Source organism: Neopelma chrysocephalum, unplaced genomic scaffold, assembly GCF_003984885.1.
Source record: "Neopelma chrysocephalum unplaced genomic scaffold, ASM398488v2 Primary Assembly neopelma1_94, whole genome shotgun sequence".
Lineage (NCBI taxonomy): Eukaryota > Metazoa > Chordata > Aves > Passeriformes > Pipridae > Neopelma > Neopelma chrysocephalum.
In genome coordinates this window covers 1,959,814-2,103,992 of record NW_020897756.1, presented here as the reverse complement: position 1 = coordinate 2,103,992, position 144,179 = coordinate 1,959,814, and the positions used below count along the sequence as shown (strand labels likewise).

The window sequence follows — 144,179 nt, the reverse complement described above, 5'->3', positions numbered from 1 at the left end:
CTGCTGTCTGCTCCTCTTGCTGGTTTTCTTCCTCTCTGTTCTAGGAATTCTATAGCAGTGCTATGAGGAATAATCAATTAATGCTTAGAAAGCAATTATAGTGATTCCCAGTTTACACATGAATAAATAGAATGCAGCTTAGGTGACTGAGTCACAATCATTTTCAGAGGCTGGTAGGGCATGGGCAGCAACAAAGAGCCGGCTCAGCACTTGTGCTCTAATTGCTGTTTTGCCAGAAAAGTTGGGGCTGGAGATCAAACAGAGAGAAATGAGTTGTAAAGCTCCCTGAATGTAAATTGCCGTGCACTGCTAAAAAAAAAAAGAAAAGGGAAAAAAATCCCTGCACTCTGTAGTCATTTCATAACTGTTACATGGCTAAGACAAGACTTGCCTGAGGTCTCACAGGATGGCCACGGGTCACACCAAGGACAGGAGCCAGATGTTGTGGCTCTAGTGCTGTGCTTAAGCACAAGACCATCTTTTCTGCTTCTACAAATTTGGTATTTTATTATAGAGTCCTTTATATGAGTCCATATGTGATACTTTGTCATATGTTCGGCCTGAAACATGGTTAATTTGGAAACATCCTTTTTATGTGCATCATAGCTCATGATGTCTTGCTTTTCTTGGAGAGCTCACAGCTTCAGTTCAGACTAAAGTGGAGTGAGTGCTCACTGATGTTACTCACAGGTCTGTGTGTCCCCTGAACAAGTGCCTGTGGTACTGTGTGTTCAGACAGAGGAAATACAGGGATCACTCTTTTCTCTTCCAGGGATGAAGATGTTACCATGAGCAAAGCCAGGTCACGATGAAGTTCCCCTTCGTGTCTGGGGATGTTTTTAGTTATTTGAAAACCCACAGAGCCCCTATAACTGCAGAAGAACAAGCACGAGCCTTGCTCTCCTGCTTCATACACCATCAGCCAAACGAGCCAGCCAGCTTTGAGTCCTCCAGGGTCATTTTATTTTTAGGGCTGTTGCCTCAAGCAGGAAGAAAACAGCTTGATCTGTAGGCTCTGCTTTGAGCTTCCAGTGCTGGCAGCAGAAAGCAGGTTCCTTTGAGGTGCAGGCTGGTTTAACCCATGAACAGTCCATGCTCTGAGCACTGCTGAGGCCCAGCACAGCTCCTGGTCTGTCACAGAGCTCATTCACTTCTGATCTCTTCTGTCTATACTTGACATTCCAGCTGTTTTCTGGCTCTTTATTTAATATCAGGCTTTTTCTCTCTCCATGCTTTTTCAGGTCTTTCATTTTTCCTCGTTTGTCTGAAATCCATCTTGGAGACACTTGTTGCCCTGTTCTCTGCTCTGTTTTGAGCCTCTGCCAGCTGCTGCTGCTGCCAGTGGAGAAAATGACTGAGTCACCACTTTGTGAGTTTTGCATTTGCTCGTGGGGTGGCAGAGCCAAGGCCATCATGAACATATCAAGGAACCACAACAAAGGCCCAAAACACAAACACTGGGACTTAACCTCAAAGCATGTGCTGGAGCCCAGCGAGGTGACAGCCAGCAGGACACATCCCAGGGGACCTCAAAGCCTTACTCAGGCTCAGTCCCTCTTTAACCACATCAGAGGCACACACCTCATGCAGCTCTGGATCAGGGGAGAGGGTGGAAGGGAAAGGTGGGAGTGACCAAAGGACCATTTTCCTCTTTCCAGAATGAATTTATCACAGCAGATGTAAAAATACAGAAAAAGAAAAAATCTGCTCAGGGTTACTGAACACAGCAAAGCTGCAGTGGAGGAGAGCAGCACCAGGAAGGCAGCCTGGCTCTTTGGCTGCACCACCTGATGTGTCTGTGGGCCAAAGTGCCTGCTTTGCCTTGTTTCCAGGTCAGGATGGTTGGCAGCTCCTTTCCCCCTCACTGGTACCATTTCCAGGGGGTGTCACCACAGCCCTCCCACTGCCTTGGGTCTGCCCCTGCTCCCATGGGATTGTCTCACTCGCTGTCAGTGGCTGTGTTCCTTGTTTCCCGTGCTTCCTAAACATCCTGCTTGTCAGCCTAAGGAACTTTATATCAGGAGAAAACCTGTCTCTGGTTGACCAGAAGGACCAGTGGGTGTTTGGGCTCTTTGCACCTCTGTCTGCTGGGACTGGAACTTGCCCAAAGGTCCTTTATCCCCAGTGTGCCAGTGGTGGTTAACAAACACTGGGTTAATCAGCATGGCCAGGCCAATGCTGGTGGAAGTTTTGCTGCTTAATTTTAGCTTGTTCAGGGTCACTCCTATGCTCCCAGTAAAGGCATGGGGGCATTTTTTACAACCTGGGCATCAGGGCTCTGTAGCTACCTCCAAGTTTGGTCACTTTTCCTGATGGCATGAGGTTTTTATTTGGGATAGACAGGAGAAAGGCTGAAATGCACTCATCCAATCTTTGAGTAGAGGATGGGACTGTATCAGTGTGTTGTTTAAAATATCCGGGCCTGTTTAGCTTGTAATAGCCCTATAGTAAATAGATTTTTCATTCTTTGGCCCCGATGCAAAAGGGAAATGGGTTCCTATTTGCATTATCCCCACAGTGTTTGTGTAATTAATGTATGTGGGAGTTCTCCCTCCCCCACCCTCTCCCAAGGTAAAAAATGACCTTGTCAAAACTTAGATTACAAAATCTTAGTTACTAAGCAATGGGTAGGGCCCCACTGGGATGGCATCCCGGCTCCTGAAATGGTATGTATAGTAAAAACTAATAAAAATGGTGTCAGAGGCTCTCAGGCTTCCAAGTCCCCTGCTGTGTGACCCCCTGATCCCAATTTATTAGCTGAACCCAGGGAAGCAGACAAACCTCGCTGGCTCCAGACTGGAGGCTCCAAGAAATCAAATAATGTGGGCTCCAGAGCAGTGGCTCCAGAGCAGGAGGGAAGGAAATCCTCATGGAAAACAGGGCTGAGGGGAGCTGCTGACAAGAGCCATCTGAGCGGGATAGGAAAGGGAAACTCTCCCTGTGATATCTCAGTCCCTGGAGTTCAGCTGCTTTAAACGTGGCAGGGAGGAAGGGGGTGGGGAGAGCAGGGCTTGTCAGGGGGAACCAGCCCCAGTTGTTTCCTTTCCTGTGTCAGGAGTGTGCTTCGCTCTGAGATCACCTTGTGCTGGGGATGGAGGATTTAGCAGCTGGGGGTGGCAGATGGACTGGCAAAGAATGTGCCCTGTGGGTCAGAGGGGGATGCTCTGTCCCCCTTCCTGCTCCCCAACTGCAAGAATTTTCTCTTGAAAGCAATAAAGGTGGTGCAGCTCATCATGTTGCTGCTCCCCTTTGGTGTGTGATACACACAGCAATTAAAGCAGGTTGCACAGGGGGAGTGGGATTTTTTTTTCCTTTTTTTTTCCCCTCTGGAAAGGCTGCCAAAGCAAAGTGGTATTGATGGGGATGGCTCCCTTCCATCAGTGGGGGCTGGGGAGGAACAGCCCCCTCCAGCCTCCTTCCCTCCCCCTCTTCTGCCTTGGACAAGAACCCCCTGTATTTTAGTGTCTGTTCTGCACTTCTAATCTATGCTCAAATCAAGCTTAAGTAGGGGTAAGAAGTGTAACAATAACTCTCCTTATTTAATGCCAGCCCTTGCATTTGGAGAGCTTTGGCTTCCCAAGGCTGATGTTCTCAGGAGAAGGCACTGCACTTGTGTAAAGGCATGGTTATCCAGGAAAAGGGCTGGTGATGGAGAGGAAGGGATGAAGGCCACGGGGAGGGTGAGCCTGTGGCAGCAGAGCAGGCCTGTTCCCTTTGCCAGGTCTTTACACATGTGTAATTTGCTGTTTGGAAATGTGTCTGGGGTTCCTGAGCAGTGAGTGCCCCAGTGTTTCTCCTGCTCAGTAACCTTGATGTTTATTTCTAAGAGCAGACAAAAGGACAGGCCCATAGCTTTGGCTGCCCTTGTGACATCTGGCTTGCCTGAAAAGGGGCTGTGGTTATATTCCTGCTTACCTGAAGGTATCTTGGAGAAATACCTTTGGATGTAAGACCAGTACAGATAACAAATCTGGGGGCTGGAAAACATGTGCCTAAAAGCTGGTTTTCTCCTTCATGCTACAAGGAAATGGGCTGCAGGTCTATAAATCTGGATTTCCCTGGCTCTGTTTTGTTTCTTTTTAAATCACTGCCAGGGTGATCAGTTTAACCACATCATTTGTGTTTTCTGTAGTCAAACACAGGAATTTTTGGAGCGTTGTCTGAAGGAAAGGAGTGTAACACACCCCTCCTCTCTGGCTCCTTGGCTGGTGTGAGTCTGACAGCGAGCACAGGTCCTTGGGAGAGGCTCAGGATGTGCTTTGTCCCCTGGACACACACCACAACCAAAGAAAGCCTAAACCTGCAGGCAGACGTGGCTCAGGTGTTGCTGTTGAGACACAAAGAACCTGAGATGCCATTGGGGATCTGGAGTTGGTGTTTGCTGTGCAGGGAAATCAGTGGGACTGTATTGAGGGAAAGGTGGGGGATGAAGGTGCTTCCCCAGGAGAAGAGCCTGGAGTGAAAGAGGAGCATGGCTGGAAATGATGCTGCACCTGCAATTCCTGGGACTGGGGTGGTCCTGGATATTGGAGCTCCATGGATGGTGACACATCCCTGTGCTGTGTCCCTGTGCTGGAGGAAGCATGGTCCCAAACAGGTAGGCTTCCCTCCTGCAGGGGCTTCAGTCAGAGCAGCCTCAACCCTGAACTAACAAAACAGTCACCCTGTTTTAGGGCTTGTGTTGATGACAATGTGAGGCATCATCTGGATCCTGGGCTGGGGCAGTTGCACGGTGTGTCCATGTCCTACAAGTGCTTCCTGAAGGTTTGGGAAGGGGAAGGCAGCTCCCTTGGCTGAGTGCTGCTGTGCAGTTTGGTTGTGGTGGAGCCTCTATATCCACAATTTAAGGGCAACAGACCTTTTCCCTCCCTCGTGTGTTGAAGCAGCACAGGGTGGAGAGTCCAAGTTCTCCATGGTGTGGATCCCTCCATAACCTTGGCCAGGTTGTGTTCCCTGCACAGCCCTTCCTGTTGGAGGATGAGGTATCATTTTTCTCAAGATAAGCTGAAATGGTGTGTGTTGTTGGATGGCTTTTATCTTGCCATCACAGCCAGTGTGCATTTTCAGTGAGAAAGGAACTGTTTTGCTTTATAACTTGCATTATTTTGCAAGAGGTCACGGGAGAGTGAGAGAAGTTATGATCAAGTTGTGCCCTCTGGAATATGCTGTGGGATGAAGATGTGGAGAGTGATATCTTCACTTCTTGTCCTTTCCCTTTCTTTGCTGTTGATTCAGAGCAGAAATGACCTTGGTTGGTTGATGTCAGCAAAGATCCTGGGCTGATCTGGAACAGAAGGAGAAGAGCAAGTCACTGTTTCAAGTGCATTTGTGGTTCAGTTGAATGAAAGCCCAGTCTTGCCAGCTCATGGTTTGATCATCAGTGCTGCAATGCACACTCCTTTCGTATGGCTCCAGGTCTTGGATTATGGAAGGTCTTAAGATATAGTGTACTGACACCCCCCTTTCCTTGTAGGTGTCATGATTTCAAAGGAAATATAGGAAGCATGACCTCAGTTTGAGGGAGTTGGGGACTGAGGTAGTGGAAGGCAGTGGATTAAAAACTGGCCCAGATTGGGAAGTGAGGAGGTGGTGATATACAGTTCATATAAAATAATATATTTATTTTTGAAAACAAGGGATTTCAGTATTTCTAGGTCAAACTTCGAGGAATATGAGAGAAGTTCCTGGATTTGGAATCTGAAAAGGAGCTGCAAGTCACCTCTTTGTAGCTCCATTTTGAGCGAAGTGGGTGGGAGTTGAGTTTGCAGAAGTGTCATGGGGATCTTTGTGGCAGATGTGAAGGCAGGAGAGCACCTTTTGGGAATTTTTACCAGCACTGTGCTCTTGGTCACATTTGTGTAAATCCAGAGGAATGTGAGTGTCTCGTGTAAACTGATGAATTCTTACTGTGTTGTGAACTAAATCAAAATATATGAAAAGAGATCTTGTGCCTGCCTCTGACTCAAAGTGACAATAAGGGTTTTGGATTTTTTCCTCTTTTTTCCTATTCTTCTTTAAACTAAGTTTGATTAAGAGGGTAAAAAACCCTTTATATCTCTGTTTCCAGTGGGACACTGAAGTGTCATTACTGGCACCAAAGACTGGTGTATGCATAAATGTGGGGAATACTTGATATCACCAGTGTTGTTGGATATTTGTGTGCAGGGTGAACATCCCCCATAACAAAAATGCATTAATTGGTACATCAGTGACTGCTTTAAAAGAACTGGAAATTGCATATGGATTTGGAGCTGTAGCAAATGCTGTAGCCACTCCTGGGATGCCAAGGAACAAACTCATAATCCAGTGTGAATGCAAAATCCCATTCCTGACCTTGGGAACAGGCTTGGGAGCAGGAAAGGTGTTTTGTCTCTTCCTGCCATATCGGTTGGTCCAGTAAAGAGATTTCCTTGGGAAGGGAGAAGCTGTATTCCATGGGCAGTAAGGTATGGGCTGGTTTCTGGCTGGCAGGGAAGGGCAAGGGTAGGTGAGACCAGAGCAGGGACATTTGCTGACAGTGAGTGAAGCTGTCAATGAGGGTGACACTGGGCAGCATCCACCTGGATGTTTAAAACATGCTCTGGGAATTCTGACGGGAAGGAGGCCAGAGAAGATGTAAAAGACATGGAAGGGGCATGGGAGCTCCTCCCTAAGGTGAGATTTTTGGATGCAACGACCTGTTTCTGTCAGGCTGTGTTAAAGTAAATAGGTTAATAACTGGTTTGGGTTTTACCATTAGTCCTGCCTTTGATTAGCACTTATATTTGCCATATAGTTCCCAAAGGACTGGTCAGAGGTGAATTCAGCAAAGAAAAATAATAATTCAGTGAATCCACCCTAATTTCAGTGTAACCTCACAGATTTTGCAGGAATGTTGTTGCCACTCCAGAGCAAGGTGGTGCTGACCCCTCCTGCTGTGTGTGAGACAATGGTTTGGGGCATGGAAGCACCCAGGGGTCATCCTGCTGGGATGGGACTGACTCCCAGCACTCCTGAGTTCTTGGAGCACGTCCTGCCTCGTGGAAGCCAAGTACCCTCTTTTGCTTTGGGATGGAAGGGACAAAGGCCAAAGGGCTCTACTCTGCTCTGGGCGTTTGTTTCTGCTGCATTTTTAATTTTAAATATAAATTTCTCTATTTTAAGAGAGAAAAGCTGTCTTGGTTTAGTTGCCAAGTTTTCTTAAACTGAGCCTAATTAATGAGAAGATCAGGAATCCTTGGCTTATGCTGTGTTTCCTTAAATTCAAGCACCAGGGATAAAACTGAAGGGCAAAGCTGAGCTTGGGGAAGACAGAACAGTGATTTCAATGTCATCATGTCATCTACACAAACACTGCACTTCACAGTCCCAGTCAGAACCCACCACCTTCCTCAGAGAGTGTCTCTGAGATACAGAATGCTGGAAAGATGAGAGGGGCAGAAAAGCCCAGAACAGGGCAGTAATAAATCCTGGTTACTCAAAGCCTGAGGGGGATGGAGCATCTAGTGATGGGATTATCAAACCTTGGATCTGTAAATAAAGGTACCATGTTTATTCCCTTTGGGGCTCCATTGTCAAAGAGACCTTTTTTCCCCTTGTCAGCCAGAGGAGACAGACATGGGAACAAAGTGTGTGCCCCTTTCCCAGGGCCTGACACAGCTGTGGGGATGTGGGTATGACAGGGAAAGGTGCACTTCAAATGGACCTTTTCAGGAGGTGAACTCATTGTCTCTTCAAAGAATCAGATGATTTGCAGTGTCTGTTTATGGGCAAAAAGTAACATCTCTATCTTTCTGTGGTGTGCTTAGGAGAGACATAACAGCCTGGTCATGTGCTGGAAAGAAATGACTCATTCCATGTTGGGTCTAAGTGAAACTAAGGTATTACTCATTTTTATGCAACTCTAGTAAATTGTACTTATTAAAAAAAGGGGGGAGCTGGAGGAGGGACTATTACCTAAAGTCTAACCAAGATGTACTAGAAAATTAATTTAGAAATATGGTTGACCTCAGCTTCCTCATAATGAAAATCTGCTGACAAATCTTGTGATTTTGTTACTCTTTTTAAAACAGCCCCTGGGATTGCCAGTAGTTCAGGTGTCAGGACCAGTTACTCATTCAAACCCTGGCTGGATGATTTTTCCATTGTTCTTCCAAAGAAAGACTTCACATCCAGTCATCCTCTGGGCTTTCTGCACTGCTTGTTGCTAAAGCATCTGAGTCCAACCCCAGTGCTGAGCTCTGCTCGTGAGGTGTGAGAGCTCTCAGGCTGCTGAGCTGGGCTTTAGCAGCTATGAACATGGTGTTTGCTCCTTCTGGTGATCCTGAAATCCTGTGAGGGGTCCATGTGCCAAGGTAGACTGATGTCTGCTCACAGCCCCTCACAGAGCTTCTGCTGACTGTCCTCTGCTTAGAGCAGATTAACCCCATTCCCATTCCCAGCACTGTTCGTCACTGAATTCCCGTTACCTGCAGTGCCACATCCAGAGGAGCTGGAAAACAGCAGCACTTTTCAGTTAGATATCCAGAGCTTGTCACCTCTTCCATAGTCATTGCTTTTATTTTCCCAGGTTGATAAGTGTTGTTCCCAGCACTGAGGCTGTTTTCCTCAGCTCTGTGCTCTCTGTGTCCTGCTTTTCCACAGGGATTTCCAGCCGGATCTCTGAGCTCACAGAGTGGCAGCTCTGTGGTACCTGGGCCTGTGGGTGTGCTGGGCACCTCACCCTCCTCCTCCTTCTGTCTCCACGAGGTTTGTGGGATCAGGACAGAGCTGCTACGGTGGCATGTCCTTTGTTCTCCAACAACTCCAGCACAGGGACACTGTGCTGGGGGCAACCAGACACTGTCTGATGTGGATGTTGGTGAGAGTTCAACTCAGGAAGGGACTGAGAAGATTTGATATTTCATAAAAGGTGATTGTTTTTATTTGTGGGGTTTTGTCTGTTTTGTGTGTGTGCTTATATTCTAAATCACTCTTCTGGCCATTTCTTTTCACAAAAGAACAGAGAGGAGCCTGGGAGCAAGGAAAACCAGTGAGGAGTTGGAGTGATTCTGGCTGGTTTAAGAAGTGGGGAGACACTTCTCTGAAACTGAAGAGATCTAATCCTTGCCTTTAGGTCAGGTAAGCTGTAAAAAGGACTTGTGCTTCTGGAAACAAGGACTGAAAGCAAACCTGAGCAGAGCCCACAGAGTCCTTCAGCTCAATAGACTTGAGGTTTCAATAGACTTGTCTAAGTGACTGGGCAAGAGAGACTGGTTAGGAAGCACCTGGAAACTTATCTAATTTTCCCAGCTATTCCAGCTCATCCAATGAAAGATCTTATTTCTGCCTACACACACTGCTGTGCCTCGTTCCTTAGACCCTTGGTGCTGAAGCAAAGCACTGCAAGAAAAATATTTACAAGACAAAATGGAAATATGGTTTCCTCCTGTTGTTGGTGGGCAGAGCTGGGGGGGACTGGTGTTCACATCAGGGGCACTTTGTGTTCTGCTTGTGGCTAGCATTGCACCAACCCTTTGTAAATTTATTTATTTATTTATTTACTTATTAACACTGTGGAATTACTCCAGGCATCTGACTTAGTCTGTCAGGCTTTCCCTGGCAGAGCAGCCTCCCCTCCCCAGCAGTGTGACTCAGGATGCTTGTCCTGCTGGCTAAGGCTTTCTCTCCCTCCCTCCTAGCTGCTGCTCTCCTGCACGTTTAGCAGCAGAGCTTGTTAAAAACACAACCATCTTCTCTGGTGTTGATCCTCTTTGACATTTCCTGACCTGCTCACTTGGCTGAGCAGAATCTCAAAGAAGCTCCTTCACCTGCTAATGCAGCGTGAGGATGATCAGCACTCAAATCCCTGAGATCTCTGCTTCTTCACAGAGGTTAAAGAGAATCATTTTTGCAAACTTTAGCTCTCTGCCAAGTTGAAAGGGAGGAGATCAATGGGATCTGTGCAGCCCTGATGCAGTGCCCCCGAGGTTACATTCCCAGCCTGCTGAGGCTGCTGAGCACTCCCAGCCCTGGCTGAATCACAGAGCTGCTGGGTTGGAAAAGAGCTCGAGAATCATTGAGTCCAACTGTTAATCCAGCACTGCCAATTCCATCATTGAACCATGTCCACGTGCCCATAGGTGCCACATGTCCCAAATGGGAAGGTTCAGTAAAAGCCATGTGGATGGGAAATGCAGGACTGCCTCAGGTGGGAGGTTTTGGGGGAAGTTTTGGCAAGGAAGCTGCTGGTCCAGGGTGGCTGTCTGGCTGCTCTCCAGAGCTGGTGCCATCTGAAGATAACCAGGCATGGCCTTCGTATCCTTTCCCATTCCCTCATTAGCAGCCTGGAATTGGGCATGGAGGAGGGCACTGGGTCCTGCCAGTGGGTGCTGTGAACTGTGGGCAGGGTACTCGGGGTGAGCTTGGCCAGGGCTCCTCCAGCAGCTCAGCTGGAGGCCAGGGCTGGGCAGGGGCTCCCTTGGGCTGGATGGTGCTTCCCAGGGCTGGTGCTTCCCAGGGCTGGTGCTTCTCAGGGCTGGTGCTGCCCATGGCTCTCCAGGGCTGGCTGCTCCCTCCATGGGGGTTGTGTCCCCGCTCCTGGCCACCCCTAGAGAAGCCTTCAGCACCTCCTCTCCCCAGGACATCAGTGGGGTGTCAGGCTGTGCAAGGGGGAGGACACAGCCAGCCTGGCCTGGGTGCTGACAGAGCTGTGGGAAGAGGATCCCAGTGCAGGGCTGTGTCCAGGATGTTGGGGTGTGATCTGAGGGGGATGTGGCAGGGCTGCAGGACAGGCAGCGGTGTGCAGGGCAGGGTGGAAGGGGGACATCCCAGGAGCTCGTGGAATGGATGTAAGCAGAGCCCTTCACTGGGGCAACCCTTGGGATGAGCCCCTGCAGTGGGGGGTGTAGCCTGGGAGATGATGAGCTCCTGTGCAACCTCTGATAACCACAAATAGGTTGCACAAAAGGAAGACAAATGGCAAAGAATAAATGTAGTTTAAACTGGTCAATGGCAACAAAAATAGGGGGATTTATTTAAATTGAACCTCATTTAAAAGTCTGTTATAATCTAGTCCCTGTCTCTATTCCTCATGTGCTGGCTGGGCATTGTCTCCAGGGCTGCTGACCCTGAGCGTGCAGGAGCTTGTGGTGACCTGGGGATGCATTTCCACCACATCTGTGCAGCACTCCTGGTAAAAACAGGGGTGAACTCGTTAGGGGAAGGGAGTGAGGGGACTAAGGAGCCCACCATTGTATTTGGAGTAATTCTTGTGCTCTGGGTGTACAGTGGGGTTGTGCCCACCTCCCCAGTCCTGTCTTCTCTGCTCAGATTAAGGCTAGGAGTGATCAGTAGAGACTAAGGCAGGGGGCTGGAAGGCAGAAATCTGGGTTTTATTTCAGGCAGTGCCACTGCAACATGCTTTGTAAGAGGACTGGTGGATTATGTGTTTCCCACAACCAAAGGGAAATGTACTCCAAGGGAGTGTTAAGAGGCAGCCAAGGGAAAGAGGAAGGGGGTGATGTGTTCTGATACCCGCTGACCTCTCTTGTACAGCCATATCTGCCCTTCTCCTGGTACCCTGAGAAACACACAGCCCTCCACAGAACGGATGTGCCCTGAATATTCTCCCCACACCCTTTTCCCCCTTCCTTTAGCCCTTGATCTGTTTAGAAGTCCCCATTTGTTTGCCTCTCTGGTTTCCATAACCTCACTGACAGGAGGCAATGAGGAGAAACCAAGGTTAGTGGCTTGCAGTGGAAGTTCAGCCCAGTCCAGCTGTGGCAGTTCAGGGTTCACTCTCCCTTTGGTTTTTTGTTTGGGATTTTTTTCCACTCCCATGTCCATTTCTGCAGGAGCAGCTGACACTTTAGTCACAAGGCCGGAGTCACAGATCTACCAAAGCTCTTAATACCTAGTTGTATGTTTGTGTGTGCACTTTCTTTTTCAGGGTAAGTACATCTTTTAGGGATGGAATAACAGTTTGTCCAAGAATCAACAGTCTTCAGGGAGCCAAATAGTCCAGCAGCCAAGGCTTGTGCTCTTTCCTTGAGGTTTTGGGGATGAGTTGCTTGCCTGTCCTCTTACATAAAAGCAGAGCAAATTGTCAGAATAAACACATTTTAAAATATACAACACCATCAGTCAGAGCTTAAGAGGAGCTCATTGGCTGGAAAAGAGATCAAGGCAACCGGGAATTTGGATGACCTGACTGAGGCATTTGGACTGAAAAGTTCTTTTTCATTCACTGGAGCTAGTAATTTTTTTTCTTTAGGTAATCAGCCAGGAAAGGAAAAAAAAAATAATCATCCTCCTTCCTGCAGGCAGTGAATCTGGACTCAAAATCCTATTGTGTTATTTTATAATTTTATTTTTTTTACAAGATTAGCTTGCTACTGGGCATGAGTCCCTGCCTTGGAGCATGCTGGACGAGGAGCCGGCGTGCAGCTCTGCTGTCTGGGGTGGTTACTGCTCTCTGATTCACAAGCCAGTGACTAATTCAAGTTAACTATGGTCACCTGAGGATGATACCCCCAGTCTTCCAGTCAGGGTTAGGTCAGCTTTAATCAGCCCTTCCCAGGGAGGGAGCTCTGGCAGGAATTAGACTGAGCAGAAGAGAAGCTTGGCATTATTTTTGGTGAGCTGTGGACATTTCTGTGCAGTTGGTTGCTCACGTGGGGAGGAGAGATCCTTGCAGCTGTTCTTTCTGTAGAGGTGCCATCCAGACTCTTCCAGGACAAATTCCTGCTCCTTGGGCATAGCTAGGTGTCCCCTGGCCTTACACCAAGACAGAGGGAGAAGCAGGGTGGGCCAGCCTGTGGATCCATCTTCCCTGAGTATCCTGGGAGCAGCAGGGCAGGGGCTGGGACACCAACACCCAGCAGTGAGACTGCACTAAAGTCACAGGCAGAGATTGTTATTCCAGAGCATGGAGAGGAGGTGGAAAGAGGCTGAGGTCCAGCTAGGAGTTGGCTAGACTAGTTCTTGGATTGTTTTCCACACTGTGGTTATCCTTATCTGCATCTGGAAACTGGAGTGTGTTGTAGTGTTTGTAAGAGCAGGCGGATGTGTGAAGTGTTCTGGCAAAGTCAGAGCCCTCATTTTCCCCTCAGTAAATGCAGCCTGATTAGATTGTTATTGACATGCTGAGAACCTGCTCGGGTTGTTACATCTCTGTGGAAAGGCATCTGTCTGTTCCTCTCCTCCCTCCTGCCTGGAAGGATTGCAGAGCTGGAAATGGGAAGGACCTTTCAGGCTGCAAAGCCAGCTGTGAAAGAAATCTGCTGGGAAGGCACGGTGTGCCCGCCAGCTGACCAACTCTTTGACAGTGTGTGTGGAGCTGGGAGCCAGTTAATAACAGTTTGGAACAATTGGTAATTCCCTAATGGAGAAAAAAAAAGAAGGAAAAAAAAAGAAAAAGAAATAACCCATAGTAAAACTCTTAAAAGTGCTGTAGTTTGCTGGATGTTTCTCATCCTGTAGATCATTGCTAAGCAGAGTTACTGGAAGTGTTTGGGTGACCAGATTTGTCTGACTTATTGCACCATGTCAGAAATGTGCAGTGCTGCATGGCCTGGGATAGCTTGGATTGCTCAGGCTAAAGCAGAGAGGGGAGGATGGGCAGGGAGGCTGTGGGTGTGCAGAGGTGGATGTGGATGTGGAGGCTGTGGATGTGCAGAGGTGGGTGTGCAGAGCAGGCTGTGGATGTGCAGAGGTGGATGTGCAGAGGTGGATGTGGATGTGCAGGGCAGGCTGTGGATGTGGAGGCTGTGGATGTGCAGAGGTGGATGTGGATGTGCAGGGCAGGCTGTGGATGTGGAGGCTGTGGATGTGCAGAGGAGGCTGTGCAGTCCAGTGTGGAGGTACCTGAGGGAGGTGCAGTATCTGCAGTTGTGTGCTGTGGATCTCCACAGGTTTGCTTTGGCAGCTGCCTGGGGGAACGTGTCTGTTCTCTCTCTGTGCTCGAGCTGGATTAGCTCAGGTATTTCTGTGTAGCTGCACAGTGGCTTCTAAATAAAAGCAAGAGGAGATATGGACTAACTGGCTTTAAGAACATTCTCCTTCCCACAAAGGGCTCGTGGTAACTTTGCACCATGAAATGGTCAGAGAATGGCAATTCTCATGTTCAAAATCTGCCTTTGCAAAATGGGGACAGTCTCAGTCTAAATATCTGGGATGTTGCTGCCTTAGATCACAGCTGATGCAACCTCAAAAATCCTCATCCTGAAAGCTCTCTGAAGACAGATTTGTCTCCAAGAATGATTTTGGGTTCAGTAAAATTGCATGTTTCAGTGAAATGATATTTCTTTTTGCCAGCTTATTTATATTCATCATAATTGTCTCACTGTGATGCCTCCTATTCATTTGCTGGATCTACTTGTCTTGCATCTTGTTCTGACTCTCAGTGCTGTTTAGGGTGAGCCTGCCTTTGGAGAATGTGCCTGATTGGGACCATTGGAAAAGCTTTCATGTGCTTGCAAGAAATGCATTGCTAAGCAGAGCAAGCAGGGAAGCTGAGAGAGATGAGTGGAAAATGACTGTGTGAAGAAGTGGGAAGAATTAAAATAGATGGCAAGGAGTTAATCAAATAAACAAAGGTCCTTTCTTAAAATTTCTTACTCTTTTTTTCTCTCTCTGAATAATCTCAATCTGATAATGATTGCACTGGCCAACCCTTGATACTTTCCTGTCTGATTACAGCTGGGTTGTAGTGGCCATGATGAGTTACCACAACAGTCTATTATTGGCATTGTTAACTAGTGCCCCTCATTAAATTAAACTGAAAGGGGCAGGGAAGAGAATATTTTCAAGCTATTCCTTGCTTATAATTATTTAAATTTATTTCAAAGGATAAATTTATTTTAATTTGCCACAATGTCCTTGTCTTGAAAATGAAAGCTCTTCAGTCTTGATAGTTTTTATTTTTTTTTTGCCTTCTTCTATAAATTCTTTGAGGAGATTTAATTTACCATGCAAAGAATTTTTGAAGGTCATGTTCAGTGCCATTATCATTGTACAGAGGACCTTTGGGAGCAGCTGTTTGTCTGGGAAGGTATTTCTTGGCCCTGTGTTGCTCTGGGAGCCAGATGCCATTTACCTACCTGAACAGGGGCATCTTTCTGACCACTGTGTTCAGATCCCAGGGGTGAAGTCACTGCACAGCAAAATACAGAGAGAGCAGAAGGACCTGGCACTACCCAGCCCTGGCTTGCCAAGCTCTCGAGGCCACTTGGGTGTGGGTGGAGAAGGAGCTCCAGGAGGACTGGAGCTGGGAAGGAAATGCTGCTTTGGGGGTTTAGCAGAAGGATAATCTGCTGCATGGCCTTTGTCTGTCCTCCTGCAGAAGTGTGGGGAGGAATTAGATGACTTGTCTGCCTTTATTGTAGAGAATGAGTTTTCTTGAGGTTCTAGACCCAAAAAGTGGCAGATTTGTCCAATGATGGGGAAAAAGAGTTTGCTTACACATAACACAGGAGAAGAAACTATGGGAAAAAATCCCTAAGGACTCTGTAAGTTTTCCCTCAGGATAAGAGCTCTTGTCCTGGGGTTGCTGCAGACTTTTCAGTACTGTGTAACTTCCCCTTCATGGCCACAGGCCCTGGGAATTGCACAGGGGAACAAAGGAAAAATCCGTTCTTCTTCACAGGAGAAATCCAAGGAGAGTCTTTCTGATACTGTTCTGTTTTAAACAACGTGCTCAAAACTATAAATATTCTTGACTGTTTCTGTTGTTTGACATCAAAATGACACAAGGTGCAAATGTGACACCTTGGAGTCCATTGATGGGGGGAGGAGAATCCCACTCTGCTTGGCATTTTGTTGGATGTGGGAACAACTGTGGCCTTGTAGTTTGAGTAGTTTTATTATTTATTTTCTTTAGGAGCAAAAGTAAAATATCTACAGGAACAACCAACAAGAATTGCAGCAACTCAGAAACTGAAACAGGACTTGGTTCTTAGTAGTGGCAGAGATTGAGCAATACCTGGAAAAAAAAGTGATTAAAGCTTCTTACCCTTGTGAACTACGTTCTTCTGCCTCAGAAATGCCTCAGAAATGTATTCCAGACTGCTTTTGTGTCTGTTAAATCATGTGGGCATATGATTCGAGCCCTGAGACTTCAAGGATTTAAGCATGTACCTGAAATTGGGCATGTGTGTGCTTTTTGCTGAGTAAGGGTGTCCTAGTCAGGTATTTAAATTTTAAATGCACTGGGGCCTTCACTCATTAAGCAAGCAAATTTCAACCTAGACAGCAGTGGGAGGAATAAACATTAAGCTCAACACAAGCTGTTATCAGAGTAGCTCTTCAGACTATGTAGAATTACACTTTAAGATGGGCAGAGCATCTTTAAAACTCTTTTGCAAAGCTAAGAGCTTATACATTAGTTTTCATAAGAGGCATTTGAGATGTCTGTGAATATTATATAAACACCAGGCTGTTTGCAACAGTTTATAAACCTAAATATTTTATAAGAAAATACTGAACATTTAACTTGCCTTGTATTTTTTATACAGCAATAAAAACACCATTTTTATCAAAAGATGCTGGAAAGCCTGACTAATAATGTGACACTTTGTTATAAACTGGGAGGAAAGTTCACTGGCCTAGAATTAATAAGGTGTATAATCTGTATAGGAATTTTTACACTACGGGGGAAGGAGCCAACTTTGGCTTTGCTTCTGCATAAAGATGCCTGTGATTGGTGAGAATGTTCCCTAATGCATCTTTATGTCTCTGTGGCTAAAGAGGTTTCCGTGGTTTCCAACTGGACATTGCTTGGGAAAGGAAAATCCCATGTCCACCTGTGTGATAGCTGGGGTTGGATGTCTCTGTCCAGTGACCTCCTGCAGGAGGCAGGAACAGCAGCTTTGAGACCTGAGCATTGTCTCCCCAATATATGGACCAAGAGGGGCTGCTCTGCCAGGGGAGAGAAGCATAAATCCATGAGTGAGGGAGATTTAGGACATACCCCTTGTTTTCCACAGTTTGTCTTAACATTTCCAGCAGGAACACAACAGCTTTACCCTCTCCAAGCAGAGCAGTTGTGTGCTCTAAGTGAAGGACCATGTAAAGCTCTGGAGAATTTTAACATGAGTGTACTAAGGAGCCACAAGTTTTCAGAGCTTTCAAGCTGAAGTCACGGCTGAACAGCAGTTTGAAAATCCCAACTTGAGGGACTACTTAGGAGGAGGAAATGTTTCCACTTCTAAGTCTTTCCAAGGCCATACTTTGTTGTAAGGTAAGAGTTTTAATTTTTTTATGTCTCTTTTGCTGATTAATGCCATTATTCTGATTTTACTGATTGATTTGATTATTTTTCTTGTTCTTATTACCTAAATATCTTTCTAAAGCTTGGCCTTTAATGCAAACATTCACTTGCCTTTCAGTAAGTATTTGTGTAGGTATTTAAGAGGTTGCTTGAACAGTTGTCGGTGAGTGTTGTTGTGTTAAAGACAGCAGTGCCTCAAGGAGGAGCCTCCATCAGCCAGTGGGATGGGCCAGGTTGGGATGACACAGTGGTAGAAATGTTTGACCCTCTCTGATTGTCACCACTGATGAAGTGTCTATGTGTAGCAGCAGGAGAAATGTTGCAATTCTTCAGGATTAGTGAACTGAAAGGTCTGTAAATAAGGTCTGGTACCTTCTCCTTTGTTTTCTCCAGAGCACAGCAACCCATCCAGGGTGTCGTTCCATTTGCAAGATTGAGTTTGTATTTTTCCACTCCAAAATTTGCATAACACTTGGTCAGTTAGAGCAGAAGAATGAACAACATCAGAGATTTCCATTTTGAATTATTTAGCAATGTGTCTTTGCTCACAGAGTGATAAGACTGCCCCTAAATGACCCATCAGCCCCGGGTGTGAAAGAATTATCTTCTTGTCCCTAAAAAGGAGACCACAGAATCAATTGCAAGGATCCAGAGTTACAGGATATTTGTACCTCTTAACTCTTCCAGGAATCATGGAACTGGCTTTGCTTAATGGAAGATCATGTGTGTTGAAGGGGAAATTCCTTCCAGATCTGCACAGACATCAGGTCAAAACTTTGCACTGGCCAGAAATGTTATTGCAGTTGACTAAGGTAGGCTGAGAAATGATGGCCAGGAAAATGCATGCTCTGGAATAAATGAGAGGGTTGATGTGGCCAGATCTCACAGAGGTAATTCCTACAGCTATTTCCACTTTACATTGGCATAAACAATGCAGAAAATAAGGTTAGCACTTGTGCCATCTACAGAGCAAACACCAGTGCCAGCCAGGGATGTGTAATCCTTGTGTGTGTGTTTTTCCTATAGCTTGAACAGGAGCATGGAAATGTCAGAAGATCTATCACCAGGCTTGTCCCTACAGCTTTAAGTGTTCTGCAGTCAGTTCTTTTGTGTAATTGTAAATCTGCATTTCTATTTTGAATAATTTAGGAAGCCATCCAGTCTCCTTTGTTCAATTACTACATCAGGCTACCTCTAAGCCTTGAGGCTGTAGAGGGAGATAGTTCTTCACCTCCACAAGTTGTTTTTATGTTATTTTTTAACAAGGTTCCTGAGCTCCATTTCACTTTCTGGAAGCTGAGACACTGGATGACTTGGCCGAGGTCATACAGGAAATTTGGGATGGAGAACCAAACATATGATTGCTACTGGTTTCCAAGCCAGCACTCAAACCACTGGGCATCCTTCTTCATTTCCAGTCTTTTCTGGCACTGCTGCCAGCTTTCTGGTCCAATTCCTCAACCACCTTATACCTCTTTTTCCCTCCTTTTGTAAATAAAGCCGATGTCAGGAGGTAACCCAGCAAAATAATCGATAGGTAGTCATTTCCTCAGCCACTTCCACTTCTCTTTCACTTCCCAGCTTGCCCACCAACAGATTTATTTCTTGCTTGGAGCACTTCACTGAACCATTTCTGTTCACCAGTGTCTGTTAGCACTTTGCTAAGCCTCAGACTGAATATCTTTGATCCACCCATTTCAAGATTAGATGGATGACAGAGCCCAAAGTCTGGCTCCAAAACCAGCCGTGTTTTGGAGGTATATTCAAAGCCCAGGCTTGGATTTGGCTCTCAGTGTGGTTACTTTGATCTGCCTTCAGATCTGGGTGCTGTGTCCTGTGACATCTCTGTTTCAGGCACAGGATCTCGTGTTCTATCTGGGTGAGAGCCCTGAGCTGTGGATGGACACATGAACACAACCTGAATGGAATTTGAGAGGATCCCTGGGAGCCTCCCTGCACCTCGGCTGGGAAACAGCACCTGTGGATCCTCTCAGATTCCATTCACTTGTGTTCATGTGCCATGGGGTTTTTTAATAGTTGGGGGGTTTTTTGTGAATTACCTGCAGGCCTAGAGAATTGGGCACTTAGACAGGTCAAATGTGCACAAACCCACTGTTGCATGTCCTCCTTGCACTCTCCCCTTGCCTGTTTTCTGGGCAGCTGCTTCCCCCTTCCTAGAAATCCCCCCAGCCCTGCTCCTCCCCCCCATCTCCTGTCCCCACAATGAGAACATGGGGTGGTTTTTTCCCCATGGGTGGGAAGGCCAGGGAATGCTTGGTACTGTGGGCTTTTGCACTAACAGCATTTCAGAGCAGTTCACTCTTTCCAGGGAATTATTCTAGATTTATTCACCACAAAGCATCCAACCATAACAACTCGGTAATTTTAAGGCCTAAGGAAAAAATGTAACAAGATGTTCAAAAATTTTGGTTTGGGATAATTGGGAGTTGTTTATATCCTTGTACTGCTGATTATGTTGTCATATACCACCATTACTGGTGTCCTCAGGAACAGGATTAGCTTTGCTTGGAAACAAAAACCTCTATTTTAACCATTTAAATGCTGGTTAACGTAGCTGGGATAATAATGGGAAGAAAAATACTCCCCTGCTCTTACTGGATGTATCAGATCCTCAAAAATCATAGTGGTGAGGGTTGAATGAACAGATAGATGGATAAATGAAACACACTGTGATTTTTCTGATAAAACAATCAGGGCAATGCAATTTTTCTTTAGAGCACTTAGGGCAGTGTCTCCCACTGCTCTGTAGAATCAGTTCTTGGTTTGAAAATATCTTTCTCTGCATTCAGGTCATATCAAGCTTTCCAAGCTGCATCTTCGTGGGGTTTTGTACCCTCCCATAATTTCTGCAAGAATCTCTGGGTCATGGTTATCCCCCTGGCTCCCTAAAATATCTGATGGATAATTCCTGGAATGGAAATATGGAGCTTGTCAGTACCGCTTCTCCTCAGGTTCTCTGGGACAGCTGGAACTGGCATTTCCCACCATTCCACTGGAAAGGATTGTGCTGGGGCTGGGGCTAAATGCTCTTTACAGAACTTTGAGAGTTAAAAAGAACTTTAAATATTAATTACATTTGCACTCATAAGACCTTTTTAGATTTCCAGAGTGGCATATGAAACCTTTCTTGTGAGTTTGTTGGGTTTTGTTGGTTCTTTCTTTGTTTGTTTGTTTATTTTAATGCCATATCAAAATATGAACAATAAATTCTGATGTTTTGTACCAATTTCTAGCCAACCTGAGGTTTTCAGCAGTAATTTCCTTCTGATTTCATGGAATTTGGGACCTGAAATGCAGCAAGTTAGATGTACTTTGTTGAGAGAAAGTCTTGTCTGCATCCAGAGTTTTCATAACATCTAATTTAAAGTGCATCTTGAATTTTTTTGGGGAAAAAAAAAATCTCAACAACTGTAGAGAAGAAAATGAGCCATTTCCTTAGCTTGAACCTGCATGAATTAGTGGTAAAGTGTTGATCTCTAAACTTGCAGTTTCTGAACCATAAAATCTGTTTATTTCACCCTATAAAAGAACATTTTAACTTATATGGCTATTTAAGTTTAAAAGCTATTAAGGAAGTGGGTGGGGAGAGGCAAAGAAGCAGCTTGAATCAGTAATTCAAGCTTGCAATCCAATCTTTATCTGCTGCATAGCTTGCATAGAAATCCCCCTCAATGTGGATTTTCTGTGCTTGTAGCAGTCCCACCATACAGGAAATATACAGTATATGTTTCCAACATTATCCATAATTGTAGTAAAGCTTATAAAGTAACCCATTCCTTGTGTGTTCCTGGTGATCTGCAATAACTGGATATTCTTAAGTATGTGTTTGAAGAAGGGAAAAACATAACAGGAGCTGGCAGAAGTCATCTGCAGTGACTTTCCAGAGGGAGCTGGGGGAAGGTCTTTGACGTGCTCTCACTGCAGGAACAGCAGCAGCTTTGATGGGAAACCCCCACCCCTGTGTTTGCTTTTGTGTCTGATCTTTGGGGGGTTGTGTTTCCCTACAGATGGAAAACCTGGGACTGAAATCATGTCAGTGAGTACCTGGGTCCTGCTGCTGCCCCCTCCCTTCCCTGTGCCCTGGTGCAGCCTGGAGAGAGCAGAGAGGGGCATGTGCTGATGCCAGGGTGAGGTGAGTGTTTGTCCTTTGTCCAGGGTGGGGACAGGCAGGGAAGGCTCCTTGCCCAGGCTTTGATGCTCATTCACACACACACACACCCAGAGCAGCCTCGCTGCACAGGCACCTTCAGCAAAGGGAGGAGAGGTTCTGATTCCCTCTCTGCAAAACTGGGAGCAAACTGTCAATGCTTTGAGAGGCTGTGCTTCACCTGAGCTGTGCAGGCCTTTTCTAACCATCCCTGAACTTGCAGTACCTTGCTAAAAATAGTTCAAAGCAGAACCGTGAGTTCCCTGAACTGTGATCCCACAGTTCTGTGTTATCCCACTCACCATTCCTTTGGAAGGATTCATCCTTCCCCTCATAAAACTTAAATCAGCTTGTTCTTTGGGCCAAGGGTTGACATCATTATGATGCTACATCCTATGTAATGGTGTGAGACCTGGAAAAGCATTCACAGCAAAACCACGCTCGGAATTGGATTTGCAGCCTGAGCTCCCTCCTGCCTCCACATCTACTTGTGCTTTTAAAACCTTGGAAATACCCCCCAGTAACACAGCAGCACACTCCTGAGGATTTATCAAGGGGCTTTTTAATGTTCCCATTTTTCTTTCCGTGACCCCATTTGTTTTACAATGTTTGCAAGAGCAAAAGTGATTGTTTTACCAAATTAAGCTACATTTCGTGCCAGGAACAGTGGCTAGAATCTTGTTGACAGATTTGGAAAAGATTATTCTTTCAGTACCTTTTGAATGATTTTTTTAAGGATGTCTGCCATGTACTGTTTCCAAAATCAGACCACATTTAACTGTTTAACATTACATGGCGACAGGGACAAATTAGCACCTTTCATTTTCCTATCAAAATTAACACATCCCAAGAAGACACTTCAAGAGCTACAGATCTCTCATTTAGAAATAAATGTAGGAATTTACTTAAATATGTTCAACTCAAAATCTTGGCACAAATAAAGTTTGAGAGATTTGTTATTGATTTCAAAGGCCTCAGAATTTTGCCCATTTTCACAGAGTCATAGAAAGGCTTCTGTTGGAATTGACCTTAAAGATCTAGTTCCTAAATTGAGAAAATTACCCAGAGAGCAAAGAGAAAGAAATGTCTCTATCAAACTAAAATGACAGTATTTAGATATACTAAGGAGACAGATCTTGAAATAATTTATGTAGTTGAGAAAGCTTAAGGCCTCAGTGCAGGTGAAATGGCATAAGACTTATGAAATGCAAATATTTATAAGATTCTCTAGTTTAGTAAATGGATTCTTAAAAACTAAGAGATTAATATGCCCATGCATATAAAGAATGTGACAGCACTCTGCAGCCCTTCAGAGAGCATAACATAGAGCCCAAAGCATTTCTGCAGAAAGCTCTTATCTCCTGGATGCTCTTAAGTCCTCCCTGTGTCTCTCTGGGGATGTTGAGTCTTTGCTGCAACACTTTCTGTCCAGACCAGCTGTTCGCTCCATTTCTCCTCCCAAATCTCTTTTGAGAGTATATTTTCCTGCATTTCTAGATTAAATATTCTTCCTGTGTTGATAGGTGACTCTGAAGAAATTTTCTGAGTGACTGATAAAATAGAGGCACCCCTTGTTGGGAGCAGCTGGCACGGGGAGCATTGTACAGCTGAGTGGGAATGTCAGAGTTTAATCCCTCTGCTTCTGTCCCAGGGCTCAGCCACCACGGGTTGTTTCATTGCATATATATATATATATATATATTTATATAAATATATATATATTAATATATATATATATTTTATCAGAGTGCATTGCTATTTTCTGAAGGATAAGACATTCCAAACCCAAACACACTCGTAATTCCAGGAGCAGGAAGGTCTCCATGGGGTGTCCCTGCTCTCCATGGGAACAGGGAGCGGCTCCCCAGGCAGAGGCTTCTCCTGAGCCCGGGCTGGGAGCTGCTGACAGGGGATGATGAAGTGTCTGCAGAGGCTCTGGTGGCCACGGGTCACTGCTGGAAACGTGAGACTGGAATGGGCCTGGTGCTAATGACTGTCAGTGCTCCAGGGGCAGGGAATGAGTGCCTGGCACACGGTGAGGGCCCCCGGCTGCCAAGTTCAACATCCACGGGGCCTCGTGTCAATAAACAAGGGCCAAGTGAGCTTTTCCTCACACTGGATCGTGTGTCAAGCCCATCACCCCCATCACACCCATGGCACACACATACAGCCCCCTGCCAGGGCAGCGGGGCAGGGACAGGAGCTCCCAACACCTTTTCCCAGTTACATTTCCCTCTCCTTGCCGTGAAATCTGCTGGAGCATCTCCTTCCTTTGCTCCCATTCTGTGCTTACCTGTCAGGATGTTGCCTTCCTTACCTTGGAACTCATCCTCCTCATCTCCCAGGGCAAGCCCCCTTTCAGCCACCACCTCTCCTTTTATGTTCCCAGCCCGTCGGATACACACCAAGATTCCATTTCTGCTTTGGCCTGGATTATGTTTTCCAGGGCAATATATTATGCCACTTTCACACTCCCCTCCCTGCCCCATCTGGCTTCCATCCTACCCCCATAAAGATTATTAATATCTCCTGTTTCCAAGCGATTTATTATCAGGGGCCAAACTGGTGCCATTTCCCATTTTAGTAGAGCACTGAAAATAATCCTGAGGAGTGTGCCCAGCTATAAAAACCTACTTATACTGTCATATTTGCAGTTTCAAACATGCACCACTTGATAGTCTCAAAAGTGCTGTTTAATTGGGTTTTATGGGTTCTAATTAATTATACTAGGTAAAAAAATTACTTGTCCCATTACAGCTCTCTGTGGTTTACTCTGAAGAGCAATGTAATTTAGAGATAAATTGTCCTTCTCTATCCCCCTGTTCCCCTTTTCCCAGCAAGTTCCAGAATGGTTTAATTCTCCTTAAACCCAGGAATGAAGCTGAGAGAAAGCTACATTTTGTTCAGGGGACGCAGCTTTTCCCAATACCCATAAACAGCTTTATATGTGACTTGAAACGATTCCACGTTCCTTCTGCTGAATCAGGCTGGTGAAATTATGAATAATCCTGTGACTTTGCACAGCTCAGGTCTGGGGGGCTGGGATTTTGCAAAACCTTGAATATCTTGGCAGTTTTGTATGCTGGGGATTATTTCCTCTGATTATCCAGAGATAACAGTGAAGGAAGCTGAGCATGGGTGCAGGAGTTTTTGGCTGGATGAAGGTCTAGACTGAGATTTCTTTCCATGGCCCTTTGAGAAAACAGAGTGTGAAAGGATCTGTCTGCTTTTATGGCATTTTGATGTGACTAGCAGCAGAGGAAACCTCTCAAGTTAACTTTCTATTCTGTCTTGCAGAATCATAAAGCCTGGATTATTCACACAAATTCTGGGGCAGTCTTCTGGCTTTTAAATACTTCCTCAAATGACTTGGTGAAAAATGAGGAGCCAAGCAGGTACGTTCATGGTTGTTTAAAGTATGCTATTAAATTACATCACTTACTGCAATAAATTTGGTCTCATGAGGCAAAACATGAAATATAGGAGAGCTGAAGTAGAAAACATTGTATCCTATGACAAGAGGGAATGGCTTTAAACTGAAAGAGAATAGATTTAGATTGAGAGATTGGGAAGAAATTCTCCCCTGTGAGGGTGGGGAGGCCCTGGCACAGGTTGCCCAGAGAAGCTGTGGCTGCCCCATCCCTGGAAGTGTTCAAGTCCAGGTTGGACGGGGCTTGGAGCAACCTGGGCTAGTGGAAGGTGTCCCTGCCCATGGCAGGGGGTGGAACAAGATGATCTTTAAGGTCCCCTTCAACCCAACCCCTTCTGTGATTCTATGACTTTTTCTGGAAATTAGGGAGTTAAGAGTATTAATTAATGAAAAAAGACAGGGCAAAGAAACCTCTTTCATTTGCCTTTTGAAGGCAAATGCTACTTATTTTATAAATTTCACTTCACTTGAAAAATGTGAAGCTTCTGTGTGTGGCAGATACCTCCAAAACTGCCCCCCAGCCCTAGGAAGGAAACTTAGTGACCTGCCCATGTCTCTCACTCTGAGCTATTACTATTAGCACTAAAAGGTTACAGTTCTTCATGTGAGTACACAGATGAGTGGTCACTGGATCAAAGAGTTTGTAAGTCATGCTTCACTAATTTGCTTATTTTATAAAATAAATAACCAGCATGTCAGTTGCTGGAAACTTGGACCATCCTGGGTGTCCAGATCATGTGCTGGAGCAGGAGCAGTGAGGGCTGCCAAATAAAGAAAAAAAAAGGAAAAAAGAATCACCACAGTCACACACATTACTCATCACAATCTGAAATAAGAGTTATACTAAGAACTGTTTTTATTAAAGTAATCCTTTTCTGTAGTAATATCAGTTAAAAGAAATTTTAGTACATATATCTGGTTGGTTATGTTAACAATAACTAAAACCTGCAACATTTTACGGAACGAGTTAACAAAACAGAGCCCAAACCTGAAAAAACCTGAAAATTTCTGGGCAGTGTTGGGGTAAGTCCAAACAAACCTGAATATCTCGGTGTTTGTACAGTGTTTATGTTTGCTTTTACTGGCTCAGAAAGCCATTTATGGAGAGGAGACAATGCGAAACCTGCTCTGCTCATGTGATTTTCATCATCCAGAGATTTAAATGAGTGGAATCTGCTCTTTTCGTGCTATTCTGTCCCCATAAATTACTCCTGGAGGCATTAAAAGGGCTTGTGAAAAACACCAATAAATACCCAAAGCAGAAATACAAATTTTGCAGACTGCTCAGGCTGCTGTGGCAGCAGCTCTGCTGGTAATTTATTGAGGAGAAGTGAGGAGGGACCTCCAGGCCGTGTCAGCTCTGCTCTGGGTGCAGCCTCATCTCACACTGCTGAAATCAGGGCTAAAATCCCGGGTTAGGGGACAACTGTTGTAACAGTGTCATGAGCATCATGCTCAGGAGCTGACTGAGTTACTGTGATTATTCAGAGGAGCAGAGGATTAAGGAAAATGAAGGGAGAAAGGAAATGCCAACTGGGAAGGGTCTCCTATCCTGTCACCTGGGCAGCTCCTGCCCTGGGGATGGAGCCTCTGGCACTGACTGTGGAACAGTTTTTTCCTTGTATTTCCTTTATTTCCCTGGAACACTGAGTGTGTATCAGGGAGCTCTGCCAGGGCCCTGCTCTGACCCAGCCCAGGCTCAGTCTGGCCCCTCCATCCCAGGCAGAGTCAGGATCTCCTGCCAGGGGAATTCCTCCTGTGCTGGCTGAGCCCTCCCCACTGCCCAGCTCTGGGAAGGAGCTGCTCTCAGCTCGGGGCTGGAGCTGATGTCTCACCTCCCTTCAAAAGAGAACATCCTCCCACAGGGGGTTTTTGCCTGGACAGTTCTCCTGAAGTCCTGACTGGTCCTTTGGGAACCAGGAGAAGCCCAACATTCACACAAGCCCCAGCGTGTCCTTCAAAGGCACTGCAGTGAAGTTCCTTGTCCCCTTGATAAGAAAACAAAGAACAAAATATTAGTCAGTGAAAAGGCCAGGTTGTCCAGCTTTTCCAGGGCATGGAATTAGCCTGAACCCTGGTTTCCTCTCTTAGCAGTCCCCTCTGTGTTCTCCCAGGTGTGTTACCTGTGGGGGCTGTTCTGCCCTGGGTGAGAAACTCAGAGCTGCTGCTCCTTCTTCCACAGGTTACTGGGGGGTCCTTTGGGTTAAAAAATTTCAGATTGGGGTCTTTTTCCATGAGTGTATGAAATGAGGCAGCCTGTGGCTGAGGAAGGGCAGAGCTCCACTCTTCGCTCTGTTATGACTAAGTGGGAGAGGCAGAGAAGCACCTGGAAAATGAGGATACATTCCTGAGTATCACTGCACTGAAAATAACACAAAGCACATTTAATAAGTTTTTTCTAACAAAATTTAGTTGCTACTGCAGTGGTATTTTAAAGATAGCTGGTGATGTACCTGTAACTAGGATTGCTTGAAACTTTCCAGGCTTCTTTATTTCCTTGTAACTCTGTCAGGCTCCAAACATTCACACTGAAATTTCCCATGCTGGTATCAGCTCTGGTTGATTTATTTAGAACAGTGTAAGCCCAACACAAATAAAATTTTAAGGGGAATTTCAAAGTTTGAGGCAAGGGAGGCATAGGTGTTCTCTCGATTCAGAATGAAATGAAATCATGAAATAACTGAATTTCCTGAATACTGGAAATTTGGAGTCCTGCTTCTACATATTCCTTCAGCAGTGAACATTATAAAATACAAATGGTTTTGACTTACCCAGGCACGTACATCCCCATTTTCTGAAACAGAAGGACGCAGTCAAAATGCTGAACTGAAACCTATTGGGCAGATTTTGATCACCTCTAATTTTAACTTGAAAACTTTAATCATTTGGGCTTAGTATACCATGCCAGGTACCTTTTCCAGGTTTTAGAAAATTTCAACTGATTATTACTCAGGAACAAGAATATAAATATACATAATTTTATATGATTACACTTATATAACATTCCTATCCTATATATTGTATATATCATATATATAAATATATAAAACTTTTTTATTTTAATTAAAAATTACATTTGTATAAAAATTTACATTTTTATATATACATATGCATAATGGAGACAGTGTTCTCCTTGAAAAGCTTATTATTTAGAAAAGGGTGTCGGGAATTCATGAAATTAGGGTTTCCTGCAAAGTGTTTATTTGGCTTCCTTTTGTACCTGTGTTTGGTCTAGTCTTTAATTACAGGACCATGTGCTATATTTAGCAGAGGACCCTGGGCTCATTCCCTTCAGAAGGTGGAGCAGCTCAGGAGATGAGTCAAAGCTGGGTAGAGGAGGAGTCTGGTTTCTGGTGGACTTTGCCTGTATTTGCTGTGGAAACAGGGAAAGTGCAGTAAAAGGGAGAGAACTGAAAGGAAAATGGGGGATCTCATGGCTCAGGCATCTCAATCCTGCAAAGCTCTCACCAAGTCTCAGAGAAGTCAATTTGAATTCTTCCCAACTGGCTATTAATTTGATTTTTGCTGTGTTCCCATGTGCAGAGTGCACTATCAGTGCTGGTTCTCCTGCCATGTGATGCTGCACCACGGTAAAAACTCTGAGAAATCAATTCCCAGACATCTCAGTTTGGGTGCCCAACGAAAGCAAAATGTTTTGACCTGAATCTCTTTGTGTTTCAGTTTCTCATCTGTTAAACAAGAATAATAATATCCTCTCGTTTTCCAGGGTGCTGTTAGAAGCAATGAGCATTGTGAAGCACTCAGATACACTTAGATGCCATCCTGATAACAGCCCCAGAAAAGCTCACAAGAAAATCAGCAATTGTGTCTTCCAAGCAGGTTTGGAATAGTTTGTGGTAAATAAGGCCTCAAGCCACAGGCTGAAAAATGACACTGTAACAAAATATTGAATATCTGCTTATTAAGTGAACACTGTCCATCCTGAGGCAGAATCTGGTGGAAAACAAGGCATAATCCAATATTTAAAGAATGAATCATAATGCAGATGAATAAGGGTTTATGTCTAACCTTAGTTCTGATATTTGATCACTTGGTCTTGCAGATATAAGTTGTGCATGTGCAAAAGGATACCTGTGCCTAGAAAGAAACAAAATCTGAATTTCAAAATGGATGTTGTTCAATGAAATGTGCAGGATCTTAAATCTTGGCTCTGCTGAAGAGATGCTTCTTGGTGCCTGGTGAGTTTTGGAAAGAAGACACTGCAACTCTCCTCTTTGGGAAACAATTTTCAGGTAAATGTTAAAATGTAGGTTGCTGCCTCTCCTTTGTTTTTAAGTGATGAGCAAATCTTTCCAGCTGGGAAAGCTGATAGTAGAAATAGTTTTGAAACTAGTACATGGATTCTTGCACACACCTGGATGGGCTCCTGCAAAATTTGCATGGGATATTACAGCATGTTCTGTTATTAACATTTCTTCCTATGGCTTGTGGAAGAGGGAACTCCTTGGTTCTGCAGCAATCAAGTGTAGAGCTTGCACAGAGCTAGACAGACTACTTATTAAAGAGAAAAGAATATTTTGGCACAAGAACAAAGGGGTATTAATTGGCTATGAATAAATTCTGTCTGGAAAATAAAGGAAATTTTTTTTAACCACCACAGCAACAGGTTTCTGGAGCATCTTCTCAGTGGAAAGGAACATGGAGTTCCCAATTCCCTCACATGGTGTCTGATGCAAGTAAAGGAGTTTGCAGATCTGAAGATCTTTTTGAGGGTAAATAGGTCTTAAGAACCTAAGAAGTTGGTTTCTAGTCCCATATCTGCCATTTCTTATTCCTAAAAACAGTCCTCACAAGGCTGACATTTCCTTTCTGCACTTCACAGAGGAGAAAGGGACTCCTGGAGGGATGAAAGAATAAATCCAATCTCCTCAGCCTCATTAAGGAGCACTCATGAGCAGAGCAAGGAATCAGAAAGGCATCTTGCCAAATCAGACAGGTCTTGGTTAGGACAGAGTGAAGCCTCTGCCTCCTTGTGCCCCCTCTAAACCCTCCCTGCCCTCTGAAGGGTGCAGAGCACCCATGGCAGAGGGCTCTGGGGGGATACAGGGGTGTCTGTACCCCCAGGGTTTGTTCTCCTTTTCCTTTTCTCTGCTCTTTGCAAGGTAGGGCTGAATTGGCTTTGCTGACAAAGGATCCTTTCCAAACACAGGAGAGGAACAATTCCAGGCCACTGTGCAAGTCCCTGGGAACAAACCATGCCCCTGCCCCTGTGAGGGTGTAAAGTGTGTGTGATTGCTGGGCCAGCAGCAGGAGGCAGCTCAGGGTGAGCCCCTCCTGCTGCTTTGCCACTATTAAGATCCAGCAGTACCTTGAGGTTTCCTCACTGGCAATAATTTGCAGGATTAAATACTTCAAGCCACTCTAAAATTAGTTCCAGGAGGCATTTTGTGCTTTCATTTCAGAGCTCTCGTGAGCCTTTCCTACTTTGTGAGTCTGCTCCAGCTAATTACCTGATGGTTACAGCGCTCCAGAAGATTTCAAGGATCTGTCTTTTCCACTGCTCTAAAGACCCAAGTGGGGTTACAGAGCAGAACTTGCACCAGGAGTGTTTGCCAAACACTGTAACGAGCTGAGACAGCTCCGGGAGATGGGCAAATAAACCACTGCAGACAAAATTACCTTTGTCCAGTGTCTCCAGCCAAGATGTAAAGCAAACTTATTTTCAGCCTTTAAAAACATCTCAGAAACCCATTGAAAGAAATTTTATGTCTTGAGCCCTCCCCATGTGTCTGATCCCTCGGAGAGGCTGCAGAATCACAGCAGGCATTTTCAGCCCCCAGTGCTGTGGTTTAAAGAGTTTACAAGGAATAGTGTGTGTTTTATTTTGAGAACACCTGTAATTCGTGGTGCTGCTGTTTGTCCTGTGCAGGCATGTCACTGTCAGAGCTAGAGGTGGAATAATTTTTGGAGAAGTGGGAAATCTTATCACAGCAGCAAAAAAAAAGCACAGTTTAAAGAAGACTGTCAGCAGAAATCCACTGGCAGTGGTATTCCCCTTCTGAAGATACAGTTTACTCTCCTTGGTGTTTTTGGCCACGGTTTTTGGCCCATGCTGACTATGGCTATGCCGTGATCCTTTCTCTTTTCTTCCCACCCTTCCCTGGCCCCCTTGAGATGATTCACTCTCTGAATATATACATGTGTCATGTATAAAAACTCTTACTCTCCTGACCACAGCAGAATTCCAGAGGGGTTTGTTTCTCTACTTGTGATTTCAGAGGCTGATTTTTTCCACCTGGCATCATGCCCAAAAGAAACCATCTTTCTCTCATGCTTCTCAGGGTCATCACTGCAGTTAGCTTCTTTTAAAACCTGCTTGCTCATTGCTTCTGAGGCATCAAGGCAGGCCCAGCTTCAACCCCCAGTTCCCAGCCTTAATTTTTGGGTTTGGTGGTCATGTTGTTAAACCTGTGGAGGTTTGAAACCCATTGCATGAATCCCAATACCAGGTGCAGATATTTTTTACTCTTTGAGCCATCACTGAACAAACTGAAGTTGTTCATTCCCTTACTCTGTATAAGAGATGTCCATCCCCTCCAGGTGGGTGGAACTGTTCATGTCCATGTCCATCCAGGGGGGTGTTTGGTGGAGCTGTTCATGTCCATCCCCTCCAGGTGGATGTTTGGTGGAGCTGTTCATGTCCATGTCCATCCAGGTGGGTGTTTGGTGGAGCTGTTCACCACAGCAGGTCAGTGTTTTTTTCATCAGCCATCTCTGGGAACCTCCAGCACAGTCACACTGTCTGAAGTCATGGTTTGTAGACACAGTGGCCTAACACAAAACTCTGCAAGTACCAAGGCCCTGCTCCTGCTCCCATAGCAGGACTCAGTTGCTTCAATATGATTTTCAGTGTTTACACTTGGATGTGATGTTTGAAAGCCAGGCTCTGAGAGTGAGACCCAGCTCCCTTTGAAGTCACCGGGAGTTCCAGCCTCCACTTCCCCAGCACAAGGGTTGGGCTCTTTGTTCTTTTGTCTGGGGCAGTTTGAGAATTATTGCAATGACCCAAGTGACAGCCTGGATTTTCTAACTTGTTTCCAAACTGTGCTCCTTCCGAGACCAGATTCCTCTACTGCCTCTCCCAACAGAAGATGCCAGAGGATCATGGATGGAGGGAATCCATGGATGGAGGGAATCCGCTCAGAGCGAGTAAACAGCTCGGGAGGGGAGGCCAGCAGGATTCATTCATGCTCATTCAGCCCAGGCTGGCTGGTTTGATTCCAGTTGGAGCACTCTCTTCATTACAGGCCCCCTGGGGAATGTTAATCTGTACAGTATAAACATTTATAAACATCTACTAAATCATTACACTTCAGCTGCCCCATAAACACTCCTGAATGCTTTCCTCAGGCAGCACTGGCTGGGTAACGTGTGGCTTTTTGGAATGAGTTTATGGGTGTTTGGCACCAGTAGAAATATGGGGAGAGGGCACGGGAGGTTAAATAACATTGTTTAAGCTCCATGGCTTATTTAGGATAAGGACAGAAGCTGTTTGTGATGGATTAAAGCAGGTCTAGCTGGTAGATGTTGAGGAAAAGCCCAGGTTGTAGAAGGGCTAAGAAAGCCCTTCAGCTTTGCAGGCTGGGCTTTAGTGAAGCCATTGCCATGAACATCACAAAATGCACTTCCCACCAGCCCACTTGACATTTCCGGACCCAGGCAATACATCATCATTCTGCTATGACTGCAACACTCACTGCCTCTGGAAGAACTGCCTGATGCAAGGGGAAAATGTAGACAGAACTTCAGAAAACTGAGCCAGAACTAACATAACCCACAGAACTGCAGTCAGCTGGGCTGCAGGCCCAGGGCTGGCTTGTATGCACTGACAGAACACGAGTATATATGTATATACAAATATATAGGCAAAAATAAGTGTGTTTCTGAACGAAAATGAGCAGGTATATGTATTTGCATCTGTGAAGTGACAGTACTTAGTTTTGAATGCACACCCAGCAAAGCAAACCTTGAGCCTTGTCAAGTTGAACTCCTCAATTCTTGGATGTGCTCTATCCCCTTCCCTCCAGGTGCTGGCAGGACTGAGCATTCCCAGGACTGGGGTCAGTGACTCCATGCCCACCTCTAGAAGTTGTGTTGAATACAGAAATAGTAAGAAAAAGCAAACAAACAACCCAAACCTAACCAGTCTCAAATGGATAAAGGATAATCCCCTCAATTATTAATAATTTTGTTTGTTTGCAGGGGTTTGGAAAAGCTGGGAACTGATAGAGGTGTCATTAATTACCACGAGGATTGTGTATGAGTAATGTAACATGAGCCAAAGTTAAACATGTTGTATGTGAGAGAGATGTGTTTACTGACAGCCTGATGAATAGGTAACAACTTGATTTCTAAAAAGCATCTTAGGGAAAATTATTTAATTGGCTATAATTATTTCATATCCTACACTTGAGTGAATGTGCTGGTGTGCACAGATCTGTTTTCCTTGCACATGGCACAGGTATGTGGCTGGGGGGGATGGCTCAGCTGCAGGAGCTGGGAGCAAGAGCCTTGTTTTGTGTCTCCTCTTTCTTGTGTTCACAGCACACAGGCACTGCCTTCCAGCTACAGCCACAGCTGGTGGGGAAATGAGGGCACAGAAAACAGGAGATTTTTTCCCAAGTGGACCTGGATGCACAATCCATCCCCTTCAGAACCTCAGGGCCGTGGGACAGTGGCTGTGACATCTCCAGTCTGCCCTGGCCTGCTCAGACACCAACATCAGACCAAAAGGGTCTCTCAAGGAAATGGGACAAGGAAACTGGTTTTACTGCATAAGTTTATCAAAACCTCCTAAACCATGAACTCAAACCATGCCCATTGTGGGCTAAAGGTTTCACCATATCTGTACTTCCAGCCTGCAGGTCTCCCTCTGTGTGCCATCAATATCTATCTGTCTATCTCTCTATCTATCTATCTATCTATCTATCTTTATATCATCTATATTTTCAGTAGTAGAGGGTGGTTTTCCCTCAGATTTTCTGTGGCATGTAACGAGGTTGAGTAATTTAAAATCTTCTCTCTATGGTCAAGGACTGAGCTCACAGAAAGCATTACACATTATTAGCTGCAATTGGTCTTTTAACATCCCTCTTAGAGGGTCAATAAATGAGATTGCCCAGAGGTAAAGCAGTTGTTCTGGTGGGCAGGGTTATGTCACAGCTGGGGGCACGGCAGGGCCAGGCTGTCTGTCTGCCTGGGCAGGAGACTTCAGTCTCTAGAGTCAGTGTTCTATTAATTTTATAGTACCTTAAATTCATGTTGCAATTATGAGAAATAAGCAGAGAGAGAGAGAGAGAGATATCTCCTTTTAATATGTTTTAAAAAATCTGGAGCCTATTAACCTACTTAATTCTAATTATATTACAGCTGGACTTTTATCTCAATACTTTGCAAATAAATTCAAACCAAGGTAACCTGGATACACATTTTCCAACTCAACAACAGGAACATGTGGACAGGAGACAAAAGGGAGCAGAGCAACCAGCATGATGCCTCAGGAGTGTCACATTATGCATTTTAGTTTTTAATCTTTAAATACCCAGGCTGAAATTTAGTGATTTAATTCAAAAGCAAAAAAGTAAATAGTTTTTCCTTAAATGTAAATATCATAAAGTGCTTGCAGAAGGCACTTTCATGATCCTGGGTGAGTATCTGTGCCCACATAGCTGATTTTTAAGTTGTTCCTATAGAATTAAGAATCCAGAACATGAGCTTTTTATCCAGAAAAGTCAGCTTCCATTTTGCCAATCCTCCTTTCTCCAGCCTTGCCTGCAAAGGGAAGACTGGGAGTGCCTTTCACAAAAGATACTGGCCAAAGTATTGCCAATAGTAAATGGACATATGGAAAATTAAAAATGGTTCATGAACAGCAAGAAACTGGGAAAAGAGGCAAGGTCAGCTGAAGAGAACCTGATAATTTAGTTCTTGTTGAGAAGACAGAGAAGTTGTACTTAGTCCTTGGGTTGACCCAATGCACAAAAACAAACCCTGCAGCAGCTGTGGAGATAAGCACAGCTTCAAAGTTCCCTGGACAATGTTTTCCAACACTGATGTACAGTCCAACACAGGGACTTCAAGCAAATGAGCAGATTGGGCTGTGGAAACAGTTTTCTTCCTCCTTTCCTTGTAAGTTTGGGCAGAGGGAAAAGTTTACTCTTAAAAGTTAAATGCCATTAAGGTGATTTTGGTAAGTTATTGCATCTATATCTGAGCTTTTAGCAAAGTCAAACATGAGCATGAGACTGTCCCACTTTGCCAGTGCTTTTAAGAAGTGGTCAGAATTGTGTTTGTACTGTCATGTGAAAGGTTCAGGTCTCTCCAAACTGGTCCCTCTTGGACTGAATTTGTCCCTGTCACCAAGTCCATGGTGTGCTCAGGCTGAAGGAGGCAGGGAAGGGAAGAGCTGTACAAACCTCTGCCTTCCAGAAAGCTCCTTTCTCATGTGCAGTGGATGTGTTTTGGAGAGGGACAAGGGACACTGAAAACAGTGCTTCTGCCAAAAGGTGTGTATGCTCTTTAGCTTTTTCCAAAGGTGTGGATTCAGAGCCATTCCTTCAGAAGGAAGGAATCAAGGGTTTGATCCAAGGGGTGCTTGTCCATAGCAGTGCTGCCCACTGGCAGGGATTTAGGTTTGGACCTAAATCCTACAGCTGTGCCTATTAATAATTAAGTAAAAAGCCTTGGCAAAGTATTTCATCCACTGTAAACAAACATGTTCCCAATATGAAGTGCATTTAATGGAGTTTTGCAGCATTGGTCTCCCGGGCAAACATATTAGTCTCTGCTTTCCCTCCCTGTCCTAATGGCCACAGCCAGGAGGGGGGCTGGGCTGAGCTGGGAAGGAGGCTGGTTTTTATCCACATTGAGTGGAGAGGCATAAATTGGCATTCCATATCATCTGAAAAAAAAAGTCCCAGCAATTATTAAAAGATTCTTATCTCTTGCTCCCTACATGGATAATGAGATCCCTCTCTGCTGGACTGAGACAGGCTGTCTCTCAGCTCACTTAATGAAATGGGCCCAAGTTTGCAAATTAGCATAGCCCTGACTCCAAACGTAACCTCTTGTTGTCTAGTTGTACATCAAGGCCCCTGGCTTATGTCTTTTCTTATTAACACCCCGTAATCATGTCAACCCTCTTTAGTTTTCATTTCCTGTTTCCTTTTACAAATTCACTTTTGAGTTTTGAGCCCGTTGGATGCCTTTGGATGCGCTGAGATTTGATTTCTGTCTCCTTTTTAGCATTGCTGCAGCACCAGTTTATCTGTGGGGCTGGGGCTGGAGCAGGGACTGTTTTCTGTTCCATATTTTTGCTGCTTCGTTACCACGGGATCTTAAAGCAGCTCCTTTTGTGTGGCTGTGCTTGTTCCCCTTCCACTTTTTGATTTTTATACTTTAGACTGTAAAATCCCAGCAGCAGAGATGTCATCTTGCTGTGTGTTTGGTTGGTGCCCTGTCGAGTTCATTTTTGTTTCTGTGAGGATGTCTCTGTAATAGATTATTAATAATAATAGAGAACAGTGATATTGCACCCTAACAAACACAATAAGCTAAAGGCTTTCTAAGAAGTCAAGAAGGATGAACCCTTTGAAAGTCTTTTCCCCTCTCTCTCCCCTGATGTGAAACTTCATTGTTGGACCTTCAGAGAAATAAATCAAAGCAGCCGAATGAGGAGAATCCTGATTCCTTTTGCCCACGTGCAGCTGACCCACTGCCTTTGATAAGGCACTGCCCTTCCACTTCATCCACTACCCTGCTAATTATCCTTTGCTTTCATGAGCACCAAAATCCACACACATTAGAATAAGAAAAGAAACAGGGATGTGATTAGTTGTGTACAGATAAGAAGCAGCCCACAGTGTTAGCTGGGTAATAACATTTTCCTAAGATTCCTTTTCTTTTTCTGGAATTCATTTTCTCTCACTTAGATCCATTGCAGTAAAAAGTACTTACAGTTTGTAACACAAAAGATAACTCTTCAATGCAAAGCTTTAGTGTGTGTCTTTAAAAGATTTATTCCTTTATCAAGTATTAATTTAAGAAGAGGTGCCTTGTAGGTAAGGCAGTGACATCAGTCGTAGTCTTCAGGGCAGCAGATTTATTAATTTAATAGGTTTATCCATTTTACAACTTGGATAATCATATTTCACTAAACTGGTACACAAGGAGCCCTCAGCCCATCTGACAGCTTTATTCTTGTGTCAGTTAACAAGCACATTTTGTACTCATGACCTTGTGAATGGTACAAGTGTGAGGAGCTGGGGAGGGATGACAGACCCAACCCAGGGAACGTGGCAGCACTTCAGCTTTCCTGAAGGGATTTATGAAGGGAGCAGTGAGGGATCTCAGCTGCAAAGGGAACTTAAGCATTTTTGAATTATTTAGTTTAAGAAAATATGCAGAATTAAAAAAAAAATAAAATGAATGGAATGTTAACTTAAAAAGTAAGGACTTAATTCATTTATCAAAGATACCACTTTAACAGGAGAATCCCTCCCTGGCTAGAGGGGAGTTCTTGAACTGGGACAACTAGAAAAGAACTGGGCTGGTTTTGTCTGAGGTAAATGTCTCTGTTACATCCTTATGTTTGCTCCTTGTGACACTGTCCTTGCTGTGGCCACTAACTTCCCTCTATAGCTGTTTAAAATTCCTAAAACTGGATGAGAATTATAAGACTAAGCCAAGAATAGAGCCAGGCCTTTAAAAATGCCAAGATAAAAGCCATTTTATTGTTAAAAACCTCATGTATACGTGTGTCACTTTAAAACATTTCTTGTTTGCTATATAGGAAAGAAAGCAAGAATACACTTCTTTAGGGTTTGGGTTTTTTTTCCTATTGAAACTGTTGGGAGGAAAAGAAAATATTTTCCTATTTGTTGAAAAGCTTCACTTAAAGCTGCACTTTTTGTAAAAACCATGTTTCAGTTTCTTGTTGAAAAGATGACATATTCAGGAAGAAGATATTTCCTGTGCAAAATAACATTCAACTGAAACCTAACTTCTGTTCAGAAAATTTAACATAAAAGTAGGGACCAATCCTACTCTGTCTTTTTAATAAAAACAGAAGCTGAGCTGCTTGCACTGCACTAACTGCAAGCTCTTCAAATAGAGGAGCAAATATCTGGGACCTCATCATAAAATGGTCCATTTGGCAGCACTGAAAGAATTGTAGACCTCAAGGATTTATTTTCACTTATATTCCAACTCCTTCGCACCATTCTTGACACATAAAGAGGAGTATTTTGTGCAAATCAGAATTTAGGCCATGGGGACAGGAATTTCAAAAGCCTGGATGTTAGTTGGACATGACAGGGCAGTGCTGAGGTACAATGTGCTCTCCACTGACTCTCCTCTGGATCCTGCCCTGGCATTCCCTCAGTTTTGGCAGCAGGGGAGGGCTGTTGAGCTCCTCTCACAGGTGTCAGGGTCTGTCTGTCCTTCTGGATGGAGAGCAAAGCCCAGCCCTGGTTCTGCACCTCTGGAGAACTTCCCACCCTTCTCCAGTCCTGGTCCGTGCACAGTGAGAGTGTTTGGGTTTAAAGTGTTGTGTAGGGATATTTATGTTTGCAAGAGAATTCCCTTGGAAAGGAAATATTATTAATCATGTTGCATTTTGAGCTGCTATATTTACTGAACTTTCCCCCTCAAGTACACAAACAAGTGTCACAGAGGGAAAACATTCCTCTTCTTGTTGCTAGAAATTGAATGCTCTCTTTAGGAAAAGAAAGCCATTACATGAACCTTCTGTTTGGCCCTTTTTTGATTTGCAGGGCCTGAAATTCTAATTGTATCCCACTTCTGGCCGTGTTCCCTGCAGGTCTGGCAAGACTGTTCTGAGAGATGTTCCTCCCTTGTTTTTTTTTGGGATCCCATGGTTGTTTTCATGACTGGCAGTCTGCAAATTGGGGTAATGTTTCCAAAGCATTGTCGTGTAGATGAAACTCCCATTTAACTTCTGACCACGTGAGGGACACAAAGAAGGTGGCCAGTTGTGTTAGGGGACACCATAGCCCATCTTACCCTAAAAATGGCAAAAAAGGAGCTTTTGGTAGAGATGATATGGAGGCTTTGACCCTCCCCTTTTCTCTTCCAGCCTGGAGAACGTTTTTCCAGGACCACGCTCAGTCCCAGGGATGTGTTATCTATCCCAGGGCTGTGTTATTCCAGGGATCTGTTATCCCAGGGCTGTGCTATCCCAGGGCTGTGCTATCCCAGGGATCTGTTACCCCAGGGATCTGTTACCCCAGGGCTGTGCTATCCCAGGGCTGTGTTATCCAGGGATATGTGTGTTATCCCAGGGCTGTGTTATCCAGGGATATGTTTATTATCCCAGGGATGTGTCAGAGTTGGCTGTGGGTGCATTACTGGTTGGGAGCCCTAATTATTATCAATTTGCAGATTGCCTTGAATGTCTTATTAAAATTCCTGTGGAATGATTGATCATAATCAAAAAATTAATCACCAATCAGCCCTGGCAATTAACATTAGCAAGTCTATTTGCATATATCTGATAATTTATGCTGCTGCTGGAAGAAGGGACTTTTGCTGAATATTATTGATTAGGAAAGAAGAGCCAGATGCTTCTGTCACTGGGACATGAGGCTTTATTAGACATGTAATGTGTAAGGAACTGAAGGGCATTCCCACAGTCTGCTCTAACATGAGCATCTTCAAGTGTCTAGAAGGAATTTCTTAAATATTAAAAGTGGGATATTTTGCTTTAAAAAAGCTTTGACTTTTGGCTCTTATTTACTGCAGGTACTTTAAATCCATTGGGAGAAAAACATATGATAATATCAGCCTAAATAGTGAGATTTACATTACAAGAAGTTACTTAATAGATGTAGTTATTTACTGTTATGAATAAAGAATTTGCAGACTTGCAATTAGTTTGATTAATTGTGCTATTTAAGCTTTGAAGAACTGCATAACAAAGTCCTAGAAGTGGCTGACAATAGTCTGCACTGTTCAGTCAATGGATTTTCCTTAATAAATTTATAATCTTACTGCATTTTTTCTTTTTAAACTTATACTTTTATTAATGCATTTGTAAAGAGAGGTTTATTATCCATATCAGCAACATTGATTTTGTTTTCAAATTGTCTTGAAATGACTCGTAGGATAACACATCTGATTGAAATGTTCACATTTCCTGGTATTTTTTTTGCATTGGAGCCTTTGGTTTTGTTTCAACACCCTTCAGTGTCTCTCCTACCTGATGCTGTAGCTGCAGCTACATGAAAATGCAGGGTCTGCTGTCATAAATTCAGATTTGGTTCTAATTTATAGTTTCTTAAATATTAAGAACAAATCCATTTAAGACAATGCACAAAGTGATAACAGTTATCCTGTACCCATTGCAGCCCTACAAGTGACAGCATAATTACATCTATTTCACTAAACAGAAATGATCAAAATTTTAAGTGAAAAAATTCTATGGAAAATGAAGGCAAACAAAACCAGGATTTCTCTCTCTAGTTTCTGAATTTAAAAGGTAGAATAATTCAAAATACACTTAATTTAAACAATTTGCATTCTTTTGATTGATATTAATTTTTAATTGTAGCTTTATTGTAAGCAACAAATCTTTGCAGTTCATCTAGGATTTTAAAGGACCCTCTTGTATTGAAACTCTAAAACTGGGCTGATTTTAAAACTAAAAAGTGCTCTCTAAAATACATGAGTAAATAATGGAAAGCTCTATTCTTAACATAGCTAGATTGGTTTGTTCTCTGATGTCAGCTCTGTGCTTATCTCAGTCTTTCTTGAACAAAGATTTTTTTTTATTTATCTGTCTGTATACACTAATGTGTTTTGCAAGCTTTGAATACCTGTGTCCTTAATGTCATTAATATATTTCTCTGGGTGTTTTGACTTTGTTCTCCTCCCATTAATGGATTCTGCCGTTTATTCAAAATAGGAACAAATCAGACTCGAGCTCTGATACAATAATCAGATCCACTGATACAATAATCAGATCCACAGTTACTCCTTTTTATATCAGTGAGCATTAAGTGATCTGAGAAGAGACTCATCCAATCCCAGCTATGGGCTGTTTGAGCCTTGGATTAACCAGTTATCCCATCTGGTTTTTGGTGAAGTTGGTTGGTAACCATGAGATCTTGGCACTGCAGAGTTCAGAGGTTAATTGAAATCAGAGAGGGATAACCCATCCAATTGTGCCATTAATGACACCCCTCCTGCCTCCCCCCTGCTGTCCCTGCTGTCCCCTCTGTCCCTGCTGTCCCCCAGCTGGGTGACTGGGAGAACTCCAACAGCTCAGAAAGGATGCCTGGAACAGGGGGAAGGGGCTGGGACACCCCATCATCCCCAGGGGTGTAAGCAGAGCTGGCACTGCCCAGGATCCATGGCAGGGGTGCTTTGCTTTGCTCTGGATCCACGGCAGGGGTGCTTTGCCCTGGGTGGGAAAACCAGGAGCCGTTGGTTGGGATCCTGGAGACTGGCAGGGGTTTCTGGCAGTGCTTTGCAGGGATGCTGTTCATGCTGCAGGAGTTTGTGTTGCACGGGGCGAGTAATATTTTATGCTTCATATATATATTAATTTCCCTACTTCACCCAACTGATCTGAACAGTGGAAGTTTGCTGGGAACTGTTAATTATCCCGTGTTCTGACTTTCTCCAGGGTTTCTGCAGCCAGCAGTGATGCACTATTTGCTTTGCAGTAACCAGAGAACCATGGCTGATTTCAGAACTGAAGGGACATCAAAATGCTAAAATAGATCTGAATCTTGTAAATCTAAACTGACCTAGGTGGGGAGGGGGGATCTCTATTGCCTTCAGCTGGCTTGGATAAGGAAAAAAACAAGTTGTCTCACTTGGGGTAGTTTTGAAGTTTGGAGCTTAAGGATGGAAATGAGAGACACATTACATAAATATTTGAGGCATATTACTTAGAGAGGAGTGGACTGTGGGTGTCCTAAAAACTGAGATAATCTAAAAGAGGTGATCTAAAAATCTCACCTTGCATGGTTGTCCTAATTTACCTGATCTAAAGCCTGATTTTAATGACTATTAAGCATAGGTCTGCAAAATCTTCTCCTCCCTTTTCTTCTCACAGGCTCTTCCACCCAAAGCCAGATTGTCCCGTGCATTCTGGCCAGGCTGGAGCAGAGACCTGCTCTAGGACCAGTTTCTGTTGTGGATTTGTGTGACTGTCAGTGCTGTGTCCCCTGGGAAGGGCAGGCTGGAGTCAGGACCCTGCTCCCTGTGCTCTACAAACCCAAGACAAACCCACCCCTTGGCTCGAAGCTTTATTCCCAGGTTTTAATCTCAGTTCTTTTCAATTTGGGTTCAAGTGACTCTTCTCAACACTACACCCATCCTTGGACAGCACTGTGAGTATGACAGCCTGAAATGAGGTCCTTGTTCCAAACACAATAAAGTATATAAATCACCCAAATGATTCTTGTGAATAATTCTCCAATCTATTGTTACTCATCCCCCAGAAATAACAATGTAGTAGTGCTGGTAGCAATTAATTTTTTTTTCTGCAAACATGTTAAAATGAAATGTCTTTGTATCTTCTTTCAAAAAGGCAAAAGCAGATCCAAAGTGTTGAAATCTTGCTAATGAAAACTGAAAACTCTTTTTGAATTTCACAGCTCTTATTGGTTTTTAAAAAAACAAACAAAATAACTCCTAAAAATTCTCCTGTTGTTTTTATAACCAGCAGCAGCATTTTCTGTTTGTTTGTTTCTTTACTTTGAAAAAAATGATCAAAGTTACTTGGTTCTACTGGATTCTAACTCAAAATTATTACTTTGAAATGTGACTTAGCTTTTGTCAAGCAAATAAAAATGATCATTTCTGTTCTGTATACACTTAGAGCTAATACTTCATAAAAGCTTCTCCTCTGATGGGGTGACAACATATATAGACTGTACACAACCAGGAAAGGGTTTTTCTGTGTAATTTATGTGCCCCAGCCACACACTGAGCCCGAGCACTGCCGGGGAGGGGAAGGTAAATCAATCAGGGGTGATTTCCAGTGAACAGCCATATCACATCTACCACCCATTTGCTCTTGGCTGGCTGAGAAATGAAGCAATTTAAACCTATTGGGTCACGCTGAAATGGGGGCCAAAATCTTCTCAATGTGCTGCACACAAGGGAGCCTCATTTCATCTTCATTTCCAGGGCCCTGGGCTGCAGCATTGCCCTGCAGTCCATCAGTGCCTCTGGCACTGCACCCTGGCTCCTGCCTGCCCAGCTGATGCCAGAGGTGCAGAAAACAACTTTTTGTGGTATGGATGGGGAGACTCTAGGCTGGAACATTTTGGATCCACTGAAAAAAATATGGAGGAAAACGCAATTAGTGTTCAGTTATAATGCAGATATGAAGATAAGCTTGTGAAATACAAGTTTGTGGTGGAATATGAGATGGGAAAATAAATGTTTTCCACTCGCTTGACGTTTCATATAATCTTGGATGTGTTCCACTGCCTGACTGTTGTGTTTTCAGAATATTTCCACATCTGTCTCAAAGCCTTACCCTTCTCAAATGGACCAAGCAGCTAGTTTCTTAGTTAAAATAATAATAATAATAATAGAGTGCAAGAGCACCCCAAGTGTGCTGAACCTTCCCACAGCTCGTGCTCTGTGGAGAGCACCTGGAAAGGCTCAGAACTGGCCCGAGCCCCCAGGCAGGAGTAACACACAGCATGTGTTCCCCGCTGGGTTTTCCTGTTTCTTGTTGCTTCATATTAAAGATGGAATTCCATATGGACTTTTTAATGGTTGCTTGGAAATTGGATGTCTGTCACCCCAGAGGGACGTGTTGGAATTCTGCACCTGATTGCATTTGTCCCCTCTCCCCCCAGGAGGAGTCAAAGGTTATGGTTCAGAGGGGAAGGACTTTGCCCAGAGCAGGTTCTCCTCAGGCTGAGAGGAGGCTTCTTCTCTTTAACAGGGTAGGTTATGTGTGGATGTCAATAGTTGCTTGAATTTGTGTGTGAATTTAGGAATCTGATCCAAAATAAACTGACAGGAACAAAAAGCTGAGGCTGACCCCAAAATAAATTGTTCTCTTCATCTCATTGGCAAGAGGAGTAAAGCAAAGCAAGCAGAAATAAAGAAGCAGTTCAGAGCTAGGCACAAATTTCCATCCAAATGTCTTTTGTTTAATATACCTGCTTAAGGAAAGAATAAAAGGCCTTTTCTAAACTGTAACACTTCTGAATATCTTTTCAGAAATTTCAGAAATAAGAATATTTTCAATGTCTGTTGCATTTTGTTTCCCTCCAGTGTGATGTTCCTGTGGTGCTGTTCTCCCTCGGGGCAGTGATGCACAGCAGGGACTTTTCCAGATGATCTGAGGAGGAGCCACCTCACAGGTGTAAGAGTGTAAGAGCTTCTTCACCCTATTTTGGTCCAAGTTCCTGAGCTGGTGTCTCTGCACAACATGTTGCTCATCAAACACCCCACCTGTCCTCAGGTGAGCCCACCCCAGCCCCCCAGTGTGTGTTGTGATGCTCTGGACTGAGTTACCTTAAATACACCTTTGGTAGTGGTTTGACTCTGCAAGTTCTTTCAGTAAATCTGCTTCCTCCAGTTTGGTTTGGGAGGAAGAAATCTGTCCTTGCCTCTGGGTGATGGCATGTGAAGCAGTGACGAGCAGTTAGCAGCAGTATTTCCAATTCCAAATATACAGAAATCATGAATAAGGTTTCCAAGTCTCAGAAATAATTAAATAAGTTTTTAGAAAGAATATTTCAGGTCATGTCTGGTTTCTGCCTTCTCAACTCTTTTAGGTGCAGTTGGTTTACTTGTGAAGTATTTAAACAAAAATACATGGGTTTGAAGCTTGCTTTTAAAAATGACACTCAGCTTCTGACATATTCCTGTCTTCTAGATCTGAGCTTTAACAGCAAGACCAAACATTCCTGGTAAATTTATACGTGCTAATAAATGCAAACTCCTTGCCAAAACCATATCCCCCACAATATGCAGAGAGCATCAAAAGTGAAAAGTAAATTAAATCTGTGACTGTTTCCTAGTTCTGTACTAGAGGTTGCACAAATTTAAAGCAATGTAGATTATAGCCAAATTCTGTTGCATGGGTTTCATTTACAGTAACACTGCTGCTGTCAGCCAGCCAGTAACCTCTGCTCTGGCCATCAAACATCACCACTAAAAGTTCAAGACAGGTAAGAAATAGTTACTATAATACCATTTTTTAATTTGTCTTCTGCTTTTCCATAGGGATTACCTTATGTTTTTCCCTCTTTCTTACTTATAAGTTTTCATTGTTTATTTTTAATACCGTTTCTTTGGACGGTGACAGCTAAAACTTTAAAAAATGGAAGTTGAGATTCATAACAATCACCTAATGGCTGAAGCCAAGGCAGCAATGAAAGCATCAGTCATCTTGAGACCTGTGATATATTCACTAGAATTAACAAAATCACTTGAGTTGGCAGTGAAGGAGAGGTTGCCTTGTCATCAGGTCGCTCTGGCTGGATGTGATTTTGTTTTAAGGCTGTTGTTGAATCCCAGAGTCTTTAAAGGTGGTACCCAATTCTGATAGACTTTTATAGTTTTATTTTTGAAGTGTGCTCTTTATAATATAAAATGGTGGTTTGCACATGGCCAGGCCTGACCCAGCTCCAGGCTGATGTTGTTAATCCATGGACACGAGTCGGGCTCGGAGCTGGTTCTCAGCTGGCCAGAGGTTCCCCCAGCACTGGGGTTCCCCCAGCACTGTCCTGTGCTGCACCCTGTGCCATCTGTGCTGCACCCTGTGCCATCTGTGCCCTGCTCCCCAGCCTGCACCTGCAGACAGGGTTCAGTCCTCAGTGCAGCACATGGCTCTGGCTCTGGTGAGGGCAAAAAGAAGCTTCCCTTGACTTTAGCTGCAGTTGTAAAACTTTCCAGACACTGAAGACTTAACTGGTTTTCAGGCATATGAGCTCCACAGAGTCTGATGGAGTTTGCCTGCTCCAAGTATCCATACCAGTGTTTTCAGGAAGGTTTTTTAAAAAGTCTGTGTTCCAGTTATTACCCGTAATTGATATAATATTGCAAAAATCCATGTGGCTGATTGGCCTGACAGAGTGCAAACAGCTTTTTGGAAGTCTCCTGGTATGAAATATTCCAGCCCTGGTATTGTTCTTGTACACAAAGTGCAGGGAGACAATAAGCAATAAAATACCAGATGGATTTCCTTTGAAACATAATTACTACCCAGGTGCAGACCCCACTTTTCATAGTCAAAGATTTCCATCATTTTAATAGGATTCTTTTAAGTTATAGTATGAGAGTCTCCTGAACTGAGCTGTTGGTCAGTGCACCATCCATGTGGTACTGGTGAAAAAGAGAGGGTTCATCTCACAGTCCTCTTTGGCCACTGGCTTTTTGTCCTGAGGATGGGAACTGGGGCAGTGGTTTCTGGGGGGGCTCCCCTGGCCCGAGGCAGCTGCCCTGGCACTCGTTTGGTCCTTGCAGAGAGCCAAGCAAGAACGTTTTTCTTCCCTTCTCTTTTCCTTGCAAGGGAGCAGACCACTCAAATAATAATAATAATAATAATAAAAAGGCATAACCAGCCTCCCCTCCCTTTCTGACATGCTGAGTGCCAAAACTCCCGTCCAGGCTGTGAGGAAGTGAGAACACAGTGAAAACAGGGGCTTTATTTAAGGGCAGGGCTGTGAACTTTTTAACTCTCTGTGCTCCCGGCTGTGCCTCCTCACCCTGCACACAGCTGCTGAGGCTTCCAGGACTGTGGGTGGTGGCTGAGGAAAGGGGAAGAGGTGGTTTAGCTGTGCACAGTGTTTCCCATAAGAAATAAAGCAATAGAGTCTCACCTCACTGCCTGTTTTTCCACATGCATCGAGACGGGAATGTATTTATATAACCCCATTAAACGGGAACGCTCAGTAGCAAACTTGGTCTTTAAATAGCTACTGTTCTGCATACTCCTGTCTCCAAACTCCTCAATTTCAACTCACACCCACTTACATTCTTTTGACATATTCCTCAGGTTTGGGTTTGGTTTTTTGTTGGTTTTTTTTTTTGTGTGTGTGTGTGTGTGACTTTAGGGTCAAATCCAAAACTTATTGAAAGCAGTGGAAAGACACTCAGTGAATTCAGTGGAATTTGGATAATACTCTTAGAGCTCAGATACCATGGTGACAAATGCAATAAATTACATAGACAAAAGTGGCCCATTTTGGGCCAGCTCTGCTTCCAGAGAAACAAATTAAACTGTTGCTATTGACTGCCACAGGAATCAGTTCTGCCCCTCCCTGGTGGCATTTCAGCAGCTCTCAAAACCCTTTACGAATAAGGGGAATATCTTTATCTCCCATTTACAGAATGGAATAAACTGAGACACGGAGCCACAACCAAACCTGGGAGTCAGGCAGTGCAAAGGAGCTGGAATGAGACCCAGATACCAGTCCTTGGACCACCCAGTGGAAAAAGAGTCAATTGGCTGCTAGCAGGCTCACAGCCTCTCCTGGTGCTACCAGATCCTGCTGGTGCCAGCAGGAGTGGAGAGGGCACCCAACAAATGCTGAGTGTTGATGGACTGCCCAGCCCTGCAGCAGCACTTTAGTTTCACCACCAAGATGCATCATTTCATCCTTTACCCCCCCAGCATTCATATTTTCCCTTTGACTCCTGTGATGTTGTTTCCATTTAGCAAATACATTCTTGGGGTTTTTTTCCCCTGTGTCCCTCCAGACACCTTAGTTTGCCTTTTTTTTTTCTTCTTTCCCTTAAAAACTTTTTCCCTCGTTCAGTGCACTAAGTGGATTTACGACCCATTTAGGCAGCTTACAGTGGCATTGCTTTTACAGTTCAGAGGCAGAAGGGCCATAAAAAGATTTACAGTTACAGCAAGAGTCTGTTACATGGAAGTTTGAGATCCAAATTAGACAAAGGGAGCGGGGCTGTGTGAGTGGCCAGTAAAAGAAGCTTGGAAACAAAAACAAATGAAATTGCTGTTAGAGGAGGAGGTTGGGACGGGGGCAGAGAAGGAGGAGGAAAAGTTGCCTGTTAACTACACATTACTATTGCAACAACTCTGTTAATTCTGTTATATAAAGCCCTTTTTCCTCCTTTTTTCCTCTCTCGATGTTGTTGTTGGACAGATTTCCTTTGCAAACACAAATCTCAAACTGGAGAGCAGCAGCTTCACACAGTAGTTGAGATTCCAAAGCAGATATTCCCAGGATTTTGGCAGCTGGTTTTGCTGCTATTGGGACTCCAGGATACAAACTTCAGAGATTAAACCCAAGCAGCTGAAGGAATGGGACTGGTCAGAGTGGAGGACTTGAGGTTGCATTGCATGGGGATAATCTGGTGTTTAAAAGGAGCTGGAGACAAGGAGATAGATTTGATCCTCTTCCACAGGCTGAGGGAAAAGGGAGCTTTGCCCCTGACAAGTCTATGGTGTGGAAGCAATGGTAAATAAGCTGTATAAAAAAGGAAGCCAATACTTCCCAGTTTTGCTCTAAATGTTGATTTTTTTTTTTTTTTAGATAGTTAAAAATCACTCTATGGTTTTGTTTCCCTTCTCATTGCCATTATATTTATTCTGCTGCTCCTGTTCCTAACCAACTTCCTGTTCAAAATATCCCCTCTAGTGTCACACAGATCTGGCCCTTCCTTTCCTGGAGCCTTCACACAGTGATGGTACCCGACTGCCTCCTGGGCACCACACACTTCCCTGCATTTCACAAGTGAGTGATGTGTCTTTTAAACGTCTTATTCGTATTTTCTGTTGGCTATCATTGCATTGTTCATGGCAGCATCCTCACAGGAGTTTTTATTTCTTAATTACTTGTGGTTTTTTGTCTGGGTTTTTCTGTGAGCTTCACTGGTGAAGCTGTTAAGTTCCAGGTCCCTTGGACCTTCTTTTCTTGGTGCCTTGCATATCCTTTACTCACTGTGGGCTCATAACTCTCCAGTGAAATTAGTGTTACTGGTGATGCTGAGGCCTCTGGGATCCTCTGGATGCAAAAATACTCCATGAAGACAGGTCTTTAATCCTTGTTCTTCCCCCTGCACATTCTCACATGGATGTAACACTCATGTTTCTGGTTTTCTGTAAGAGAAGGAAAGCAATCATAATGCTTTCCCTAAATCCACTTTAGATCTAGTTCTTTATTCTTCAGCAGAAAAGTCTCCGAATAAGGAGAGGAGATAAAGATGAGTGACCATGTTTTAGGGACTTTGGGCTGGTGTTTTGTCTTCTAGAGGAAGAAGAAACAAGAGAGAGGCTTCAGCCTAAACCAGAAACAAAATATCACTCAGGCACTTATTAATATTATAAAGCTAACTGGGAATTGCCACCTGGACATCCATTACCCCTTTTTCCCTGCCCATCCCTGGGTCAATCCCGGTGTGCAGCCAGAGCCTGCCAGGGCTCCCCTGTGTGTTCTGTGGGGCTGGTTTTGGAGATCCCTGCCCTGCCAGCCTCTTCCCAGCCCTGCTGCTCTTCCATGTGCTCCTCACAAACCCCTCTGGCCAGGCCTGGGGGGCACTGAGGGATTCCTGGGGTTCCCTGGGCAGATTCCAACAGGACACTGAACCCTTCCCAAGCTGCTGTGTCAGGGCTGTTCCTCTCTCTGCCTTTTTCCATCCCCCCTAAACTCACTCTCACTTCTGTCTCATTCTCTTCTTCCTTTTTCAATGAAAAGGGCCTTGAACTTCTGGCAGAGACTTTGACATATGAGAGAAAGCACTGAAAAGGAGAAAAGACTATATTTTATGAGTGATGGTTAAAATGTATTCTTGAAGTGCTATTTTTTTAAGTTGAATATAGTTGGGTGGACAATGCAGCAATTGCCATGAAAAATTCTCAGAGTAGTAAAAGGCTCCACTTTTTCTGGGGAAAAAAAAGGATTTAAAATTAATATAGTCTTCTTTCAGACTTACCAGTTCTGTATTTCTGGTTCACCTGATCTATTATTCCCTCCTCGTGTGCTTTTCCTTTTTCCTTTATATTTATACAAGAAATATAACTCCCAGTTATAAAGTTAAAAAAAACCCAAAACAACGAGTAAACCAGTAACCTTCAGACTTTATTATGATTCTATAAATTTTAAAACCAAATCACTGCTTGCAGTTTGAATCAAGCTGGCAAAAACATGAAAACAATTTTAGATCTATTTTGAAACAAAATCTACTGAACATGCATTTCCAGGGGAAGGGGAGTGTAGGACAACCTTCATTCCTTATAAGAAAATAGGATTTTGAAAGCTAGGTTTTAATGGCCACTGATGTCACAGGTCAGTACAGCCACGATCCAGCACTGGGGCTGAGGTCATCAGAAAAGGTAAATTAATTTTTCCACTGTTGGAATTGTTTTAACTCCTTCCCCTTCTGTTTTACCTTCCACTTGTCCCCTGGTTCAGAGCTGAGAGTGGCCCATGCAGTGTTCCAGGGGGTTCATTCCCTGCAGCCCCTCACACACATGCCCAGGGCAGAGCCCACGTGCCCAGCAGGGCTCGGGCTGCCCAAGGGAGCCACACATCACAAAGGACTTTTACTTATCCTGGGGGGCCCTCACATCCCCTCTGAGCTATTTTTGATTCTGAGTGTGCCATGTGCTCCATGAACAACCCCCCTGTGTTTGTTTAGCTGGGTCAGTGTGAGTTGAGTGGTGCCTCAGGGAGGGAGTGGTGGGACAGGAGCAGGACAGGAGACAGGAGCAGCCTCAGGCCCAGAGCAAGCAAAGTATGGATGGGTGCCAGAACAAATGTGAGCCCTTTGAGAAACTGTTTGCAGGTCTCATGGCAAAGTCAGAGAACAAAGAGGTTCAGGAAGGCACTAATAGTGTCAGAGCTCCAGGAGAGCCACTGGCCATGGGCAGGGAGCTCCAGCCCACGTGTCCAGGTGCCACATCACTGCTCCTGCTCTGGTATCACACCTTTGATGAGGTTCTCTGTGGACACTGAAGCCAGAGCCTCTGGACTTCTGTGCTCCAAGAAGCATGGAGCATTACAGCAATGAATGGGGAAAAAGAGAGGAAGAAAAGAGCTTAAAAACAGTAGCAACTTTGTAAGTCTCCATATGTGGTCTAACTTTTGGGGCTGGAATGAGTATCCTCAGAGGCATTTATGTGGCTGAAAGTCTGTGAGGCCTCGTCAAAGCACAATGTTGTGTTAGAGGGAGCAACATCTGGGGATATTCCTGTGCCTGTTTCCTCCCTGGTTGATATGAGTGAGTTTATGGCCCTCTGGCTTGTTTATTAAATTTTACTTTTTGGGTTTAAATCATCATGAAGACTCATTGTGAGAAAAAATGCCTACCTCAACTTATTCTTACTAAAAACTGATTCAAAAAATGCTCGTATTTTCCATCCTTGATTTCTTTAGAATTTCAGTGTAGTAAGTCCCCTTATTGTTGCCCAAGTGACTACATTCAGTGTTGTTTAGAGTCATTATTGCTGCAGCCCCAAAGCCTGCAGGCGGCACTCCAGAGCACGGAATGTCCCTGCTCCAAGCTTTCTGTGCTCATTGGCCAGATCTCCATCACCTTGGGAAGCTCTGCTGGCCGAGGGAGATGAAGATTCAATCCCACATTTTATTAAAATGAGGCTTCACTGATTTACAGCTGAAAAAATTAGTATCTGCTAGAGCTCCTTTGTCCCCAGGGCTCGTGACTCATTTTGCTGTTCAGCCATCCAGGGAAGGCTTTTTGGGTGCTGGCTCTAGGGGTGGGGATGGGAACAGAAACCACTCCTGACAAGGCAGGGAACTGCAGAGCCTCACCCCAGTGACAGGAGCAGGAGAAAGGGCTCACAAACCCATCCAAGGAAACCAGGGATACACCAGTGATCCAGGAGATAGGATATCCTGCCAAAACGCCCTCTAAGTGGCCATTAATGGACATCTGAGTTTTGCTAAATAATTAATGTGTCTGTTGTGTTTTTTTCTTATAGATCTTTCAAGGAATTTAGTTTCTGTTCCTTTGCATTTAGTTTCTGATCCCTGAGCCTGTCTTCTCAAGCATTTATAGACATGGTCTGTAAGGCAGATTTCTAATAGTAGTTCATGTCTGTTATGGTCAAAAAGCATTTAGCCCCAGGTATATAAGAAGGTAAATAGCTCTCTTTGTTCTGCTGGTATAGGTTGGAAGCTGAGGTGTCACCAGCTGAAGTGGAATTGCCAAAGGCAAGATACAGGTCTGTATAATAAGCAAGAACAAGTCTTGTCCTTTGACCAACATGAAGAAAAACATTAGTGGAGCTCTAAAAACTACTAAATGAACTTTCTGAATCCTAGCACTCAAGGAGTTCTAAATAATACTCTTTTATCCATCTTCACCCATGGAAAATGGCTATTCTGTTGTCTGTACTGAGAATATCAGTGTGTTCACTTTGCCAGCTCCCACAGTGGAGAAATATCACAGGATCACAGGAGGGCTTGGGTTGAAAGGGACCTTAAAGATCATCTCATTCCACCCCTTGCCATGGACAGGGACACCTTCCACTAGCCCAGGCTGCTCCAAGCCCCGTCCAACCTGGCCTTGGACACTTCCAGGGATGGGGCAGTCACAGCTTCTCTGGGCAAGAAGGGCCTTCCCACCCTCACAGGGAAGAATTTCTTCCTAACATCTAATCTAAACCTGCTCTCTTTCAGTTTGAAACCGTTCCCCCTTGTCTTGTCACTACAAATATCATATAAACTCCAATATCATGCAAAAGATGGGGCGTAGAAATGCTGGTAAGAACAAACAGAAGCCCCTCCTGAACATAACTGGTCCTTTCCCAATTTTTCCTTCGTGTCTCTGTGGTTGGGCTGGCTCCCCCAGATGGCTGGAACAGGTTTGTTCCTTGTTTTTTGCAATGCCTGAATATCTGGGGAGTTTTCCCTCCTTGCTCCAAAGTTCTGGCTATTGGTGTGAGTAGGATGTTGTAACACAGCAACTCATATTCTTCTCTTCTTATCACCAGCTCTTTTCCCTGAGTGCCAGTTGGCCACGTTGGTTCAGCCTGTAGTTCTTGCAGGGCCCTAAACCAATATAACCACGGTGTTAATGGCTGGATCAAACACAGCCCAGTGTCAGGGGACTTGGCAGGGCTGAGATTTTGGTTTGGTCTTTGCTGCAGGTGGGGGATGTTCACCAACATCTGCTGCAGAGGAGGGGGTGGATCCAGGCAGAGGAGGCTGTGTGTGGAGGGAGCTGGGGGCAGATGTTGGGTATGGACCACTCTGGTCCTAAAAGGGTGAACATGGCACTGAGTGCTCTTGTCTGCTCTTAAAAATAGGTCACAAATGACGGTGTGAGCTTAGCTCCAAATGATGGTCAGCTCCCTAAAACAACCCAAACCTTTCACCATATCCGCTTAGGACAAGGTGTTCTTCCTCTCCTGCAGCACAGAGGAAGGAAATGTATCTTCAGGAAATGTTTATTTTACCCACAGTCTGTCTGAAGCAAGGCTCGACAATACCCGGAATCCCCATAAAATTAATATAAAAATAGGTGGGGTTATTGAGCAAATGCATGGTTTGGACGAGCTGGAGAGAAGCAAATGTGCTGGGATGGTCTGTGCCAGCAGCTGGAGAGCAACTGTGTGACCCTGGGTCCTGTCTGGGCCAGGGGAGCAGGAGGCAGGACCCTGTCCCTGTCCCATCCCCACCCTCCCAGCTCTCTGCACGTCCCAACACAGCCATTCAAAACCAGACCACTGAGATACTGGACAGTGTAAATGTTACATGTGGGAAGGAGCAATGCTACTTAACACCTGACCCTGAGGGGGAATTTAAACCCCCAAACCTGTAGGAGCCTCTTTCTTTCCTCAGACCCCAGGAGCTGTGTTAGACACGTTCCTTCTGAACATAAGGGTCGGCTCCCCCTCCTTGTTTTCCAGCCTTATTTTTCCAAGCCTTGGAAAGCTGCAGCAAAAATCTTGAAGGCAACTGGTGTGTGGAAATGAAATCTATGAGATTTAATGCCTTAACTAAGAATTAAGGAGTTAAAAAGAAATATTTAATTTAGTTCTCTGGAGCAGAGCTCTGCCCACCCTGCCCCAGAAACATCCCCCATGTCCCTGCCCCAGCCCAGCCCGGCGTGTCCCTGCTGCTGCTCCAGGCTGGCTCCAGAGAGCTGCTCCAGCCTGAGCTGCCTGACAGGGGCCTGGAGAGGCTTCCACAGAAACCTCAGAATGGGGTCTAATGGCTCCCCACCGTTGGATTCCCGGAATTAATTTGTGTCTGGCTTTTGACATCAGGGATGTCATGTGGAAGAAGATGGATGTTCCTGAGAAGCATTGGAAGGAGTGAAGGGCTGACAGGGGTGGTTTATGCAGCAGGCCTGGCCATGGATGCAGAGTAGTAAATGTGGTTGGTTGATTGAGATCAGATTTTTCTTTTATTTTTTCCAGTGGCAACGCCCACATAGTTTATTTATTTATTTTCCCCTTTCGCTTCAAGGCACCTAACAACAACACTGTACTTTATAAATCCCTGTGATTATAAATCTGGAAGGATGGCATTCTTGGTTTCCTCAGAGGCCAGGAGTCCATACCCACAGGAGACAGATGGGAGCAGTAACCAGCAAACTTTCTATATTATTGCACAGAATTGCAGGAACTGGTTTTGGTTTCCACCACATGGGGAACACAGAGTCTGCACAGGGCATCTCCATTTACTGCTTCCTCTGTGAGCAGCCAAGGCAGGATTGCTTACACTCCCTCCTGACGGTTCCTGGGGAGGGAATGATGCCCCAAAAGATGCAAAGCCATGGATTTACATCAGCTGTTTCTGTTATCATGCTTGCAGGTACAGCCTGAGAGGTTTAAAGTGATTCAAGTAACTGTGCAAAGCTGGTGTGAAAGTCCAGAGTGGTTCAGCTTTTCTCTCCACTTCCACTTCTGTGCCTTGTTCCAGCAAAATGGCTCCAAAAACTGCATGAAAAAAAAGCCTCTCCTTCCTTTCCCATGCAGGCAGCAGTGGCAGATGACATTCTGAGATCCCCAAGGTGGGGGTGGCAAATAGAAATTGTTGCTGCAGAATGAGTCGAGTTGTGCTGCAAAGTTAGGAACTGTTTTGCCATAGTTTAGAGGATGACTTTTAAAAGTTGGGGATTTAGTTTACATTTTTGCATGGGCTACAAGGTCAGTGGTAGAGTAAGAGCTGAATTTAGCTTTAGAGTCATCTCTCAGCTTTGAGGAAAGAAAAAACAATAGTCATGTTTGATTTTGGTGCTTTGCTTCGTCTTCTTGCTGCCTTAGTCATGGGGCTGCTTGTGGTGTTGTGGGGGCAGCCCCATAAGATCTCTGGCCCTTCCCTCCTCTTCCTATCATTTACCTCCTCCCCAACCCTACCAGAGTCAAATATAAACTTTCTTAAAATGAACACAAGATTCATTCCACTTGACCAAGCCTGACTTCCCAGAAAACAAACAGTGAGAGCAGAGCCAGCCAGGCCTCTGTCCTGGAGCTGGAGCCTCCAGAGAGCTGATGGGCAACCCAGAGCAGCTCTGGGCTTTCTGGAGAGGAGGAGAGGGTAGAAAAGAGAGGGATCCAACCTAAAGGGGTCTGCTGTAAAATAGCAATATTGCTAAGTGTCTGAATTGTCACAGTTCTGGTTTCTTGTTTCAGTCTCAGTTGGATCCTGGATAGCTGGACACAACTGTTTCCCTGCCCTGAAACTGGAGCAAGAAGAGCCAAATCAGTACATCCATTAGTGCCATTGAAGGAAGAGGGTTTTCCAGAGCCCCACACTTAAACTGATCCAAACAGAGCGAAAACCCATTCCTTTTTATGATCATTTTTATTGTTGTTCTTTGTTTTCAATGGTTTAAACTAAAAAGGAGAGATTTAGAGTAGATGTTGGAAGGAAATTCTTCCCTGTGAGGGTGGTGAGCCCCTGGCACAGGTTGCCCAGAGAAGCTGTGGCTGCCCCATCCCTGGAAGTGTCCAAGGCCAGGCTGGATGGAGCCCTGAGCAACCTGATCTGCAGGATGGCATCCCTGCCCATGGCAAGGCTTTGGAACTAGATGGTCTTTAAGGTCCCTTCCAACACAAACCATTCTGTGATTATTGCTATTAAAATGAAGGAGAAAAAAAAGGAAAAACCAAACAAAACTCCATCATCACTGAAACTGTGCACATTCATCACAAGAATGACTGAAAAACAAAGCAAAGAATATGCTGAGCAATTTTCCAACCCCATTTTGCCTTCAGAGTGGATTGAATTAGTTCCTGCTCTGCAGCAGTCCCCCAGTTCTGCCCTGGCTGGGGTGTGCCAGCACTGTGCCATCTGTCCCTGACCATGGGTGAGGGAGTGGGCACTGCAGAGGCTTCAGTTCCCGCTCTCCAGGGCAGCTCCCAGACACTGGACTTCCCCTGGCCCCTGTGCCAGGTCCCATCTGCTGGGACACTTTGTCCTCAGTGCCTGGTGTGCACTGGAGGCAGCAGAGCTCTGTGGTGCAGCTGCCCTAAACCCACAGGCCCAGCCCTGACCTTTGGGACTTGAAGTCCGTGTTTTTTTCTGGGACTCCCAGCCCTGCAGGTGTTATCCCTGTAACCCCCAGTGTGCAGGTGTTGCCTACGGGACTGAAATGACTCTCTCTGAAATGGCAGGGGTGGGAAACAAGTGTAGACAAAATAATAAATACACCTGTACAGGCTCCCTTTCCTTGCAGGCAGGAGATGTTTTGGGACCTAGGTCAGAGTTATCTGATATGTCCCGGATCCCCTCTCCCAGCACTTGTCACCTTCTCTAACTCCTGATGTTTATCTGCCTTTCTTTTCCCAGGACAGGTATCTTTGATCTCATCTGCTCTCACTGTTAAACACTCTCTCTTGCAGTGAAAGCATGAGCTCCTGATCCCCTCTAATCCCAAAACATCCTGTGTGATTGTGTGAGTCTCTTGACTTTCTTCATCCTACCAGCAACACCTGAAGTTATTTAAAAAAAAAAAAAAAAAGGAGAAAGAAAGTGAGAGAGCCTTTACACTGCAACAAACCTGCTCTTTATGGAAAAAAACCCCTTGAACTAAGCCAGCTGCAATGTTCCCTCCTGATGTCTGACTGCAGAAAGCAGCAGTAGCCAGAACTCAAACACCTTCCTCTGTGAGTCTTCTCGTTTTGCCTGTGCTGATATTTACAGGCACCCTTAGCGAGGACAAATGTAGTTAATGAAGATTGGCCAACACTTCTGCAAATTACTCATGTGCTGCTGAGGATAACATTCAGAGTTTAAAAATAAAAATCAAGGAAAAAGGTTTATTTTCATGTTAGGTTTCAATTTGCTGCTATTTTTTTTGTCTTTACTATCTGCTGTTTTCCGCTATAAGCATTATCTGTTTGAGCCAGAGCAGATTAAAGCTAATTGTTAGGCCCCTCTGTTTTTCCTTCTTACTGTTTTATCTCCTAAGCAACTTTATTTGGTACAAGACAAATAATCTGAATTCCTGAAGTCAGAAACAAGGAGTGGGAGTCCGGGAAACTGGCTGCTGATCTAATGCAGTTTTTGCAAGTGTGGTTATGGTTAGAAACTCTAAATATGGCCCCGTGTTACTGTACACACGGTGACTGCCCTGTGTGTGTCAGGGGCTGACTCACAGCACTGGGCTTTACTGACAAAAACATCTTTTACTACTCTCAGTAGTGAGGAGTCAAGAGAGCTGGGAGTGAAAGTGTTGAGCTCATTGCATCAGGTGTCAGCAGCTGAATCACAGAACAGTGGAAAGGTTGGAAGGGACCCTAAAGATCATCTCATCCTGCCCCCTGCCATGGGCAGGGACATCCTCACTGGACCAGGCTCCTCAGCCTGAGCTGGGGCATGCCCAGGTGTTACTGCTGGTGAGAGCAAAAGGGAAGTGACTTGGCCAATGGATGTTGAGGTGTTGGTTTGTTTGTGGGGTGAAGGTGCCATGGAGTGGGGATCCCTGCCTGGCACCCCCTGGCACAGGAGAGCTGTGATGCCCATGGCCATGGTTCTGCTTCTGTGAAAGTGAGGGAGGAGTTTTGTTCCCAGCACATGCACAACTCCAGTGTGTCTGCAATCCTTGGTGCTGTGGAACAGAACTGTCACCCTGGGGCTCCCTCCCCTCCTTCCACCAGCAAAACAACCAGCAAAAGCTGTATTTTTTTGCCTTCTGAACTGAATTAGCTTGATCTGAATGTTAATGGCAGAAACTCCATTAGTTTCATGTTTTTCTTTTAACACAGCCCCCTTTTTTAATCTTTACAATAATAAGTATCCAAGGAGCCCAGCTGGCATTCCCATGCTGTACACATTCATCCTAACCTTTACTGTTGACTGACTCATGCAGTGTGCATCTGCAAGAGTTATTAATGGAAAGTATTAAATGAATTTAGTTTAATATTTGGTAAATAGGAGGTGTCTTTCCTTTGTGCTTGAATTCGTGTTTCAAATGTCTGTGTTTGTGTTATTTATATTAATATATTTCATGGGCTGCTTAATAATAGCAGCAATTAAGATAATAACAATAAATACTAATAATACTGAGCTCTTCTGCTTTTCATCAAAGGAGGTCAAGACTCAAGGGTGTACCTCTGGGGCTGGTAAAATGTAGATCTGATCTCCTCCTGCTGTTTCTTTTTGTGGAAAGTTTGGAGTATCGTGCAAAGATCAGATCGCCTGTATTTTAGCCCCTGGAATGTCTCTTAGGCATTATAAATGTCAGTAAGAAACATAAAATTGGAAGGAAAACAAACACCGGGACATTGAAAAATATAACCACAAATACTGACCTATTTGTTGGTTGTTTTGGGTTTTTTTTCTGATTTAGCAGAATGCTATTAATATTGCAATTAAAGCTGTTTTGCAGCCTGGGGCCTTGAGCACCTGGCTCTTATTAGAGCTGGATCCATAGCTGGTGGTGAAAAACCCAAAAGGACAAGAGAGAAGATGGGCCAAAGGAGAACACAAGAGGGCACAGTGGCACCTGTGGTGCACTTTTTGTTCTGTGGCTTTTTGAATTGTTGAGGGCAGGGTGAGTTCAGGCCTCTGTTTGCATGACATAAATAACTACAGTAACAGGGTTGATTAGCTGGAACGGTAAAAATGTAATTTTGTCAACTTGGAGTGTTTACTAGAATGACTTTTTTGGTTAGTTATGAGGGTCAAAGATAAGACGTGATGAGTGTGTCAGAGAAGGTCAATATGGCAATAATCCCCACTGCAGGTCTGACAGAATTGATGTGGGTAGCCAGTGGGAATGTGCTGATTATATTTAATAAGGTACAAAATACACTTCCCAGGCAGGTGTTTCTGCAGTTCCCTCATCAATTCCACTGTTCTACAGGATTGTGTTGATGGAGATGAGTTCTCTGATTTCAGAGACAAAGAACCCTAATGCTGCTTTTCGTTTTCTGTTCAAGGAGAAGGTATGTTTGTGTGAAGCCTTTTTCCTGTGCCTGGTCAGAAATGACCCAGCAAAGGCAAGAAGCTGAACCTTGAGCAACCTGACCCTGGTGATGCTGCTGAATGAGAATTTCCTTCTCAAAGAGTCAATGGTTTAAATGGATCTTTGTAGGGAGGCAACAGAACTAAGCAGGATCCTCTCCCATATGTTAATTAAAAGGGTCACAGTTGTCCTTCCATGTCTCGTGTAGGATGCTCAGGGGCACAAACAGCCTCCCTGTGCCACAGTTACCTGCCTGGGTGGGCTTTTGTGGGGGGAGAGCTGGGTCAGAACTGTTCCACCAGAGTGAGTTCAGGGAAGGGGTGCAAAGAGGCTTTTTTGGGTTTGTTCAGTCACCGTTCCTGACGTTCCCAGGAGGTTACAACCTGGCCCTTTACTGTGGGAATTGTGGTTGAAACCTCTGAACGCTGCCTTCCATGACATGACATTATTTCACAACTAAAAATGAACAACCACCCTTTTTTTTGTAAAGATGCCCTCATCCTCAGGTCTCCCATTAATACTATTTGTAAGACACAACTTCTCCTCCCATCCAAAGCAGACTCTGGGGGTTTTATACCCTCCCAGAGGTCAATCAATCTGTCACTGTGTACAGGGCTGTGAAGATGCCACACTACCCTGCGTGCAGGGAACTACAGAAACAAGATCATTAACATCTTAATATCCTGTCCTGACATCTCACAAATTATTTTAGACTTCATAGCCAATGTAAACAGGTTTGTTTTCAACTCCCCTAATTGCCTGCTAATTGAGAGCAGATGCAGGCCTGAACTTTGGGCAGATAACGAGCAGCTCTTCTGAGGGCTCTGTATCCCTTCTGCAGGGCTTTGCATCCCTTCTGCAGGGCTCTACATCCCTCCTGCAGGGCTTTGCATCCCTTCTGCAGGGCTCTTCATCCCTTCTGCAGGGCTCTTCATCCCTTCTGCAGGGCTCTGTATCTGCTCTGCAGGGCTCTGCAGCTCTTGCAGGGCTCTGCATCCCTCCCAAGGGCTCTGACGTGCCCCAGGAGCTTCCCTGGGCAGTGATGCCGAGGCAGAGGGGATTGTAACAGCTCCTCCTCATCGTGCCTGCCCTGTGAGCCAGAAGGGAAGGCAGAGCTGTGGGACTCATCAGTAACATCATCCTGATTGTTTCATTTCGTCCTCCAGTGCACTCTCTGAACAGCCAGGTCTCCTTCTGGGGGGTTCTCCGAATTAGAGATGGGCTTCTCGTTAGGATAGAAATCACTGGGTTTATAAAAAATGCATTGCTGTCATATTCCATTATCTGCTTCCTCCCATGCTGCAATCCTGTAGCTTGCAAGTCATTAGATTCTTTTTCAGAGTTCCTTTGAAATAATCCTTTCAAAAAACACTATTCATTGGGTATGACCCCGGAGAGATACTGTCTGGGACTAAAGCTCTCTTTTAGTTCTGCGAGGGAGACCTGTAACAACAAGATAAGTGCATGTATATTCCAAGTAATGTCTGGAGTTTGCTGCCTCCCATTAAATGCAGTAGGAGCTTGCAGTTCAAATGGTAGAACTTTGCTTTGTAAATGTAGGAGAAAATGGAGTTCAGATATATAGGTAAATTTGCATTTAGTAGTGATTTAATGTTCCATGGTCTGTTTTAGCTCCAACTTAAATATTACATTAAAACCAGCAATGAAAAAAAAAAAAGGAAAGAAAAAAGTGCTAACTGCTGGGTTCAGAAGGAGTGGATGTGATTTTGTTCTTGCTGTCAGTGTGGCAGTGAGCTGCCTTTTACTTTATCCTCTTCATTTAGCAAGTCAGCAGCACCAGCTAAATGATAGCCCTCCGGTCTTTCTTCAGGACTGTTTTTGCAAATGAAAGCAGGAACTTCAAATCCTTGTCTTTTTCATATCACTTACAAGGTGTTTTGTGAATTTTAACATTTTTGCATCTATCTGTGACTAGGGGATGGGGTGGAGGGGCTGTGAGTGGTGCTCAGTGGGAAACACCCTTTGTGCAGGGAGCCTGCCTGGGTTTGTACTGCTGGTTCAGGAGGTCCTAAAGGGATATTAAAGAAAAAACAGCCAAAAATAAAATAAAAAAAAAACCACTTTGGTGGCTTGTGAGTGATAAATGGGTAGAAAGAAAAAGAGGGAAGAGTTCACATCTAACCAGTGTCTGTCAGAAATACCTAAAGAACCTGGTGTCCGGATTATGAAACATTATTCAGTCCCAGAACCACAATAACTTCAGGTTTTCACTCTGATTCCTTTTTGAAGCCCTTTTTCTCTCCCAGGGCTGGCTCCAGGCCTCCCTGAGAACACAGAGTCACCCCTGCCCACATTATCCCTCTCTGGAAAGTTGCCACAGCCCTTGCAGAATCCATTCCTGATCCAGCAGCGATGCGAGGGGTTAATGGGAGGGCAGGGGGTTGCAGGCAGTAGCACAAGGCAGAACAGACCAGAGCAGGGGTCCATTAAATCAGGACACTGGGGCCCAGGCATTTACAGTCACACAGTCAGATGTTTCCAGTAATTATTTCCCCATAGCATTTTTATTAGGTGCTCCATAAATAATATTCACTGCCATGCTCTTCTTGTGGTCTTTTATTAAAAAAAAAAAGAGGTAGAAGAGAAGAGGAATTTGCTTTACCTTCAGCTGGACTTTGAGGTAATTCTGTCTTTGAGTCCTATGGAAGCAGTTATGAGCTTGGAAAACATGGGCAAATTAGTTCCTTGCTGACCAGACATTGTGCCCTAAAATGGTCACTGGACCAGCTTAATGCAAGGTCATAGAATCATCATGGAATCACAGAATGGTTTGGGTTGGAAGAGACCTTAGAAACCATCTCATCCCTCCCCCTGCCATGGGCAGGGACACCTTCCACTATCCCAGGTTGCTCCAAGCCCCATCCAACCTGGCCTTGGACACTTCCAGGGATGGGGCAGCCACAGCTGCTCTGGGCAACCTGTGCCAGGGCCTCCCCACCCTCCCAGCAGAAAATGTCTTCCTAATACCTCACCTAAACCTACCCTCTGTCAGTTTGAACCATTCCCCCCTTGTCCTGTCACTGTATACCTTTGCAAAAAGTTCCTCTGGCAGGGCTCTAGTTCAGATTTAGATTTGTCTTCTTGTCATGGATCCCATGCAGACCCAGGACTGACAGGCAAGCCAGTGCTGGCATTGCAGTGGGATATTTTTTCTATGTACCATTTGTTTGTTGTTCACTTTTTTTTTCCTTTGGTAGTATTTATGTTCCTCAAATCCAGGGTCATTGGTCACTACACCACCAAACAGCACTGCCCTCTCCTCTCTGGCAGGACTTCTCAAGGCTCAGCACTGTCACTGGGTGTTTAATCTGGTCTGTACATGCAGCCCCTATTGCCAAGCACTGGCTTTTCAATGGAGGCTCCTGTGCAAAGGCTTTTTGCAGAAAATGTCCCTGCCTTGTCCGAGTTATGGCACTGATGTTAAGCAAGACTCTTTCTTTCCTGGCACCAGCGCTTGTGTTTCGCAAAGGGCTTTTGCTCAGGTATTTAATTTTCAACATCAATTTTCTATCCAAAGTAAGATTCCCCAAATAAACCCAAGGATCTGGGGATTTATTTTTGTACTTACTGGACTGCAGTATTGTGACCAACCCCAAGGAGAACTCAGAGGAGCAACAGTAAGAGGAAGTGGAGTAAATAGTCACGGTTCAGGTTTGCTACAAGGGTCACAAACTCTTCCAGCTGCATGTGCCAAACCTCTGGGCAGCAGCAGGTGGGCATTTGTGTAGCTCTACCCACAAGTGCAATACTTCTGTCTGAGCTGAAAATCTGTGCATCAAGTGTGGATGTGCACAGGGAGCACAGAAACTGTGAACAGTTGGGCAGAAAATAGAGCTTTAAATCAAGAGGGTGGGTTTGCTCACAGTCACTGTCAGTGCCTGCTCAGGTCCCACCCTCGTTCCCTGGCTGCCTCCTCGAGGTGCCCTGGGGCTGTTTCAGAGGGAATGGGGTGTCCTGGGGCTGTTTCAGAGGGATTGGGGTGTTTACAAGCAGTTAACTGTCAGTGCACTGGAGGTATCTTGGCAGCCCTGGTTGATGGCTGGACGTGGAGTGCAGATATTTGACCTAGGACTGGGGTCAGACCTAACTCAGCCCTTGGACCTGGTCTGAGAGCCAGGTGAGGAGCTCCTGCAGCCCTGCCCCAGGTGAGGGAGCTCCTGCAGCCCTGCCCCAGCTGGAAGGTGCTCTTGGCCATCACTGTGGCAGTGCCAGGGACATCCTGTCAGCAGGAAAAGCGGAATCTTCTGCTTCTCAGAAAATATCATCTCCAGATAATTTCTCAGTTCCTTTTGTTCTCTGTTTCATTTCTGGACTGCTCAAGCTGAGGAAGTTGCAGCCTGAAATGAAGAACCCATTCAATGTAAATGTGTGTATCTATTTTGTGCTATAAGAAGACTCAGCTCAGTGAACCCAGGCCATTGGCATTTCATAATTTCCTCTTGCTCCAGCAGGTAAGGGATTAACCCTTTGTTATTCCTCTCTAAAGGAACAGAGAAAAAGATATACTCTGCAAACCCCCTGATTTTTAAAAAAAATAATAATGCATTGGGTTTTTAAAGAAATATTTTATTGGAACCATAAGGTTTCTTTTTTTGAGAGAGAAAATTTGAAATCCGGAGTTTATTTTTCCTTCAGTGTCTCTCCTAAGAACCAACAGGAATGGAGATATTTTTTTTTCTCTCTTGTGTTTGTGCCTACTTATTAAACACACATGTGGCCTGGATTCCTTGCGTAGGTGCAAAGAGGTTTGGAAAAAAAAAGAAAAAGAAAAAAAGGTGTAACCCAGTCCCTTGACCTGTCTCTTTGCCCTTAGGACTCCTTCGAACAGCTGTGAGAAAAAGAAAAGTGGGGAGGAGAGGTACAAAAACGAGGCAGTTTAACAAGCCAAATCCAGATGTTCATTTCATGCACACACCCTGAACAGCTTTTGCATGGTTTATTTCGTTTGCTGAAGCCATTTTTCACCAGCCTGTTTTCTCAGCTGGGAAACTTCTGGTGTAGTGTTTTCAAAAAAATATTGCATTTGGCATTACAAGAAAACAGAGCCTTTAAGACATTAAAAGGACAATATCCTTGTTTGACTTGGCCCAGGGAAGCAGGGCTATAGGAATTTTAGATTTTTGTACCACCCAAAGAATAGGTAAAAAAATTTTCCACTCTTAAATTCAGTTTACACGGGAATTTGAGAGTTGATTTAGCTTGATTTTTTTTTTCCCCTTTTAGAAACTTCTCTGAGGACTTTGTGTTTGTGTAGATGGACTTTATTAGTATGAAGGAATAAGCAAAGTGATAGCAATTGGCTGGTTCTGGATGGTGATGTACCATGGTTCAGAACTCAGACTGATGCTGAATGAACCTTATTTTTGTTTTGTGAGGAGCAGCTCTTGACTTGCTCATTCACACCAACATCCACATAAGCCAGCCAGACAAATCTGAAATTATTTAATACTGGCACAATTTGTTTTTCTTTACCATTCATCTCAGCTGTGTAACAGCACTGACTGCAGGGAGGATGGAGGCAGAGCAGTGTCTGCACTGAGTTTAGAGGCACCCCAGAGGCTGGCGGGTAATGAATGAGATCAGGGAAGATCAGGTGCAAACAAGATATATATAAATACTGCTACCACTTAGCTACTCAAAGGATATATTGCTCTTAGAAACAGTGTAAAAGCCCAGCTCCACTGCAGCCAGTGGCTGATTTGCAGTTTGATGTCCTTCCCAAGCTGGGGAATTCATTGACAGCACTGGTTGTGCTGCAGGACAGTTGTGTCACCCTCAGCTCTGCTCTCTCCAGACTCCCCCCAGTGTGGCTCTGCCAGAAGAGCCACCTTGTGTGTCAGGGAATTCTGTGCCAATATTGTTGCCCTGTTTTCTGGAGCTGTGTGAGCTGAGCTGGCAGAGCTGCTCTTTGTCCCCAGAGCACATCCACGCCCTGGCTTTGGGACAGAAAGGAAGGGAGTGAGATTTCCTCACTTTCTGAGGTGCCCGTGGGTCAGTGCAGAAGTGATGCCCATCATCCACTGGTGATGCCATGTGTCTGTGCAGCTCCTGGCACATCTCTGCCTCTTCCACAGTGCAAGAGCCATGGCCTGTCACAGATGATGATGATGCTCACAGGAAATCAAAATCCCTGCCATGAAAACACAAAGGGCAGACTCTATTTTCAACAATACTTTTTTCCTCTCCTGGTTTGTAGGAGTGGAAGAAAAAGTTTTCATTCAGAGGACGACATTGGGGTTGAGGGAGGAGATGGGGATTTCAGAAAGTGATTGTCTATACCAATGCAAAAAATATAATTGGTCCTCTCTGAGTCATGGACTAGTTCAGATTGAACCTGGCATTTGTAGCTCATCTGGCCCCTGCTTAAAAGAGGGGCTGCTTCAAAGGGAGAGAAGGTTTCTCAGGGCCATGTTCTGTCAACTTTTAAAAATCTGCAAGGTTAGGTGTTTTACCATCTTTTTGTGCAACCTGTCCCAGAACTTAACTGTCCTCCTTTCGATTTATTTTTTAATGAAGTAAGGATTTGTCTTGTTGCAAATTGAGAGCGTTGCCTTTCATCTTTTCACTGTGTGTATCTGAGAGAAGTTGGACTCGATCCTCTCTGTAGCCATCTATCAGGAGTGAAAGGCACCAGTTAGATTCCCTTCTTTAATCTTTCTCTTCTTCAGGCTGAACAAATTCACCTCCCTTATCCTTTCTCATCTGTTTTGCTCTCTTGATAGTCCACTGCTGGACTCAATCTAATTTATTGATGTTCTTACACTCTGAGGAGGGAAAACAATCCAAAAATGAAACTGGGTTTTAGTTGTGGTTAATATTTTGTATTAATTGTCTACTCTGTTGACATCAGATGCTCAAGCCTTGGTCATAACAGTAATAGAATGGCTCTCATTCCAATGCTGGGCACACCAGGGTGTACCTGCTTGGCCTCCTTGGAAGAGCCTGTTTCCTGAACACACTGTGCCCAGGCCATCCTGTCCCATTCCTCTGGCTCTCTGTGATAGCAATACAGTTAATTGTCTTTTTTCTCATTGCTGAACTGACTGGTTTGTCCTGGAGATGCTGAATTTGTTTTCTTCTTTCCCAAAGTAAGTGCATACATTCCTGTGGACTTTTACAAAGAAATTAGAGACATCTAGGAAACAGGAGTAGAAAGCCCTCAATTTCTTCTTCTATGAATAATTTAGTGCCAAGTTAACTGAAACATTTGAGAAAGAGATTTTTGGTGGCTAGCTTCATTAAACCCTCTATCCCCAAATGGATTCTCTATCAGTGTCAGCATCCAACACTTCATCTTGTCCCAGTCACAGCAAAATAAAATGCAGGGGGAGGGAGAGGCAAACCAGATTATTGTTGCCATGAGGAATGTCTGTGTGTGTGCACATGTGCTCTATAAACTTAGAGTGAGGGGGAAACAGAATCTGTGTGAAAGGAAGGAGGGAAGCCCCAAACTGTCTCATCCTTCCCAAACGAGCGCTGGTCGGGGTTTGGGGCCACACTGCTGTGATAAAGGGGGTTGTGCCACACTCCATCCCACTCCTCTGGAGCAGGAGTTCCACTCAGAGCATTCTGTTCTCGTCCACTGAGCTTTTCCCAGCACGGGGAGTGGGACCCCCTTCTCTTGGCAGAGGTCCCTGTCAGATCTGTCTGTGCAGCTCCTTCCGTGGGCAGGGCCTCCATCTGCTGCTTGGCAGGGAGGGGAACTTTCCTCTCAAATGTTTTCTCTCTCCCTCTCTTTCACCCTGTTTAAGGTATCCCCTTTGGAAATCGACTTCCAGGATTTATTTTTGCACAGGGTTCATACTTTGTTTTACATGCTCTGGCTTGCTTTTCTTTTCACAGGACACCACCCCCGAGCCCTGCTTGTCCTGGCAGAGGGGAGGATGCTGTTTGCCTGAACGTCACCTTCAGTGTGCAGCAGGTCTAAAGATGTGACAAGGACACATGCTAATGCCTTTCCCTTGCAGTTAATAGAATAACACAGATGGGAAGGGTTACACTGGGATCTGACACTCACTCCAAGCTCAAGTTCAGGAGATGGGGTTGGACACTGCATTTTAGATCAGATCATTCCTGCACAAACTCACCTTCCTACTCAGCATCAATTTTCTCCTGGTACCCTAAACCCCATTTGTTTTGCTAAGAATGTCCCCCTTCCCCTTCTACTCTCCTTTTGAGAGCAACATGTAGAGTTGGATACACCTTCAACAGCTGTTGTAGAATGAAATATTCCCCAAGAATCAGTGATGTTCAAGTGAAAAAGTGTCAACATTTTCCACTGCGACACCACCATTTGTTTTGAAATTGTGACTTTTAAAACATTTGGCATTTCTGAGTGTTGAAATATCACGTAAGAAAATAATTCCCACTAAAATTAGATACCTTCTTAGAAATATTAAATTGATTTCAGTAAAAATTCCATATTACCAGTTTTGTCATGTCTAATCTGACTGTTCATGTTTTTGATTCTGTCTCCTGTTTCTTTGTAGCCACTTTGACATGTCCTCTGACATTCTGTGTGACAGAGCCCACTGGGGAATTTGCAAGCCTGAAGATTTGCCTCTTACAAGATTCCTGCAGGAAACGCACAGAAGAACAAAGCTTTGGATTATGCCTGTGATGGGAAAAGCTGCAGCGATGACTGACTGCAAAGGCTGATCCTTCTCACACCAAATACCACTGCCTTGCCACCAGGTATGCACCATTTCACAGTGTCTTTCATAAGAACCTTCTGCCAGCTCCCCATGAACCCTCAAGATCAAGATTCTGACTACTAGGAAGTCCTTAAAATTAAGGTTTTGAGAGTATCTCTGTAGTGAGAGGAATATCTGGGATCTGTTCTTAGCTACACATGGGCCTCAGAGTATAAATGTATTTTCTACAAAAGTTTTTTTTAAAAAAACTCATATCAATAAACAAAGCTTTATGTTAATTAATGAAAATAAGATCAAAAATGCAATTAAAAATGTATTTTTCACTGGAAAAGACACATTTTAACTGAACTTACTAGCAATGAAAATACTCAATTTGTACTGGAAACTGAGCCTATAAGGTTTTCATAACCACAAATGCATTGTTGGTGGGAAGCACTCAGTGACCTGCTTTCTGATTAGAGAACTAACATTTGTGCCTGAGAATCACTGCCTGCCTGTTTCAGCTCATTTCTTTCAGAATGGGCAGTTTCAGAACTGCTTTTTCACTCTGCTTTCGATACTTCTCCATGAATTTCACAGCAGAGGGTGTGTACCTCTGTCAGCCTGGTACCTTCCCATAACTGTGACAGCTCACTGATGCCTGATTCAGAAATCAGGATCTCCAATTCAGAATTCAGGATGTTCCTCCCCTGCCTGGCAACAGCTCTGAGGTTCATTCATGCTGCTCAGACCATGCAGAGGAGGAAAAAGAGCAAGCTCAGTTCAGGGAAGCTCAAAGCCTCAAATTCAAGTGAAAGGTCCATCTAGGTCAATGAAGAAGAGCTTCCCCATAAGGAGCATGAGGAAGAACTGCTTCAACTAGAGGCTTGTGGAAACTCTGATCTGGTTTTGGAGGTGCCTTTCTTACTCCACTGTAGAAAAACCTGAAACAGCAACATTTTGACCCAAATTTCTGGGTCAGGGGAGTCCAGGTTGCGATTCCTACAAAGACCAGCATCCCCACAAGTTCTGGTGGATGTTCAGTCTCCTTATTTGGGGCAAGGCCTAAATGCTTTTGTCATCCTGACCTTTACTCTTCGTTGCAGTTGCACTTCTGACTCCTTGACCAAGAGCTCTCACAGGGCAGAGCAATTAGTGCCCATCACAGGGAGAGCTTTTGCAACATGGGTGATTGCCCACAAGAAACACAGTTGAGACCACCAACAGTTTTATTTGTTTTTCTTCCAATTTCTTCTGATTGAGAAGCTCATGAGACACATCTCATTTCCCTGGAGGTCCCCAGGGAAGCAGTGGTCAGACAGTGCTTTTCCAGCCTGCTCTGGGCAATGCTGGTGGTACAGCACTGCTCTGGGGTCGCTGTGCTGGTGGATCTCTTAGCACAGGCAGTCACACAGATTATTAAAGTCTGCCTAATTGCAGTCTGATTCGATGCAACTGGCAGCTTATTTCAGCCCCCAGACTTTTTGTTTGATGGTAAATGCTTTAATTCACCATTACTCAGAGGTGATTGGAACAAGTTACCCAAAGAAAAAATGGTTTAGTGTTCTGAGCTGCAGGCTGTGAAGAATGAAACAAGGATCTGTCCTGTTGGAGGTGGTGCTAGAGAGGCTCCATTATGGGGGGGAACCACTGTCCTGGCTGTTTGAAAATAGCCCCCTACTCACTGCAGTGTCAGGGGGAGGTTTTCAGATCTAGATCTGTCTGCAGACTTAAGTTTAAAAAGTTCAGATGCCTTTGCACTTCTTTGCACTAGGGTATCATAGAATCATAAAATACTCTGAGCTGGAAGGGACCCACAAGGATCATCCAGTCCAGCTCCTGGCCCTGCACAGACACCCCAAGAATCCCCCCGTGTGCCTGAGGGTGCTGTGAGTTGTGCCCACAGGTCCTGCCCAGGGCAGTGGGTAACATCCACATGGCATCAGCCTTTGCTACTCTGAGCAGGAATTGGTATCCCTTGGGATCACACCCCTCCCTGTTTCCTCCAGTTTGAGGGAGGTCAATAATTTGCTGGTGGCCATTTAACCTCAGGAGGCCTTTTTGCCTTCCTGTCTCCTGCCCCACACAGCCTGAGCTGCTCTTGCCAGCAGGCTGAGCTGAGGCTCCCTCATTTCCTCCCTGGGATTCCCCTCTTGGATGGGAAAGGCTGGGAATAGATTAAACTCCCCTCTTCCTCTGTGGCTGCACTATTAGTCCTTGCTGTGCAGGGGAACAGAACAAATCCCACTGAGTTCTGGGGCTGATTCAAATAGAGGCAGAGCCTTCACTTTAACTGCACCTTGATAGGAATATCTCAGAGTTCTGCCATGTAAATAAAATATGCCAACACATCTACCTTCTAAAACTGTCTCTACTATAATTAGGGCTTGCCTCTACTGATATTAGTTGTAGTGTTTCCATCAAGTTTAGTTTCGTCTGGGTTATCTTAAAAATGAGTTTGGATGGTGTCATTTGTGGTTCTTTGTCATCTTCTTGAATTCAACCTATTTTCATAAAAGAAAGATCTTTGCTTCCTCAGGCCATAGGTACAGCACAGACCTGATTCCTGTCACCTCATAAGCCACAAACAGTTACAAGATCATGTCCAATAGTGGTTTTTATTATTTTTTTTATTTTTTATAAAAATGTCCCAATTATCCACAAAGTGTGTTTTGATGGTGGGGCTAAGGCACAGCGTGAATGCCATTTCATTTAAAGCATACAATTAAACACATGTGTGTGTAGATTATAGAACTGTTTGGGAAAAACAGCTTGAAGATAAACATCCAATGAGCCATTTGTCTGTTAAGATAGCCTATGTTTATTCTCATTCCAGAGATTGTGTGTCTGATCAAACCAGATTTATAACAAAACATTCAAAATATAGGTTATTTTTGGACTAAGAGAATAAAGTTTTCCTCTGCCACAATGCCTGCAGAAGGAGCTGGCAGTGCCAGGGAACACCATGTTCTGGGCCTCCTGCTTATCACAGTTGTCCCATAGGCCTCTTTCATTCCTTGTTTGTTTGTCTCTGTCTCTCTCTTGTCCTACATTTAGATTTTAAGCTTCTTGGACAGAGTGTGATTTGGCATTCATTGTTCCAACAGTCAGAGATTTATTCCAGAGGAGCTCTGGATTTGGGACCAAATGATGATGATAATAGGGATTGAATGTAAGACACAAAAGAAAGCTCCACAGCTGAGCCTGAATTTGAAAATGCAACATTATGGAAGGTTTATAAGAAAGCACACATTTTGCAGATCTGTGTTTAGTTCCTCTTTCAGTCTCTGATGAATTCCAGGGAAGAGGTGACCACACATATCTAGCAGAGTTTCCTCCTAGTGACACCTCTGTGAGGACATGGCAGAGAACATTGGGCAACACACATATTTCATGTGACTTCCCTTTGAGTCATTTGTCCCGTTGTCACCAGAGCATCTCCCATCCCATCCCATCCCTTGCTTTCTGAGAATTTAGTTGGGTTTTAGGTTTCTTTTTCCTTGGCACACTTCTCCCTCCCTTCCCCTGGTGCCAGTCCCGCCTCGTTCCTTGGCCCCTCTGTGGTACCTGTTTGGGTTTCAGTGCCATTGGCAGAGCCCAGTTGTGCCCCTGGAACACAGTCCTGGGCAGAGAGGAGAGGGAGGTGGGTTAGGGTGGCATCATTCCTGGAAGAGCAGCAGGAGATGGAAGGTGTCCATGAATTCAGGGCTGTTTTTCAGGCAGACTAAATTCTACCTGTGTTCTCATGCCTAATGTTATCCACAGGATATTCTGGACCTTCAGGGCTGCCAAACCAATAGGAAACCAAAGCTGAAGTAGGAGAATTAGATGGAATACAGCTGTTGGAGGCCACATGAGTCCTCACAGTCATGGAACTTACTGGCACAGCTCTGTGAATAATGGGCTCTTTTCGTGCTCTGACAATTCTGAAAACATGCAGCAAAATATTTGTGAAGAACTTTGAATGTATTCAAAACAATCTGTCTTTAGAAAGTGTGTGAACTGAAAAGCTGTCAGCCTTCCTTCCTTAGCCAAATGAGAAATTTGCTTTAATTTTTGTTCATTTAGTTGGTATTGTTAATGTAACTTTTTTTTAAGCATTAAATAAAAAAACCCACAAAGTTTAAAATTATGATTGAAAAACGTAGATATTTCCTTTTGAAAACTTGAAAACTAAACATCTAAATGTTCTTGCACTGGTTTTATGGTTTGAGAAGGGTATTTTAAACCACTAGGTTTTGCAGCAAGTAGTACAGAGCTGAGGAACATTTTGTTTGATCAGAAAGGAGATATTGCTGAAATCTTTGCTGTAACACTTTGACCAGCTCTAGGCATCGACCTTGTCTCTTCTCCCTTCCTGAATAAATTCAGACACTACCAGAGGCAGTGCATGGCTTCACTCAAGACAGGAACTGTAATGTTCTTTGGTCCTAAGCTGTGCAAGTAGAAGAAAGGTTTCATCATCTCTGTTGCTTGGGATTTTTGGTTTTCTGGGGGATTATGATGTAAAACTCTCCACACTGCTGCCAGAAAGGCAAACAGTCTGAGGAGAAAGGGAACCTGTGTGCTCTGAGTGACAGGACAGGGTCTCATATTCCTGCATGGGATTGTTTTGTCTCAGGCAGAGAGCTGTGGGTTTGTACTGCTCAGGTGCTCTCTGCACATGTTTACATACAATGGAAAAAGGGGTCTGCCCACCCATTCCCCAAGAAATGAATAAAAGTCCCTCCCACTTGCAGAACAGATATTCCTCTGTTGATCCTCCTTGCAGATGGAGAAGTGCAGTTAAAGGGGTGGAAGAAGGGTTAATGCTGGGACCTTCACTTGGAAGTAGGCCACTCTAAAAGACATAAATGACCACGAAGAGTGGAAGGTGAACAATTACAATTTCTTTAGAACAAGGAGGCTGCTGGTGCTTCTCCAGGAACTCAGGGTCAGGTCCAGGTTCACACTCACTGTCAGGCTCCTCTTCACTAAGTCCCAAACTCATCTGGAGAGGTGACTCAGTGGAATAATTTGCCACTTGCCTTGGATGACCCACAGATGTCCTGGGATGTCCAAAAATGGAATATTATTTCTTTAATCAGAGGGAAAAGGCACTGGACCAACAGCAGGACATGTTTGGTGCATGTGGTTCTCATGTGCAATTCATATGTGATGTGTTGAAACCATGAAATGTGGGAAATGTGGACCTGTGTGTCTGGAAAGCAGAAAGCTGATGTCTGATAGACCTCAGCTGGGACTTGCACAATAGAGAACTGTGGCTGTGCTGTGTCTGTGGTGCATCTCAACTCCCAGTGAAATACTGGTTTTTTTGTTTCTTTGTTTGTTTTGGTTTTTTTTGTCCCTTCACACAAAACTTTAGGTTATTTTCCACTTCCAGACTGAGAGAAACTTCTGTTGGAAAGTACAGTTCCAACTAGTTTAAAGAGCTTCTTTAACATCTCTCCCTTTTCCTTCTTTTTCCTTCTTAAGATGTTTTATCTTACCTTGGTGCCCTGAAGCTCCTGTGACTGGGATCTGTTTGCTCAGACCCACCAGAGGATGTAAGCTCTCATCATGTTGTGATAGTGTTTGGCAAGTGGGGACTTGTGTGGTGCAGTTTCGAGTAAATAAAAAAACCTCTGGGCAAGATTGAAGGTTTGGGAGAGCAGAGCTGTGTCTCTGCAGTGGTTATGGTGACAAATGTAAAACATTTGTACAAAGGGAATAGATTAGTCACCAGCTGTTATTATAAGCCTTTCACATTATTTAATGACCAGAGTAGGCTTTAGGCAGCCAAGCAGGAGACTGTATGGCCCCTGAGTGCCTCTTACAGCCCTGTAAAACCAGGGCATGATCTTACCCTCTCTTATCTCTAATGCTACTTGCAAAATAAAACATACTGGTATTTGGCTTGCCAGCCATAGATGCAAACCTCTGCAGAGCTTAAGGGTGTTTCATTAGAACTCCATTAAAAATGAACAATCAATTTAAAAAAAATAGTCAGAATCCACAGAGCAAAGCCTCCCAATATAAACCATTCCCAGTCTCCTTTGCTTGTCCCGGGAGTTTAGGTGTGTTTTGCTTATAAATCGTGATTCTTGCAACCATTAGGAGTGCAGAATACTTTTATTTATTTATCTGTGTGTTTAAACAGAGTTTTAAAGCCCTACACAGATCTGGGCATGGGCTTGTTAAACAGAGCAAAGGCTCAGCGTGGTGGTGTTTTGTTCTGCTTTTAGGGGCAGTTTTGTCCCTTGCTGCAGCTGCTGCTCCTCCTTTACCAGCCAGGCTCTTCACAACATGTGCTTGGGATGGTTTCTGAGTTGCCAGGCTGGATACAGATGATTGTGTCTGGCAGAGTGTCTGTCTGGTGTTGGTGGTAAAGCAAAGCAAATGTGCAGAGCTCTTGGATGCTGCTGGAAATGTGAGCCCTGGCTGTGCCTCCCTCCAGCCAGGATCCAAGGGATGGGGGCTCTCAAGTGACAGGCTCTTGATAGTGGTTTGAAACTATTTTCCCTCAGAAGTGGCAAGCCTGGTGGATATCTAAAACAAACCCTAAGAGAATTTAAGACAGATGAACTCTGGAGGGATTTTTTTTTCCTTGACTCAAGATTATTAAGGTGATTATTAAGGTGATTAAATCTGAAAGCCCCTCTGATCTGTGTTAGCTCCACTTGCTAGTGAGATATCTACATGTAGCTGCCAAAGAAAGATCAATACAAGGGTGACTAAAAGGAAAACAGATAATTGCTGAGATATATTGGAAGATCCACAAAGAGTTTTCAGGGTCTACACTCACCCGGAAGGAGATGAAATGCAAGGGAGATGCTCTAAATGGTGTCACTCAGAGATCTCAGGGAAGCAAGTGGCAGTAAAGTGAAGTCATCAGGGACCAAGTTGGAAGCAGTGGTTTGACACAGCATCATATTCAGCACAGGGAACCCAGCACTGCTCCTTCAACAGCCTCAAACTAATTAAGAAGTTTCTTGCCTCAATAACCTCCATTTTTCCCCACTGCTCTGTCTCAGTCACACGGCCTGTCCTGGTCAGACAGAAGGGACCATATTCTGCAAACATTTACAATTCCCTTTGCTCTCCCAAACTGTTTTTGGATAGCAGGTGGACACCAAAGTTCATAAACATTTGTAGTGTTGGGTTCTTGACACAGAGTGTCTGAAACCGTTTTCTTTTCAGCTACCTTAGCAAGGTGAGTCGAGAATCCAAGATCTCAAAATACTTGGCAAGCAGATAACTACAGCATATTCTACTGAAACATATTGCAAAACTTTGTATGATCTTTAGTCTCTAAGGTGTTGCTTGTTTAGGTATAGACAAATCCACATTTTGAAACGAAAAGTTGGTTGTACTAAAAAAAAACCCTGGGGATTCCAGTGCCTAAGACTGTCAGTGCTGGGTTTGACTCCACTTGGCCTTTTTAATTCCCATTTCCCTGGTTTAGGAGGGCTGGTGCTGGGGCAGAGCAGGCTGTGCTGTGGGACCAGCTCTGATGAAGTGAAGGGCTCGTGTGCTGCTGGCTCTGAGGTGAAAACAACCACTCTGAAATCTCAGGGCTTCCTTAGAAATGTAAAAAAATGGGGTGGGAGCATAAGTTAATTGTGCTTTTACACACTGTTATACTTGTCAGCGTGCCAGACTCTACATTTCTTCCAAGGGTGAAATGAAAACTCCAAATTCATGTGGTTATGAAACAATTTCAGAATGAGCACTCAGCAAAGAATTATAAAGTGGGAAAGACACAGTCCTGTGTCACAGCTGGTTGAGAAGGGGCTGTGTTGATCAAGGTTTCTTGCAGCTTGGAGGAGCCTTTTGGAGTGTATTGAAACCATTCTGTGTCTGTGTGTTGAATGTGTGCAAGGTCCTGATTTGTTATGACATTTCTTTGATTAGGGGATGAGGCAACTGGCAGAAGGCATCACCATCATTCCAAGAAATCTCATTTCTCTGCAACTGCAGATTTGAGAAATGAATCTGTTTTGCCCTGAATTACACTGGAATCCATTCATGGGTTGCAAACTGGGCATGGCAAGAAATCAGGGGCACTGCAGGGGACTTCTGGAGAAATGCTGATTGCAGTGGGAGACACTGAGGAACAGGGACCAAGCCCATTTTCTCTCCTGCAGTAATGGAGCCTGAGGTACCTGAAGGCCTTTCTTAGCTAAGCTTGGGTCAGCCCCTCTTGGTTTTAGTCCTGGGACTGAGGGAATGCAGCACCATTTTAAAATTGCATTAATAACCCTTGTGTTTTCCTTCTGGACCGCAGGTACTTCACAGAGACTGTATTTGCAGGCTCAGTCCTGATTGGCATCTCCAGGAAGGTAGAGTCAAGTCTCAAATAAGTATCTCATTGGACAAACAGCATTTTGCTTATTTTTGTTGGTAGAGATGAGTCAAGGAGGGAAAAAATGCAGAAAGAGGGGGTCAAAATACCCTGAGTCTTAATCCAAACTGGAGAAAACCCATATTAAACAACTGAGTGTGCCTGAACTTATCACATGCAAATCTACTCTTTTAGACACATAGGCCAAGACACAGCTTTAAGGATTTGAGTCTAACTCTCACTTGGATTGTGAGCTCCCATTGATGACACCATGTGCTAATTCAGGCTCCCAGGTTTCCGTGCACTGTTCGTACCATGAAGAACAGTTGGTCTTGAGGGAAAACATTTACATAGATGACAGCTATTTTCGGGAAAATGAAAAGTACTGGGTGGAAAAGGAGGTTTTGACATCGTGTGAAATACGGGGTTTACACACAGGAGTTTTTGCTGTGTGTGTATAAACGGGTGATTTGCCATCTATTGATTCACACACCATTTGTAAGCGTCTAATTTATTTATTTATAGAGATGTATGGAAACCAGGGTTTGAAAAGCAGTTTGCATAACATCTGGTATGTCAACAATGTAACCTTTCAATTTACTTGTTGGTAAAAATGTCAATGTAATGAACCTGGCCTCAGCATTGGTTTACACAGATTTGCTGGCAGACAAAGCAGTAATGATTTGCATGTCAGTGTGAGTGACATGTGCCCTCCAGATTTGAGTAGTTTACACAGCTAAGAGGAATAAAAAGGGTAGAGCACATGGCTGGTTCCTCACGTACTTGTGCTGGCAGGACAAATCTCATGTATTTGTGTGGTGTGAAACATTCCATCTCATTTTGACTTTTCAAAAGCTGCCTTTGATTTTTCACTGAAACTACTTTTTTTTTTTTGTTTTGGATGTATGATAAAAAAGATAAGAGAAAAAAGTAGACCCGAGATTGACTTCAGATCCAGAAGCACATAACCCATGAACCTTTCCTGCCCTTGTTTCAATTACTTTCACAATTTATGTATTTTCCACAGACAAAGATGTTGTACTGGGATGTGACAGAGGAATCTAGTGGATTCTTGATTACTCTTAATAATATGCCAACAGGAATGACAGCAATAATGCATTGTTTACACCTTTTATATTACTGCCTGTACAAGATGGGTACCATAAATCACATCACATTTTTGTCACTCTGTGACTCACTGCTTGACAATTTGAAAGTAGAAGAGTAATAAATGCAGTTGATCCTGAATAGAAAAGAACCTTGCTTAAGTGGAATCAAAGTCCATGGATGGCACCAGATATTCCTCTTTATTTTAGGGAGTTTGGCCTTTCCCAGAGCTCCATTGCCCAGCCCCTCTCCCCAAATTACCTCTGTGAAAATGCAGGAGACCTGATCTTAGGAAATTGCAGGTTATCTCCTCCTTGCTCTCCTGCCCTGACTCCTCACCCCAAAGATCTGCTTTGAGGTTTGGTTTTCAATCAAGTTACCAAAAAAAAAGAGGTGGAGGAGGGCAGGAGACAAGGAGACAGTTACTTGACCACTTTGCTTGTGCTTTTTCTTTTTCCTTTTGTGTGTTTTGTTTTACAGCACCAGCTGCTTCCCATTGTTCTGCCCACACCATCCTGTTTGGGTCTGATTTGGGTGGTGTGTGTCTGTGTCTGTGAGGGAGAGGGTCTCAGGGAAAGCTTTGTGCATCTGTTATTATCTGATAGCTTAAAAAAAAATTACAACCATATATGGGCTCACACTCACAGCTAAGAAAAGGAAACCAGCTTTTCCACAGCTCTCTTGTTTTGGGGGCAGATTTCTAGTCTCTAGATGAATACACAGCCTGAACCAATGCCAACTGCTTGTAAGGGCTTCTAGGGTTTTTTCAGTCATTCTTTTCTACTCACTGCATATATCTGCTATTTGTCCATCATTAATATTTCCTTTATACATTTAAAAAATATTGTAAGTTGATATTTTACTTTTAATCCAGTTGGCCAAACTCCATCATAGGACCTGCAGCACATCCAGTGCCTGGGGTGATGTGCAAACCCTGCAGCTCCTGGGGGGGAGCAATGCTGGAGCAGAGCTCCCTCAATCCCAGTTTCCACTTCAGGAAATACAGGCCAGAAAGGATCTGCTGTGGCAGGGATGTGCACTGGGGGTGCCCAGCATGAGAGACCTGCAGTGGGGCACCTTTCTCTGCAATCCAGGCAGATCCAGGTACTCCCAGATATCACAGGATTCGATGATCTGATTTTTAAAAAAATGTCTTTATTAAAAATTTATTAACTGTTTGTGTGACACTTCTGATTGTAGTCCTGTTTAGGCAGAGGGGTTTTTGCTTTAATCAGATGGTTTTTTTAGGCTGGAGCTTTTTAGCAAAAGGCACAAATTCAGTGTCTTATCTGGCAGATCAGATGCACCTGAAAATACATATGGGGTAGGCTCTCCAGAGGTTATTGGGGAACGAAAGGAATGCTGGACAATATTGGGTAGGGCAAGGCAGGACAGGATAAGACTGGCAAGAAAGTTATATATTTGTAGAGAGGAACACATAAAAATCACTAATTACACAAAGGTTATACAGCTGAGGACTTTACTGACAGATGTTGTTGGGGGTTATTTTAATGTACCTAAACAATAATAACAAACCCCTATAAATATTTGAATGGCGCTGACATTTATTTATTTATTTATTTATTTACTTGCATGGGGCTCCTGCAGAGTTCTCCCTCCAGCTCTGTCGACTCAGGGCCCCATCCAGCTTGGGCTCTGTGTAACATTACTTACAACACAGCATTATTTGGAGTCCCAGGCACACTTCCCACCACATTAAAATCAGGTTGAGCTCTCACAGGTTATGCTGCTGGCCTGGAAGGTACAGTCCTTGAAAGACAATCCTTGAAAGGATTTCCCCTTTCCCCCTTTTGTTGGGCATTTGCTCTTTTTTACCATCTGGATTGAAAAATGAGGACGTGACTGAGTCGAAGCCCAAATCCCACCAAGATTCTTTGCTGTGTAGCCAAAAGCTGCTCAACCCTCCTTCCCTCTCCTGTATTTTGCCTGTAATGTTAAATTTCTCTGCTCCTTGTTTACACAGATGGAGGCAACACGTTCAGTTGCAAACCCAAAGCCCAACCCAGCAGCTCCCAACAGGAGCTGCTCTGCCCTGGCACCTCTGGAGCCTCAGATCCAGACTGAACTCCCAACTTCAGCTTCTCCACTTCAAACTCCTGGAAAGATGTGAAGCCCTTGAGCTCTTGAAGGCTCTGAACCACTTGACCATTCCTCTTCACTGGATAAACCACTCCTGCTTGTTTATCTTTCCTGCTTTTTCATGCTCTGGACTATCAATAAGGTAAGAAAGTGCTTCTCAGGCTGCACCAACACTCTCATATGTGCTGAGCTCCTGATGCACAGGCAGAAATCATCCATGTGTGCACACCAGCTGCATTTTTGGGGGATGCTGAGCCCAGGATTCAGAGCCCATCCATGGAGAACAGAGCTTCTCGAGTTTATATTTCCAGGAATGCCTGAGGGCTGGAAGCAAAGCCACTGGTTAATGTGCATTTGGAAGGAAAGGCCTGGTAGCCACCTCCAAACACACTGGGAGGCTCCTTTCACTTGTGCAGTGAAGGAAAGAGGAGTGACTAGAGGAGAGTTTGACTTGACTGGAAATGAGGTGGGGAAAAGAATAACAACAAAAAAATAAGGTGTAGGGCAACAGTTAGTTCAGAGAAGAGGCTTATAGAGGGTTGAGTTTCATTTTGGGGTTCTGATTTATCTGAGCTGAGCGTGGCATCAGCTGAAATTCAGACCGAAAGTAGGACACAAACTTAATTGCAAAACCAGCTGAAACCACAGGATGCAGTCACAGAAAATTCTCACTCGTTTGAGGCTGGCATAGGGTTTCACTGAGCTTCAGCAGGAGGTTTTGGGGGCCCCAAAATAGATTCAGGGAGTTAAAATTCGGTTGCTTTCCCAAATTCAACCCTGGCCTAGCAGAATTACTGAAGGGGGTGATTAGAGAGCATCCACACAAGTGGGAGTGACGGCTGGCTGGCACACTGCTCCTCCACCTAACAGGGAGATTTGGAGGGGATGTGTTGTAACTGTGGGTGTAAACAGATATGGTCATCCTAAAATACCTCTGTCCAACACCATGGCAAGGAGTGACACGGAAACCGAAGGTCAGCAGCTGTTTCTCTTGCAGAAAAAAGTGACCCAAGAGCCTCAGACCTGCGGAGACTGGGCAGCCACAGCTCTCACACTGCTCTTCTAATTGTCAGCTGCTGATGGCTGATTCCTGGAAATAACCAGGGAGAGAGAGGTCTGTGCCTAACATGAACAGACTTGTGGTTGCACTGAAAAGCCAAAACAACAGCTCAGAGCCAGTCATTGCAGTAGCATCGCTGCCTCTCTGACACCGTGGCTGTGCTGCTCCCCCAGAGAATATTTGCTGCTACAGACATTTGTCCCACTCTGGATTTCACTCCTCCTGCCACTATTCTGCTTTCCTCTATGCAGGCAGACTTGGTCTGGCTCTCAGCAGCCTGAAGTGTATTTTTTCCTGTGTTGGATGCAGACAGGAATCCTGTGGGATGGGTCAGGGCTCAGGAAGGTGTTGCACAGAGGGACTCCCTTGCACTGGTGCTCACCCTGAGTTACTGGGGAGTTCCTCCACCCTGCTCTGCCTCCCTCATTGCCGCGAGGGCACAGACATGCAGGGGAGGAGCTGCAGAGGTTTTGTTTCTTCACAGTATTTCGGAAACCAAAAATATCTGAGACTGGGAGACATTGCCTTCAGCTCTAAACTGTGCTCTCCTTGGGTATCCTGAAGGCATGGGATCTTCAGGAGGCCCGATCCTGCGCACAGTGGGGGAAGCTGAGGATGTGATGCAAAGCCAGTTTATAGCAGGACAGCAGCTGCTGCTGAGCTGAGTGGATTTTGGGCAGCAGAGAGGTCAATCCTGTTACTGGGACAGGCGAGCATTGAAACAGCATTTTCTGGTGCCTTTGGCATTTGGAATTAATGGGTGTGAAGCTTCTTTTCACTTCTGCTTTTCCTGTGCATGGTTAGTGTGATGCACGTGTGGGGTGGAGTTTTGCAATCGCCACATTTCCCCGTCGGTTTGGGTTTGTTCCTCTGATTTTTACAAGGGATGAACAGGCTATCACTTCAGGGCACAGCAGACAGCAGTGCATCAGGGGAGGGAAATCCAAGAAAAATAGTATCTGAATACTATTTGTCTTGCAAGCACATGTAGGCGTTTATTATTTCTGAGGGCGCTCTCGTCAGTCGGACACTGAACAGTTGTGACATCTGGAGCAAGTTACTGTCCCCAGAATCGGTTCACACAGTGTGGAGTTTGCTTTTTTAAATCCACCACAAATAAAGCCCAGCATTATCTCCCTGTCCCCACAAGGGCAAGTGGGAGCCTCCTGGGAAAATGCTGCAGCCTCCAGGGAGGCGGAGAGGTTTGGCAGAAGGGGCTGTTTGGGTCCTCTCTGCCTTGCCGTGGGTTGAGCAGTGATGAAACCCCCACTCACACTGGGAGAGGGGCCCCTGCTGAGGTGCACAGGAGATGAGACAATGGTCATTTCATTCAAACAGAAACAAGGACCAAGTGCAAACAATGACCCACAGCTCCAAATCCTCCGAACCGTCATCCCAGGCTGTGTTGAGGATCCTCCAGTTGGTGTTCACAGGTTTGTGCCTTGCTGACACCTCCCACTCTGCTGCTGGGAGCTGGGAAGGCCACAACCAAGTTGGCTTTCCTTCCCACCCCATCTGCCTGTATCAGGGAAGAAATACTGTCTGTTTGTTTAGGTAAGATATTAGTCTGCCCCCGGAGCTCCAGGTCACTGTAAATGTAACACAAACCCTATTTCCTGTTAGGAAAGGGGAAAAAATATGCCTGTGAATTGTCTCTGATGTGCTGCCAATTGTCAGGGAAGATTCAATTTGGTGGAGAATTACTGTGCTCCTAAAGAGCTGCACTGGTGATGGAGATTTAGGGCAGCTAATCTTGCCAGAAATGGGAGATTTGTCTTTGATTTCCATCAAACCAGGATTGTGCCTGGTTGCCCAGCCTGCATGGCACAAATGGCTTGGGGGGGAGGCTGAAGCAGCAGCTCAGGTTCATGGGACCATAGTGGGACACGAGGGGACACCTGTGCATGGCTGAAGGAGGGCTGGGCAGGGATTTGGGATGAGGCTGGCAGGTGCTGGGACAAAGCTTTCTGTCCTACCACGGTAGAGGAGAAATGGGGTTTTCTTGCTGCCTTGCCAAAAGGTCAGACCAAAAGAGACAAGAATTTGCTCTGTGTGTGTGATGCACACACGTGTTCACTGCTAATCCAATAACGCAAATATGTGACCTGTGGAATGACCCAAAGCTGCCACAATAAATAGTGCCGTGGATCACTCCTGGGTTTCACCTGCTTTTGCACTCTCCATAGCAAGGCCAATGTCAGCTGGTGTGTAAGCAGCACCACGTGGACAGGTGAGCTACAGCTACACATTTGGGGTCTCTTATGGTAGAAGCCATCCCCCCACCCCCTCCCAAAACTGGCAACAAAATGGGTTTCCCTTTTTTTTAAATTATGTTTATTGCAAAGGGTACTATTTTAACTTAGGGCTGGATAAAGGTCCACTGCACTTAGATAAAGCTGATGTTGTACATTGTGTTGCTTGACCTACTCTGTAGGCCTTGTCTCCCAGAACATTCATCCTCCAAAGTTTTCTATGGCAAAGAAATATAAAAAACTCTATGGTCTGTGTTCCATGGAATTACCCAAATGTTAATTGGATATCAGAGAGACTTTGCAACCAGGCATTCTCACTGTGTCCATGTGCCAGTGTTGAACCTTCCACAAAAGAGAACATCTAAATCATGTTAGCATTAGTGGCAGAGTAATTGTTAAATAAAAGCTGTATAATCCCTAAAAAGATTTAATTTTTATTTAGCTTACCACTGCAACCAACAATAGCTTGCTCAATGGCTGGAAGGAGACCAGAAGAAATGCAGAAAAGCACTTTTAAGGGCTATAAGGCATGCTTTTTTTTGCCATTTGGTTGCCTCTCCTAGCTGTTTTTATAGAGCTGGTGAGACAAGTGAGGGCTCAGCTGCTGCCCCACACTCCCTGTCCCTCCCCAGCCCCTGCAGGCAGAGACACACTGGCAGCATCTCCCTCTCCAGTCCCTGAGCACTCAGCCTGGCAGTGGCTGATGGATCTGAACCAGCTGGGCACACCCAGCATCAGCACAGTTATCCTCCCTGTGCTCCTTGGAAACGGGGTGAACTCCTCCTGTGCTCCAGTCCAGCCTTCCAGGCAATCCATGGGGGTGTCACATGTTCTCTCCAGCTGTTTGTAACACTCATCCAGGTTTTCCCTGGTAGGGTGGGTGAGTTTGGTCCAGCCCACACAGCTCCCATGGCCACGGGGGGACAGTCCCAGCCCTTTGTCCAGAGGTTCCTTCTTCTGTGGAAAGCACAGCAGCTGCTCCTGGCAGAAATACAGGTGTTTGTTCTCCTTTTCCTGGGGGGCCTCTGAGTTTCAGAGTGATGCTGTTGGAACACAAAATAAAAACACAACACCTTGTTCCATCCAATGCTGCTTAACAGAGACAGGGGGTCAAAAACCAGTGCTGCAGCCCAAACCACGTGTCTGCAAGGCTTGTATTCCTCCATCAGCCACTGCAACCACTGTGAGGTGTCACTCTCCCTCCCTGTCCCTCTCTCAAACACTTGCTGAACTGTCCCTGGCATCTGAAAGGCCTGGTTAGTTGATGATTTCTCTCCTGTTCCTTCAGCCCTTTGCTGGCTGCCTCCTGAATACCTGCCTGCATTAGGCTCGTCATGCTTCCCCTTTTTGCATGTCTATATATGTATATATAATTCCTATATACATATTTTATGCACATTTTATACACATATTTTATATATGTGTACTAACATTGAGAGAAAGAGGTGATTTGGCATCAGTGTTGCACTAAATGAAGGTGGGGTATTAACAAGAAAGCAAAGTGTTGGGAAAGGCCTCTCCATCTCCCTTGCCTGTGTTCTGAAATCTCCTTTAGAGATGGCTCCTTTCCAGTCACCCTAAATCCTATTAATCCCTTTTCTATTTTACTCAATTGAAAAAAAATGCCATCATTGCTAAGGAAGTTTGAGATCTACTTTGAAAGGGTAAAATGGACTTAATCTGGTTCTCGTGTGATAAATACATATTAAGCTTCTTGGTCTGTCTGCACCAAGGATGACAAAATGTAATGCTTTAAAATCGATGTAAGGGACAGATCTTTTATTAATCTTTCTAACCTACTGCTCTAAAATACATCCTACATTTAAAAATGTGTATTTACAGTATGGTTTTTAGCATAGGTGAACATATCCAAAATACCCAGGCAAAAAGTGTCTGCTACTCCAGTGTCATGAACTGTTGGGAAAAAATAGCTATTACTCACCAAATCTAGTATCCAGTTCCTGGGGAAAAGATATTTTCTCCTGAAAACACCTGCAGGGTAAAGTTTATTCCCCTTCTGTCAATCTGAGTAACAAAGTAAGGATGCTATAATAAATGATGGCAGGGGCTGAAAAAGATGTAAGAGGATGGAAAACAAATCATTAACCCACTGCACCAACTCTGCTGCATCTGATAACAGGCAGCAGACACAGGAGTGGCAGCACATCCCTTTCACCCCTGGGTTTATCTCCTCTTGCTTGTTTTGCATGGGGTTTTTTGTTTTATCCAGCAGCTCTGAATCTTGTCCCCTCTGTGATGAGCCTCAGACACACAGGATGCCCACCTTCACTTCCTGCAAAAGTCAGTATTTCCTAAAAATCTGCCCGTGCTCCTTCCCTGGCCCCGCTCGCTGGAGCTGCGCCGGGACAGCAGCTGACCAGGGTCACCCCAGTGGCATGGAAGGAGCCAGAACCCTCTGCAGTTTGTTATTCGTGCTGTTAAGTGTGACCTGGAAATTCGTATCCTTGTCTAACCAGCTGCCAGGTCCTTCCATTCCTACAAAGCCACTCTTTTTCCCTCCTTGCCCCTCCCTCGCTGTCTGTCCGTCCAGAGACACGAAAAACCAACGACGTGAGTTCATGCTCCTGACAAGATGAGCGTTGTCAGGAATATACAAGCTGTGGTTTTTCCTTTCTGCATCCTGAAAGTGAAGAAAAAAGACCTTTGATGTATCTGAAGTTCTGTTATTCTTTTTCCTTCTTTCAGCTAATAAAAGGTGTCATTATATTATCACACTTGTGTCCCTTCCATGTTTATCCTGGCCCATATTCTGCTCTGCAACAACAAGAACATAAAACATCCCATGAGAAACTCTAGGTTAAGTTTATTTGACTTTTTTTTTTTTAACCTATGTTGTAATCAGGATTGTTTTGCTAACTTAGTTCACTGAGGTAGTTTTTGGTAAAGGCTAAGATTTGCTTAAGTGGCCAGAAAGAAAATACATATGACTGGTTTATGCCTTGCCACCCTGAATTGTAATGTTTTGTTTATTATGACTTTGGGCATGTTTTATGGGTGAGTGGAGAGGTCACAGCCTCGCATTTGAAACCTGTATTTGTGCTTCACGGGTTCTGGGATTTGAAACCACAGTCACTGAACTTCTTGGCTGCCTTAGGTGACTGTGACCAAGTGCCAGAGCAGGTCCCCTCTGTGCTCAGCCTGCCAGGAGCTGAAGTGAGACACTGGCCTGGGATGGGAGCTCTCCAAAAGAGCAGATGAGGCTGAAATAGCCCCACCACAGTGTACTCTGCTCTCCTGTCTTCCTCTGTCCTCATTCCCAGCCCCTTGCCCTTTTTAATGTTCTTAAATGATCTTTCTTCAATCCCTTAATGTTCTTTCTAGTTAGTCTGTTCTTTTGGAGATCAATGTGTTTGGAAATGAATATGTGCTCATATCCCACATGGAAAACGTGTCAGAGATAAGCCCGACTTCTGTAGTGGTGGATGCAATTATAACAACTCAATACAAAAGACTCCTCACACTGCACATGGAAAAATGGCTTTGGGATGTGTCCAGTGCTTTGTATTTCCACACAAATTGAAGCCTTCTAAAAAAAATGAATTCTCATTAACCTAATGGGCTGTAGCTGTTTTACAGTGGAGAAAACTGAGGTCTCAAGATTTCACTGATGGCATTATGCCCACAGCAATCCCCAGGCTGATGATTTTTTTGCCACTCTCTCCTAAATTCTGTTCATCTGATGGTATTTTATGTCCCTAATACTGGTGGTAACAATGTTGATGCAGCCATTCCCTCCCAAAACAAATATTACCGTGAAGCTACTACAACAAACAATCCCTGTTGACCAACATTCACTGGTTCCTCACCTTTATATATATATATTTATATAATATTTCTAAGCTCAGTATGTTCAGTTTCATCCCTCTGTTGAAAGACTCCTTCTGTTAAATACAGTTTTTCCCAGGCCTTGGTGGGATGGATAAAAGAGCTGCATTAGTCTGTAAAATCACCCTGGGGAGATCCTGGTTCAGTTGTCACCTCCAGTTATTTTGTTCTGGAATAAACAACTGAGGTTCAGCCCTTTGACCTCAGGAAAGGAAAATTAACAATGTATCCTGAGGACACATTTGAGGAAAATTGTCTTGAGGAAAATTAACAATGTGTCCTGCCTAAACCAAGTTATCTCTTCAAATGTAGAACTAATACATCAGAAGTACAACGAAAACACACAATCTTCTTGCAAAAATGTATTTTTTTTATTCCACTGTCTGTGGCTTTGGACCTTATTTTTGTCATGGCCATTTACTAAATACATATACATTTTTCTTGTTTACTTCATGATCCAGCTTTAATATTTTAATGGTTTGTCCAGAATTACTAAAATAATTCAAAGCTCATCCCTGAGAGAAAAGCTGTAGCTGAAAGCCACCCCAGGGCTGGGCTGGGATCACCCCCTGGCTCCAGGAGGGCAGGTATTGATGGAGGCACGGGGAAGTGTCAGTTTGATGAGGAGAATGAGGAGCCCTTTGGAAGGTTTGTATAGATTTTGGTACCAATACCTTTACTACTGGTTTCCTAAGCACATCACAAATGAAACCCAAGCAGGATGCAGTCACATGGAAAAGCAAGCAGCAATGTATGGATGAATGAAGCAACCATGGTTAACAGCAGGACCCTGTCCTGGGTTTCAGAGGGGGGAAGAGGTGAACCAGAGAGGAACTGTTGTCTCCTGAGAAGACATTGGGGAATTTGGGATGCAAACGAAACGTGGTGTAGTACTGTGTAACAAAAAAAAGCTTCTTTTTTTTTTTTTTTTTTTCAGATTGGAATATTTTCCCATTTGCTCCAGTCCTCTCTGCCTGGCCGTGGTGGCTGCCCCTCAGCCCCCCTGGGAATGCTCTCCCCACACTCAGTGTACATTGGCAGCCACCCTGCTTCCAACTCTGAGAACATCCCACTCTGCTGCAGCAGGACTGGGAGAGTTTGGCTTTGTTTGTTTTCCTTCCCCCCCAGGAGGAGGCTGTTCCCGAAAATGCTCCCAGTGATTCTCACCTCAGGTACCTCCCGTGGGTTCCCAGGCTGTGGTCTGGGGGGTGGGAACAGCACAGGGAGTCATTCCTGCTGGTGCCCACAATGAAGCAGGAGAAAATCGTGCAACAACTGGCATCTCAGTGGAGGAGGAAGGCACAGTGTTACCCTTTCTTTATCAACCCAAGTCCTGGAGCTCAGCTCTGGCACCCGTGTGCTGCAGATAAAGCATCACTGGGGCTTTTCCCTGTATTGTTTGTGCAAACTTATTTACTCTACCCTTTTTTAATTCCACTTGGGGCCTGATCCTGCAAGCACCAGCTGACAGGATTGTGCAATCAGTTCTTTGGTGTCCAGAAGTGCATGTGCTTGGTGGCAGAGCAGCCTCTGCCTCCAGCCCCAGCTGAGCTCTGGTGTCTCCAGGCAGAGCTCTCGGCTCTGTGCAGTGTGTGAGGGGTGGCCTGGGAGGGGACCAGGCTCTGCTCCCCTGGGGAACTTGGCTTGCACATCAAGTGGAAACTTTCATTATTTACCAACTGGTCAAAATGACTTTGCTATTGACATAGGCTTCATTATGTCAGCCATTCCATTCTTTGAAAACATGGGCATAACAAAGACAGAGCGGTGGCAGGGAGGGGGAAATTCCATTTCTTCCTAAATTGAGTGGAAACATCTTCAGGAAAATTAAAGAAAAACCCGAGAGAAGGAGAAGAGCAAAAGAATTAACTGTAGCCAAAGCCACTTTCCTTTTTCTTTTTCAATCTCCCTTCCAACATGCTCCTGGTAAAATCATTACAAAGGCCGTTTATTTTTAAAATTGAAAGATTGGGGAGAGTCATAATGAGATATTATGTGTAAAAGTTGCACATAAATTTCCTTCTGTCATATTTTGGGCTCTCCTAACGCATCCCCTTGGCAGGCCTGAGGGAAGCTGATCGCTTTAGTATAGATTGTGTGTGCTTCAATAATATTGCCCAAGGACAGAGCTACTGGGTGGCTGAGTTGGCTACATACTGATTTAAAAATTAGCTGGGCTTTTATTTGCCACACTAAATTGCTCTCAAAAAAAAAAAAAAAAGGAAAAATGAAAAACTTTTATCTGAGAATGAAGCAGCGGGTTTGAAGCAAGACCCTTCTTTCCTTTCTTTTTTGGGAACGCGATTTTTTTGCTCACTGGAGAGTTTTGTGCTCTCTCAGCTTTCCAGGGAGCCATGGAGGAAAGGCAGGGTGGTGGTGTGTGATAGAGGTGAGGTCAGTGCTCAGTGGCTGCTCTCTGGAGTCTTTCCTCACGGGTTGCCCTGCACAGGTCTCAAGGATGTGGCCTTGGACAGTTCAGTGTCACACAACAGCCTGGCCTTGCTCTCAGGTCAAACACATCTGTCACCCTGTGACAGTGTAGTGACCCAAGATGCTTAAATTTCTTACAGAAGAGTCCTGAATGTTTTTCTGTTGTTTTTGTGATTAGTTGAGTTTGAAATGTACTCTCACATCTGCAGCCTGGGCTTTGTGCCCCTTCTCTGAGTCGAGGACTTGTCCTGAAAGCCATGAGGGTCATGCCTGGTTTTTCTGCTGAATTTGGTGGGACCTGATGAGGATTTTATTTCTTTATTCATATTTTGTTTGCATTGTCCCCGTCTCTCTGAGGTTTTTGTGCTTCCAGGAACTCAACTCGGGGATCTGTGCAGCTGCCAAGAGCTGGGACATTTCCTTTTCCTGTCCTTTCTTGGTCTAAACCAAAAATTGGTCTTCAAGGAGGCAAAGACCATCAAAGAGCAAAAGAATAAATAGTAATTCATACCAGTCTTTGCTAATATCCTTAATTTAGAGCTCTGGAGTCCAAGTCCTAGCCACATTGCCTCTGTATTCCATTTTTTTATGAAACATTTGACCTATTTACTCACTTTTTGACCCAGCAGTCTAAGAAATATAAGATGGAAAAGACATGACCAAAATGAGAGGTTTAAATAAATAGCTTTTAGTGTGGGAGAAGGCCAAATTCATTGTAAATGTAAACATGTATTTTTGACATGAGCCAAATCTATGTACCCTTATACTTTGGGCAAATCTGAGTGAATCTGAGCTTTACATCCAGTCTGTGTCTCAGTCCTGTGCCAAACAAACACTGGAGCTGTGACTTGGAAAGCCAATACTTTAGCTCGGATTCAGATAAACCTGCTCTGAACCAAACCTCCCAAGCTCGTCCCATTGGGAATTATAGTTAATTAAATTAAGATTTCAGTCTTCTTCACTGGTATCTTCATCTCTGGGTAGCAGCCTTGGGCAAGGTTGAAAGTGAAACTTGCTTCCTTTGCTGCAGGGCAGCTTTGTCTCCAATCGACTCCGGGATCAGGAGCTCCATGTGCAGCTGTTAAAGCTCCTCCCCACAAGCTGCTCTGCCAGCAGTTCTGAACCCCTGTTCCTGCAGGTATCCAGAGTGCTTTCATCTGCTGTGAACTGGAAAAGGAGGCCCAGGGTTTATTAAAGGGTTTGTGTTGCTAACGTGTCGTACATCACACCATTCATTAGGAGCAATTCCTCCCTCCCCAGTTGGGTGGCTCCCCAAGGCTGCCAGTGTGGATAGATTATATTCCCCTGCCTCCCCAGCCCACGCTGCAGGACTGATTGCACCCCAGAGACACTCCAACCTCTCCAGGTAATTCCATGGCTGAGGCTCCAAACCTAAGGAATTAAAGGAACCTCTGCCCTGGGCTCTGCTCCCCTGGTAATGAGCCCCAGGGCTGTGGCTGTGGGTCCGTGTGGGTCCATGTGTTCCCAATCACAGCCCACCCAGGGAAATGTTTGCTTTCAGGGACAGTCTGGAGAAACCTCACGGGGATGGGGGGGGGGTTATATATAGAGACGTGCATGTAATAATAATAATAATAATAATTATCCTCATTAGAAAGTTAACTCCAGTTGCTTCCAGGACTGGTGGGAGGGCTGGGTGAGGTGCCAGGAAACCCCAGCCCAGGCACAGCCCCTCACATGGCCCTGGGGGGCACTTGGGGAGCCCCAGGAGCTGCTACCTTCAGCAGGGGGCTGATGGTCCCCCTTCAGCTGGGGCTGCACAGGTGAGGTGGGCACATCCTTTGTCTGTTCTCTCACTGGAAACCAGTTGCTTTTGTAACATTTTGCACCCAGCTTTGATCCCACAGCAACTGTTTCATTTATCCAGGCTCACCTAACAACCCCCTAAATCTCTGTGCTTCTCACCAGTGCTCCCCCCTCAAAGTTCCTGAGGATCAGGGACACAGACTGGGATGCTGGATGGTTATTTTACCGAGAGGAACAATATTATCCCTCACACTGAGCGATAGGGTATAATTAGAGCTGTTCAGGAATTTTGTCATTAAAAGTCTTTTGGTTGGAAAATGCCAATTCTTTGAAACAAACCTTTTGGAATAAAGGGCAAGGTTTCTAGTGTCAAAGAGGAACAAACTCTGGAATAACCACTAGCCCTGGGTAAAGGAGAGCTGTGTTCCAGTCCCAGTGAAAGTGCAGGTTACCTGCATAGTCAAACCAGAACTGTAAAACAGCAGAGAAAGGGTTCTGTGCTCTCCTGGTGCACAGGCAGCTGTACAGCAAGGGTTTGAAAGAGGTCTGCCCTGACTGAGCAGGGATTCCTGACTATTTCTGATATTTCAGGAAGCATAACCAAGTTTAAGGACTCTCAAAAAGTAGAACATTTCTTTAAAAGGTGATATTGAAAATGTGTGCAGGAGGGATAACCTTTGGCTCTTGCTGCAGTGACCCCACTGCTGGGGAGGGCAGAGCAGTTCACAGGTCACAGAATTGTTTAGGTGGAAAAAGAGCTCCAAGGTCATCGAATCCAACCATTCCCACAGCACAAAGGCCACCACTAAACCACGTCCCCAAGTGCCACATTCACGTGTCTTTTAAATCTCTCCAGGGATGGGGACTCCACCACTGCCCTGAGCAGCCTTTTCCAGTGCTTGACAACCCTGATATCCAACCTAATCTCCCCAGCACAATTTGTTAGGGGAAGACCCAAATCTCTGCAGTCACAGGCAGTCCTGGATACCAAACCCATTTACAGGTAATTAATGACCAGCTGGCAGAGTCATTGCTTTGCTAACTCAGTTAGTGATGGCATTTACACAGCCCCCACTCTCCACTGGCTAACAATGACAATCCAGCCCATCAGGAGGATAAACCTGTTGTGTTGGAGGTGGGATGTGTGAGCTAAGGAGCCATCAGCCCACATCCCACAGACACCACTCCCAGGGGAGCCCACTGTGGTCCCCAGCACTGCTGGTGTCCAGCCCTGCCCCAGTGGGGCACTCCAGGAGCAGTTCCAGGATCTTGGTGAGTCCCAGTGCCAGGAACAGCAGAGCTGCACATTCCCTGCAGGAACACTGCTCCAGGTCCCAGTGTTCCCTGGGCTGGATGGGCAAGGAAAGTGCTGGGAAAGCTGCTGGAAGGCAAGTCAGAGTGCCAACCTCTGGGCATTATAGGATGTAACAAATGAACCTGAGTAGGCAACCATGCAACACACACTTCTTTGTGTTCACTGAGCTGAGCTCCGGGGCTACACAGGAAAGAAAATTTTAATTTTTTTTTATTTTAGTTTTCATTTTAATCAAGAATTTTGCTGTTGCTCAAGGCCTTTGGTTTATTACAGGATTGCTGCTTCAGTGAAATGTACCCAGTTCTCTGGGAAAGGCTGGCTTTGATGACTACTCAGGTTTGAAGGAATTCTGGAAGAGATTATTGAACCAGGACTTTTCAACATTCTCATAAAGAAAGCTGTGTTTCTCATTTGAAGGTGACTTTCTAATTTGGAATTGGAATAGTATTTTCTTTAGATAGGAAATAGTCCAATTCTGAAATAGCAATGTTTTGTATCTTTATATATCTCTATTAACCTGATATCATTATGGAATGTATAATTTACAGTTATTATGGCAAAAAGAAAATATTTGAGATAATTCCTTTTAAAATAAAAATCTGTTGAGAGAAGTGATTCAGAAATTTCAAGAAGCCTTGAATGTAAGAAAATCTTTTCCCTTCTCTTTCAAGTACCATTTGCTTGAATGCCATTTAATGTTGGTTTTACATTTGGCTGAATTTCCTCTGTTTTAAAGACTTTTAATTTGCATTAAAAAAAAAAGCTTGGAAATCCATGTGGTGGCCACTGAGGACTTGCACTATTGAAAAATGTTGCTAGGAGCTGGAGATCCAAGAAACCAAACACAAGAAAACTGCTCCTGGAAGTCCAGAAATAGGAAGAATGAGGAGATCAGTGAGTTAGTATTGCTGGGGCCTGGACATTTGATGTCAAGGGATGTGGAGTATGGATATCAGGGTTTAGGGACACTGGGGCAGAAAAGGCAGCCACCAGTGATTAGAAGGATAATTGTACCAGGACAGAGAGAAATAAAAACAAGTTTATTGCTCGCAGTTTGTGTTGGTGCTGTATTTCTAAGGGGACCATGAGTATGGGCTAACCCAGCATGAGATCAAACAGCAGTGCCTGCTCTAATGTTTTTTTGCCCCCCCCAAAGACTGTTTATTAGCAGTTTATTTAAAATAATGAAATATGAGTTGTCAGTTTATTCAGGCTAAATTTTAACATGGATTTCTGTGCAAAGGCAGAATCACTTCTGAGCTAAAATCATGTATGAACTCTGCAACCCTTTGGCTTCTCTTTGTCAACTTTCCCAGATTAAAATGGTTTTGCTTTTAGGAATGACCTCTCTCATTTTCAGGTACTCTTTGAGATCTGTTGCCAGGCCATTGGTTCACTAGTGTGGGTTTCCTGACAATGGTTAGGAAGCAAAGGACAGACCTTTAAAGAAAAGACACCCATGCACACACCAGTTACCCACACTGCAGCTTTTAGGAAGGTTTTTGCACCAAGCCTGTTTTGACTTATGTAGATTTTTGCTCTAGATTTTAGTCAGAAACTGAACTCAGTAAACTTGAGTCTGTCCTGAACTGTACATCTGAAGGAACAGACTTGGAATTTTGGTCTGCAGCTGATACTTGTAGTTGTGTCCCCCATATCTCAAGACCAAATAGCAGTTCATATGTGAACACCCTCTTAGCAGCAGAGATTTAGCATGAGCTTTTTTGCAATAAACCCCCACTGCTTGGTTTAACATGTTATTTTTAAACTTGGAAACAAAATCATCCCAGTTGCATATTCACAGACATGAAAAAGAGGCATTTCATACATGCAACTGTATTTTCAGAAGGGATTCTCCTTTTGTTCCAAGGAGTGCCCGACAGCATCCAGGACAAACCCTCCTGTCACAGATGGAATGATTGTAGAAGAGTATTCAAACAACTTTATCTTCTCTTTTTTGCATTGTGTGCCCATATGTGCACGAATCTTCCCTTAAAAGAACATTCTTAAGATTGCAAATGCTCAAAAGCTGGGAAATGCCAATGGAAAATATGTTCTCTGATCATCCTTAATTGTATAAAATAAAACTTATAATAGGATGAGGTGGAAGAGACCTTAAGATGTTATCTCGTTCTCTGTGATTCAAGGCAGGATTAGCTCAGTCATCCAACAGTTATTAAACATGTTCTTTAATGTCTCAGGTTCTCCTGATTTTTTCAAAAGAACTGTGGCTTTTGGGGATCCTTGGGAGGTAGCATTTAAACCTATCCAGAACTGAAGCTCTGCATCTTATTATGGAGATGGGAAGGTGATTGAGGAAACTACTGTTAATTAAAAGAAAAGTTAGATTCCTCTATTTTGAGTAATAATATCAGAAGTGAGACTGAGCATATTTTACTCTTCAAAAGAAATACAGCCTGGAGAAAGTGATAAGAACTACTAGGGCAGAAGTTGAACCCTCTGTAGTATATTTACATCCAGTGTTGTTCCTACTTTACTGGTGCTGTGGTAAGGGTAATTAGGAAGAGACTAATCAGAAGTCTTAAGGTGTTGTGTCTGATGTGTTCTCATGTACAAATAAAGAGATGGTGTAGGGGAGGTGCAGTTGAATCTCAAAAAGGGGTTCTGGAGGAAGTGGAAAAGCAAATATTCATGCTCCAGGCTCCACTATGAAAGGAACAAAGTTTATGAGACTGAGAAATGCCAGAAACCAGCCCAGGGGGAATGTGCTGGAGAGGCAGCATGTGTGGCCTGTGGGGATGGAAGAAGCTCTGACCTACTGGCAACTCTCCTCCTGAGCAGCTGGGGAAGCTGGGACAGGAGTCCCTGGTGGGGCACAGGCTGGAGCCCTGGGCAGTGGGAGCTCAGGGCTGTGGGCACTGAGCTCGGGACATTTGGGAGGACATGAAATGGGTCTGGTTGGGCTGTGAAATGCGGGGTGGGAGCTCAGGGTGTCTGTGGGGTTGGGTGGGAGCTCAGGGTGTCTGTGGGGTTGGGTGCTGACAGCAGGCTCTACAAAGCTGGAAGACTGAAGATGGGAAGGAAACATTTGCTTAAACTCTGATGTGAGGAAATGGGCCAGCCTTCACCCCCTGGGCATGCAGGGAACCAGGAAACACAGGAGTTCAGGTTGAGTATTTGCATTTATCTCCTGAATGTTGCCATGTGCACTCTGCAGTGTAAGGCAAGACCTGCTGAATTCTAGACAAAGACAAGGCAATTAGAGGATGATCCAACTGCAGTGCTGAAGGCCTGTGCTTTGTCTTCTGTTTATTCATAACCTTCTGTTTAAAGTAATCTTGGAGTTTAACTTACTAAACAAATCTTTCTTATTCATAAGCCTTCCTGTCTTGAAGGGGAGAGGGGGAGTGAAGAAAGGTGAGTGTGACAAACAGGGTGATCTTTTTTTGGGAAGACAGTGACTCTTTTTACAGAAATAGCAGCTTCTTGATGAATATGGACCCAGGAATACGGATTCAGAAATATGCTCAGGGAAGCTGGGGGATGGAGAGCAATTACAGACAAGCCTGGGAAACAGGATCATCCATCAGAATAAAGGGAGCTGATGGGAGAAGTTGTGAGTGGTCCAAAGCCCCATCCCATCATTGCTGGTGTGTGGCTGCAGTGAAGGCACTGCCAGGAGCAGCTGGAGGTCACAGCCACGGGCTCCTCTGCCTTGGTCAGGCTGCAAAAACTCAGTGAGTAAAACTGCAAACTGCAAGAGCTGGGAAGTGGCTTCTCCTGGGACTTCACTGAGGATTTCCCTGCCCTTTGCTTCAGATTAAGCCCAAACTGAGCATTGGCAGCCTCAGGGAGCCAGCATGGGTTTGGGTGAGCTTAAACAATTGGCTTTGAAGCTTTGGTGATTCTCAGATGTTTGTATGTTAGAACTTGGCCCTCAAATGAACTGGCCAAACACCCCTCACAGGAGGGAGGATTTATCACATCCAGGTCCTGACGTAAATATGGTTTAGAGCTTATATTTGCAAAATCCAGTGGGTGGGTGGACTGGCTTTTGAGATAGAGTTTTGGATACTCAGTGCAAACAAATCTCAGTTATGTATCACTAACTTATTTTATGATATGTCTTCAGGAAAAAGAGGGGGAAGTGATACTTGAAACACACATTTTTTAAAACAAATTTCAGTTTTGAGAAAACCTCGATAAATTATGAGTTGATTCTGCTTCAGCTATTATTTACTAGACATTTTCAGAGAATATCTATTTATTTATTGTCCTCTGAGACCACTAGAGAGGAAGGAAAATGCAGTTAGTCCATCACTTCACTGGATAAAGAGGGATGCAAACTCTTAATAAAGTATCGATGGCACCCCAAGGGGACAAAAAGAGATTTGCATCCCAGTGGCCCAGCTGACAGCACATGAGTTACTGCAGCAGCAGCCAGGCCCTGTCAGAGACAGGAGCATGAGGAGAGAAGAGGGAGCAAAACATGATTTGTACTGGCATGCAGTGAACAAGCTAAGCTGTGTAAAAATGAATACATGAAATTAGAAGGATTAATGGGACAAGTTAGTGCAGGGTAGCAGGGAAAGTCCCCTGTCTAGGCACTTCTGCCAGGATCCACCCAGACAGGTTATTTTTTTTTAAACTTGCTTTCTTTTGTAAGTGAAATTTCATCTGGAGGGCACCTCATGAACAGGATTCAATTCCTCCCTCCCAGCTCCACCTGGATAAGCCCTTTGAGCTTTTATATTTTTCTTTTATTAAGAAAATCATGGTGGTTTTCACAAAAGCCTGAGATGTTGGCTTGATATAAGGAAGGCTAATGGCATGTTGGCCATCAGAAATCATCCAGTGAGTTCATTTGCATTGAATGCTCCTCTTAACCTCATGTTGTAAATCACTTTTAAATAGCTGTGCTGCTTCACCCCAGGGCTGGCTGCAGTTCAGGACTCAGCAGAAGAGTTTCTGCTTGTGCTGCGAAGGCCTTTGAAATCACTTGTGATAAAACTGCAGAGATGCAAGGTTTTTACTATTTAAATCACAAAGCAGGGCCTAAATATTTCTCCACAATAACAGTTTGCTAAGGAGCACAGTCTGTTCCTTTCAAGCCAGTCCACTCCCACCTCTGAAGTTAAACAAAGCTCTGTGTTCTATATATGCAGCATTTGTCCCATTAGGTGGTTGTTTTTTGGGTTTTTTTTTTAGTATTATACCTGGTTTTGATCTTGCAAAAGGCAATTACAACACTCACAAGATGACAGTCATTGCACACAACAGAAGGCTGACTAATTGAGGGAAAGGGATGATATTTGGGAAGGAAAAACAAAGCTGTGACATGTAAAATTACATATAAAGTGAGCTTTTTTTTTTTCCCCTTATAAAATTCTCAACAAGTGAACTCCAGATGTCAGCATTTAAACACTGTCAGGTATTTCTTGTACTAGTGTAGCATCTACAGCCCCACAGGGAAATCCCAGGCCTTGCACACTCCTGACCTGGGGGGCACAGCAGGCACTGGAGAGGGAGACAAGTCAGAAAAGTGAAGAGCAGGAAATATTGGCACTATTTTGGAACAGTTGCTTTCTCCGTTTAAATATAACTCCAACAAGTTGCAGCTGACCCCGACTGATCAGAATTTAAGATGTGTAGGGGTTGGTGCCAGGGAAAAAGATAAAACAAAAATTAAAGAGGCCAAAATAAACCTTGAAGTCTACAGGTGCAGTGACAATTCAATTGTCTCAATTTTCTACTGAGGTAAAACCTTCCTAGGTGGACATCACAATAATCCCAGTTGTGTTCAGTGTCAGCTGCTGTCATTGCTGTTTGGGGACTGGAGCTCCATGGGCAGGTCTGCACATCCACCCTGCTCCTTCTCGCAGGAGAAACATCATTGTCCTGCAGTCACATCTTCAATCACATCACCCACATCACTCCTCAGTGAGCTGTTGCTGACTCTGTGTGGCTGTAACAGTTTGGTTACATCACCTTGGGAGGGGAAGGAGCTTCTCTGCTGGTCTGGGGAAGAGTTGGGAAGAGCCATGTGAAGGTGCTGCTGCTGTGCCGGCTCTGACAAGCATGTGGGATCTTTTAAGGGGGTTTTTTTTAGTCTGTTTTCTGTGGCTTACCATTTTTCTTGATCTAGAAGCAAACTCAAGTCAGATTTGGAAGTCTTACTCCTTCTTCTTCTTCTTCTATTTTCAAAAAGAGAATGGTTTGTACCTACTGAAGGGAGATTGCCTGAAAGAGATTTATTGAGCAGCTTGAGGATTTGTAAGCCTTATATTCCTACAGTCCTGTCTCAGGAGATGTTAGCATGAAACCTTGGATAGATCCACTGGGAATGTCAGCTTTTCTTCCTACTTGATCTGATGAGGTTTTATTCAGTCATGCAAGGCCTTCCTCCCCTGCTCATCACTGCTTTTATCCACGACCACGTGTCCTGATGGGGGAACACAAGCAAGGCCCTGCTTGTGAAGACCCTTCAGGAGGGTTGTCACACCCACACATCACCCCTGGGACATGGGGAGGCCAATGCTCAGCCCTGGCTTCTGTCAGAGGACAACTCTTGGTCTGAGTGTGAAAATATCCCCTAGGACCAGGAGTTATCAAATGCAGTAAATGCTGACGGGAGCCTGGCTGCTGAGGAGAGTTAAAGCTAAATTGGACTTGGCCAAAAAGGTAATGAGAGTCAGAGCTGGCAGAAAAAACTAGGTGTGCTTCAAAAATAATGTTTTGCTTAGATTGTTGAGTTGTGGTCAAGGGAACGAGGAGGGGACAGGGCTGCTGTGACAGGGAATGGGAGTGCAGGAACATCTGGTGTTTTTGGTCCCAACACTCCAGGTCTTTTACCATATCCTGCCCAGCACTGCTGAAGTAAACCAGGTGTAAGTGGTTTCAACAGAACAGCCAAAACCACATCTTACTCCGAGAAATCGTGTCTTGAACATGAAGGCTTTGTTCTCCAGGGCCAGAGCTCCTCTCTCCCCACTGGTAGTTCATGAAAGTGTTTACAGAGGCTAGGAGCCCAAAGGAATTGAATTCAGGATCTTGAAAGCTTTGGCCTTCACAAAATAAACCTTCAAAGGATATTTAGAACTATCAGCAACAAAATACTTTCTATTCTCATCTATGGCAGCCCCCTCCGTTCCTGTCTCATGTTTATTTAACAATTTAAAAAATAAATCCATTGCTTTGAGCTCAGGCAATTGATATTTTTAAGGTCTGTGGTGTTTTTTTTCATGTACAATTTCCATAATATTCTATATTTTCTCTTTTCTTTTGTTATTTTACTTTAACCATCATTTGCTCTTGTTGGCAATTACAGCTCTTGCTTTTTCCTTATATTGGTAATAAGATAAGCAAGGTGAGGAAATGCTGATGACAAAACCTCCTACACTCTTCCTCTTTACCTGAGTGATCCAAATTGGTGCCTCTTTTCCACATGGGAGGTTTGCCTTAAAATAGATCCAAAAGGCCATATTTTCAAATATCAGCAGTAAAGCTGTTTCTGCAGTGCCTGTTCCCTGTGCTGTTAGCACTGAGTCAACGTGAGCCTCACAAAGGATGTCGTCAGGAGGCTGTGTAAGGTTCATTTAAAAATAAATGAACCCCAAATCCCTGGGATCCACTTAACTGCCCCCAAAACTGGACAAACACCAGAGCTAATTTCAGCTATTTGCTCCAAATTACCCTTGTGAGTTTAGCCCCTTGCCTGCTCACCAGATTGTTCAGAAATCAAATGAAATATATGGAGCAGACCTACGGTTCTGGAAAAATGTCATGAGGCTTTTTTAGCTGCATCCAAGTAGTTGGATTTGATTATTATTGTCTGGTGAGACTGCCAATAAAACATTGTGTTGTTTCTATCCCCTCCTTGTGTGGCTGAGGCATTCCAAATGTGGGGGGGAAAGTGAAAACCAAAAGCAATTAAAAACAAACTAGAAATCCATAATGACCTCCTTATGCATATTTTTAAAGGGAGTTCAAGCCTGCTGTTTAAACTGTATTTCCTGTCTAACAAAGTGTATTATTTCTGCTATAGGTTTTTTCTCTTTTACTTTAATGGATACATAACAGAAGGGCCCTTGCATTACTTGGGTTTTGTTCCATGCCCATGAGTGCTTACAGTCAGTCACAAACACCAGAGCACCTTAAAAATAGAAACCAAGAGGGGAAAAAAAAGGCCAATTCAAATACCTCTGTAACTGTTTCTCAGTTCAGATGCCAGTCAGGCCACACTAGAGATGGTTCCCAGCAGCTTCCCAGTGACATGGAAAAGGAAAATGAAGCTTTGAGCCATCATATCTTCAGGGTTTAACTCACTCTTCTCACTCAACAACAACCAGCTGGTGATGAAGTGTTAATAACCCAGCTCTGTGCATGAGCTGTCCAGGTTTTCAATCCAGAACAGTCTCAGCAGGAAAAGCTTCTCTAACTGAGATCATCTCTGTACCTGGCAGCCTCTTCTCCTGCCCTTACTCAGTCAGACGCCCGGCCTTTGCCATGGCACAGGTGTCACAGGGAGACAAGGCAGTGGAGAAAGATCCCAGCTCACCAACTGCTTCTCTGGGATGAGGACACCAAGCTTCCCGTGGAGAATCAGCAAAGCCCATCACCCAGGGGCAGGCAGTCATTTGGAGATGATGCCTGTGGTGCCAGCTGAGAGGAGGGTGGTGCCCAGGAAGACATGGGGACACATCGAGGGACAAACCAACCCCCCCTGGGCACAGCCCTGGCTCACACAGTGCCCAAAGGGTGCTGGCTCCTGCAGCCCTGAGCACCACACACCTGAGCTGCAGCCCAGCTCATTCTGCCTGCCCAGCCAGGGGGGAAACCACACCTCAGAGGGCCTGATTTTCACAGCTCTCTCCATTTTTAACGACCTGACAGCAGGAAGACCCTCACAGGGGGAGTGGGGGGAAATAAATATTACATGTATTAACTTTACTTTTTGCAGCACAACCCCGTTACCAGGGCTGCAAGTCAAAACTACCTGGCAAGAAGAAAACATGTTAGAAACACACGAAGGGAAAAGGGAGAGAAAGCCGCTCTGCTCCTCAGGGCTGTTTTTCCAGCTCACATTGCCCTTCTCCACCTCCCTGAAACTCCCTCTGCATGGCAGCTGTGCAGGTTTGCCCCAGAGGAGGAGCATCAGGCACCTTGTGGCTCAACATGTGGCTGGGAGGCTCCTCAGTGCACAAGGTCTGTGGCTCTTCTGCAGGGCTGGATGGATCGCACGGGGCAACCGAATTTCCAGCCGGTTCAACATGCCATTGCTTGTGCAAAACACGTGTCCAGCCACCAGGCTTGCATAAATTGGCTGTAAATAGTTAATTAAATGCATTTGTACCCCACCACCTGATTTGCATGCAGAATTGTCAAAGCAGCCTGCTAAGATTAGACACAATGTACTCCCTGAACACAATTGTACCACTGAAACAGTCTGAAAATCTGGCGCATTGAGTTAAATTTTCACATTGTGCAATCTTGTGTAATAACAATAATCTCCTCTGCCTTGGAGTATAATCGCAATAAAGAGCTTTTTGTGATTCATTCAGTGTTTATTCACTCAGTAAACAGCCCTTTATTGCTTTTTATACTACAAAGCAAATGAGATTATTGCTTAAATTGTCCGGTAGCAACTAGCTTCTGTCCTCTGGCTTGCTTATTCAGTTTGTTTTTGTGTTGTGGTTTTGGAAAAGAAAACTTGTTTAAAATTAGCTCCCCAATAAATCACAGTAACAATGAAGTGAGAGTTTCTGCAGTGTGACAGATTTGTAGCTTTTTATGTTTGTAATGATGATGATATGTTTTCTAGCTTATTTATTCCCTTCTGCCTTTATTCTCTCAAACTCTGAAGTCTGCTGCAGTGAAGAAAACTCTAAGATGCTGAAGTTGGGGAAGGGAGAAGTTGCAGTCCTTGGACTGCACAGCTGCCTCTGTGGCATTACCAGGAAGGAAAGGTGCAGGAAAGAAGCAAAGAAAGAAAACAGGCAGGAGTCTGGTGCTCCAAATCCAGCAGCATCAACACCAGTTCATGTCCTAACCCTTCTCCTGAAAGCTTGAGTGATTTCCTTCCCTGGCCCGTGCCTGTACAGTAAGGTTGGTGATGTTATCTCCTTTGGAAAGTGCCCCAAGACCTGTGGATGGTTAGCAATAAACATTTTTGTTGTTCAGCGACTCTCCAGGTAGTTCTCAAGAACAGCTGTTGTTTCACACACCATCTTCCCATGTGAGGGGTGGTGGAGCAGCTCTGTGGGCCCCAAAGCCTGGGAGCAGTGTGGTGTTCATCATGGAGAACAAGTCAGCTGTAGCCAACATTTGTTCCTTCACTCCCTTCCTGAGTGTGCAAATGAAGCCCATAATTATTCCTCGTCACGAGGCCAAGTGGGGGATTCATCAAGGGAACGGGAAAGACTATTTCTCTCTTTCAGGCAGTAACATGTAAATGGCATTTCTTATTTCAGTCCTGCCAACTTTGAGATGTTAGCAAAGCATTTCCCTGATAATTATTGATCTTCTGTATTTATAGAAAGCTGGGACCCAGTACAATTCAATATTCAGGAGATGCCAATTTTCTGTGAATACCTGAGAATGACTTGGTCATTTTCCATCTCTGTAATTGCTCCTGGATTGCTGGGGCATGAATTGCATTCTTTAAAATCCACCTAGAAATGGAACATGGGTGAGGAAGCTCTGCATGAATTTCTTTCTCCTTACTGGAGCCAAGCCTGTTGTTTTCAATTTGGGCACTTTGGGTATTAATGTCCAACTTCATTCACTCTCATCTAATGCCAGCTTCCACACTCAAATGGATACCTTAAATTAATTGATCTAGAATTGCAAATTGGGCCTCTCAACCTGGTAAATATGCACCTGGATCTGTATTTTCTCTAATGGAGTCTATATTTTCTACAGGAGTCTTTGCATTTAGTCTTGACAGCTTTTGAGTGACCACATTTCTCCTCTGGGTAATAGTGTTTCCTAGATTTAGCTCTTTTTATTCTTCTGTCTTGTTACATTCAGTTGTCTTATTAGTTTATAGCACCTATTTTTAGCCTAACCTAGACAGAGGTGGTTCTTGAACAGAGCAGGTCAAGTCCCAGCAACACTGAAGTCCCCAGGAAAACCTCAGCCCACTGGCACCAGGAATGAGATGGTACATCCCCACTGCCTCGAGCTCGAGGTGTGGTTCCATATCTCAGAGCCAAAGGACCTGATCCAGTTGTTCCAGGGACAAATGTGCCATGAGAGCCAGTAGGTCCCGTGTGCCTGAGCCTGCTCCCTGTGCTGCCTGGGCAGTTCTGTGCTGCAGAGGGGGAGCTCAGAATAAGGTGTGGATGCCTCCCAGTGCTTCAAACCCACAGCAAGGCCTGGAGCACCACAGTGTTTCAGTCTGGACAGCAAAATCTCCAGAGGTTCCTCCTGGGGATGCTACTCTATGAAAGCTATCCTGACCCTGGGCACAGGAAATTCTTTAAACAACCCATGTTTCTTCGATGCTAAAATAATCACTATTTGTTGCCAACCAGTGCATAACATCATCTCTGTGGATACTAAAGAGGAGATGTCATGGTCAGGACTGACATGGAGCAGTGTTGTCCTCCTGGGAGCGAGGGCCAGGCCAAGAGTCAGGGAGGGCACTGAACATCTCCCCTGAGTTCATTCCATGCCAGGGGCTCTGGGAGAGGACACTGAGCACTGCCCTGTGCTTTCCAGGTCTGCAGTGGAAGTGCACTGGAAATGCTGTGCTGCTGTGCAGGTGGTGTGTGCACTGCCCCTGCCCCCTGTGCCTCCAGCAAAAAGTTTCCCTGTAAGACTTCTGCCAGTTCTGGCACAGGCTCCTGTATGGACCTGACATGTTTAGTTTTTCTGGGTAGAAACACACCCTTCTTCATAGTTTCCATGCACAAGAAACTTGCTAAGTGCATGGCCTCATCTATGATTAGATTTTTGTTTCACAAGGCAGCAGTGATTTATGAAGCATATTTTCATGTGGTAACCAGAAAATGCTTCCATTTAATGATTGGGCAGTGTACTTCCCTTTATCAAACCTGCTTGAAACCCTTTTATTGTTTAAGAATACATTTTCACGGGGGTTTTGTTGCTTTAACCACATTTCATTTTAAAGGGGCTCTGCTCTGGTTTGCTAAAGCTTTCAGGTTGCTGGATAAACGTGTGGTTTGTTGGAATGAAGTGAGGAAACACAAGCTGATGGCCAACATGCCAAGCAGGAACTTACAAGTGTTTCTTCAATTAGTAATTCTGACACTGAGATTCTGGGTGCCCTTGAGCAAGTCACTTTGCTGCCATCCAGGTCAGCCCCTCATCTGAAAAAGGAGAATGGTCCTGTTCATTTTCCCTTGCAGTCCCTCAGCCTGTTCATCCCTTCAGACTCTTCATGGCAGCTCTGGTTGTCACTGGGGCTCGTGGGGTGCCCAGCACGGTGAGGGTTTGCAATCCTGGCTGTCACAGGTTATTAATTAATCATTCAAATAAATCATGTCAAAGAAATATTAATTAATCATTGCTTCAGAAAGGAGCTCACCATGGATGCTCTCTGTGGGCCCTCGGTGCAGCCTCGGAGCTGCTGGAAATTCACTGTCTTTCCAACACGGCCCATGGACATGATTAAAGGAACCGCCTCGGATCATCCCAACTTTCTCACTATCAAACAGCAGCCACGGCTCCTTCTCTTTTTGATTTTCGTTCCTTATTCCTTTTTTTTTTTGAACCTGGCAGCCTTAGTCAATAAGCCATAAGCGCCAAGCTAAGAAGAACTGCTGTCATCAGACAAAAAGGCCTCCAAGTCCACATCCCTAACAACCTATTTTAATAACAAGAGCAATAACGGGATTTATTATGCATGCGGCTTTCTGCAATCATTTCTGAAGAGAAAATTAGTTTGAAGCCTCGGGCGACAGTTGAACTCTCAGAGGCGCCTAAAATAAAATAAGGAGGGGGGGGCAGTGGGAGGGGGCTGAAAAAATAATAACTGGGGAAAAAAAGTGTGATGGGAAAAGTTATGGGAGCAAGCATCCAGCAAACTTTATCTGTGATTCCGTCGTGTCCTCTGGAGGGAGGATGTAGTGGCTGGGAGATGGGCAGGTCTGCTGGGCTGTGTGGCTGGGCTGGCAGTGCCAGAGGTGCTGTGGGAGCTGGCAGAGCATGGTCTGGAGCTGGCACAGCATGGGCTGGTGTGGGGCAGCAGCAGCACAGCCCCCCAGCCCTGATTTACTGTACAGTGAAGTGGTGATAAATTCCAGAGGGGCTCTGTGCCAAGGAGTTAATCTCAGCTCAGCCAGGGGGTTAAAAGGAAAAAAAACCAAACCAAAACAAAAAAATAATAAAAAAAAAAAGAAAGAAGAGGAGGGCAAGGGTTGGGTGAGCTGCTGGAGGTGTGGGGGGCTGGCTGTGGGTTAGGGACAGGAGCAAATTCAGCACTCACGGAATGTCCTGACCCGTGTGAACATCTGCCCTGGGAGCCACTGTCAGCACATCCACCCCTGCCCCAAAGTACCACCAAAAAGTGCCTCTCTTCCCATCCAGCTTCAGGTGGAAAGAGAGGTTTAGGTGTTGGCACCAACCTGCCCTGAGAGACCAGAGGAAGGAGGACGAGGTTTGAGAACCAACGGAGGAGACTGGTCCAATTCACAGCAGTGACCCTGTGCTGTTCTCTAACCCAGGGCAGGTCAAGCTCCAAACTGGTGCCTCTCAGATGTGCTGAATTCCTGCCCCAGTTTGCACCTGGAGAGCCCTTGCCCAGGCCTTGGGTCCTGGCCTGGTCCTGTGACCCATGAAGGAATTTGAAGGACTGGAGGTGGAGGATGTTTGGTCCCTGGGGAGGGCTGAGAAACACAGGAACTGCTTTATCAGCATCGAGCTGGCAGCTGCTGCCCAGGGGGGATCCCCTGCAGCCCAGAACTGGGCAGGGTGACATCTGTGTCCAGCAGGAATCCAGGGGAAGGTGTGGTGTCTCAGGAACACAGCTGGCTTCTTGCCTCTGACTTCCCCATCACAGGACAAACCAGCACTGAGGGACTCAGGGGCTGCAGCTGAGCCAGGGCCAAGTGCCACGATGCCAAACCATCCCCTGTCCCTCCAAACACCCAGGGCAGGTTTGCTTTCCCCTGCTCCTGACTCTGCATTCCCATTTTAGACAAGTCCTTGACAGAGGGTCAGGATTCGAGGCTGATCAGTGCACAATTGTTCCTTCTAAAATCTAAACCAAAAGCCACACTAAGGGAAAAGAGTGTGCTTGTGTGTACATGTGTCCTCTCAAAGGAAGACAAAGCCAATCACTTCTGTGTGTGTAGGACTTGTAATTCTTGGGAATTTTTTTCCCCTTCCTGAGGCGATGCATGAACTTCACTGCTGGAAATAGTGTGGACCCAGCTGACTGAGAGCAGGCATCTCAAACCTGCTATTAGATGGGCCTTGCTTTCTGGGCTCTGCTTTGAGGGCACATCACTTTACTTCAACCCTGGAGTCTGAGGCTGCCCCTCTTGAACTGTAAGAGGGGGCCAAAGAAAATAACATGTGGTTATTGTTTAAAAAGTCATGTAGCAGAAAAGTATATGATCACTTAAAGGCAACATCAGAGAGCAGGGTCTTCTGCTGGCTTCATCCAGGGCCTTGGCTAACCAGATAATTCCATAGTGATATTTATGGCTTGTATATGAAAAAGAAAATGGTCTGAAATCCTGTGGCTGTTTGGTACCCATGTCTTTAATGTCTAACTGCTTATTCATTCTAAAAAGTGGGATTTAATAAGACAGTTATTGTATGTTATTTACATACCAATTGATTATTAAAAACATATTTATTTATAACTGCAAATTATAAAGTACTTGGGAAAGTGTAGCCAATCAAATCAGTGGACTGCCTGATGAATATCCTTTTCTAACCCCATCATTTTATATATAGAATAGAGGTTGACTTATGCAGCAGGAATAAAACTAACTTAACTGCCTTTATGGGTCATTTCTTTCTTTGATGAATACTTGTAACTCCCTTTAACAGTAATAGGACCTTTACTTTCCAACTGAGCAGAAAATAAACAGTCCTCACTGTAGGGGCTCTCTTGCCTTTTGGGGGGCTCTGAGTGGATGAAATGTTCTCTGCTTTAATAAAGCATGCCAAAAATACTCCTGAGTGAGATCCCCTTTCCCTGTTTCCTGCCCAGCAGGTTCCATGGGTTACACTGGTGTCTGCCAGCAAAGCAAAGCCCAAACTGGCCACCCAAACCCTGCTTAGCACTGGCAGAGTCTCACTCCTTAGCAGTCCCACCAGAAACCTGGACTGATAATGGAGAGATCTTCTCCAGACTCTTTTCACACCAGTCTTTTAAGATTTTTCTCTCTTACATAAGTTCCTGGTTCTTGGTGGTTTTTTTCACCTGAGAGATTAAAAACATGTTGCAAGCTGGAAGAAATGAGAAGTGCTCATCTCATCCCTCCCTTCCCTTTTGATTTGGTTTCTTTTCCCCCACTTTGTTTTACCTTTTTTTTTTTAGATTTTAGATTTTTCTTTAGTTAAATTATATGATTAATGAAGGCTTGGAGAGAAAAAAAAAAGATAGGTCTTTCCTGACCCCTTTTCTAAATGTAAAGTGCAGCTGCTGTTGCAGAGACAGGTTCTGCAGCTCCAGGAGCTCTCCCAGCACAGCAGGGCTGACTCACAGCCAAGAGAGAGAAAATCTGATCTGGTATTTATGTCTCTGTTTAGGGCAATTAACCCAGACCAAGGTGGGAGCTGAGAGGGAAGACAGTGAGTGAGGGGAGAGGAAACTTGTTCTTTAGGAAAAAAAAACAAAAGTAAAGAAAAAGAAAACCTGTTAAAGTGAGCTCCAAAATAAATAACAAACCCTTGGAAATCCTGTGTCCTGGCTTTACAAATTAACTTTCCAAGGAAAATGGCTTGTTTTGCCTTTGTGAGCCTCGTTAGTGTCTGAGGTTACACACCAAGGTGTCACATCCCCAGCAGGTGTCAGTCAGCACGACTGCCCTGAAACCAATGGAACTGCATCCACTCACAGGATCCAGGCTGGAAAAACAGCCCCATCCCCAGAGGTGTGTTAGAGCCAGGGAAAGCACCAGAGCCTTCTGCACCAGGGTGCTGTTCTTTCCACAGCTCTCTCTTTTTACCTTATTCATTCTTTTAACTTATTGATGTTATTTTCCAAAATGTTTTTTGATTCACTATTACAAATTATTTACAACTAACAGATCTGTTGACTCAATCACTGTTCTATTGTTTCTTTTCGCCTTTTAGTGTAGTGAAAAAAAATCCATTCCTAAACAAGACAAAATCTTTAAAAAGATCTTCATTATATTTCAATAGCAATCTTGCTTTTGTTGAAAGAAAATACATCTGTTTATTAATTAAGAGGAATTTGCTTAAGTTAGTTCCACTGAATAAACACTTTGTTTGGGCACATGAGGCCAAATACTTTGAATTTTCCTTTGCTGCAGGGTGAAGCCCTGCTGTTATTGAAATGAATGCTCTATAGTTCAGAGCAGAGAGAAATAGTGGGCCAAGTCCTGCAGATTTTATGGACACCTCTGTAAACTTCCACGTATTTCTAAGGAACCCGTTCACACCATCATCTAAGCTCCACATGAATCAGGTATTATGAATACTTGGCCTGTTAAACCTCCTTTTCTCTGCTCACAGTCAGTGAAAAAAAAAAATCTGTTATCTTCTTGCAGTTTGGTCAAAATTTCATGCTAACAAATTTCAGTCTGCCAAATTCCAATTGTTTCCCAGTTGTCATTTATAAATGCAGCTCACTGATGTCCTTTCCCCCTGTGCCACCACACAAGGAAGGCTGCAGAGGTCTTGCTGCAGGTCTGAACATTTTTGGAGTGAGATGAACAAGAGAATGTCACCCCAAAACCCAGTCCAAGGACCAGCTCAGGATATTCCCCTGCAGTGAAGTGAGAGAGGTTTCTGCCCAAGTCCACGGTGATTTGATTGCTTTTGTCCTCATTTTGCTGAGAGAGGCTGGTGTCAGAATGGGCTGGAGGAAAGGCTGCTCATCCTGCCAGGTATGTGGAAGCTTTAACAGATCCCCAGAAAAAAAATAGTGCCCATTGTACCAGGAAGCAAAGCCCTGATCCAGCAGGTTCGTTGCTCTTGAAAGACAAGGTCCAAGTTTGAAGAGGATTTGGACCTTCACCCGGTTCCAGGCTGGCCTTCAGCAGTGCTGGAAGAGGCCAGGATTTAGAGCTGGAGCTGGATTTTATAACTCTGGTTTGTCTTCAGGCTTGTGTGTGCAGCAGGGTCTGGATGGATTGGTCCCTGTGGGTCTCAGCATCCCGTGGTGGGGGCCCAGCCCAGGCACATCGTGCTCAGCCACTGATGCTCTGGCTGGATTCTAGTCCAGCAAAGCCACCTGAGTGCCGTGGCAGGAGTTCAGTTGTGTGTTTTTGGACAGCTAACCCACACTTATATGCCACTGACACCTCTTAACTGCATCACAGAGACATCTGGCACAGTAACTCTGGAGGATTGTGTGAGGCAAGGGGGGAAACAACTTCACCAAAAGGCAAAAGCTGCAGCTTTCCCTTCTGTGTATTGAACCTTCCTGTGGGCACTCCACTTGCTCTTTTCAAACAATGCTTTCTTGGCTGGCTGGATTATTGTGTATCACCTCTCTAACCTGTTGTATTAATTTCCATTGACTGTGAAAAGAACTTGTCAAATAAGGAGGAAAAAGGAGGGGGGAGTCTTTTAATCCATAAGGCACAGTTCTTAAAAGCACCTTGTTGTGTAGTAGCTGCACACAAGTGAAGAATTTGTCAAGAATACAGGGCTGCTGCTAATTGTCTGAATAAATTACAGCTTTGCAGCCTGGAAGCCACAAATCGTGTCATTGTAGCACTAAGACATTCCTTTATGGAATTGGTCTTTTACAACCTGGAAAAAAAACTTTTTAGAGCACTGCCCTGCAGTAAAAATTAGAGAGAGAGAAAGAGAAAGAGAGTATGTGTCCATGGGGATGTGAGCAGGCAGCTCTGAGCTCCCAGCAGCTGTGTGGGACAGCAGGGCTCCCACTCTGCCCACCTTTTACACCAAGTCATCTGAAGCAGCAAGAGCGCATGTGAAACCCTTTGGAGTGCTGAGAAATAAGAGAAATAAGCAGGATTAAGAGAACTATCCTGGCTGAGGGAGTGTGGCTGGTGTTCTGCAGGACTGATGTCAGCTCATTCCTCCTTGGACCACTAGGACCCCTAAAAGAAAATATTAAAACCTGTATAACAAAGCACATCCTACAGATTCATATGACATTCACTTTGTCTCAGAGGACTTGCAGAAAGCACTATTGATGATTGTACCCATTAAGATTTAATTTTTTTTCACAAGCTTGGATCAACAGGTACATGTTACCCTGGTAGTGCAGGCACTTGGCCATTCTGGCTGTTCCTTCCAGCTTTAGCTATTGTAGAAGAAAAAGGAATAAAGGACTATTTTCATTTTCTTCTCAAGTGTCTGGTTTCAGACTGTGGGCTGAGTCCTGCTCTCACTGTTGTCATTTGAAAGACTCCTACTGAGTTCAGCAGTCTTTGGATGGAGGCAGGTCCATGAGCAGTAATCCAGCGTGGCACAGTCTTTGAAGGGCAATTTAGTTCTGAGTAAAGAATGACTCCTCGAGATAATTCCTGGTTCATACTGTGAACTAGACAATAAAGTGGAAAGTGCTCCCTGGAATTTCCTTAAGGCAACCTGAAGCTGTGCTCAGGCTCTTTCCCAGTTTATTAGCAGTGTTTGGCAAAGTTCCTCAGGCTCCTTTGCAGCCCAGGGTAATTGGTGAGCAGACACTGGAGGACAGGCTGCCTGATAAAATTCAAAGTCTGTAATGAGGCAGACAGGCATGATAACACAGCAATAAATCACAGCTGCTGGGGCATATTCCTGGGATGGCTGGCAGAGGGGTTTCAATCAGAAGTCAAGAAGAACCTGTAGCTCCATGTCATGTGTCCCTCGGTGGTCAAACCTCGTCCTGGATCCTCTCCAGGGGTCAGCTCAAAGGCAGCAGTGAGGCCTGTGCTGGAGAGACAGTCACTCCAGAGGAAATGCCAGACAGGAGATGTGCTCAGACTTGTTCTACAGAGGATGCACTAAAAAAATAATAATTGCTATTATATTCTTCAGGAAGTTTAGTTCATAGACCAACTCTCCATTAGTGCACTACATGAATAATTAATTGCAATCCTGGTACTTGCCTGGGATTGTTCTCTGCACAACCCAAAAGTGACCTGGGATAAACATGGTGCTGATTCAGTAAGTTGGTGAAATGCTCAGCAAAGGTGATGAAAAAGTCTCAATGTCATCAATGGTCCCAAATCCTCAATATCTACCTGGGACAAGCAATGTAGGGACAGGTGATTACACCAATAGGGGAAACAGCTGCTTTTCCCACACATGAACCCCTCCCTTCCCTGTTTCAGTAAACTCCATGGACAGGCTAGTCCATGTGCCAAAGGCACTTAAGGAGAAGAAAGCCTTTCTTCCCCCAAAACCACAGCAAATCATTAGTTTTAATGCATAACTTCTTGTTTACTAGTCCTGTTGTCAGAACAGGCCTTTCCTTGCCAAAACTCCTTCTAAAACTTTAGCCCTGTCCCCAAATCTGGCAAATCACAGCAGATTTCTCCATCACAGCAAATTTCTCCATCACTGCTTGTTTAGAAAGTTTGTTCCACCTTCCTTAGAAAAATTGGGTAGGCAAAATGCTGACATAGCTCAACTGGCATGAAGAGCAAGTGTGACAGTTTTGACAGGGAGAGGCAGATGGCTGGGTCCAAAGGTACCAGCCTCATATACAGGGGTCACAAATTCAACTTCCAGACTTGAGTTCTGGGGTTTGCCTTTCAAAGTGTGGAAAATTCTGTGTTTGAGAGCGATCTCCAGGCACTCCCAGACTCGTTTGGGTGTGCAGAGCAGAGCAGTCCCTGGAGAACCCACTGCCAATGGACCCGTTCACTTTTATTGCTGCAATGACAGGGGGAGTTGAGCCCAGGCTCTGATGGTGCCAATATTGTTTAATGTTCTGTATTATGAATTTACCTGAAGGTGAATGACAGACTGCTCCATTTCTGGTGTGTTTGCTTTGATGTTCAGTGTTTTCTTGATGTTTATCCTCCCAGTTGTAACATGAGGTGTGGCTTTACAAGAAAGGAGCACAAGGGGGGATCCCTTCACTTCTCTGAGAGCCAGGCAGCAGAGTTCCAATCTCTCTGGAGCCCTGGATGGGAGCAGAATGTTGGAGCAAGTCCCAAAGAGGCCATGAAGATATTCCAGGGCTGGAGCACCTCTCCTATATGGAAAGGCTGAGAGTTGGGGCAGTTCAGCCTCAAGAAGAGATGGCTTGGGGGAGACCTTATAGAACCTTCCGGTAGCTAAAGGGGCTCCGAGAGAGAGAGAAGGACTTTGGATAAGGGCATGTAGTGATAGAACAAAGGGGAATGGCTTTAAACTGAGAGATGGCAGGGTTAGATCAGATATTGGGAAGAAATTCTCCCCTGTGAGGGTGGGGAGGCCCTGGCACAGGTTGCCCAGAGAAGCTGTGGCTGCCCCTGGACCCCTGGAAGTGTCCAAGGCCAGGCTGGACGGGGCTTGGAGCAACCTGGGACAGTGGAAGGTGTCCCTGGCCATGGCAGGGGTGCGACTGGATGATCCTCGAGGTCCCTTCCAACCCAACCCAGTCTGTGATTCTGTGATTCTGCAAGGTCCAGGTACAAACCCCCAATGAATCCAGGTCTCCTCACACTCTGAGCACCAAGGTGAGCTGCTCTGACCCTGCTGCAGCCCCAAACCCACACAGCCCCACCCCCACCTTTGGGCAGGTTTGTCCCAGTTGCACAGCTCTGGTGTGGAAGCACAGGCCCTGCACTGCCCTGGGGCTTGGTGGCCATGGCTCCATCTTCATTCCTCCCCCAGGTTGCCACTGGAGCTGGCCTTGCTTCTTCTGCATGGCATTTTTTCTGTGGGATGTAATGGCACCTTTATCTCTGGTTCCACTTTGGTGCAGTGCAAACTAATTCTTTTGGCAGATTTTTCCAGCCTCAGTGGGGGTTCCACTGGTACATTATCAATGCTCCTCGCCCTGATGATGCACAGCACTAATCCATCACTAGAGCAAGAGTGTGCCCTGATGATGGATTAAAATAATTTATCATAAGAACAAGGGTCTATAATGTAACACCATCAAAAGATGGCACCACGCAGAGACAAACAGATCAACCAGGAAATTCAGTAATGCTCATCCAGTCAAGTGGATCTGCTGCCAAGAGGCTCTTCTACAGTAAAAGTTTGGCAACCTGCAAAAATATCATTATTCTCCTTGCTGAAACAACTCCTTGCAGTAATGGCAGTGATTTAAGGATTTTCTGTTTTGAACAACAAAGGGAGCCTCCCACTGCTGACCACTCCCTTTTGGGGACTGAACATTCCAGGTACAATTACAGATCCTTTCTGCCCTCTGCAAGTCTTAATTTTTCCATAATGAAATGCAAATATAACAGCTATTTAAACCATCAGTCCAGTGTAGGTTTGCTGCTGCATGGTTAAGTGACTGAGAGAGAGGATTTAAAACTCAGGAGACATGGTTTTAGTCTTAGCTTTCTCTTGGAAGCACCACATCTGTAATTCAGCACTTCATTCCTGTCTAGTGCACATTTGCTTAACTGTAGCCATATGTTTACGTGGATTCTTCAGAACTCTGTTAAATTAAGGATTAACTGAAACACCTATTTAAATGCCTTCCTGGACATGAGTTTATGGAATCTGGACTAAAAGCAAACATTGTACTAAAAGTTCAAGAAAAACTCCAAAGATTCTATTTCACTGCTCATGGGCAACCACATTGTGAGCTGCCTCTGAGAAATGGATTGTCAAAGGTCCTCTGGCAGGTGAAGTGCAAGAGAAAATGGATCTGCTGGATGAACAGAACCAATATTTCACAGAATCATAGAATAAATCAGGTTGTAGGGGACCTCAGGATGTCACTGACTATATTTCTGTCTGGGAACCAAATAGTACATGGATAAATAGGAAAAAAAATAATAAAAACGAGAGCGATCTTAAACTTTTCCTGTGAGTCCAGAGTACGTGCATCTAACGAAGGAGGCACTCCAGAGAATGAATAAAAGCACCTCTGTGCAACATTGATTTTCCAGCCTGAATGACAGTGGTTGCCAGTCTTCCTATTACTATAATTGCTGGCTAAATGAACTATAATTGTATTAAGTGGTAAATCTGAAATATGTATGTACTGTAAAAAGGAGCTGAAGCATTGCAGGCATAAAAATTTGATTTGCAGTATTTGGAATAAGTTCCAGGGGGAGGTTGGTTGTGTGGAAATGGTGCAAGAATGTGAATGGGCTCGAAGGGGTCTGGGTTTGGGAGGGGGCGTGTGGAGGGGGGTGTCAATGGGCACTGACTCAGTGAGCCCACACTTCACCCCTGTGGGATGGACAGGAGGGTCTGTGTGTCCAGCCTGGCAGGGTCTGTGTGTCCCTAAAAATTGTAATTACTTACATAATATTGAACAAAATCACAGTGCTGCTTAAGACTTTTTGCTGCCTTTTTCAGTTTCTTTGACTGTTGCCACTCTTCCTAATGGGACAATTACAGTAGTTTCAATATGACTTTTCATCTTGATATGAGAACTAATGATAGTAATATTTTTAAAAGTCAAACTGAACTGTTTTCACTTATCCAAACCAATTGCTGCAGCATTTAGGTTTGCTAAAATTTGACATTTCAAAATCATATTTTGTTCTAATTTCAGATAGGAAAATTGTTTCCTTCCTGGGCAATTTGGGATATATTTGGGAATATTTGTGGATGCTGTACTTTGGAATGTGACTGAGTATGAGTGAGGTTTAAAACATAACAGAAAATGATCAAAATGCTGCCCATGAAAACTGTATTGAGAAACCCCATAAAATGGGAATAATAAATGGTAATAATATTCTCCTGAAAAGTTTTCTGAGTAAAACCCCATAAAATGTCAGCTCTGCTCCTGTTGGCCTCACACCATGGTGGGTAACCACATTCCTGCCCAGGAGGGTTTGCTGCCAGTTTTTGCAACAATAGTGCAACAATACATATTATTTCCAGAATGGAAAGACAAATGAACCTTTGTGGAGAAAAGCAGCAGAATTCCAGCAGCCATGAAAGGAAGGGCAGCCTGGCCATTGTTCTGGGGGATCTTGGCTGAGTCCCTGACACAGTTGCTGAAAATCTTACAGTAACATTATTGTAAGCAGCAGGGGAAAATAATCTAGCCTCAAAATCTTGCTCGCAGTTCCTATTTCACCAGCAGCAAATTGATTCTTAGCAGGGGAAATCCCCCCCTCTGTGCCTGTCTGGGGGCACTGGGAGGAGCTCCCTGCTCTGCCAGGTCTGTGCAGGAGCATCCAGGGCAGGGTGGGAGCCCAGGCTGAGCTTTGCTGAGCAGCCAAACATTCCTGGGATGTGGAGTTCTGTGCCTGGGAACCAGCCCATTCCAGGAACTGCAGCAGAGGTGGCAATCGAAGCCCCCCAGGGGTGCCCTCAGCCCCCCTGGCAATGCCAGCCCAGCCCAGGACTGATGGGATAACGGGGAGGAACCGGGACCAGCGGAACTGCACCTGGGCCTGCAGGAGCTGGGACTGTTCCAGGAGCAATAAAGGCACCTCCTCATGGTCCTCAAAACTCTGAATGGGGTGGAACATTTATTTCCCCATGTTCTGGAACACTGAGGGATGTTTAAAGCACTTTGCTAATCCACCACAGGGATTGTTCAGGATCCAACCTTAATCCCCCAGCAGGAGCCAGGCTGGACATGCTTTGCTATTTGTACATTAATATTGAGCTTGTTTACTCAAACATCCTCTCCAGACAATGCCTGGGCAACTTGCTTGAGTGCATGGATGGATGGGTGGATGGATGGGTGGGTGGATGGGTGGATGGATGGATGGATGGATGGATGGATGAATGCATGGATGGATACAAAGAAGTATTTTCAAGAGGAACAAAATTCTCCAAATAAAATATAAGCAAGGATTTTAAGTGCTGTCCCTCCCTCCCTTCCCCCTGCCTCTTCTTAGTGTTTAATTGAGTCATCTGTAAGCATTTTGGTAGGTCAGGAATGCAATTAAATAGCCTGTCTATCGTAAAATATTTGAGCAGTAATACCTGATAAAATCATCATTATCTTGGAGTAATTGACCACATCAGATAATTAAGGTTCCTGAGGCAAAGCTTCACCCCCAAAGGAAGTTCAGTGATATTAGAGCAGAGTCAAGACTATGTTAGTGTTTCCATTATAAGCCTTATATTTTAGAGCTGTGTAATTCTATCAGTAAAATGGCTGTAGCCTGAGATTGTAGTCATGATTTGATCTCCTCTTTTTTTTTAAATAACAAAGTAAGAAGAATATAAAGTGTGTTGGCCTATGAGACTGAAAAAAATCCTTCTGAAAAATGAAATTTGAAAAAAACTCCACTTAAAAATAAGAAAAAAAACCCACCAAGAATGACAAAATTCGATCCTATTTACAGCCTAGTGAATTTTCAGACTAAGAAAGGTATAAAAATTAGCCCAGCAGCTCTCCAGTACTGTGAATGCTTTCTTAGTTTGAGAGAAAGATAATTCTGACCTTGATGTCTTCATAGTTCTAAGTATTTTTTTCCTAAGCACAATCAGAAGAAGTTGTAAGAAGTAAAACATAACACAACAGAACCCTCTGGTCTCAGCTGTAAAAGTAGGACAAGTATTTCCCTCTCTCTCAGACATGATGTAAGCAACAGCTCTGTCACAGAATTAGTCATAAACGAGGCATATCTTGAACTTCATTCCACTGTGTGCAATGAGAACTTTCCAGCATCTCCTAATTAACCATTTAGGGTTTTCTTCTGCTCTACGATCCCTTGGGATCAGGATGTCTTTTGGAAATAACCACCACTTGTATTTCAGTCTCTACTTTCAAACTCAAAAAGGTGGAAAAACTGCCCCTGTTTCCATTCCCAGGACACATTGCCCAGGGAGGTTGTGGAGTTTCCCTCCCTGGAGATATTCCAGACCCTTCTGGACACAATCCTGGGTGTGCTGGGATGGCCCTGCTGGAGCAGGGAGGTGGGACCAGGTGACCCACTGGGGTCCCTTCCAACCCGATCCATTTTGTGATTCTGGGATCCTGTGACTTGTCTCTGTTTTGCTCAAACAAAGGGCCAAGATATTCCTCTGATTTAAAGCAGGTTTTTTCACTCAGTGTTTGGAGTTCAGAGCAGGATGGTGTGTGTACTGAAAGCCTTTACGTTTCTGTGCAATCATTGGGGGTGATGCTATTTTGTGCTTTGCAGTTTCTTTTCTCTGGAGTCACTCTCAAACCTCTTTGATTTTTTTCTCTCAGTACCCTACAGGAATATTTTTTTGCTGCACTTGCTTTCTGATCTATTTTTCTGAAAAGTGTCTTAATGAAAAATACGTACCAGAATGCTCCATGTGAGTAGCCTCCAATGCTGAAGATCAATAACAGTTTATTTGATCACTGACAGCAAATGCTCTTTCAATTAAGCAGGTCACATAAATAACTTTCTGGTTCCAACATTATTTGGAAAGGTTGAGTGTGTAAAATAAATGGGATTGGGTTGGTGTACAAGTACCTCAAAAGGACTGGAGTAAAAAGCCACCTAAGTACTTGGATGCTGGTCCTTGCTTTGTCAGGCTGGCCCAAGACAGCCCAAGTGAGTTCAGAACTCTGCACAGGCTACAGTTTGGTGTGGATTTTCATCACTTTGCTGATTTTAAGAAAGATGGAGGTTTCTTAAGAAAAACTCTTTATCTGGATTTTTTGTTGGTTGTTCCAGCAAGAAACACAATACAGAACATCCCAAAATTAAATTGTGTGCATGTCTTTACCCCTCTTTCTTTATTATAACTCCAAAAAACATCCCATTTGGCCTTTGGGAGTTGTTTCATCCCTATAGGTTTCTCTCACCCTCATCTGTGGATCCCAGCCTGGGGGAGAGTTTACACTCAAAATGGAACCTCCCTGTGTGTAACCTGGACCTGGCCAGGTCCAGTCAGAGTGCCCTGAGAGCAGGGAGGGTTGTGGAAGGGAGGTCAGCATCCTTAGAACAAACAGGGAGAGAAAACACATGGAAAATCCACTGAAAAGAAGTGGAAAGCTACAAATGATATTTTCTTGTTGAAAGCTTGGAAAAAATAAAGTCTGCACACAAGAAATAACAAGAAATCTGTATTTCACAGCAGGGACCTGAACCAAACAGTGGGGATTAATGATCTTTAGGAGTGTCCAATATTCAAATCAAAATCTAGAGTAAACTTTTGCAGTTATCCTTAATTCACAAATATTATAAGCCCAAAACTCGATCAAAGCCCTATTGGATATTTGATTGTTCACAAAGCAATAGGGGTGATCCTTGTTTTAGTTGAGGTTGGCTCTGCAAATGGTGCTGCTGTCCTTTCCCCCTTAATTTCTCCAATACCTGGTTTCTGTGAAACAAGTTGTAGGGGGAGAAACAGATTTTGCAGCTGCTGAGAAAAAGATCAGAGGCACCAACCTTGTTTAAAAATTCCACAATCAATTTAGGAAAAAAACAGTAAAACCCCAGGAAACTCCCCAACTTCACTAAGAAGTCCTCAGTTCAAAGATAGCTGTACTGGGAGGAATCCACAGGATCTGCCTGTCAATAGGTTTCTTAGAGAAAGAAATGTTGAGGAGGGTTTTTTTTTCTTTCTCTGCCATTGAGAGACAACTTTATAACTGCAGAACAAGGTGAAACTACTGAGAGGGGCTGGTGGGAGAGGAGGCTCGGGGAGGAAGGGAGTTCATGTCCTGAGGATGACTCTCCTCTGTGAGCTGCTGCTGTTGATGTGCAGCTGCTGAAGGTCAGATGGAATAACAATCTGCCACATCTCAGGCTCCATGGCTGGAGGGTCTGTGCAACCCCAGTTGCACGAAGCAGCTTGCTGTGCTTTGGACCCTGAACTCTTGGTTGCTGTAATATGACTTTAATGTCATCCCAAGAAGTGCTAAATGGATTTAACTCTTCAAAGTCAATACACTGACAGGCACAGAGAAGGAGGTTTCCCGAGCACCCCCCTGAAACAGCTCCATAAGGATGCTGAGCTGATAGATGGCTTTTATTTTCTTACTTTAAAAAAAGAATATCCCTCAATATTACAGCATCCACAGCTTTACATTTCCTGAACTGCTGTGGTGGGTGCTGGGTTTGGCTCTCGTGGCCACAGGAGCTGGGGCAGCCTCCAGGCTGTGCTCCCTCATTCAGCTGCACAGGAGTGGGATGTGGGTGCAGTGAGGCCAGGGCTGGTCACACCCTGCACCAAAATCAGCCTGGGAGTGTGGATCTCCTCAGCAAAATCAACCTGTGAGTGTCCATCTCCTCAGCAAAATCAGCCTGTGATTTTGTGAGTGTCCATCTCCTCAGCATCCACTGCCCACTCCAGTCCTCTGCAGCCAGGGACAGTCATATCTGACAGCCACTGCTGGCTTTGGCCTCTGGGATTTAAGGTACCTTCTGAACCAACTGGTACTTTTGGCCTGTGCAATGTCCTGTTCCACCCTCAATTATCCACTGCAGGAACCAATTTTTTTTTTCCCATTTATTTCAGCTCTGATGTTATGAGTAACAGTGAGTAATCGAGCTATGACTAGGATTCATTGCTATGGCAGGATTGCTTGGAATATGAGGAAACCAGCTTTGAATCCTCTTTGAGTGCCACTTATCCCAAAAGGCTTTTATTGTTCATGACAAACCACTGCTGAATGGCAATGCAGAGAGACAACACTTCACTCCCCTGCGCAGGGGTGTGATCTGTGCACAAATGCATGTGGGCTGAGTGCTGAATAGGAGCAAAATGAGCATGCAAATCACCCCATGCACCAACTGGTGTTTGAATGCCTGCAGAGCTGGGTGTTCACACAGGATCTTGCTCACAGGCTTGTCTCCGGGGAGTCTGAATGCTGGAAGTGGCTCAGTGCCAAAGGACACATTCCCTTGTGCCCTTCAGAAAATCTGCAGCCCTCCTGAGGCTCAGCCTGGTGTTGAATGGCACACCTGGCCACAGGCAGGAGGCAGGACGTGGACTCTAAGCTCATGGAAGCTCTGTCTCCTCAGTTTCCCTCCTTCCTCTCTGCTCTATTTTTCTACTTAGGTTGTAAATTATCTTGAGCTGGTGAGACATCTTTTTATGTGCTCACACTACTGCCCTAATCCAAATCATAATAATGACGATTGTATTCAATGATGGGTTTTTCTGAAATTTCCCTATCACTAACTTTTATACTACCCATCACAGCTGCAAATTCCTAAAGTGACAGCACCTATTGCCCTGCCATTATTATGCATAATAATAATTTAACTAAAATAGCATCAGAAAATGTGCATTGCACAAAATGAATTTAAATTGATTTTTTTTCTTCTTTCTCAAAGCTTATTACTAATTGGTATTTTTAGAGCACAGATTCATTTTCATACACTAAAATTAATGGGCCGTATCAGCGGGTGTGAGTCGGGATGGCTCCATGAATTCAATGGGTCCTATATCATTTACTCCAGCAGAGAATCTCACCTACCATTGCAAAGAGCATTTTCTTTTTTGTAACTCACAAAGTAATTGCATTTTCAATCTTATGTCCTGATCCCGCAAATAATTGTGCAAGACATTAAGTTTATGTAGATAAGAAGTGCTGCTGATGCCATTGCAGCTCCTCACATGAAGGAAGTTATGGGTTTGCAGGATCAGACCTTAAAATGCAAATGAAACCACTGCAAAAGCTAATGTGTTCACAGCAATGTTTTAAGAATGCCAGCACCTAATATGTTGCCTGTCCTAATACCTAAAATTACTGCAAATTATGTTGCCCAGTAAAAGGGCAGAGATTAGATTATTTAGGAGGCTCAATACTTTTTGTTTAATATAGAAGAAAGTCCATTATTTTTTTTCTCCTGGAAACTCTGTACCCACACTGTCTGCAGCAAGTCTTTGAAATTCAGCAGGGGGACAACCTTTGGATAAAAGATGTGCTTTTTTCCTTAGCCCCCAAGAAATTCCAACTATAGTTTTGCTGAGATAAAGTGTTTTGAAATAGCCAATTCACTTCTTGCTAGAAAATTTGGCAATGAGTGCTGATTGAAGTAGGAATTTGGAAGACTTGCTCTTTTCTCTCCCCCTTTCCAAGAAAAAAAGCCCTTTGCTGCTGGGTGTCCTGGGTCTCAAACGTGATGTGTGTTGGCTGATGTGCTAACAGTGCAAGGTTAAATGCTGCTGATAGTGCACAAAGGACGGGGTTACCACGAGTTCTTTACACAACAAGAAAACAACCCTTTTAAGGGATGAACAAGAAAATTTTAGGTCCCAAAATTAAGCAGTTAATTCAGGATTCTATATTAGCTGGCCAGCTTACAACAATCCTACAGACACAGGATCACACCCCCTCCCTCTCCTCACCACTGATGAAATACTGAGTGTATATGATGAGCACAATTAACATGGAATAGGCTTGAGTTTACCATGGAGGCAACATTTTTTTTCCCAGTTTTTGTATGTAATATATACACTACCATGTACTTTAAGTTCTTTCTGCTTTAAGGCAAATTGAGTTTGACATTTATACAAGAAGCAATAAAACTGATGCAGTCAAAGTATATTCCTAAAACAAGTTCAGTAATGTCTCTTCCAAACTACGTTTGAGTTAGTAGAATAAATGCCTTTTCATGTTTGCAGTTGGAGCACTGGCCAATTCTGCCAAATGGTTTTTGGAAAATTGCCTTCAGAATCGACTTTCCCTGGGGAAGATTTGCTTCTATGGAAAGAGGAGATACTGGGAGAATTTGAAAGAGAGAGAAAGCAAAAAGGAAGGCAGAGGGAAGAGGTTAAAGGCTAACTTTAAACAGGTGGCTCCAGTTTTTCTGTGTCCAAATTATTCCATAATTTCTTATCCCAGCACTTTCTGGTTAACTACAGCAAACTTCACTCAAGCCAGAGCAGCCTCGTCCTAATCCAGCTTTGCTGTTACCTCAGCTCAGGTTGGGGGTTTCTTTCTGTCTCTCTCTCTCTCTCTGGGCTTCCCAGTTCTCAAGAGCAGATTCAAGTTTGGGAGTCTTGTAATTCCAGTTCAGCTTCTCTTGAATCATTTTGGATCCCGTGTATTTATCTCATCCCCGCTGAGAAGGAGGAAGGTGGGGACTGTTTTCCCCCAGCAGTTGGTGTCACTGGGCTTGAACAGAGATGCCAACTTGGACTCCCATTGTCATCTTATTTCTCCCCCCATGTAAACATGTGCACAATGGGTGTCCTTTTCCTCAGTGGTCTTCATCTCTTTTGCTACCTGAAAGAGAATATCTGTATAGGACAGTGCAGCAGCTCCTGCAGTGTGGTTGAGTTCATATACAGCCCTTCTGGGACACTTTACAAGTTGGCAAGCTTTGGGAATTAGCAAGTAGTCATCATTCAGGGAAGGAATGTGCTCTATTTCTTGTGAGCTAAATGCTATTTCCCAGTTCATCCATGGATGACCTGACTGAAGGAAACATATTGCAAATGTATGTGTCATATATAATCAAGCCCAGCAAACATCTTTGGTAACACGTAGCATTTCCATCTGCATTTTGGAGGTGAAGCACAAGCAGAGTAATTTTGCACATATTGCAACTTTGTGATGCTCCAGTTTGGCTTTCTGTGATGCAGATCATCTCCAGCAAAACGTGATGGGAGAGAGCCCTGCAGGGAGGGTTCCTGCCATCAGTGTGTGCCCCGTGGTTCCTGCTCTGCTGGGCAGGTCCAGCTGAAGGGTTTGCTCTGTGCCCTTTGCCCCTGCAGCTCCAGAGCACCCAGAGCTGCTGACTGCACACCCAAACTCCTGGAGATGTCCTCTGAGGTGTTGAGGACACCTCCCCTCTGCCCTTCAGGTCACACCAAGGGGGCTGTGCCCACCCTTGGACCCTTTACCTTTGGCATCTGAATCTGATACGAGCAGCAAGGAAAGGAGGAGGGAGTTTATTTTTAAGTTTCCCCAGGCAAACAGCTGCAGCATTTTCTCCGTGGCAGGAGAGCTCTCTCAGGGCAGAGGGAGGCCTGTCTTATTGCCTCCAAATTTCTGCCCTCCAAAGAGTTTCAGCCCCTCAAGGCTCCCCCTGTGCAAACCTCCAGCTCATGTGCCCTGATGAGCGTAACTCTAGAGCGTCGTGGAGGAAACCAGAACTATTTTTATTTTTGGTTGAGTAAACACTTAGCATTTAACAGTCAGGTGTTTATTTCACTTCCCAAACTGCCTCCGGCTCCAGCAATGCTGAGCATGATCCTTTTCTCAGGGAGGGGGAGAAAAAAGAGGATTGAGTTAAATGCCCTCAAAATGGAGAGGCCTGAGAGTCACAAACTCGTATCCACTGCCACACGTCCCCACCTCGGCCCCCCTCCTTCCTCGCTCCAGCCCTCCTTGGAAGGAACCTGACAGGAAATATTTGAGAGGTAGAGAATTTTCAATGAAAATATTATTTCTCCATCTGCCCACGCTTCCGCCCGCGCAGGTTGTATGGCCAAGTGACATTTAGGAATGTGCATCCTGCAGGCCCTCGGTCGCCTGTCTTCTCACATGCTGCTTTCCCATCAGGAGCACACCAAGGCACCAGGTCCTCCCGAGTGTCACAGGAGACACTCGATCCTCCAGAGCACGTCCGAGATCTTTGGGGTTATTTCCACCTCGTGGCTCCTGCAGACGAAGGGCTGAGCCCTCTCCATGAGCTCCCCGCAGCCCTCCTGGGAGGCACGGGCAGGGTGGGGTCCACCACGGCTCCAGAGCTCGGGGATAAAAAACCAAAAACCGTGAAAGCTCCAGAAAGTTGGCTGCTCCTGCCTGTGTGGAGCTATTCAAACCAGATGCTCGCATGCCTTCCTGCCCACGCCACCTTACCCACACTGATCCGCTCCCAGCCCCACAGGAAGCTGCAGCTTTTTGTACCTTGAGCCATTTGCAACAAAAGTCCTACCAGGAGAGGGACACACGTGTGCTGGGATAGCCTACGAGGGGCTGCAGTCAGCAAGAGGCACGTTTGCTCCTTCACCCAAGGCTGCCATGGGGCACTCTCTCCTTGGGCAGCTAAATTTATCCCAGCTGGTTAGGAAGTGTTAAGGCAACATGGCTTGACAAATAGTGTGTGTCTAAGAGGGAAGAGGAAAATGACTGAGGCTAATTTGTGTTGGGAATTAACAGTGGGGAAAAAATGGATATTATTTGGACACATTTCAGCTGTCCCACCATCCCATTTTTGAACTGGCTAATGAAAAAAAAGCCTGTGTTTAGTTCTGCCTTGCCCCTCAGCCATATTTCTCTGGTCAGAACTACTCCATGTTCTACCTCAAATCACCTGTGCTTAAACCACTCATACCTAAATCTTGGTTTTAAACCAGTATCCTTATCCCTATTTCTAACTTACAGTCAAATTTTACCAGTGGTTCTAATTGGGACATTCTAATTTAAACACACATAGGCTTCTTGGAGCAGTGGTCACAAGCAAAGCTGGAGTGGATTTGGGAGGAACTCCTTGCCCAGAACCCAACTGAATCCATCCAGGCTTGGCAAGAGGAAGGTCAAATCCAGAAGTAGTATTTTTTGCCCTGGTGTTATAGAAATAAGAATGAAAGTCAAGGCCAGAGGCTTAAAAAAAGGGCTTTGCTGCTGAACATCTCAAACCATACGTCAGTGGATTGATTTTTGAAGAGTTCTGAACGTGCCCCAAAACCAGTGAAATCTGCAGCATTCAGCTCCCAACTCTAAATGTGCAGCTCAGGGCCCAACGAGCCAAGGATCCTAATGAGGCAGAGAATCTGGGCTACCATTGTGATAGGCTCCAGGAAAGCAGGAAATATTGAGCCCAGACTTGCTAAATAGTAATCACTTTGCCAATGTTTCTGTTTATTTTTACTTTAACTGCTGATTGCATTTCTTAGCCATTTATTCCTACTTCTCCCCAGGTCCCTTGGCAATTACTGTCTTACAGATCAAGCCTGGTCATGCTCACACTTGACTTGACAAAATAAAATGGTGTGAAAACTGCTAATAGAGGAGTTTGCAAAACATTTTAAAAGTTCCTGCCCCTCAAAGTTACTAATTAATTATACATAAGGCTCAAATCCACAGTCTTGTATTAGGATAATTCCACGGGTTCTGACTGGTCAGATAAACCTGTAAGATCAGAGTCAGTGTTTCAGACACAAAGGTTAGTCTTCCATGATCCTTTTTCTTCAGAAACAATCCACTGTTTCTGGTGCCTCCCTTGGCTGGATGGTGCAGCTCCTGTGCTGTTCATGGGACCCGCTGACATCACTTTGGTTGGAAAGAAGCAAGGAAAGGATTATTTATTTGGATCCCACAGGGCGATGCAGCAGCACAAAGAAGCAGAAATACCTGTGGCAGAAGGGTGGGACCAGAGGAGGGGTCCTGGGGAAGGTTCTGCCCCCCCAGCTGTGCCGTGGTACCTTGTGACTGGCCTGGCTCCTTCACACCCAGAATACACCAGCCAGTGCAATTAAAGGTGCAGGAGAAACACATGTTAGCAATTTTCTTACTGCAAACTTATCAGGTTTTTATTTATTGCTTTTTCCTCCCTGTGAAATGTGATTGCTCACTGGCAAAAGTTTGAAGCTTTTTATAATGAAAAAGGAAGAGAAAATCCCTTTGGTTTGTTACACAAGTTCATCAGAAAGGTGATCAACCACATAAACACATACCCCCTCCACCCCTTCCCATACCCATCAGCTCACAGCTGTGTGGATATAGGCTTTGAGAGCTGAATAACCCATTAATCTCCATGTAGAAAATCAATAAATTGAAAATAATTAGCTGGGTATGAGAAGAAGCAAAGAATCAGACAGCTGTTATTTAAAGCATGACTTAGGCATGTAGAAACAAGGTATAACAAGACATCCAAGGAGCAGAGAAGGGAAGTGGGAAGGACAGGAGGATATGAAAGAAACAACAGAGTGAATGTAGAGACACTGGAATGTGTGTTTGTGTATCACCCACTCTGAGTGGGTGCTCTGCAGTGAGCTCTGGGGAGGATCAGTAGGGCTTTGGAAAGGTTCAACTCCCTGGGAGCAACTGCTCCTACCAGGAGTCACCAGCTGTTCACTACCAGGCCAAAATCAGTTTTCCAAATCTTTAAGTGAAAAATTCATACCTTTAGAGGCAGCCTAATGGTGGGGGAGAGAGAGGCAGCAATGGCACAATTCAGATCCAATTTCACATTCAGGGATGTTGGGATGTTTGTTTTCAACCACTGCAGCCACCTAGACAGGGAAGGGACTCAAATTCCAGGTTATGAGTTAATGCTAATTCTGGAGCTGTTTTAGATAGTGAGAGGAATAAGAGGTGTTTCATCTTTATTAAATACAACATTTCCCAGGATTTTCCATTTTATTAGGTAGGATGACAGTTCCTTCTGCCTTTCTTTTGATATCCAAAGCTAATGTATTTGCCCTTCTCACTCAGAAGTCTGTATGCCTGCACTTCTGCTAAGGGAAGAGATAAAAAGTCCAATACTTCTACTCTGAAAAGGCTGCTTTTAATAGTTTGGATGGATCTATTTGACTAACTACAGAGAACAGGACAAAAAAGATTGGATTACAATAGGAGATAAAAGGAATTGTGAGGGAAGAAGAGGATAAAGAGGCCAGCTGAATGAAGGCTATACCAGTTCCCCACTTGGACTCTGTGCTGTAGGAAATCAGGAAAAATGCAGAAAGAAATCCAACAGGCTCCAGAGAGTAAATAAACCTGACTGTCATGTATGAGCCTCATCAAACATAGAAAACAAGGGCTGAGAAAGAGGGGGTTTCAGTAAGAACCAGGATGACTCAGGCAAGTATGAGAATGACAGCAAAGACTGTATCAGATTGAGGAAGAATTCTGGCCAAATCCAGTCAGCTAAAAAATTGTCCCTCAACCCTCCTTCTTGCCTGAAGAGAGGCTGCTCTGGGGGCCAAAGCAAACCTGGTGCTGGGAAGGCTCCAGCATCTCTGCTTAGAGCAATAACTATGTTCAGGATTATCCTTTAACTGTGTTTCTACCTCACTGACACTTCAAGCCACTGAGCAAAAATAAAATACATTTAAATTACATAGAAAAAAAAAAAGCCTGGGTAGGAACAAACCACCAGATTTCTGCTTCTGAAAAGCTGCAAACCCCCCCAGCAGGGTTCTGGTGGGTGACAGAGCCCAGGACGTGCTGCAAAGCGCTCCCTGGGAGTGCAAGTCCGGGCAGCTTTGCCAAGCCTGGGGAGCAACAACTGCTCTCCCTGAGCAAGCCAAGGCCCAGCAGCTCCTCAAACAGCAGCAGTGGCTGTTACTGAACGTGCCCTGCTCCTGCCTCCAGCCCTGGGCAGCAGCAGGGCTGCGTGTAGAGTCTTGTGGCGGAGGGAAGGGAGAGACCAGAGAGCTCCCAGACTGACAAGCAGGTTTTGCGGTTTTGTTTAAGATGCTGAATCAGAGTTTCACCTGGAGGGGAGGCAGGAGGGCTGGCTGCTGGTTGGCAGGTGTCTGCAGGAGCTCTGGGCTGGCCCATCTCGGGGCTGGCACACAGCTCTGGGAGGGAGGAACATCCTGGCCAGCCCGGAGCGTGCTGCTGCTTGTCCTGTGGCCCTGCTGGCAGGAGAAGGATCCTCGGAGCAAATCTGCAGCAATTTGAAGAGATAATGAAATCCAGCATCCACCCAGGCTGCTCAGCATACGGAATTGTGAAAGGTTCAGAGCTCAGTTTTGTCCTGCCAAACTGTCCCTCTTTGCCCCCAAGAGCAGCTTCTGGCACTGGCTGCACTCACTCCACCTGTGTGGGTGTCAACTGTTGCTCTGTATAACCACAAATGGTACAAACACAAGCAGCAGTTCTAGGTCATTGAACACAGAGTGGAAGAGTGTCACACAAGCCTGTTACCAGCTCAGGAACAACCGTGCCATAATCACAGAAAACACTGAACATCCCAAATGAGGATGGGGCAGGTTTCCATCAGAAGCACATCCCTGTTCTCCCCACTGCAGGGAGCACTGGTAAACTTCTCACAATTTGGCAGTGCTTCAATTATTGACTCCAGTGAGCTGGTCTGTAATTCTGTGCCTCTGCCATGGCTCATTCCTGTCTGTCCGGTCTCGTTGCACCACCTGTGGATGTCCCTGTATGGATGTACCTGTGTGGATGTCCCTGTATGGATGTACTTGTATGGATGTCCCTGTGGATGTCCCTGTATGGATGTATCTGTATGGATGTACCTGTGGATGTCCCTGTGGATGTCCCTGTATGGATGTCCCTGTATGGATGTACCTGTGGATGTATCTGTATGGATGTCCCTGTGCTCTCCACGCTGGCACTAGAGGGTGTGGAACTGTGCTGTGCTGGGGCTGAGGGAACAAATCAGGAGCACACTGAGAAGAGGAAGTTGAAATAAGATGACAGAGCTCAAGGAGGAGAAGGTTAGAGCAGTAGCAGTGCCTTCAGGTCAAGATTAGGCACAGGAGCAGAGCTTATTGGGGAAAGCCTTCCCAGCTCCCAGTGACTGTGCCAGGTTTAAACCAAGCTTTCTGTGCCCTCACTTCCCTGTGTATTAAAATCCACCAGGAAGATAAATAGTTACTTCATTGCCATCTGGTTTTATTCTGTTAGATAATGTAATCAAGGCTATTCTACACATGGGAAGTATTGCTTAACTAAATATCCTCCAAAACACAACCTACGGATCTTTGGAAGTCACCAGACTAAAGCAGCAGGATCAAGACAGGACCAGTTACAAACTAGGTATTTCTCTGCCCCACCACTATTACTTGAAAATTTCCATGGAATTTTTTGCTTTTAAAAAAAAAAAAAAAGAAAGTGGCTGCTGAAATAGAAATTTCTTTTCTGGGTTTTCTTTGAGAAACTGCAGTTTGAGTTTAGGGATAATTTATTTTCCAGGTTTCAGGAAACTAAAAAAGAAGAAAGGAAAAAAGAAATGTTTGTGTTTGGGTGAAGGCTTGCTTTTTTTTGCCTTTTTTTTTTTTTAATGTAATCTCTCCTCCCTGCAAGAATAAGGCATAAAAATATTGCTGAAAATAGTTTTTGCATTGGCTGAAATTTTCATTAGGAACTAACAAGCACATAAAGGAACACACTATCAGTCAAGTTCAGTGACTTGCCCAAAGCCACAAGGACAAAACTGGGATCCAAACCCCCCACTCTGCTCCGGCCACTGGGACTGGCAGATCCCAAACAGCAACAACGAGATGGGATCCACCAGAGATAACTGGGCCCAGCTCAGTCTCTTGCTCTGCTAAGTCTGCCTCAGAGTGGTTATGTGGGTGGTGCAGAATTTGTCAAACAAGATGTTCACAAAGATCTTCCTAAGCACAGCCGAGAAAAAAATGAAGACAACCCAACCATAAAGTGACACATAATTCAGCTGAAGTGGAACACACTGATGCAACAGCAGAGAATAACTCATTCCCCTTAGGCAAAACTCATCCAAAAAGCTAATAATGAAAACTGGAGGACTCCAAACCATTATTTTTACTTTCCAGAGCAGCAGCAGGGATAGCTTATGTGGTTAGCAGCTAACTCCAGGGTTTCATTCTGGTTTCCACCACTAACTCACTGACTGAGCTTGCAGCATCACTGTTCTGGGCCTCAGTTTGCTGATCAGTGTGATGTGGGTGTAGGTTGATTACAGAATATTTAACTCATACCTGCAAAATATTCTGAATGAATGTGGGGCTGGATATTGGGGCAGGTGCTGGTGACCTTTTCTGAGCCTGCTTTCTCTCTGTGGTTGAGAAGAGGGTAAAAGGGGGAAACATCCAACATGAGCATATTTAGACTGGGAGGAAGGGAAAGAAAGAGAAGGGAGGAAGGAGGAAAGATTTGTGCTGCCCTCCCAATTCTAGATGCTGTGAGATCTGTCAGGCCCCCAGTGCTGGCTGGGCAGGGGGCAGAGCTCCTCATGCCTGGTGCTGCAGCTCTTGGATGGTGCTTTCAAAGCCTTGTACCAGCACCAGCCAAGGAACCAGGTAGCTGTGGGGTGGGGGCTCCTTGAAAGTGCACTGCTGCCAAAAAATGGTGCTAAAACTACAAATGAAGCCTCTTCATATTCTCTGGCTGGGCCTCTGGGTGTAAATCACTCAGTCCTGGGAAGTCAGGGCAGTTTGTACTCAGTGAGAGCACATCCCTAGATCACCATGAACTGACCTTCAAGGTAGTCCCTCAAGGACTGCATCATGGCATATGTTTGTTCTCAGCTGATGCTTCCAGCTCAAATTTGCTTCCTTAATCAGCACAAACTTAAAAGCTCCCTCCATTCATTACAGGGCAATGGAACTGAACCAATGCTTCTGGACCTGTTGTCCAGACAGATCCTTGAAATCATCAGGGATCTCACATGCTTCGAGCTCCTGCAAGAAAAGAGAGAGAACACCCCTGCAAATATACAAGATGCAGAGCTCAGATTTGCTGTGTCACAAGTTGTGACTCAGAAATCATGGAAAGAGGTCAATGCCTTAACAATGGCCCGTTTTTCCACGTGCTCTGGTCCGTAGTTTGGGGATGGAATACAAATGCAGCTCTTTCTTGGAAGGTCATGGAACTGAGCTGAACTGACCCAACCAGTTCCTGTTGGCTGGTAGAAAACCCGTGGACAGCAATATTTATGATGATTACCCTGACAGGCTGAGTAATTGCTCTGCAGCTAAAATGCTAAAAGCAACGGGGCTGGATTTTCAAAAGGAGTGTTTCATCAGAGCTTCCTAAATAAAACACTTGTGGGAAGTAACTGGAAAATGGAGCTGGTGGCTGGATTCATGTTAATATATATGTGTGTATGTATATGCACAGAGATATTCCTGTGTATATGGATAAAGCAAACTCTTTAGACTGAAGGATTGTTCCTCAATGTGTCTATTGCTCCTACTGTCACTGGAATAATTATTTCAGTGGTAGCAATCATGTAAAGAGACATATTTTCAGGGACCAAAAATGTAAAAATCAGATGAGAAATACATGGGATAGACTACTCAGTGTAGTCTATAGCATGAAACTACAGCTTTGAATATTTACTTTTAGAGTTACACAAATAGTAACAATAACACCATTTGTTTCCTCAAATTTTGGGGTCTAAAGTAAGAATCTGTGCTTTTCAATTAGTTGCCTTACTGGATATGGCACACACAATGTCACTGCACTCTTTAACCTCAAAGAATTCTGGCATCCAGTCTATTAAATTTTGCATTATGGAATTTAAGCAGGTGAACTACTGCAGTGGCTCATCTTATTACCTTCTAAACATTTCTGGTGGGAGGACAAAACGTTGAAAGGACCATTTTTACACACTCATTGTGTGAATAATCCCCACTTATGGGTTACCAGATTATCTTTGCTTCAACTCCTTAAATGAGGTTCAGATCCACTGAGACATTTTAAAAATAGAGCATGATAGGCAAGTGTTTATTTGAAACTGGTTCAAGAGGTGGAATTCTTTGGTTAATGGATTTCCAGGATATTTAGATGCTGCAGTCTCTAAACTGGTGTGTTCACACAGACACAGCTGTGTGTGACCAGTGCCAAGTGTCAGTGTGAGCACCCACAGTGGGAACACTCTGGCAGCTGGGCAAGGCCAAAGAACGTGTGTGCTGACATGAACACCTTCACCAAAATGCCATCCCCAAGGCCCAGCCAGTCTGAATAATCAATAGCCATCATCATACTCGGGTACCTCTTTAATGCAATGGCTCAGAATTCACCCCAGGTTCTCATTAATGCAGCTGCAAAGCTAAACCCTGTCAGGGCACACTGCACTCAAACGGCCTCCAAGGAGCACTTCTTGTTCCTGGGGGGATTTCCTTCAGTGCTGGGTCACAGATCACTCTTTGCTGGGCTTTAGAGTCACTGTCCCCTCTCAGCTGCTGCAGTAGGAGGGATATAATCACTGCTCAGCCATTGTCTGAGTTTCAGGACAGGAACCACTTCTGTGTATTCGTGAATGCTGCAAAACCACTAAATAGTCAAGCTAAACACAGATACTCTGGACACTCATGTGAGACAGATTATACGTGTTTTGGGAGTTATTTTTGCAGGTTTTAGATTTGAGAGTAACCTGGGTTACTGAAGTCTGCTGTGTCAAACTCTGCTCTGGTCCCTGGCTTCGAATGTCATGCCCAGCTTCCTGCGCACTTACAGGGCACAGAAGAGAAACATTCCTCTGACAGATTTGATAGGAACCTGTTTTATCAAAGCCAATAGAAGTGGGGGGAAAAGCAGAGCTTTCCAAATTTGGGTCCAGAGGGACCCAGCAAATCTGCTGTACTCTGAGATGGAAATATAGAAACTTCCATGGGTGGTGAGTAAATGGGACAAAGAGCTCAGGATGACTTCATCCTTTTTTCCCATTAGTAATAGGTATTCTGTAATAGCACTTGCAGGCTATAACTAAGACTGGGACCTGCTGTGCTTGCACTTGTGTGGACAAGCAAATAGACACTGCTCTTGCCCCAAAAGTTTTAGACTGAAATCTTGTAAGCAAGATGATTTCAGGTTTAAGGATGGTATGACAGACAAAGAACAGCAAAAGAAGGTAGTGAAGTAACTTGCTCAGTGTCAGGATACTTTGGAATTCTTCTTCTGCCTGTTCTGCCAGTTTAGAGGCTCATGGGCTGTCCCAGATAAACACCCCAGCAAAGGGGAAGTCAGAGGAGTTAGAAGCAGAAGCTGCTGTGCTCACTCGTAGACCACAGAGTTCCTAGAGATTAGCTACAGTTCCCTACCAGTCACAGTTTTAGGATTGATTTTGCTTCTTATCTCTCTGCTTCCCCACCACACCCCTTGTGAAGAAATCAGACATTTGTAAAATGGTAATCTAAGTACAGTAGTTACTCCACATCCTGGAAGTGATTTTTGATGTATCTGCGTATTTTTTCTCTCTGCCTCTATCATGATACCTGAGAGCATTTGCAAATCAGTTAAAACCATCATCCCATATCAGATATGAATAACTACCTTCCTTCTCTCCCATCCCCATCCTTGCTCCAGGCTCCCAGCTCCCTAGGCAGGTTTCTCAGGAGCAATCTGAGTGGATAGTGAGCCTTGCTGGATGCTTTGAAGGGCAGGAGAGATTAACTTTGCCAAATCATTAGGGAAAGCAAGGTGTTGCTTAAGCTGAAGGCCCTGATTAGGAAATGCCTTCCTGCACAAAGGGACTCACCAACCCCACCCTCACACTCACAGAGCTCAGACTGAGCTGATCTCAACATCTCAGAGATGAAAGGAGCTGCAGCATCCCAACCATGCTGGGCTGCATTTAGGGACATCCAAAGTGGGAATCTGGATTCCATTGCAACTGGAAACAAACTGGTAACCAGTCCAGCCTGCCAAGCAATGCAACAATTAATGAATGCTCCCACAAGCTCCCTGTTAGGCTTTTCCAGCAGCATGCTTTGCTCTGTTTATCTTGCCAGGGTTTCTTTCTGGAAACTTAAACAACACCAGCTCAACACAGTCCCAATCCCGAGTCCTGGGGAAAGTAAATTACACCATGAGCTGCCACTAACAGGTAACACTTCTGAGCTGCAAACACCAACTTGATGTGCTTCAACCATTAAAAAAACTTTGGGTGCTGTTGAGTGGAGGGAGACCCAGAAGAAGCCTCAGAAAACCTTCCATTAATCCATGGCCATTTTCCATGGTGTAGAGTGTCCCTTCCCTCCTTGCCTTGGCAGGAAACTGAAACCCAAGTGCCTCATGGTGGATAGAGAGGGCATTCCCAGAGTTCATTCCCAGATTTACTCATATGAAAGCTGAGAGAGAAATGGGACCTGGCCCTTTCTGCTCTTGCCCCCTGGATCCTGGCACAGCACCTGCTCTGTCAGGGAGCTCTGCTTTGCCTGGATCTCCCAGAAGGAGCTGGGACTCTCTCTTCTCTGCCATCACCAGTCTTTCTACACGTCATTTATGCATCCAGAGCAAGTGGGATTCTCAGCTTCCCATTGAGTGAACTCCCAAAGGGCCCACAGTGATTATTTCACTTAAAGCACTCAAGGTTAAACTCCACTGTATAAAATACTTTGCCCTTGCCATGCTCAGTCCAATTCTGGAATCAGCACCCTGTCTGGCCACCTCAACACAACCTCCAGACTCTTCATGCCTTGGCATCCCTTGACATTCCCCCTAACGTGTCTCACATATTTGCACAGTGCAGGACACTGTGTTCCTCCTCAGCCTGAAATTCCTGACTCGGGGCATTCTGAAGTTGGAGCTAATTCAGGTTCCCATTTCTGAGGGACAGGGAGAGCTGAGGAGCCAAAACACAGAGCACTACCTGCAGGGGACTGAGGGGGTTCCCCTGACCAGAAATTCCTTAACAGAAAAATGTCTCTTGTTCTGGGCAGGCCACCAGGAGAGGGGAGAAAAAAACACCTCTTCTTCTTCTCATCCCACTCACTTTTGTGAAGGAATTTTGTCTGTACTTTCTGAGGTCCTGAAGGATTTAGAAGCCTTTCTCTTTATTATAGTTTTGGACTGAGAGTTTCCCTTGATTCCTCTCTATTTCTTTCAACAGAATTCTTCCTGTTTACATAAATTAAGGATCTGGCCCCTGGTTTCCAACTCAACCAAGGAGGACTCAAATACAAGGAGACAGATTGTCCTCACAGGATTTGTAGCTGCATAGAGAATCTAAAGTGCTAGAAATCTTGTGGGAAGGACTGTTTTCAGGGAAATTCCACCCCATAGTTTCCATATGCGTCATATAAGTAATGTCACCCCAGACTATAAACCTCCTGAAATCAGCCTGCTGCATTCAATATTTCTGGCTGTATAATAATATTATATAATTAAATTTATATATATTTATATATACATATAATTTTTTTCCATTCTGCTTTAAACTGCCTCACTGAAAATTAAATTATGACACCAGTGTTTCTCACTCCTAGTGGAAATGTGGAAGGACAAGATTTATCTGGAGTGTGCCATCCTTAGCTGGTCTGAGATCCATTGTAGCTGTGACATTGTGGTGTGGGTACAACCAAGTGACACGGGAGGTGATCTGAGGGCATCCTTGGAGCTAAAGCTCTGACTGAGAGCAGACTGAGGTTCATTCCTGGATCCAAATTTGGAGCAGTGGTGGTGATTTTGATCAGGTGAGTTCCTCCTCCTATCAGGAAGAAAGGCAACGTATGCCGGTACTTTAATTTCATTTCAATTTGCTTTAGCAGAGATTTATAATTATTATAAAGAATGATTTTATAATGTAATTCGGTGTTGTCAGAGTAGGTTAGCTTTATGACCTGCTTTAAAAAATAAATGCAGCTTTAATTAAAACCAAACCAGAGAGAGAAGCACAGTCTTGTACCAACACGTTCTGCCAGCACCCTGCTCACTGCCTGCATGGAGCTGGGAGCCTCTGCCAGGTACCCCTGCCAGGAACAGAGCTATGGCACACTTAAAGGCACCTCTGGCTTATTTGGAATTTGTAGCCCAACTTGGTATTGCTGGAGGTTTTCTAATACCAGTTATGATACTGTAAGAAAGGAGACACCAATGAACAGTCCCTGGTAGCTGACAGCTCTCACAGGAGCGTGGTTGGGGGCATAAACCAGACCCTCCTTGTGCATTGCCATTACCTTTTGGGTTCACCCAGGACCAGATCACAATCAGAGGCATTAAATTTAGCCTTCAAAGCTGCCATCTTTCATGAGGTGAGATGATTTTGCTCCTACATAATGGATGTCACAGAGCTCATCTTCAGTACATGCTCACACTACTTGTAATTTGCTGTATTTGCATTGCCTGACATGAGACAATATTAATGCTGGAACACATTGAAGGCTCTCTGACATCAGCAAACAGAGCCACCATCAAACCAGAGCCTCTTTAGCACCTCACACAGCCCCAGTTCCATCCTTGTGTCTTCTTCACAAGGTCAGTGATATTAAGCTGACATATTAAAACATCTTAGTAGCACTTTGTCAGAATTCTTCACGTCTTAGTGTTCATCACCCATCAGGACCTGGAGAGCTGTTTCATGGCTGACACTACATGTCTTAGTTGGGTTGATATATAATATTCTGGAGGCTGAAATTTGACTCCCTGGAAGTCAGTGGAGATTTTTATTTTGATTTCACTAACTGTAGTTTTAATATTAATAATTCTGTTGATTTCTTTCTTATCAGCTTCAGAGTTAGAGAAATATTTTGTTCATAAACTGCATTTTGGGATAGGTATTTATTTTTTAATTATTTGCTCTGTCTCGTTAAAATGATTCAGTAATTGGGTGAAAATGCAGTGACAGAATTAATTTGAGGACCCTAGTAAATGATATGTACCCAGCACAAAGAGGCAGCAGCTTCTGGATAGCAAGAGACAGAAGCAAACAGGTGAGGGACAGATTGCAGCCTTTGCCTCCAACCCCTCTTATGTGATTTGGGTGCTGAGACCCACATGAGAGTCCACTGCCTCTGAGCTTCCAACTCAAGGAAGGAGTTTGCTGTGTCTGTCAATATTAATTCAGGCCATGTGTGGGAATGTAAAGCCAAGTATTTGAGGGATAATTTATAGCAAATGAAACGTCTTCTCTAGCATGCACTTAAAAAAAATAAACATCTGCAGAATATATGGGTGAAAAGAATTAAAAAGAGGTAACTGTGTAGGATCTAGTTCTTAAATACCTATCTTGGGGAAAAATTGTATTTTACAGAAAAGGTGTTTTTCCAGCTAAGATTGTCTAGTCTGGCATATTATAATATTTCCTTTAAAACTACTTTACTAAAACCTGGCTTTCTTTCTTCCAAGATGGATGCACTGAAGTCTTCTGTCTTGGTGTCAGACAGATAACATTCACTTCTGTGCCAGATCTAAGCTGGATTTGAAAAGTCTCACATCCTAAGTGTTTGCTTCCATTAGACAGCTGGTAAATCACTCCTTCTAAACATTTTAATACATTTCTAGGCTTGACAATTTATGAGTCATCAAATTGGTGAATACCCTAAGAACCTTTTCAGAAAAAAAACCCAGTAATTTATAAAACATCTTTATTACCATTTTTCCCTCTGGTTAGTGCATACCTGGTAACAGGGCCTGGTTTAAAAAGGACTCCCTTTTTAATGGCCCAATTTTCCAAAGAGGTCAGCACTCAGTGTTTGACTCCTGTGCTGCTCATGGCTTTGGGCACCCCTGGACAGGTGCCACGTTTCTGCTCTGTGTTCTCCTGTCAAGCCCTGATTCACAACTTTATTTTAGGCAGTATCCTGCAGTAAATAACACTGATCATTAGCAGCTGTACCTACCACCCGAGGCTCTAAAACTAGTCAGGAGAGATAAAAAGTTAGTTCTAATGGCTCTAATAACTCCTGAAACATTTCTCAAACCCTTTTTATTGCTGCACACCCATCACAGGTTTGTAGTTGTGAAATCCTATCAGGACCCATTTGGGATGTGTCTGCCTGGGAAGGAAGGAGGAGTCTCTCCCTGTGTGCATGGAGCACACATCACATGTGCCATTGGGCCTGGTGTTCCCCCACTCATTGGTCTGTTAAAACATCCAAAAATATAAAGGACACAGTGGATCACAGGAGCCATGGCCTGGCAATAAGCTCTGGAAGACACGACAAGTGTCATGGCCAGGAGGTATCAAACACCATCCTGCACTGTGCTTGCTAACATTACCCTGTGCTAGAGGGAGCATTGTTTGTGGTCAGGGACAAGGAGGAAAGGTTCTGATCACAGGAGCACAAAATCACAGAATGGGCTGAGTTGGAAGGGACACACAAGGATCTTCGAGCCCAACTCCTGGCCCAGCGCAGGACCCTCCCCAAGAGTCCCACCCTGTGCCCCAGAGGATCATCCATATTGAAGAAATTGCCCCCACCTCGAGCTCTGTCTCTAATGAAACCCAAGGCAAACAAGTGCCAGCACAAGGAGACTTTGTGCTGCGTGAACTCCTCCTCCTGTGTTAGAGAGCAGGCTGCTGATGGGATGTGATGGGACATTACTGATGCAGCAGAGTGCAGCTAATGCAAACAAAACATCTTGGAGTGCCTCGTTGAACTGAATAGAGAATTTTTTTGTCTGGAACCCAGATCGTGAAAATCAAAGTAAATCCCTCAGAAATAAATCCTACAGATAATTCAATAAACACACCAAGCCCATCAGATGCACCAAGGAGTTTGTGGATGCTGGAGGAACAGCCCCATTCCCACACTGACTTCTGAAGGGAGTTGGGTGCTTGGCTGTCCTTGGCACTTTGGAAAATCTCTTCTTGTATAAATAATAAATGATGATAATTTGCATTGACATAATAATGAAGTGTATGTGATTATCAGTAAAGGCTGTTAAAAAACCTGCTGAACCCCCCCCCAAAACTGCTATTGAAGCCTTTGAGAGCATTGCTGTCACTGAATGAAGGCTGTGCCTCCATTAGGAGCTCTGCTGATAGCACAGGGGGGAATGGCTTCAAACTCAAAGAGAGTGGGTTCAGACTAGATGTTGGGAAGAAATCCTTCCCTGGGAGGGTGGGGAGGCCCTGGCCCAGGTTGCCCAGAGAAGCTGTGGCTGCCCCATCCCTGGAAGTGTCCAAGGCCAGGTTGGACGGGGCTTGGAGCAACCTGGGCTAGTGGAAGGTGTCCCTGCCCATGGGAGGGGTGGAATGAGATGAGCTTTAAGGTCCCTTCCAACTCAAACTGTTCTGTGATTCTACAAGAAGTTCAACTCTGAGCCATAGATGGTTATAATGCTCTTGAAAAGTGTAGCAGTGATTTTTTTGCCTCCTTCCCCCTCCTCCCACTCTGAGCTTTCAGTGATGACGTTGTTGTGCTGTAAATGGACAGATTTGAGCAAAGCAGAGAGTGCCATCCCTGGTTTCAGCTGAGGGCAGTATCTCCCACAGCAAAGGGGCTGCTCAGGCTTTGATGCACTTCATTCCCAAACCGTCTATTAACTGGAATTCCTGTGTGCTCTCCCTCAGCCTCGGGGGCCCTGGGCTTCCCTGGGAGCTGCTCTGCAGCCAGTAGCAACTAGTCACAATTTGTTATTAAAACTGCAGCTCCCCACTGCTTGCTGCTGCTGACTAGCACATGGCTGGAGTCTGCTCAAGAAACGCAGAGAAAGCAGAAACTGAGAATATTCCCAAGCTCACCTTTTAATGAAGGCATCTGGCATCCAGGATATTGTTATTCATGGAGTAATTGGCAACAGTGCACACACATATTTATGGTGCCGCTCATCACGCTCAGGAAATTTTGGAATTGCTCCATTTTAATGGGCCATAAACACTTACCTGAAGTAAAAGTATATAGCAAATACAAAGAAACATGAATAATTCTTTATAATTACACTCATATATTTATGTACACTCATGTAGCCATCAGGCAAGGCAACTTTTTTTTAACAATTATCACTGAAGTAGAGCAAACTGTGCCTAAATTTTTCTAAATGCGGGTTAGCAAATTTAATTTCTAACTGTCAAGTGAAAAGTCAAATGCAAGGCCCTGAGACTTTTTCTGGGTAGTTGGGGCTGCAGAAAAGAGGTGTGAAGAAACAAGACTGTCTGCAACCAGCTGCAGAACTGATTCCAACCATTGCAGTGACACTGGGGCTTGACAAAAAGCATCATCTCAGGGAAATAGGAAAAAATCACCACTCTAAAGTCCTCTTTCTACTGAGATATTAGAAATGGGGGGGTTTTGTGGGGTATTTTATAGTGCAATGAGTACCTGAAGTTTTTTCTGTCTCCTCATCCTTATAAAGAGATGTGAGTGTGTGGCTTATATTCTAACTAAGGAAAAATCATAAACTGTAGTTGAGGAATTAAACTTCTGCTGCTGTACCTGTGAGCTATCCATATGGCTATTCTAGCTCCATTTCTATTACAGAAATTTTTTTGAATCAATTTGACTTATTTAAACTAGGAAAAAAGAGCTCTTATGCCAAGGTAAAAGTTTCTTATGGAAATATAAGGAACAGGAGTGGTTTAAACCCACAGATTCAGATTTCTGCCACTACAAAGTTTCGCCAGTTTGGGAGTAGACTCACTGAAAAGAAAGGGTCTGCTTAGAGGAGGGCATAAAAATAAATTGTATGTGCCAGCACTAAAGTCTGTTTCTATAAAGACTGAAAGGGTGCATATTTCAAACCACTAAAATAAAAAGAAAAAAGTGTATTTACTTGTTTCAAATTCACCAAAACTCAGCCCATTGTTCACACCCAGACATGCAGGATGTGTTTGCAGGAGGATGCTCAGCTGAGCACTCAGCCTGCCCTGGGTCTGTGTACAAGGGGGAAAGACCTCAGTGCTGATTTTCATCATGATCTGCAGGCACAGACCTTGTAGTTCCCATCCTTACTGTTTAAAAATGGATGTCTGAGACTCTCCTTCCCTACTCAGGCAATCAGAAATTGAAGTACCTTATTCCCAGCTTAATCTTTTAAAAATAATACTTTCAAAGACCACCCCAGCGAGGCTGGATTTTGCATTTCTCTATTAGAACTGTAACTCCCCTTTATCTTTCTGCTTCAACATCTGGTGTTGCAGGTAGGATACTCTGGCTCACAGCATCTGGGCTGAGAAATGTTTTCTCTCCTTAGAGTCCCAGGTATTTCACAGAAATCCTTCAGGAACCATTTATCAGACTCCACGCTGGGATGTTCAGTAAAATTTACAGTGAACCACCTTCTTTCCTTGCCTGCACAGTCGCCCCAGACTCTCCCCAGCAGAGCAGTTGTTAACAAATTGGTTAATTGCTGGTGCTTTGCTGATGTTTGCTATTCTGAATCAGGGAGAGTCAACCCCATTCACACCAATTTGGAAATTACCTTCTCCGTTGTTCAAAACTAAAACGGGATTTGTTTTGAAGTTTTAAGATCTCTCAACCAATTATTTCCTCTGGTCACTGACTCTCAGCATCCACACTGATGCTTCTTCATCAGCAGAAAGAGGAAATGAAGAGTTTTATCAGTAATGTGCTGGCTGCAATCTCAGATCTGCTGCAGTGCCCAGCTCTGTCACCAACCTCAGTCGTGATCTGAGGCAAGTCCTGTCATCTCCCCATGGCATTGGAGAGATGTTACTTCATTTCCTGCTTTTTGAAATGTTTTGTTCATCTAGATTGGAAGCTCTTCTTGAGAGCTTTGCAGGATTGGATGGAACCTGCCACAGTTTAGCCTCATTAGCATCAGATGACGAGATAATAATCATGAAAGTAATTAATGGAGGTAACAAAGAGATAGCAGGGGGGTGATCTTGCAATGTTTGTGTCCTCAGACTGAAACCATAAATTTTAGAAACCTTGTGAAACAACTTGTGCTCCAGAGTTTACTACTTGAACTTTTTGAACCAGCAGTATTTCAGTTGCTTGGCCAAAGCTGGAGTAATATCTGAGCGTTTGGGTGCTGACTGGAAGCCTCCAAACTTTCTGAGGTTTTTCTGTCACTGACATAAACCATGGTCTGTGGCTTTCAACAATAACATTTGTGCTGATTTTAGCAATTCAAATCCAGATGCAGCAACTGAGCTTGACAAAACAGAGGAGCCACAAACCACTTCTGTGTCTCTGAATGTGCCCTCGTTTTTGGTAACCAATCATCTGCACCAGCACGGACAACCAAATTCCCAGATGGTTCCTCTGATGTGCAGGAGCAACATCAGTGCCATGGCAGTCCACAGTGGATATAAACAATCTGGAAGACTTTGTTTGGAGTATTTGACTTGCATATCTAGCTGGACTGACTTCAATATGTAGCTGATTGTGCTTTTACAGGGTTTATGAGCGTAAATTTCTCTGCTTCCAAAGGATGCCACTCTTCAAAATTAAACCTGCCAGAGGGGAAATGAGCACCTTGCAGAAATGCATGTAGGATAGCAACTCAGAGAGCGATGGCAAATGCAATGTTTTAGGGATCTGCAGGTATCCAGGCTCACCTGGATGTAACACCTGCTTCTCCAAGGTGAGACACTCGCTGCATCTGCGGGGATGATGTGCAGACCCCTCTCAGCATCTGCTGGCAGGTGCCAGAGTTGCCCAGCAGAGCAGCAAAGCCCTAAATCCTCCTTGTCCAAGTGTCAGGGATGAACAGCAGGTCTGTTTGGAAGGGCTCAGTAGATGGTGATTGCCTGCAGTCCTCGGGTGTGAGATGATATTGAGGCCTGCGAGGGGAAGTATAACAATAATTGACTGAAGCAAAGCTTTGATTCAACTTTATGAGCAGGAGAGAGGCAATTCTCACTGCTTCCCCAGGAGCTACGCTCACACCAGGGAGTTGGAAGGAGATATTCAATTAGAAATATCACTTCACAAGGGAAAATTCTACCTGGAGTGAGATATGAAATGGGAAATTTCAGTGGGAGCTGCGTTTTCTTTGAGGGAGTTCAATGGGGAGTTTGTTTTGGTAGCCAAGCTCCTAATGGAAAGATAACTTCATCCTTAGATCTCAAGTGATTTCTGCCAATTCATAACAATTTACACCTACAGGGCATCAGCAAATTAAGTCCAACTACATCACTGTCATGTGAAGAAGGATTGGGTACACTGGAGCATGGAAAGACCGACTTAAGGAATGACATATGTTAAGGAAAAGAAAGAAAATTCAGGAGTCCCAACTCCCAGTCGCCTTCTGTAATCACTGTACCTTGTTTTTTAATACTCTTCCACTGCTGGAAATAAATGAATTATTTACATTCTGCCTGACCATTTTTCTCTTTTGATTTTTTAGCATTTTATGCCCCGGCTTTAATTCACTCCCAGTATTTTTTCCATTTGAGTTTCTAGCAATAACATTATTAAATTTCATGTCTGCTTCCGTTTTTATTTCCATCTTTCACCAAAAAGATATAAAGTGAAATGAATCCAAATGAGGGAGCTTTTCTCTGCAAACTGCTCTCGGTATCATCGTTCCCTTAATTAAGTAATTGAAGCTCTCCCAACACACACAACGTCATTCAATCCACTGTGGTCTCTCAGATGTGCTGGCACTTACATTGGGTCCTACAGGAGGCTTTTTTCCAGTCCATCAGTCTCTTCTGCATCTCTCTAATAACCTCTCAGGCCTGTTCCTCCTGGCACTCCGTGGTGCACAACCCCACAGCTCTAAAGAAGGAAGCAACATAAAGGCAACATTACTTTATTATCATCATTTTTAAGGCTCTCTGTCCTGGGCCTTGCATGGGACCAACCTTGACAGGTCTGATATCCTCACCTTTCTGCTGAACAGTGCTATTCCTCCCTTTAGTTTTGTGTTTGTGCCCTTAGTTTCCTCATTTGATATGTAAAATTTTACATTATTGATTAATTATTTCCCCCTTTTCTGACTTAGATTGTCCAAACCTCTTTTGGCACCTCTTTGCTCAGCAGTTGCTGTCTTCCCTGGATTCTGGGATGGCGTTTCCCATGCTGGAAATCTGACCCACATTTGTTTTCGGACCAAAAATACATTTTTAAAGCATGAGCATCACTCAGGCCATACTAAAACTTAACAGATTACAGTTGTGACAACCTGATGGTGAGGAGTGGATCCAGATCTACTTGGAAGAACTAATTCCTGATGTAATCAGTGAGTGTGGGGGGTGTGACATCAGCAGGAATCCATTCCACCCCTCTCTTGCTGAGAGTTTTGCAGGATGGATTTGTGTGAGCTGTTTGTAGGCTGAGCATCCCCAAGCCTGGCCTGTGACAGTTCAGCTCCTGACACCTCTGGTGAGGCAGTGGCCTCCCAGCTCAGGGCCACTAAAGCAGAGCAATGTCACCATCGATCTGGAGAAGCACTTGGGACAATGGGAGGAACAGGGCAATAAAGATTGCAATATATCACCACAGTCCTGCTGGCTTGTATGGATCAGAGCTGGATTAAGAGCATTACAGCCTGCCTGTGACTGATCTACAGAGAGCAAACCAGCTCTAGGAAGGAAAAGAGCTGCTGATAAAGAAACAAAACCAAACTAACTAATGGTAATAATAATAAAAAAAATCAACGCGACAAAATTTCTTTTGCCGGCCTGGACAAAATGCCTTTGAATTCCCACTCTGCTGTTAAACCTCTGTCAGGTAAAGGAAATTATTTACCCCACCTTGCCCCCACAGAAACATCCAGCTTCTAAAATCACAGGCTACGCTGAAAAGAGTGGGAAAGGCAACC

At 44.6% G+C, this 144,179-nt stretch overlaps 3 long non-coding RNA genes across 4 annotated transcripts; all 3 read left to right on the top strand.

Moving 5' to 3' along the window:
• Positions 1-8,799: 8,799 nt before the first annotated feature.
• LOC113972623 lies at positions 8,800-17,188 on the top strand. The gene is made up of 3 exons (XR_003535949.1): positions 8,800-8,890; positions 10,101-10,168; positions 16,963-17,188. It is a non-coding gene; the product is annotated as an uncharacterized LOC113972623 (long non-coding RNA).
• A 7,519-nt stretch (positions 17,189-24,707) lies between these two features.
• On the top strand, positions 24,708-47,359 carry LOC113972621. The gene is made up of 7 exons (XR_003535947.1): positions 24,708-24,790; positions 28,553-28,665; positions 28,889-29,024; positions 29,447-29,558; positions 44,113-44,302; positions 44,941-45,014; positions 47,178-47,359. It is a non-coding gene; the product is annotated as an uncharacterized LOC113972621 (long non-coding RNA).
• Positions 47,360-67,056: 19,697 nt separating this feature from the next.
• On the top strand, positions 67,057-93,825 carry LOC113972663. Of its 2 annotated transcripts, XR_003535959.1 has the most exons (6): positions 67,057-67,138; positions 67,707-67,911; positions 79,265-79,522; positions 87,026-87,186; positions 87,476-87,710; positions 92,324-93,825. It is a non-coding gene; the product is annotated as an uncharacterized LOC113972663 (long non-coding RNA). The 2 variants fall into 2 exon arrangements; XR_003535958.1 differs by lacking the exon at positions 92,324-93,825 and having other exon boundaries at positions 87,476-88,743.
• The last annotated feature ends 50,354 nt before the right edge of the window (positions 93,826-144,179 follow it).